Source organism: Arvicanthis niloticus, chromosome 15, assembly GCF_011762505.2.
Source record: "Arvicanthis niloticus isolate mArvNil1 chromosome 15, mArvNil1.pat.X, whole genome shotgun sequence".
Lineage (NCBI taxonomy): Eukaryota > Metazoa > Chordata > Mammalia > Rodentia > Muridae > Arvicanthis > Arvicanthis niloticus.
Genome location: NC_047672.1, coordinates 9,708,413 through 9,825,912, shown reverse-complemented (window position 1 = coordinate 9,825,912; position 117,500 = coordinate 9,708,413). Strand labels below are relative to the sequence as shown.

Sequence of the window (117,500 nt, the reverse complement as noted above, 5' to 3'; positions counted from 1 at the left end):
AGCCATTTAAGATTCAGATTGTGGGCCAGCAAGATGGCTCAATAGAGAAAGGGGTTTGCAGCCTACCCTGAAGATCTAAGTTTGATCTCCAGGGACCCACATTATTAAAGAGAAAAGGCAAGAGAGGGGGAATGGTGGAAAGTGACAGTGACAGCTGTCCCTGTGCATCCTGGGATATGGGAAGGTGGAGAGGGCCAGCCTCTGTCCTGGCTTCCGGTGTGAACTGTGCATGTGCACCGGTATGGACAGACAAGAGAGACAAATGGAATAGAGACCGTGGATGTGGTTTCACCTGGGGTATTGTTTTACTGGCCAAATATATATGCATGCAGCAGCAGCAGCTCACAACATAGGTGTGGAGTGTGAAGAGATAAGGAGCATCCCAGACTAACTGTTAGATATTATCAACGCTGCCTCCACCTATGCAAGAGCTCATGACTTATCTTACAACATATATGAGTGATAACATTTTGTGGGTTTTCCAGGTAACAGAACCATGTCTGTTTCCTGGGATGATTCTTGGTGTGACAGCAGAATGCCAGTAGCTACTTAGCTTGTTAAAAGAAGAAAGAAAACAGACTTTCTGAAACTGGTTTTTTTTTAAACTATTTTTTAAAAAGAAGTATGTGTGTTTTATCTGTGTGTATGCCTATGTACCACAAATATCTCTGGTGCCTGAAGAATCCAGAAAAGGGTGCTAGATCCCCTGGAACTGGAGTCAGGGATGATTGTGAGCTGCTATGTAAGTGCTGGGATTCGAACCAGAGTTCTCTGATTGGGCAGCCATGAGCCCTGTAAAAGTTTATACCAGGATTTTGTATAATATTATAGATACTATGGTTACTTAACAAATTATCCCTAAAGCAAATGGTATTAGCAACCATTTATTGTGCTCATAGATTCAACGGATCAGGCATGCGAATAGCAAACAACCCGACATTGTGTCTCCTTTCTCCACTCCAGTGTCTGGGACTCCATCAACCAAAAGGTCTTTCACCTACGTGTGGACAGTTAATGCTGGTAGATGACTATTAGTCCTTAGGTTTCATCTATGTGGGACCTGCCCGGCATATGTAGACTACTTTAATACCTCCTAGCAGGACAGATGACTGAGTTCTTAGCTTAGAGTTCATGGACCGACAGAAAAATCATCATCTTATTATCCAACCCCGGACATTGCTCAGTATCACCACTTCTCCAAGCCCACTGGTCAGAGCAATCACCAGCCATCAGCGACATCCATGTTTGTGATTGAGATAAATGATGCAGACCCCACCCATCCCTCTGCCTTCGAGGAACACTCTTCATATTATAAGAAGTGTACATGGGGTGGTACTTGACGCCACTGCTTTTGGGAATTTAAATCCAACCTTTAAAAACTACCAGACTGTTTCAGTTTATATGTCTCTACAGTCAGGATGTGGGGTACAGATATTTAGGAAAGCAGACAGAAGAGGGGGGCAACAACTCAAGCCAGCAAGTTTCATCCATGTAGTCTGCCCTGTTCCTGGAAAAGAAAAATATTCCCATCCAAATGACACTAGTATTCACTCACTGAGGAATAGACAGTGGAATCTGACAAGCTCACCAGAGAAACTCACACTTCTCTTTGCCTGCATGAGAATTCCACTGAAGGTTGGAGACTTGGACTAGTTAGTGGCTCAACTCAAGAAGCAAGTGGTCCTGTTGAAAGCCCTCTGGAATGCAGTCTCCCACCATCCTGTACATGAATGACTATATCAAGTCACACCCAACTCTGCCTTCCTCAAAACAGGCAGCTCCTCATCAGGGTCTGTTACCTTTTGGTCCTAATGTATACTTAAAAGATTGAAGCAGAAATGGTTGTTCAGAAAACACTTTTAAGACCAAGTTTTTATTTGTTCCTACATATACTAAGGAGTATAGATGTAGAAAGAGCTTGTTCCCTTACTGGTCCATTTTTTCTTTACAAATTCTTAATCATTTAACAACTACCATTTAATCATACAAATAAATAGACCATAACTGAGAAGCATAACTCATGGCTTAATTCACCAAAGAAATAGGAAGGCAGAAATTAAGCAATCCTCCCCATAACTTGGGAAAAAAAGAACTTCAACAGGATTCAGCACATACCTTTGACTTATTTTTAAAGCATTTAAATAGGAATGTATGTAGGAGGAGCTAAGGTGGGAGGAGCAAGGAGAGGAAGAGGAGGAGTAAGGAGTGGAAGAGGAAAAGGAAGAGGAGGAGCTAGGGAGAGCAGAGATGGAGGAGTGATGAAGAGCCATGCAGGTATGGAGAGCAGTCACAGGTAACAACTTTTATTTAGAGTTAGCTAATTGGAAAACAACTCTCTTTGTACGGGCATATTGTTATTGAGCATTATCAAACATATAAAGCCTTTGATTAATCTTTAAGCATTAGAGTCTCATTGTCTTACTGGGCGGGCTCGCATGGATGGTGGGATGGTCTGGGCAATGCCCAGCCTTCTGGAGACAGTATGGAAGACTGGCAGAGCCATCTCCCATGCTGGCATCTCACGGGTGGCAGGGCTGGTGTTTCTGGCTGGCCGTTTCTAGCTGCAGTGTGCACATGACCTCTGGCCACAGAATATGGTGGCTGAGCTAGGCAGAGCTGCCGCAGCTTAGCTAGTCGGCTAGACCAGCGTCCGTTTTTAAATAATTACTACAACAAATGTATGCAGAGATTTTGATGTAGTCAAGCTATACAAACCTTGATCCCCACACCAGCATCCTGATGTAAATGTCTACAGGCATTCCCTACTCAACCAGACCCAGCTGCAAAGACACCACTGTCTCCACTGCATTCAAGATAGAAGCCAACACAATCAGACAAGAAAATAATCAGAGGTGTAGGAATCAAAGTACCCCTCCTTGGGGGCCATAACAGGATGCCTGGAAACTCCAAAAGAATCCATGTCAAAAGCTGACATGGCTGAAAAAGAATTTGGTAAAATAGCTGAATTTAAAAATAACATAAGATAACCATCATGAAAGTCCAATAATACACTTGAGAAATACAAAGACTCACCACTGTTATGCATTTCTGGTGGACATGCAAAATAGTAAACCACCAATGGGAAGAAGTATGAGGCACACGTTTATTTAGCTTGTGGCCTGGAATCTCATTCCTAGTCATGTACCCTAAATAAGTACTAATAAAAATGAAATTTTAAAGCATTCAAAATAGAAAATGATGGACAATTATAGAAATTTCTATCTTTAACATGATAGAAATACAAAAAAAATAAAAATAAAAATAAGACATTGTGATAGATTTGGGGGGGAAAAGGCTATTATTCATCCAGCGCTGCAAAGAACTAGAAAACAACCCAATGTCCAACACCACTGTGGGGCTGCTGACCTCTGAATATAAAGCTACACAATGAATGAATCTTCTGACCTCCGAGTGTGTTGGTTTCAATGTGAATGTCCTCATAGGCTCAGATGTTTGAATACTAGGTCTCTAGTGTGTAGCACTGCTGGATAGGTTTAGAACATACGGTCTTACTAGAGGAGATATATAACTGAGGGTGGACTTTGGGGTTTTAAACGCCACGTGCAATTCCCAGAGTGCTCTCTGCTTCCTGCCTTCAGTCAAAGATGTGAGCGCTCAGCTTGCTGCCCCAGTTGCCATGCCTGCCTGCGGCCAGGCTTTCCCACTGTGATGGCGATGAACTCTTACCCCTCTTAACCAAACGAACCCTTCCTTCTGTAAGTTGGTTTGGTCACACTGTTTTATTACAGCAACAAAAAATGTAAGACACCACAAAATGGATTCTGTTGAGGGGAAAGAAAAAAAAGCAGCCCCGCTGTAGCGGCATACTCATAAAATCCCATAATCGAAGCACTCAGGAGCTGAGGCAAGAGGACTCGGCATTCGTTTCTCATGGAGAGAAAGGAGGCAATATGGACTTTGATTCTATCTTATTTTCCACATTTGTCTTTGGAATTACATTAAGTATTTTCTTTAACCATAAGACAATTGTGAACACAGAATTCTCCAGGTGCCCTTGTTATTAAGGCTCTGAGCAAATCTGCATGAAAAAACAGAAGCAGTCGAAATGACAGGACCATCTGAAAGGTAAGCAAGCTTCCAGGGAGGAAGTCGGTGGTTAGGAGGTGAAGCCAGAAGGTGGCATTTGAAGAAGCAGAGGGACCGCATCTTAGCACCTACCTCAACTTTGCTCTCAGCTTCATGGTCAACAGCTGGGAAATACACAACCTCCTGGACTTCATCTCTGGGCCGAGCTGAATTTTTCCCAAATACCACCAGGCCATCCTTAGCTCGAGGTGGCAAAGCCACAAAAGAGTAACTCGGAGGAGCGCCAGACATCCTGCAATGAGAACAGCAGCGAGGGATATGGCAGCAGGTTAGACAGGGAGCACCTCGACTACTAGTGCTTTGCTCACACACCAGCAGCTAACTGTTGAGCTGCACGTGGTTAACACAGAACAGCATCCTGGCTGGCATCAATCCAGGGAGCCTGATGTAGAACTGCACAGTTGCAGAGACCACACATGCTCAGTCCTTCCTGGGTTTTAAGTAAACTCAAATTGGTAGCAGATCATAGTGGCAGCCAAAAAGGGAAGTAACGTAGGAGAGAAAGAAAGAGGCTATTGTTCCTGGTATCACACCACACAGACACACACAGACACATAGACACACACACACACACACCCCACAATCGGTCACATGAACAAATGATGTACAGTTATCCCTTGGTATTCACAGGAGATTGATGCCAGGGCCCTATAGAGACACCCAGGCCCTCCTATAAAAGTATTTCCTTATAACCTATACACATTTCCTGTAGACTTTAAATCATCTCTAGATTGTTTAGAATGTCTAACTCTGTGTAAATGCTACATAAATAATTCATATGTGACATTGTTTGGGGAATAACAAGATGAAATAGCCTGTGTGAGTTTAGCTCGGATGCAATTCCCCTTTGCAATTTCTGACACTCAGTTGTCTGAAACCATATGTCTAGAACCGCAGTGATGCAATGAGCCAACTATCCCTTGGACCAGAGATGCATGGGGCCGCCACTTAATCCATTTGGACATTATGAGGAAAATGATTTAGAGATATAAAAAGTGGGTCACTCTTTTAAAATAATTTTTACTCAGCTACAGTGACATAATATGCCAGTACTCTGGGTGTCCCTCCACCTCTCTTTTGGCTCCTGGGCTGGCTTGCTCTCTTCTCCCTGGGCATGTGTGAATCCCACCCCTGCCCAGGGATTCCTTACACCAATGCCTTTGACAGCTAAACCCAGCTCAGTTCTCAACTGGAGTCTCCAAGCCCTTGACCCTGCTACGTCTTTGATGTCCAAGGCTGATCTTTCTCGAGATGAGCCTTTTCTCAAAGTTCTAGACCACAGTGCCAGGTCCACCATCCATCCCGTTACAGCACCAGCGCTCAGAAGCCATCCTGACTGGATGCTTCACCATCTCCTACATCCCTCTGGGAATTTGCCATTCCCTTTCATCCCAACTGCCGATACTATGCACCACCATCTCTAGCCAGGAACTTCTAAAACACCCATTTCCTGCTTCAAAACATTCTCCAGACTGCTGCCAAAGCAACTTGTTTTTGTTTTTGTTTTTGTTTTTTTAAAGAATGCATTCAATAATGTAATCTCTGCTTTAAATACTTTGAAAGCTGATGACAGCTCTTAAAATAAAGGCCCGGTAAATGACGCCTGGGTCTCCCTGCCTCAGCTTCACCCCACCCTCCTCATCCCTCCACCATCAGCAGCACACAGGCCTCTTTCTAGTTCTCCAACAGCCTAGGACTTTGCTCTGCTCCCTGCTCTCTGTGTAACTCTAACGGCTTCCACTCATGTTCAAACACCATTCTAGCTTGTGTGAGCATGTTACACCTCTCATAAAAGCCCATCCTTTGCTTTTGAAGTGACAACCACAGTCTGAAACACCTCTGTAATCATCTCAATACCAACAATCAATAGTATCTCCATCCAAAGACCGCACAAGATAACACTGAGGACCAAGCCTCTTCAGCACACACTGCAAACCTGGATCCAGAACAAATCATGCAGAGCGTATTTTCAATAAACAAGCACCCTCTTGTTCTCTAATATTCTACAAACTGAAGTTTTCTATCTACAAGTGTCTCCTTTGCGGTGACCTCTGCGCCTGGCCTAAGAGACTTTTCCCTTAGTCTTTTTTGCACATCATGATCTGATTCGAAGCTGTTGACAATGAGGAGATTATACAGGTGTTTCAGACTGTACTTGTCACTTCAAAAGCAGAGGACAGGCTTTTACAAGAGGTGTGACATGGTCACTCCAGTCAGAATGCTGTTTGAACATGAGCAGAAGCTGTTAGAGTTACAGGCATACAGGAAGCAGGGACAGAGTAGGGGTGGGGGAAGGGGCGGAGCAAAGGCCAAGGTTGATGTTGAGAGGCCTGCTCTAGAAAGGACCCCACCAGTTATTCAGCATCTATGAGCACTAACACATTCAGTTTGGTCTAGAAAAAATACATTGGTTGCTTTTAAATATGTATCTTCATCTGCTTCCAAGAAAAAAAGAAAGGGAGAGAGAGAGAGAGAGAGAGAGAGAGAGAGAGAGAGAGAGAGAGAGAAAAGGAGACACAGAGAGAGAGAGAGAAAGAGAGAAAGAGAGAGAGAGAGAGAGAGAGAGAGAGAGAGAGAGCCCTGAGGATAGGTCCCATGTCACCCAACTACAGTGGCCACTTCTCCAAGCCCAGCATTAAAGACACTCGTTGAATTCACTTCCTACAGCAGTGGTTCTGAACCTGTGGGTCATGACCCCTTTGGCCATCAAATGACCCATTCATGGGGGTCACCAAAGACTATGGGAAAACAGATATTTACATTATGATTCATAAAATATCGAAGTTACAGATATGAAATAGCAATGAAAATAATTTTACAGTTGAGGGTCACCACAACACGAGGAACTGTATTAAATGGTCGCAGCCTTAGGAAGGTAGAGAGAGCCACTAATCTAGGCTAACTCAAAGCTCTACTCTGCCAGCTACCAGCTGTGTGACCACAGGCAAGCCCCTCTACCGCCCTGAGCCTCTTTCATAAATATTTTGTCTCGGTCTACATGCTTCTTCTTACAAGTGTCAAATTAAACGACCCAAAAGACATATTTTATAAATGTCGGAGACCATGTAAGTAGAAGATAAATTGGTGTTGACTTTTAAAATAGAGCAAACTTCCCCTGAGCAAGCCGGTCAACATTGGCTAACTTTATTCACTGTACCTACAGCAGCTATCAAGTCTCAGAGTCAGCCATGTTTAGAAACCACTTTATCCTATGCAGAGGCTATGCCAAGCACAGGTCTTTCATTTATAAGAGGTATTTGCAGAATACATAAAACCCAAGGAGTTTTTAGGAAGCACCTAGTTTTCAGCCTTCTGCTTGCTCAGCAAGTCAGCTGGGTTGCTCAGTCAAGTAAACAAGGGAGAGGACACAGACAAGAGAAGCCCAGGGAGGTAGGAGTCAGTGGGATGGCTTTTTTATTGCGTTTTGTGGATAAGCTGGAATGCTAGAAGGTGGTGGAATCAATCAACCAATATTTCTCTTTCTCCCCCCAAACCCTCACCGAGTGTGTGTGTGTGTGTGTGTGTGTGTGTGTGTGTGTGTGTGTGTGTGTGTGTAGCACTAGAAGAACTAGTAAACTATCTCACAAACATCAGCTTAGGTAAGTGTCAACTAAATTTCCCCGAGTTTCATTTACTAAGCCTCAGAAATGACTCAGCAAGACTCCTGGACCAATTGATGATGGAAATGTCACATCTTCTTACTCTAGTGTGGTGACCACTAGCCTTACGCAGCCACTGGACTATGTGTGCAGTTTGACCACAGAACTCAACTGTCAGCTTTAATTTTAAAAAATGTTTAACAATGTACATTTCAGCTGCCACAGGCGTCATCTGAGAGCTCTGCTGGGTGGAGTGGCTGTATCATTTCCCAACGAAACCCAGAAATGAAGATTTCTGCATCAAGGTTTCTGCTAATTCCAAAGTACGTTGGAAACACACTCATTGAGCCCAATGATCAGCCACTGAATGAGGTACCAGTTGTAGGGCACCGTAGCAGTCAGCCTCTTTAGTCCTCACACGCTGAAGCAAGGATGAGCTCTGTGAGGTGATGGCCAGTGTAGTCTACATAACAAATTCCAAGTCAGCCAGGACCAGAGAGTGAAACCCTGTCTCTAAACAAAACAAAACAAAACAAAACAAACAAACAAACAAACGCAGCAACGAAACCCTTATCATTAGCAAAGAGGAGAGGAGAGGGCACAAAAGCTGACACTCTGAATGGATATTCTTATCCTGTTGTGAATATCATGGTGGTAAGGCAGAATCCACCAGGAAGACAGTATCATCTTATCCTGGAATGTCGTTTTTACTTCCTCTCATTGGAGATCTTTGATGCCTTCATTTTTTTTTCCTTCCAACTTCCACCCATCTCCCCCGAGCAGGCAGGGCTCCCTAGCCCCGTGTGTAGAAAAAAGTCCATGAAGCCTCTATCCTGCAGCAACTGAGTAAAGCTGGGAGTGGGAGAGGTGGTCCTCCAGGGAAGAGTATACCAACTGGGTGTCTGGAGACAAATGGTCAGGCCTGAAAACATACATTCAAGTGACATTACACTGACTGAGCAGGTTATATTTAGGAATAGATGTACATACATATATAATGCAGGAACAATTAGTGAAAACAGAGGCCACGACTTTGAAGAGGAGCAGGGAGGACAGCTTGGGAAAGATTGGAGGGAGGGAAGGGAAGGGGGAAATGTAATTATAGTCTCGAAAGAAAGAAAAGGTGTGTGTGTGTGTGTGTGTGTGTGTGTGTGTGTATGTCTGTCTGTGTGTGTGCCTGTGTGTGTGTGTGTGTGTGTGTGTGTAGTCTGTCTGTGTGTGTGCCTGTGTGTGTGTGTGCCTGTGTGTGTGTGTGTGTGTGCCCGCGCGTGTGTGTGCGTGTGTGTAGGTAGGGGACACTCACTGGTGGTAGAGACAGTGCCATGAAGACAGCACTTTTCAAACCCGAGGCTCCGGTCCTCTTGTGGCTGACAATGGAATATGTGTATCCCACTACCGCCATAGGCAAAGTTGGGCTGTATATGTCCGCACAGACACATTTTTGTGGATACCGGATTGACACAGCATTCTACGTTCACTGTGGGTCTCAAGGAAAAAAGCCTTAAAAGCAGCAGGCCGAGGGCTCGGCCTGCTGAACACAGCTGCTTTGTGGCACAGGCTAATTAGGATTCTTGCCAGGTTAGCAATTCAGTTCTAATTAATGGAACACTCTAATTTAACTCCCATCAATGGTGACGCTAAGCAGGCATCTCCCAAGTCTACGCTGGGAACGTTTTAAAGCTCATTTGTGCTCTCTACGTTCCCTAAGAAAAATTCTTTAATTATTTAATGGCTGGCCTCGCACTGGAGGAGAGGGGCCATTAAAATATAGGAAGCTGGGATAAGTATCTCATTCAGAAATATGCAAATGCCTTGTGACAGGTACAGAAAGGAAGCCTGGTTATTTCTTAGCTGGCACAGTATGAAAAAAATATCCGGTATGTCTTCTCCCACTCGCACCCCCTACTAGTTGTCGGTGTAAGCCAGCAGCTTTCTGTCCAGTTAGTGCTTTCTGAGCAGTTGGAAGTCTCTGTCTGGGCCATGAGTAGTGGCTAGCCAAGTGTGGCTAATGAGTGCTTGAAATGTGTTTAGTGAAACCAAGAAAACACATTTTTAAATTAATTTAAGATTCAGCAGCCAACAGTATGGTAATGAATAAGCGAATCAGAAAAACACAAATACATGTATTCGTTTGCTCAATGTTTCCGACTTCAGATTAGTTTCATATTGCTGGTTATGACAAAATACTTTGGGGAAGGACCCAAACTTAAACAGCAAAATGTGTTATGTTTTCTATATATTTTATACACATTGCCTGACTGTAATTTTAAACATGCTTAATGTGCTGTCTTGATTGAGCATCATGTAAAGCCAGACGTGAAATCCTCTGTTCTTGGAGTGATGTCAGCCATGAAAAGTTGCATTCTTAAGTATATTAGTTGCTTTTCTCATTATGTGACTTAAACCTGACAAGAGGCAACTTAAGAGGGAAAGGATTTATTTTGGCTCATAGTCCATCATGGAGGGAAAGACACACTGACAGGAACATGAGGCAGCTGGTCATACTGGGTTCTCAGTCAGGAAAAGAGTAGACAGTAAGTACAGTCTGCTTCCAGAGACCCACTTTCTCCAGCTATGTCCTACCCTTAGGTCCGTCCTCTAGTTGGGGACCAGACATTCAAACACACGAGTATCTGTAGGATAGTTCCCATTCAAACCACAACAGCAGATGTGGTGGGTCCCACCCAGGAACTAGAACAACCAGACACATAGAAACAGAAAGTAGAACTGGGAGCGCAGGATTTGAGCAAAGGAGGGAACAAGAGAGTTTACAATGACAAGACAGAAGTCCTGGGTATCGGTCGTCCAACAGACTGGATTTCCTTAACACTGCTGATCTATACGATTAGAAATGACCGAAGGCCATTGTATGTATACTTTACCACAGTTACAAACTTCAAGCTAAATATCTGCATATGGTGCTCTTCCATCCCCAGTAGAGCTTCAGATCTCCTGTCATTGCTAAGCAAAGAATCCCTAGGCCCAGCCTCTAACCCCCATGGGACCTCTTCAGGATTCATGACTTCCTCTTGGGGATGACAGTCTCCTGGTGCTCATTCAGTGTGCTGGCCCCACCAGCACTCACCCTGTGCCCGGTGGCAGGAGGCTGGTCTGCAAGCTTGTGGGGCTGGAGTTTGTGCTCCTGTAACTAGGAAACCGTTGCAGAATGTCTAGACAAGGTGGGAGGAAGCTGCATGGGAGAAAGGGGCTTTGTTCTTAAGCTCGGGGCGGAGTTATTGAAAACATGAATGTCCTGAGCCTGGGCAGGGGGTTCTTTGTGTGGCTGCCAAACTGCCCTGGCCCTTTATCTCCACTAAGCTAGAGTGACCCTCATCAGTCACCTCAGCCAATAGTAAGAAAGCCTTGACTCACTGGAGAGGAAGAAAATGACTGTCTGTATGAACTATGGCTTGTTGTCTGTTGTGCATATAATTGTCCAAACTGTCTTTCCCTATACAAGGAATGAGAGCCAGTAGCCAGAGGGTCTTCCCTACTCCCCACTTTCGAGGAACTTGGAATTCAAAGCCTGTGAAACAGTACTTTCCAAGGAAGCAGAGGAATGATTTCATTGACTGAAAAATTCATCTTTAAAATTATTGACATTCCTGCTGAATTGAAAATCGGACGACGGGTGGTGGTGGCGCACGCCTTTAATCCCAGCACTTGGGAGGCAGAGGCAGGCGGATTTCTGAGTTCGAGGCCAGCCTGGTCTATGGAGTGAGTTCCAGGACAGCCAGGGTTACACAGAGAAACCCTGTCTCGAAAACCGCCCCCCCCCCAAAAAATCGGATGAATGATACTCATTTATAAATCGAGTCTTCTGTCGTAGCTTTGCTATTGAAATAAGAAGGAGTGAGTGAGGAGGTGCCTGGGAAAAGAGTTACCTAAGAAGGACTCAGCAAGCTCTGCCTAAGAGACAACAGATTTGACATGTTCCTTTGGAGTTTGGGAGACTAGAGCGTAAAACGCCACAGTCAGGGGGTACCTGATCCTAGTAGCCATGGCATTGGTTGAGGGACTACCAAAAAAAGACCTTAGAAGATGTTAACTAAGTGTATTAGCTCTCTAACACTGAAAAACAACCCAACTCACAATGATAGAGAAGCTATCCTGGTTCACTCTTTCTTGGCTTGGAAGGCTCCGGCTCAGGGTCTACAGACCCCACAGCTTCTGGGCCCATGATCAGGCTCGTGGCAAGCAGCATTGCTTACTTCCTGATTGAAATTGGAAAAAAGAGAGAAGGGGGCTGTTGCATGGAGGACACATTCTCCCAGTGACCCGTGACTCCCCACTAGGCGCACCCTTAAACATTCCGTTATCTCTCAGTAGTGCCACGGGCTGAGAACCGAGTCTTCATTTCACAACGGGGAGTGGGGGAATATTCTGGACAGGAACTACACAGTGTAACAGCAGCAGACTGCGAGCCTAACTCACCTCAGATCTCAGCCTGGCCCTCCTCTAGGAGATAATGAGGGGTCATGAAGTCTTCCCAGCTTGTGGTAAGAGCTAGAGGAGACTTGCCGGAGCTTAAACAGTGCCTCTGGGAACATCAGCCCCCAAGAGTTAACCGCTGGGTCTTCGGAGCCAGTCTTCAGCTAACATGCTTCCTAGAAGGGTAATATAGGCTTGTGGAGTCATTGGTTTGGGCTGATATTGCCCTTTAGAATCCTGAATTTACAGCTAACATTTGAAGACATTCAGATGTTTGGCTTCTTCTGACAACCCAAAGGTCGGCAAGACCTATTTACTTCCTACATGGCTCTAAGACGGGAACTGGGTGGGAGAGGCAGGCTCCTAGCTCCTCCTACATCCCTGCAGTCCCAATCTGGGGCCTGTCAACAGATGAGCAAGATGAAATTTGTGAAACTGTACTCTTTTCCAAGGTCTGCCTAGCCCTGAAAGTCCATGTGTATCAGGGCATGAGACAGACATGCTGTAGAGACACACAGATCCTGTTCCCTAACCGGACTCCATCAACTAATTCTAAACAGTGTCATTTGGAAATGGAAACAATCACTATACACAGCATAGCACACAGGTTTATGACAGATGTCATAAAAAACTGCTAACACTGTGGCAGCATACAGTGGGCACTCAATAAATAGATGCTTACTTCCTGTCTCCTACTCATCACTGCTGACGCACTAATCCTATCAGTGGATAGTACCTTGATCATCAGATAGACTCCTATTCCAAAGTGCAACTTAGGCACACTGACTGTTTACTAACAAGAAATAAAAACACATCATGGAATGCATATATATATATATATATTTTTTTTTTTTTAAGATACACACCCAGTAATTATAATGAGCCACTTACCTTTGTCCTAATTTAATTAAATAATAAAAAAATTCTTCTAAGGCAATTGGTCTAACATGGACAATGAGTATATATTTGATATATCAAGGAATGGTTGTTAATGTCCTATATAGAATCATGATGCTGTAATGACTTTCATTTAAAAACAAACGGTTTTTAGAAGCCCATGTCATATGTAGGTGTAATGGCCAATACCAGTGGCCCCAGTTAGTCGAAAGGTTGAGCTGAGCAAATCACTTAAAAGTTAGAGAGCATGCTGGGCAATATGACAAGACTCTGAAAAAGAAGAGAAGGAAGATAAAAAAAAAAAAAATCCTCATCTAAAAAGCATGTGTCTTATAAAAACACGTACTATGTAAAAATGCTATAAAGGAAATAATTCGGGATGAAGAGGAAGGCCTCAGAGGGAACAAGACCGTTTGAGGTAAAAGCTGAGCTAGGTGATGGGCAGGTGAGATGCCGAGCTAGGTGATGGGCAGGTGAGATGCCGAGCTAGGTGATGGGCAGGTGAGATGCTGAGCTAGGTGATGGGCAGGTGAAATGCCGAGCTAGGTGATGGGCAGGTGAGATGCCGAGCTAGGTGATGGGCAGGTGAGAGCTGTTCTACTGCAACCTTTCCCTTGGCAGATGTTTGAATTTTCCTATAATAAGCAACCTTTCAGAAGTAAGGCTGGCTGGCAGTGCACGCCTGCAATGCCAGCACTTGGGAGGCTGAGACAGGAAGATCACAGGTCAGAGGTGACATGATGAGAACCTGTCTCAAAGGTCCAAAACACAAAAATATTAAAGCAAAGTACATGTTTAGAAGTCTTGAGAGATTAGAGGTTACAGTGGGCTGATCTACCAAAAGGGATGGTTTCCTGGAGTGTCTACTCAGAATTCCATGGTGTCTCATAATAGAATGTTGGGACAGGAAGGACTTTAGTTTGACTTGGAGTGTTAATACACTATGGGAAGATGTGATACACACATATAATTCATACACACACACACACACACACACACACACACACAGATGCAAAAAGCATATGTTATTCGGGGTCTCAGAAAATCTGGAACAATTTGACCTAACTGTAACTCCTATTCTTCTTCAAATACAACCACTTGCATAAGAATCAAGTAACACTTTTACAATATGAAATTGACTATCTATATGTCAACTAAAGTTAGGAAATACACATGGGTAAAAGCTACCAAAATGAAAAGAGTTCACCCAGCTGTGAATATGACATCATTTAAATCCTTGTTATCTAAGATGCTGAAATGTAAGTGAAGTGGACAGAATGATGTGAAGCAGTCCACGGTCCATGGGGCTATAGACAACACTCTGCATATTTTCCCCACACATTTTCAATTTTCCCACATGACTACGAAAAATATGCAAAGTGAAGGGTTTAAATGGAACAGTTGCAACCAAAATAATCTGTCATTCAAGCTACTGCAGCTAATACCTGTGGCCCTGTGATGGGATAGAGACTCTGATGGCAACTGGTGAGCTACAGAGAACACTGGCCACTCTCCCAGAGGACTCAGGTTTAGTTTCCAGCACCACACAGAGGCTCACAAATGTCTGTAACTCCAGCTCAGTGGAATCCAATGCCCTTCTCTGGTTTCTGATGGCACTGCATACACTCGGTGCACAGATGTACATTTAGGCAAAACGTACAAAAATACATGCATATAACAAAATAAACACACATACACAAAACAAAAATAAGTAATGACTTTTTAAAAGGCTTCTGAGGTGAGGGGAAGAAGAGAAATAAACTCAATACAACCTTTTTTTTTTTTTTTTTTTTTTTTTAGTTTAATCAAGGAAGGAGTGGACAAACAATTTAAGTAGGACCCAGGCCAGAGAGGTAAAATGAATGTAGTCAAATCGAGTTTGTTGTAAGGAAGATGTTCCTATACTGCAGGTCCCACCTTTCTTAGGGGATGAGGGAGGGAGAGAAGGAGCGAGAGAAAGAATACAAGATGTCAGTGACACGGGTGAGGAATACAGTATCAGGATGATTAATTTTATAGCTACACAAAGGCTGTGTCAGAAAGCCAGACAGACCCACATTCTGGAATCTGTGCCTGCATATATTAAGTTCTTCACATGTAACAGGGGGCACAATGTCAACCTTGTACAGTTATATGCAGATCACATGGAATAAAAAGCCTTTAAGAAAAGGATTGCCTGAAGAACAGAGTCCTGGCGCTAAGGGAGGAAAAGTGTGTTTGAGAGAGCAGAGGCCTGTGGTCATTGCCAAGAGCGTGCTCCACGGGGCACAGTGCAAGCAGCAATGAGAGCCACCTCCGGGGCCCTTTCATCCCCTTCTGGTCTCCTTTCCAACACTGCTGTCACTGTGTCCACTAATTTGGCAGGCCGCTTGGAATCATGACCTTCCTATCCCACCATCTGTCTTCCTCTCCATCTAAACAATGCGCCATCTATTCTAATCTTTGCCGTTAACACAATTGGAAACATACCTGTAACTCTGTAAACTAGAGCTTTAAAAGAGTCCTCCCTATCATTCTTAAAATGGAAGCTTATGATTTACCTCTCACTGTAAAGCCAGTGACTTAAATATCTACTTTCTACAGAAGAAATACAATTATAATTATTGTGTAAATAAACACAAATCTTGCTGGTGTGAAATGAGATTATTTTACAACCACCAAAAATGAAATTTAAAGAACTTCTTGTAGCTATCCATTAGTGCTGGAGCTATTTATTGGGTTTTATCATTAGCAAGTTTTTCCAATTTTAGTATCAAAAAAGTAACCTATATGCTACATGTGTGTGTATTAGTATTATGTGAACGCAAATATACATGTGTGCACATACATGCATATAAATACAAGCATATATGATGACAAGTATGTACACAGGCAAACAGAAAGAAAGGGACCTGGGAGGATTAGAATGTAACTCAGGAGTTGAGCATAAAGGCGTAACAGAAATAGAAACCTTATATTTCACTTTAGCCTGAACATTTTTTATAGTGAGGTCATTTTCCTTTATTGGCACTTGGATTCCTTAAAATCTGATTACTTCAATGAGTAAGCAGGAAGGATACTTTAAGATATTCCATTAATATTTCAGGTCACTGGGTCACTACTGAGTATAATCAAAAAGTACACAAGGGCCCCTAGAACATACACGGCTCTCGACCGCTGCATTTTAATTAGCCGTTTTCAGGAATTGCCAAAATATACTTTGAGCATCTAACCACTGAGCTCAGGGGAAATGAAGCTGAGGTGTTCTCAAGGTCTTTGTCTTCTGAAGAAGGGGTGTGCTGTGTGTGACCAGAGAGGATTTCAACAATGACCAAATCCCTGAGGAGTTTTCACGTTATCTCATTATCTCAATGACCACAGGGAGGAGAGGTACAGGGGGATTCAGACTAAGCATACAATCAGTAAGATCGGAGCAGTCACCTCAAACCTTTCTCCCAGGTTCAGGTGGGGCTTGGCTACCATCTTGTCACCCTGATAGGAAGACTAAAGAAATCTAACAGCCTGAGTGATGTTGTGGAGTGGTGCAGGGTAACTGTGTCTTCTTACCTTCTTGGACCTCAGGAATCTCTCCTGCTACAGAGGGAATGGGAGCATGTGGCCTTAGTGATGGTACCAAGAGAAACTTCAAAACCATGCCTAAGAGCTGCCCCTGAGAGCAAAGCTCCATGTAAGGCTCGGCTGGAGACCAGGTACAGGGGTGGTGTACAGGATGGTAGAGGGATATGCCTACCACTGGGGAGAGGCTGAAGTGCTAGAGTGTGGCTGATCAGAGATGAGGGAAATTGTAAGATCTTATGTGGACAGTGGAGAAGCTCTGAAGGACAGGGTATGTCCAGGTTGGTTCTTAGTTGTAAACATCCAGTGTTACTCGGAGCCATTAATCCTCCTTAAATGAATCTGTGGATTCAATGTGGCAGCAATCAACATATAAATGGGGCTTTAACAGAATGTGTGTTCAAATGATCTTGAGGGCTTGAAGACTTGAGGGCTCAGTGATGGAGCGCATGCTCAGAGCCCTGCTCCAGTTCCTAGCTCATCCCCAAAATCTAAAAAAGAAAGGGATTGACAGAGAAGTCTCAGAAGTGAAAGCTGATGACGTGGGTCTCGCCCTACATGATATTAAACTATATTACAAAATTGTAATTGATACTAAGATGGTTTGATGTTACACAAATGGAGGGTCTGAAATGTGGTCATACATGGTGATGAAGTCTGTTTGAAACTGAGGAAAAGGATGTTTTAGATGGTCTGATATCATTGATTGTGGGCTACAAAGACAAAGAATAAATCTGCCCAGGCCCCCAGCTTGCTTCTATCTAAAATAAGCTATGAAAATTCAAGTTGTTTGTTGTTTTACAACATCATAAAATTACAAAACATCTAGATGCATCTTAAAAGTAACATTAAGGACAAAAAAAGCCTACTAAGTGTTTTAGTTTCATCTCAGTTTCTGTGATAAAAATAACAAAACCAACTTTAAGGAGAAAGGGTTTATATTCTACCTACGATTCTAGGTTATAGTCAGTCACATCAGAGAAGGGAAGGCAGGAACTTCAAGCAGGTAGTCACCCATAGACTGCATGTATACCTAGTACTCAGCTTAATATTTTCATTCTTACATAGTTCAGAACCCCAAGTTAGGGAATGGTGCTACCCACAATGGACTGCATCTTCCCACATCAATCAAGGTATCAAGACAATCTTCCACAGAATTGTCCACAGGCAAACCTAATCTAGACAATCCTTCATTGAGACTCTCTTCCCAGTTGATTCTAGGTTATGTCAAGTTGGCTATTAAAACTAACCATCACAAGACACAAGCAAAATAAATAAATAAAGTCAATAGAAAATGGGAAAATGTTACTGATTTATTTATAACATAACTCAAAATGCATATGACAAAATTTTAAAAATGTAATATTGGGAAAAACATTTGCAACATCCATCAAAAAAGTTAACTTTCCTACTGTATAAAGAATTCTTATCAATCAATAAGAAAAACTTACTTCTAAAAAGACAATATTCAAAGTCTAGAAATACTAGATCAACAAATTCAAGGAGTCAAAATATGTACTAAAAAATATGCAGTTGTACCCACAACTAAAGAACTATAACTAAAGGTATCATTTTCTCATAAAAGGTTACAAAGTTTTTAAAATTCGGTAATATTCAGTCTTGACAAGGGAATAGGGAAAGTAACCGAATAGTTTTGTCAAATCTAATTCATTTCATTGTAATTTAAAGCTATAAATCGTACCTTGGATATGCCCATCTATGCTACAATGTAAATGACTGTATTCACTTGACTCTAGTTTCACTGAATCCCACTACTCTCCAGTTCAGTGGACTGAAGGAAAAAGTAGGCCCGGTGTTCAGTGCTGTGCTTGCAGCTTTCTGTCTCTAAGTCTGTTTATTGTACTATCATCCTCTTGTTGTAAAGCATGGGAGACCAGAACAGCAAAGAACCAAGAAGGTGCCAGGTCCAGGGAAATGGCAAAATGGCAGATTGCAAGAAGCAGCCCTCTCAGTTAAAATGCGCAGACCTTACGTGCAGTCTGTGTTATAGACGTCAGACTCCTACCCAGGCAGACTGGGATTTAGCAAGCACAAAAATGAAACAGTCAGCATTCATACAATCAGTGAAAGTAGCCAGTGTGAAGTCGGTAGATTCTCATTTTTATCAAAGGAGACAAGACAAAAAATGAGTGACTTGCTCAAGGTCATATGTCTGGTTAGAGCAGGGCCAATGCTAGGACCCAGTGACCCTAACTTCAAGCCAAGACTCTTTCTGCACTGGGCAGCATTCCTGTCCTGTGGACAGGAGAACACAGCCATCTCAGGAAGGGCAGGTTAGACTTAGAACTACACAGAGCATTAACAGTCCACCCCTGCTAACTACCATAACAATCTGCCAACACCCACTCCAGGGGCTCCAAGTCAAAGGTCACTGCATAGTCTGCTTATTCAATTGCAAAGTGTCTCATGTGGTTGAGCCATAGCTCAATGATAGCTTGTGATTGATGTGTAGCTGTGCTTGTCAACTTGACATAACCTAGATCACCTGGGAAGAGTGGGTTGACCTATGGTCATATCCATGGGAGACTACTACCATAAGAAAATTAACTGATGTGAGAAGACACAGCCCAGTGTGGGTGGCACCATTCTCTAGACAAGGGTCCCTGGATTGGATTAGAGTGGCAAAGTCAAGCTGAGCACAGCAATCAAGCAAGTGAGCATGTGCATTCATTTCCCTCGGCTCTTGGCTGTGGATGTGATGTGAGCAGTCATCTCCAGGTCCCATTGTTTCAACCTCCCCATGCCATTTCTCCCTTATGTTGGTTTTCACCAGAGCACATTAATCACCTTGAAAATGAGAACTAGAACAGAGCCTTTGCCAGTGTGTACAAGGCTCTGGGTTTGATTCCCGTGCCAGCAATAACAAAAAAACAAACAAGGAAAAAGAGGAGGGGGAGGGGGAGGGGGAGGGGGAGGGGGAGGGGGAGGGGGAGGGGGAGGGGGAGGGGGAGGGGGAGGGGGAGGGGGAGGGGGAGGGGGAGGGGGAGGGGGAGGGGGAGGGGGAGGGGGAGGGGGAGAGGGAGAGAAAGAATATCTCCTAATTGAGGTCCTCATGCCCACCACATAGTCCCTTCTCATCCAGCGTCATCAACCACTCACTCCCTTTAGTCTCCATCTTCTTCCTCTCCTCCTCCTCTTCCTCCTCCTCCTTCTCCTCCTCCTCCTATCTCTTTATATCCAGTGTTACAAGCAAGAATCTCTTGCCAATCTCCACTTTCTGATAATAGCCCAGACCAACACTGTCCAACAATAATACAAGACCTATATGAACCATATATACAAGTCCAGTAACTACATTATAAAAGGCAAAGAGAAACTGGTGAACATTTTAGATAACATATTTTATTTGATTCAATATATAATGTATATTATATATATCATATTACAGCAATATCGTATCAATATAAAAATTATGTTTATTTTAAAATTCTTTTTCACATCAATTTTTGAGATCTGGTGCAAATTTGACATTCACAAGGCATCTCCTTCTGGACTAGCAACATTTTAAATGTTTAAAAGACACAGAGCCAGTGTCTTCCATAGACCAAAAAATAGTGAGGTTTTTTAAATCACATTTGCTTACTTCTATGCTTATTGCTCTCCAACAAATACAAACCTCATGCATGTCTGTTTGTCTGTCTGTCTGCCTGTCTGTCTGTCTATTCATTGCAATGCTAGAGAAGGAACCCAGGGCCTGGAACACACTAGGCAAGAGCTCTGCGACTGAATTACACTCTCAAGTCTGTGCTTTGGTTTTTCTTTTCAGTTTAGTTGTTTGTTTGCTTGTTTGGAGACTGAATCTCACTGTGTAGCCCTGGCTGTCCTGGAGCTCACTGTGTAGACCAAGCTGGCCGCAGACTCAGCTTCAGCTTCAGCCTCCCGAATGCTGAGATTAAAACCAGACCTGGGCTGGGGCTGCTTGTTTTTAAAACGTATTATTTTCAGTTTCTTCAACATTCCCGTTCTAATGCCAACAACAGGTTTAGGTGGCATCTGCCTTCACTATGGCATCTCTCTCCATCTTGGCTCTTGTCTACCTCATTCCCCATCTCCTGCTACCCTCTTCTCTGTGATAACTGGCTGTGAAGGCAGAAACACGATTTCCCATCCGCTCACCACCCAACAGAAAACTAACCCACTCGGAGTCCCAGCTCTGCTCTCGCCGACCTGGGGTCACCGATTCCCAACTAAAATTCAAGTTATATAAAAACCTAGCTTCTGAACAGCTCTGGAATTATTTCAAAGCAGGCTTGTCGTTTATCTTTCCATAAAAGGCACCTAGCCCACTTTGTTTCTTGGCAAGATAAATTTATCTAAGAGTTGTCCATCGATACAAAACAAGCTACCAGTTTTTCAGAGGATATATTTCCCACCTTGAAGATTTGTTTACAACAAAAGTTGTTCTTAGAGATGCAGTTTCATCTCTAGAAAAGATGAGCTGAGGCGAAGGTGAACACCTGCATGCAATCAGTTAAATGGGCCTGTGAGAGAGGGTGGGGGGTGTAGTTCCTTAAACACCTGAGTTGTTAAATCCATTACAGGTTGCTTCCCTTTGCTCAGATATTCAGGGCAAACCTGCTCTCCCCTTTAGATTTGATAAGGTGGCATGTGGCACTCGGAAGAGGAAAGCTACAGGAGTCCTCGTCCTTAGCTGTAGCCAGAGGCATGACCTTAGTTGTCCAGCCACCCTGCAGTGTAGCCTCTCTGCTGTCTGTGTCAAGCTTGCTCAGTTCCTTCCAGCTTCCCTACACCTAACCCTCAGAGTTCCTCTTAGTTCCTCTCAGTTCATTATCCCCAAGGCACCTGCCTCCTAGAGCGCTTCCTCTATCCTGAAAGACAAGATGGCTGGCAGCCCTGCAGTGAAAAGAAACGCTGCCTTATGAGAAAGAAAGAAAAAAAAAAAAATCCTGAAATGAGTCACCTTTCAAGAATTTGCAATCCTAGAGCCTGGGTGCTGAAGTGCTAAGCCTGCCCTTCCAATGCTATCCCCTGTATGGATTGGTTGTGTGCACTGTTCCCGGAGGGTGTTTACACTGTACGCCCCCATCCTTTATAAAGCCACTTGTAGGTATGTAAGCTGTGCACAGTTGTAAGCTGCACAGTTGGCTTTAAATGGGTCTAAAGAAAATCAGACCAAATTAGAGTTTCTTTTAGGCTTTATACCAGCTTTCCACAAGTTAGGGAAAACAGCTATAGCTCCCCAAACTTCCCGCTTGCTCCCCCAGGCACTGCAGCTTCGCTCAGATTTAACTAGCTCCAAGAACGCTCCCGGCTTATACGGCTTATACACGGAAGAGCCTTTCCCCTGCTGTTTCTCCCCGCAGCTCAAGTCTGGGGGACAGCTGCAGTTGCCTGTGGTCTGCTAGGGTTCTGCCTGGCCTGATTTTTCATGCTGCCATTTTGAATTAGCATAGGTTTCCTCAGCAAGTGATGAGGATTTAGGCAGTCGTGAAGCACAGTAAACACACACACACACACACACACACACACACACACACACAGGAAGAAGCGCTTAACAAGCTACAATTACATAGAAATACACTTCTAGTTAACAGAACCCTACCAGGTCAGCTTGGGAGACAGAAAATAAGTTGCTTTAAATGCAAATGGGTGTGATCACATTTTTATTCCTAAATTCTAACCGATTTTCTAAAATTCAAGCGTCCCTTTCGTCCTGCAGACCTCACTGTGGTTGCTAAATAATTATGCCTGGACAGAAAAACAAAAAACAAGAAGAACAAAAAACCAAGGAGATAGAGGTAAACTGAGGTGGACTGATAGCAAGGGTCTAGACACCTACCATGTCCCCACCCCTATGTGCAGGGTTGAGGCCTGGGCCAAAGCAATGTCTGGTCCCAGCTCACTGGCCCACTGTGGGGATGACCACAGATCCCCGGACTCCGCCCGGCGGCCAAGGACAGCGGCCTGGTCAGGCGCCGCGGGTGCACTACTCAGGAAGGAGCCAGGCTCTCTCTGCTAGCTGCAAGGCGAGCCCGGAACCGCGGGAGCCGCCAGGGGAAGCTCAGGGGCCCGGGGAAGCTCAAAGACACTTCCCGGGGCCCAGGAAAAACAGCACAGGGTTGTAAGACTGAAAGGGAGGTGCGGGAAGGATGCGGGGTGGAGACCAGGAGCAGGTTCTGACTAGGCTGCAGTAGCTTCGTCCCCGAAGTCCCTGATCTTGAGTAGGGCCCGACCGAGGCCACCTAATCTCTGATCTCCCTTTCCCTGGTCCACACTCGGGAGGGGAGGCAACGGGGGCATTAGAATTGCAATGGGAAATGTGGTGGCTGCTCAGTGGAAGAGCAGCTGCCCCCGCCCGGGAGCTCCCCGCATAGCCTGAGGCTCACCTGCCAAGCAGCCGGCTCGAGCCCGGTCCAGCGGTGCTGATGCTGCGACTGCGGAGTTGGGGGCGCTGCGGCGGCTACGTTACAGCCTCCGCGTCAGTAGCGCAGAAGACTGTCGGCGCTCCGGTTCCCCAGACTCCAGGCTCTCCAGCCCCCTGCTAACAGCTGGTTTGGTCACGCGACCGCAGACCCACCCTCCGCCTCCCTGTGCTCTGGGCCCCAGGACTAGGCTGTGTTTGACAGCTGAGGCCTCAGAGCCCGCCCCGCCTGGGAGGGGAGGGCACCAGGAACCCCCAAGAACAGCAGACAGGGCGGGACTCAACAGAAAGTGGTTCCCTTCTTTCTAGATTTTTATTTCTTGGTTGCAACACTCTCAAAGGAAAGAACCAGAGCTTTAAGGAGCCAGGCCCAGCTTTCTCCAGACAACATTTTACAGATCCTGGTGTTTGGTTGCTAGTCTGAGCCTTGGCGCCTAGGCGAGAATTCCCTTCAGAGATACGCATTCTTCATTTGGTTGATTCATGTGTCAAAATCGTTCCCTAATGTTAGCCGATTGCGATCGCGATCGTGTTCATAAACCAGACTATGCAGCACATTCACACTTTGTGGAAGGCCACACAGCAAGTAACAAAGGCAAGATTCCACACCAGGGTTAATAAACTTTTGATGGGGAGATGGGTGATGCCCACCTCAAGGTTATTGACAACGCTTCAGGGGCTGAGACCGGAACTACCTTTTATTGACCGATAAGAAAAGGCCAAGAGAGTCCACCGGGAAGACAGTAGCAGCAGCTGGCAGCAGAAGACTCACAAGCATTTTCCAATTACCAGATGAACACAAATCAAAGCTTTATAGTCTCTATGCGGGGGAAGGAGGTGTTGGCAATATCTCTCCAGATAAGAACATATGTAGACTTTCACCTGATTACACTTTTGGAATTCATCCTACAGAGGGAAGGATACGGGTGTGAAATGAGCTTCTGTGGTGGCCATACTATTTGTGCCAGCAAGACTAGAACTAAACCTCACAGGGTGGTGCTACTCACCTGTAATCCCACCATTAGGGAGGCTGAGGTACCAGGGCCAGTTAAGGCTACATAGTAACACCTTGTCTCAAGAATTAAAAGATTGGATAAAATTCGGCCTATAAATACCATGGATTGCCATCCAGCATGTTTTAAGGATGAGATCATTGCCGGTGTACTGATCCAAGACGTCTAACTTATACCAAGTAAAAGGCTAAAGTGGGGAGAAGTTAGGTGCAGAACAGAGTGTGTGTGTGTAGAAAAAAATATATGCACTCCCCTTTGCAAATGCTTAGATTGCTTTTGGAAAGATCCATAAGAAATAGTAACAGGAGATTCCACAAGGGAGGAGAGCTGGGTGACTGGCTGCCAGGAAAGGGACTTTTTTTTTTTTTTTTTTTTTTTTTTTTTACCATGTCTCTTAAATCTGTATGTACTTGTAGCTTGTCAGGTGAGTGAACAGAGAGTGGGAGAAGGGTGAAGAAATGTGTCAGGAGATTCTACAGAGAAGACCATTGGTTCACAGACAGAACAAAAAGGTGCTTTGTTTATTTACTGCAAACAATGAACTATGTAGCCTAATGCATGTGGCTTTAGAAACTCCTGAAGAGCTTAACCTGGGGTCCCAGAAGAGCTTAACCTGGGGTCCTGCCCTAACTTCTGAAGTCAGTCTCCAGAGGTGGGGCCAGGGAACTTGCATTCTATCAGATTTTTGGGTTTCCCTTGTGCATTGAAGTTTGATAGCTGTTGTTTTAATGTCTCTGCTATCTCCCAGGTCTGCATACAGACGCTGATTCCATGATGCTGTAGCACTTACTAAGTGTCAGTAAGACATTTTTGTTCTTGGCTTTGTACAGGACAGACTCTGCTACCGTTCAAGTCACACAAATAGAAATAAGGGAACAGAACAGTCCAACAGATTAAAATAAAAAAAATCTAGAACTACCAGTTAGGGCTTTAATCGTTGGCCTCAGTCAGCCATGTGGAGTCTAGCTGTGTATAAATTACAAGGCTTCTGTGAGCTAGCCTGCAAGGGAAAATTCTCTTAAATGACATACAATTGTTATATGGTCAATTATAGTCTACCCAGCATGCTCAGAGCTAGTAAATACAGGGCACTGTATTCCTGCTTTACTCCACTGAAGTATGTGCAGGTTTTTTCTTTCTTTTCCAGAACCAAAAAGTAGAAGTAGGGATACAGAGATGATTCTGGCCTTCACATACTGTCACAGGGGATGCACATAACAGCCCCGCCCCCAGAGAAAACGCTGTAAGTGCACTTCTGTTTTTATTGATAATCAGTAAGATGAAAATAAAAATTATTTGGGAATCTGCAAAATATACAATCCTAACAAAACATCGTAACTGTTCCTGCATATGACTTCTCTTCCCCACTACAAAAATCTGGTAAAAAAAAAACTGAAGGTAACAAGTAAATGAAGAAATATTTTCATAAATTGGGAAACAACTTGATAGAAATTCCCTCCAAAATCATCTATATATTAAACTTAATATCAGTAGAAATTTTAAAAGTAGAAACTGACAAGCTGATTCTAAAATTTATTGGGATGAACACCCAAAACAGTTTTGAAAGAAACCAGAGTTGGAAGACTTATTTTAGGACTCAGTATAAAGCTTCACCAACCAAGAGGATGTAGTGTTGACATAAGACAGGTACACGGAGGAATACAGCCCAAATACACTTGCATGGTACACACAGTTGATTTTTTATTTTTAACAACAGCAAAGTAACTCAGTGGGAACAATCAAAATGGTGCTGATCAACATCATATTCATATGTTGAAAAAAGTGACATTTTCTTCCCCACTCGCAGAAATAAAAATGATAATGAATCTGGGCCCTAAGTATAAATCTAACACTATGAATCTCTGCATTCAAAGACAGGAGACTATTTTTACCATCTTTATGCAGTGTGACTTAGAAAGAGGAATAACGCAGCTGTAAAGCTGAATAAAGTCCTGCACCCCCAGCATAAAATTCAAGACAGAATAAGTCTAGCATGTAAGTTACGAGACAAGGAACAAACATACCAGTCAACCAAAACTGACTAAAACTGAGAGAAATGATGAGGTTAGCATATAAAGTACCTAAAACTACCATCAGAATATTATGAATCTATTTAGGAGTTTAAAAAACACACAATATTAGAGAAATGGGTGATAGAAAAGGATCCGAACAGAATATTCTACCTTTGTTGATTTGAATCCACAGATGTGAAGTCTGATGACAAAGACTGTCTGTTTGTATATACTTATTGTATGTATTATTTAGGGAGCATAAGGGCTATAAACAGGCAAGTATATTGATCCAGTACATTAGGAAATATTAACAAGTTTAAGGAATGGCTATAAATGAAGAAAGAGTACCCAAATTATTTAAAGATTATCCTCACAACTTGACATTCTCCTATCTAAAATATGCTATGATTTTAAGGACTCTGAAATAACAGGCAAATTAGAATCACATTTAGCACAATGTGTATGAGGGTCTTTTCTGCTCGGTGCTTCCTTTCTGTATAAATAGCCGTGGGGGAAAAATAGACCTGTCACTTTGCAAATCTCACGGGGATGAGCTGGACGACTTAATAGGAAGGCAGCACTTATGTGCAGGCAAGAAAGCCTCATAATTGCCTTGAGAGGATGCTCGCAGGACTCACAGGGAGGAGCTGACATCGGAGCCAGGGAAAGAGGAGAAAAAACAGCACTAGTGAAGATTCATCAGCCACCCATCTTCATCCTAGCACCATGCTTAGGTTACCATAGTAACAGACCTTTAGGATGCCCTTAAGGCAATTTACAGAATTACTGTGCACACCAAAGATAGGCAACACAAAGTGTTTGCTGTTAAACTACATTTTTAGTTACATTTACAACTTGAATAATCCATCAAGCCTTTTAGATGTAAATTGTATTGGGCAAAGGGACATATTTTAATCAATAGTTCATAATTAATTACTAGCTTATAAACACTCCTAGTTTAAAAACACACGTATTATCTGCTTCACCTTTAGGAATTTTATCAGTTTCTTTTTGTCGTTGTGATAAATCAGCTTGACCAAAGACAACTTAAGGAAGAAAGAGTTTATTTGACCTTAAGTGTTTCAGAAGGAGAGTTCACATTGACAAAGGAGGCATGGCAGCAGGCAACTGGAACAGGAAGCCGAGAGATCACGTCTTCATCCATGTACAGGAAGCAGAGAGAACAAACGAGAAGTGGGGTGAAGCCATAAACTCTCAGAGCCCACCCCTACAAGGAGCAGAATTCCTGAGTGACTGATGTCACTCAATCCTGAGTGTACTGGTGACACAGGCTCGGCCATGTGAGGGACTAAGGCCACGGACCCATGGGAATTGGCAAAGCCTCATACCATATGGGTCAGGCTTCTCCCTCCCGTCCAAGCCCTGTATGTACAGAAGACTGAGCAGCGTGTAAACAGAAAACTAGCAACTGTGGCTTCTTCTTCCCAGATGCTCACTGTTCGAGATTGCTCACCTACAGAAGACCCTCTTCTACCAAGACCTGCTAACCCCTCTCCTGTGCGGAGCATAATAAACACACCGAGGATCTTGGTTGTGGAAGTAGTAGGTGTGGCTCTTAGAGCTCACGTGACTCAACTTCTCAAGTCTGTCTAACGTTTCTTCATTACCTCACAGCCTCAGTCGGGTTTCCAAGATCCAAGCCACATTGTATGCTAGCACATCCTTCATGATGTACTAACTGCCTTCGGCAAGGTCCTATCTTCTAAAGGTTCTAGCCTCCCAAACAGCGCCACCAACTGGGAACCAAGTGTTAAAATACGTGAACCTATAAGGAAACATGTCTCATTCAAACCACCACAGGAGTCATTCATTAGTTTAACTAACTGTGCAGATATTTTGAAGGGACGCTGTTAAGACCTGGTCTTCTAATGATCAAAACCCAGTCAGACGTCAAATGAGATTTGGACTTTTACCCTTCCTTGCTGACATAAAATGTGAGTGTGTGTGTGTGTGTGTGTGTGTGTGTGTGTGCGCGTGTGTGTGCATGTGTGTGCATGTCTGCGTCTATGTGAGTCTGTGTATGTTGTCTCTCTGTATATGTTTCTCGTGTGTGTGTGTGTGTGTGTGTGTGTGTGTGTGTGTGTGTGTGTGTAGACACTCTATATCAAGAGTCTATACAGGCACGCTATCACTGAGCTATATCCCAGCCCTGGTTGTCTTATATTTCTATGTGTGGAAATTGTCCACCTTGTACCACGTTCAGTTTAAAAATAAGACTTGTTTTTAATATTCTATTGATACTAGAAACTTTTTAAAAAAATTTTATGTGTATGGGTGTTTTAACTTCATGTATATACGTGTACCATGTGAGTCTCTGATGCTCTTGCAGGACAGAAAAGTGTGTTTGATTCCCTAGAACTGGGGAGTTGGCAGGTGATTAGAATGGGCATGTGAGTGTTCAGAATCAAACCTGGATCCCATGGAAGATCAGCCAGTGCTCTTACCTGCTGAGCCAGTGCTCCAACCCCTGAAAATGGTTTTTGATAGTTGAAGTTTACCAAGTGTTTTCCAATGTGAACATCTTCTGCCTGAAGTTTTAACACTACTCACCTACAAAGTCACTTTGCAAGGAGATTTCTCTTAGATATTTTCCATTTCTTCAGGCAACCAAACAGTTGGTCTAAACTGCTGTAGGAATTGTGGCTTAACTAAAAAGAACACTTATCTTTTGCTCTGAGTGATTAGGCAATCACTATCTTATTGAGAGAATTATGAAGTTTCTCTAATATTAGAAAAACATATTCATGCTTGGGTACTCTTCAATTTTCCAAAAACCAAAAAATCCTAAGGGGGGAAAAAAGGTATCATTCAATATCATGTTGGATGAGCCACCTGGTTCTCTTAGAACTGGGAGTAATGCGGAGCCACACAGATGTTTTAGTCTTTAGATTCCTTGTAACTCTTCACTTTCCTTTTCATTCCTTTACCCTGATTACAATCTTAAATCCAGGCTCCCACTGTTCATTCTCTACCCTTGTACCACAGGCACGGGTGCCCCAGGCACGGGTACCCCAGGCACAGGTACCACAGGCACGGGTGCCACAGGCACGGGTGCCCCAGGCACTGGTGCTCACATGTGCAGAGTCTGACATTTCAAATGTGCAGACTGACTTATTCCTTTGGACTGGGATTCATAGCTAGTTCACCTTTAAATTTCAAACACCACTTATTTTAAAACAAGATTTTAAAACAGAGATCCCTGTCAAATGAGTTTATTAGATAATCTATCTTTACTTGGAATATAAAGAAAGGGTTGTATTTTAAGAATTATGGAAATGCTTGAAATCATACAAAGAGTGGACTGGTGCCTGCTTAGGTTGGGGAACCTGCAAAGGTGGGAAGAAACTGAAGATGCTGTGAGGCTTTGTTTTCAAGGCTGGGAAATAAAATGTCCTATAACCGTGTCAAAGGCTATAGAGTCACGTGACTATCCTAAAGCTGACCGGACTACCTGGAAGCTCATGACCTGGACGGGGTGCTCACTCTGCTCCCAAACCTGAGACATAGTAACAGGGAGATCAGGATCTCAAGGCCACCTGAACTATATAGCAAGACCTCTCTCTCTCTCTCTCTCTCTCTCTCTCTCTCTCTCTCTATCTCTCTCTCTCTCTCTCTCTCTCTCTCTCACACACACACACACAGAGAGAGAGAGAGAGAGAGAGAGAGAGAAAGGGGGGTTGTCTTTAGTTTGTGATCCACTTGGTTTGATAAAGGCTACTCACATGGGTACAAGTGTGGGGCTGTCCACAAAACCTGACTAACTCCTGTATCACTGAAGACAATGACTCCCTGTACTTCCACAGACGCCCTTCCCTTCCCACACAGGGCTAACTCCCCAGGGTGGGAGGAGGAAGAGGGGTTGCTGGGAGTGAGAAGATAGAAGGGTGGAGGGATGCGAGTGACTAGAATGCATAATATGCATGAACGAAATTGTCAAACAAATTAATTACAATAAAACAAGGGCGACTGGACAATGCACCCAGCACTGGGGGCGGAACTATTGCACTACATGTTAACTTTACTAAAAATAACTCAACTCTCCAAAAGAGAAATATTAGAGACCCAATGAACATTGCTTAACTCTGAGGAAATAAACCACTAAGATTTAATAGCTTTGGAGATACTGTTGCCATAGCAATAAAATGCTAGGAGAAAAAACCTCAAGCAGTTGATTTACTGCTCAGTCTTAATGTAAGAATCACTTAACTTCAGCAGGCTGCTTAATTCTCTTTAAAGACTAGGACACAAAGCAGAAAGCTGGGCTACTTCTGCAGGAGGCAAGGACAAAAGTAGGGCGTCTTGTGGAAAACTCTGTACTTTATAAAATTCAGCCAAAATAATACAGGAGAGAAAAAAACTTAAGTATTATCTTAAAGGGAAATTTTACATTTGTACTTATATTTGTCATATATTTCTCCTGGTTATTCTACATATTTAATTACTTTTGTGTTTCTCTCTGTCTCTCTGTGTCTCTCTCTGTCTCTCTCTCTCCTCTCTCTCTCTCTCTCTCTCTCTCTCTCTCTCTCTCTCTGTGTGTGTGTTAGAAGCCACACTTGCCTGTGTATATTGAGGACCAGAGATTAATTTAATTTTGGATTTTTCACTATTGCTCTCCATTTTATTTGTCTATTTGTTTACTTATTTACTTACTTGCTTATTTAATTGAGGCATAGTCTCCCTCTGAACCTGGAGCTTCTCCTTTTGGTTAAACAGGCTGGGAATCCATCTGTCTTTGTCATCTCTTAATGCTGGGTCAACAGATGTGCACATGTCCTTTCCATGGGTGTTGAAGATCCAGACTCAGGTCTTTGTGCTTGCACATCAAGCACCTTACCCCGTGAGCCATCCCCCCTTCCCCATAAATTTAATTATTAACTTACTTAAATTGAGCTGCTGATGGGCCACCAGAAAATCACTTAAACACATTGCATTGGGCACAAAAACAACTGCCTGACAGTTCCAGAAGACACACGATCACATGAGAAGGAGCCACAGATACAAAGTGAACCATTACATTCCGGTCTCCTAACTAGGGGCAAAAACCAGGCTCAGGGTTCCAGTAACATAACATGCAACAGGCAAGACTAGAACTGGCAAATAAACGAAAATGCTCTATAAGAAGTTGGAATGTTCCACAAAGGGTACTTTACCTTACCTCCTCCCTGTGACAACGAAACTGGCCCTCAGTGTCTTGCTTTGCATTGTGCTTGTGCCCATTTTACTACAACTGTTTACTGAAGAAACTATCTGTTTCCTACTACAGTATAGAAATGTCAAGGAATGAAATGACTTATAAGTTCTTGGAAATCCCCTAGTGGGGAATAATTCAGCTGTCACCAGAGACTAATAGGACCCCATTTACTTTATTCTGGATTGCTGGGGAAAAGTCTCAGCAAAGGTCTTGTGTCATCTCTCTTCAGATGGTAAAACAAAATTGATGTTAGCCTACGTTGCAGGCTCTTAAGGTTGCTGTATACAGAATGGGTTCACTCAATGCACTAAAGCAATCCATTGCATATCAGGACTTTTACCAGCAGCACAAGAACAGAGAGAACTGGTAAGCAAAGGTTCCCCCAGGCGACTGCTAAGCCTGGAAGATTTTTCAGTCTTTTGAGTGGTTTTGACCCTTTCTTTATCCATGATCTAAGTAAGTGAAAAGGGACCACACCCTACAGTACAGCTCAAGCTAAGGGAGAGACGACATGTCACCACTGCCATGTCACTGGAGGAAAACAGCTGCTGTTAGCATGACTTACATGTGATTAAAACACAGAAATATGGGCTAAGAACGGAATGGTAGATGCTAAGGAACACAGGGAATTTTATCTGCACCATCAGTCCACGTTTTAGACAGAGGGGATTATGAACCAAAGAGACTCTCAATTATTATATTTAGTATAAAATGCCATGTATGTTGCACATTACAGGTTGGGGATCCCTTACTGAAAGACTCTAGATCTGAAGTATTTTAGATTTCACAGGTTGCTGTAGAGGGGCTGGGGAGGTGGCTCAGTGGTTAAGAGCACTCTGTTCTTCTAGAAAACCCAGGTTTAGTTCCCAACACCCACCTGGTTGGTGGCTCACAACTGTCTGTATCTCCAACTAGACTTTTGGGGATCTGATGACCTCTTCTGGCTTCTGAAGACGCCGGACACACTTCTGGTACCCAGATACACGTGGGGTCAAACCACCTTTAGATGTAAAATAAAAATAAAGAAATCTTAAAAAGATATTTCCTAAGTCTTTTTTATCAGTATAGCATCCCAAACCTGAAAAGCCCAAACCCCAAATGCTCCAAGTCCTAAACTTTTTAGCATCATGCTACACACACACACACACACACACACACACACACCACATTAAGAGAATAATTCATTTTGCTGTTAATCTGCTTTTTCATTCTTCTAGAGATGTGCTGCAGCCAGCAAGGGGCAGGGCCGGCTCTGCACAGCCCTGGGACATCATCGTGGCCCCAGGTGGCAGCCCTGACCAGGGATGTCTGCATGGGCCAGGGACACAGACAAAGACCTCCACTGCTATAGGGCCATGGACTCAGAAAGGGCCCTCGGCAGCAGCATGGTCCAGGACATTACCATGACCTCAGGTGGGAGCACAGGCTACTCACATCAGGTTGGTCCTCACCACACGTGTGTCTCCAGTTTTGCCTCTTCACAGTGCATAAATGGTTCTTCTTCTCTTTCTCTTTTATCTCTCCACCATATACTTGCTCATCATAGTGACATCCAGGCCTCTGGGCATCTTTTGCTTGTGTGGTAGCAAGTGGACAGCAGGGTGCAGCTCTCTGGTCCAAAAGGACCACTTTAAGTGCTTTTTATCTCTAGAAAAGAAGTTCTCTCCCCGACCCTTAGGGTTTTCATGACAGTGCTCATTTTGTTTTAAAATAAAACATGAAAGAAAGTTCCTCCATAACACATTATCAAATCAAGTTCTCCCTGGAATTTTCAAACAAGAATCTCCCCGCACCCCCTCCCCCCAAATACACACACACTGTTCAGTTCTACAGAGAGAGGGATCATGCAGAACTCTGAACAGCACCGTGGATATAATTTTACTTCATGAACAAGTACAGTTCATCCGCACAAGCAAACGGCTAACTGCGTCGTATGAAGCGGAAATTAGTGTTTCTTGTTATCTGTGCAAAGCCAGCCTTCCATGTAATCACACAAGGCGTTTGATAACACTAATTCCCTCAACAGACAGAAATCATGTCCCCTGCTACACACACAATAAAGTGCCAAACCTAAACAGCAGTGTTAACACCCCCCCTCCTGCGAAATGCACAACCAACTTTTGCTCTTACTGCTCAAGATTCAATGCTAACTGGAAACGACAGCTTTCATGACAAACCACCACAGAGCAGCAGCTCAGGGACAGACCATGTCACTCCACCCGTCTCCAGAGACTGCCCATCTTTTGTCATGAAACCTAGAATAAAACTGGAGAGGAACTACGGGTGTAGGTCAGTGGCTTAGCATGCAGAAGGCCTCAACCCTCAGCAGGGACATAGAGGGAGGGAGGAGGAAGCTGCAGAGCTGCTTTAATATTGTTCTGTTTTTCATAAAATCAGGGTAGAGGGGATGAGTGAGGGTAAAGCACCTGCCTTGAACATCTGGGGACTAAAGTTCAGTTCCTCAGAACCCACATTTTTTAAAAAAAGGCCACTGTGCAAAGTGGCTCACATCTAAGTCCACTGCATGGGAGGCAGATAGAGAACTTCTGCAGCAAGCAAGCAGGATAGCCAGGAAGACACATGTACCTGCACACACTTTGTGTGCCTGTGTGTGTGTGTGTGTGTGTGTGTGTGTGTGTGTGTGTGTGTGTGTAACATGTACAAAACATCTTCTCACAAAACTATTTCCCAAATAAACTTTATTTTCAAAAAGACTGTCACAATAGACATAGAAATTTAAATATGACAGAGAGAGCAGCTAGGAGTCAAATTATGCACATGTGAAGTCACAGCTGGCGTTTGATTATTCCCACTAATGCAAGGGTACAAGGCATTGCTGTACAAAACGGCAGATGGCTTTAACAACCATTATCTACAGGTTATGCCTTCCTTTCATACTTCTGTTTGAAAGTTTAGCTGAGATCTGATGCAGAGCCATGTAATTGAGTAATCAAGACTCTTTCTTCTTCCTGGCTCCAGCACAGATGGTGGCGGCCGCTCTGGTGCAAAGCAGCCTTCAAGACACACCACTGTCCCATGACACTCACAAGCCTTCTCACAACCTCCCCAGGTTGAGAAAAACGCCAGTTGGTGGCAACCATTTTACAGTTACACCCGACATCTTCAAGAACAAGTCCTTGGGTATATTCTTGCCATTAACATGTTTGGTGAGACAATGTCAACGGAAAATTAGTGTTGCAACGTAATGTCTATGAACAACAGGAAGTGACAGGAACAAGTGAACTAAGACATACACCTGACCCCTCTCACTGGTTACTGGGAGGGTGACTGACACAATTCAAAGCAATTGTGAAGACTATTCTCAGAAAAACATAGACTTTCCTGGATCCTAAGGAAAGCTGTGATTGACCAGGAACTGGCAGGAACTGTCCCCAGATGTGAAGATGCAATGGGAAATGGGAAATGGGACCCAACAGATGCAAGCAAACTTGCTGCTTCTCCATTAGCAGAGAAGTGGAAGACTGAGCTCGGGAACCAAAGGGGCTTCTACAGCTTAGGCACCAAAGCTGGGCTCACCAGCCAATCTCTGAACAGTGCTTCTCATCTACAAAGAAGCACCCAAAGACCCAGTAGCTTCCCAAGGGTGTCAGACACCACCAGTCAAGCAACAGTGCACTTGTAAACTGAGGAGCTATTCCTAACAAATGGAAATCTGGGAAGTTTGTTTTAGGATAAAAGCCAATTTGATTTAAAAACTATTTTTAAAAACAGAATTAGTAGTCATTTTTAGAAGCCAATTTGAGATAAAATGATAAAAGTCAGTTTTCAAACCCAGGAGATGTATTGACAGTAGTTGTTATTGGTTAGCCTTATTTTTGATGAGTCAGACATGGGAAAAGTCTCATTGACATACTAAATTCTCTCATAATTCAATGCTATTGCAAGTAATATACTAGCTATAAACTTTATTTATTGAAGAACCAGAGGCTAACCTGGTAGCCTCAAAAGCAAACACTGATTGTAAATACAACTCTTCGCCATGCCTACCATGTTTTGATGCATTAATTACAAGGAAACACATACATTATTTGTCTGACTTATTGTAATAGTTTATTAGCCACTAGGAAATCTCTGAACACCTATTCATGAGTTGCTATCTCCCTTATTCATCAACATTGTGTATCTCCACAGTGAGGCCAAAACTGATTTCTAAGAAATAAGGGCCACCATACTCCTCCTGCCCACCAGCAGGGAGTAGAAAGCTGGTAAAGAGAAAAACTACTTCCCTATAACATGAAAATAGCCTTGAACTCCTACAAAAGCTTTCAAATGTGCCAGCAACTCAACTTTGAGAAAACAAAGGGAAGTCCAGGGCACTGATGTGTGTGCTGTGTGTTTCCAGTTACCACTAGAAGCAAGCAAGCAAACCCAGCTTCTGTGTGAACTGGGAAGGAGCCCAGAAGTCCTCTATTCAAAGACAACTGTTACTGCCCAATAACTTACCAGAAAGATATCGATATTTACAAAGTCTCTGGGGTTCTTTAAATAATATAAAAATAATATAAAACTAAAAACAAGAAAGGCAAAGAAAAAAAGCTTTGTTTAACGGTGCTGCCTTCCCATTAGAAATGAACGTGTATAAAATGGCGGACGCTTCCCTACAATTCGTCATGCACATATGTAAATTCTCTGGCTGATATAAATCCATCTTTGTCTTCATCTTCTTTATCAAAAATATCTTCCACCAAAGCGTCGTGATGGCTTTCGTTCACCACTGCACCGTGCTTCTCAAACTCCTTCTGTAAATACACTTTAACCTGCAAAGTAACAGCTGTCATCAATAACTGGCTCGCACTAGTAACCCACACTGCGTTATCGCCACAATACAAAGATAAGAACAAAAATAACTCTGTGACCTGTTCCTAAGGGAATTAAAACAAGCTTTTACCTTATGTTGGAGACCCCAAATATAATGCATCAATATATATATATCATAACCTTTACATCAAATATGAGGTTTTTATTAAAACCTATTTCCTGCCTTTTTGCCTGTTTTTGAGATGCTGTCTCTCTCTGAACCTGTAGCTCACTGACTGCCACTCTGGCTGGCCAACAAGTAAGACCCCAGGAGCTCTGTGTCTCTACTGCCTCCCCACCCCACCCTAGGACTATGGCATGCACTACCACTCTCTACTTTTTGCATGGTACTAGGGATCCCAGTTCAGGTCCCCAAGCTTACATGGCAAGCACTGAATGCACAGAGCCATCTGCCCAGTCTGTTTGCTTGTTTTACGCTGGATTCACTTTTATCCTTATAATTTCACATTAAGAAGCCAACATTTAATTTAAGAATCTATTGTTCACAGCTCATTTAAATTCGTGGGTGTTCTTAGGAGTATGTGCGGGTGCTTGTCCATGTGGGGTTGTACATGCATTCGAGTACTTGTGTATATGGAGGCCAGAGCCAAGCTCAGATGTCATTCTTTAGAGTCTTGTTTTTTGAGACATAGTCTCTCACCTGGAACTTGGTGAGTGGGGCCATTTTGGCTGGCTAGCAATCTCCAGGCATCTGCCTGTCTCCACGTGCCAGCTCTAAGATTACACACACACTCTTCCACACCCAACTGGTTTCCCACCTTGGATTCTTGGGTCATCGTGTGTGAATGGCAAGTATTTCACTGACAGCTACCACCTCAGCTCCGATTTATAAGCGTTTTAAATTCCTGGATTATACACCAATACTCTAAGTTATATTTATCGCTACTCTTCATGTGTGAAAATGGTTTCTTTACTAACTCCACACAGTACAGTCAGCCCTATTGCCACAGCGCTGTGTGTGAAGTCTTACAGTCACAAGAGAATCAACAGTGGCAGACAAGCCCAGAGAGACCTGCTTGCTGCATGGTGCCTTCAGTGAATGTGCTCATCACTAAAAAATGAGAGAGGGGCCCAAAGCCGGGGAAACACATATTAAACGTTATGAAATTTCAACTTTATTTTGATGTTTTAGTTGATATGGCTTTCAAAATGTTATTCTGATTTAACTGAAAACTAAAATGTAGGATTTAAGAAAATGTTTGGGCAGCGTTTTAAAGTGTTGAGAGAATTAACATAACTTTAAAAATGTTTAGACATGCCATATATATTGCATTTTCTGCTAGTCGTGGCTAACGTTTTCACAGCATCATATTAAAACTATTGAATAAAATACACTTTGAAGACATTATTAACATCATAAATCTTCCAGAAGTTTATGAGATTTGATTTTTTTAATATTATTTTAAAGTTTAACTTATAGAAGAGGAAAATTCTTTTTTTTTAGATTTATTTTGATTTTATGAGGATTTGCCTGCATGTTTGTCTGTGCACCAGGTGCACATAACATAAAGATAAATATAATTTAGCCTCAGAAAATATTGGTGTATAACCCAGGAACTTAAAATGCTTATAAATTGGAGTTGAGGTGGTAGCTGTCAGTGAAATATTTGCCATTCACGCACAATGACCCTAGTTCTAGACCCAGAATCCACGGTGGGAGAACAGTTGGGTGTGGAAGAGTGTGTGTGTAATCTTAGAGCTGGCAAGAGGAGACAGGCAGATCCTTGGAGATCTATGGAGACATGATATGCATGCCTGGTGCCCACAGAGGTCAAAAAAAAAAAGCACCAGGCATCAGATTAGCTAGAACTGTGTTACAGACAGTTGTGAGCCATGCAGGTGCTGGGAATCGAACTTAGGTTCATTAGAAGAGTAGCCAGTGCTCTTAACTACTGAACCCCTCTCCAGCCCCAAGAGGAACATTCTTATGAACTATTTTTTTTTATGTGTATGTATTTTAGGGGTCATCTAATGATCAAATGATCAAAGAAAAAGTTAAACAAATCATGCTACATGGTTCCTGGATTACTTCAATGTTACAATTCACTTTGCTAAAACTAGAGGTAAATGTGTAATAACAAATACTCTACTGCCCCGCATGGGGCATAGAAAAACCCTGTCTCAAAAACAAACAAACAAACAAACAAACAACAAAACAAAACACAAACAAAAAATACAATACTAATCAAAAGCTAATAGTTTGAATATGTCGACATTATATATGTAATATACATATCATATATATCAGAAACTGTTCTTAGAAAGGCTTTAAGCTTTCATAATCAAGAGGTTTGAAACAATTATGTGCTAGAATCAAATCAGATAAAGAAAAAGCTGGGGTTTTGGGAGGGAAGATATCATACAAAATATGCTTGACAGAAACAAGTTTTCTTTTACATTTGTGCTCTATCTAAGTCTGCCCAGGGTTTTATTTCTAAGTGGTTCACTAAAGACATCCTTCCCTCCTTCTTCCCTCCCTCCCTCCCTCCCTCCCTCCCTCCCTCCCTCCTTCCCTCTATCCTCTACTTTCTTCCCTTTTCTCTTTTCATTCACCAAATTCTCCCTCTGCTCATTTGGTTCAAATTTCCAAACTCTGCTTAACCATAGACAGCCCAGCAGACCACTGTCTGTCACAGGACACATGCAGGAAGTCAAAGCTACAGGGTACAAGGTCACACTCTGTAGGAATCATGAGATAGCGTAGCTCTGTAGAAGCTTGCACAGTGGAGACAATATATCCATTCTAACGGGCAGGATTCACAGGCTGATACATGACTCAGCATATATGAAAATTTATCTTGAAAGCTACATCCACGGGCGTCTGCTCCACAGCTTTCTGCTTTTGGATCCCCAAAACATGTGTACAGGGGCCTCAAATCTATGCTTTTCTGAACCTATTGTAGAACCCTTCGAACATGTGAAGTAATGACATGGCTTAAGTTCACCGTACACTTGCATAATAGTTGGGGAAAAATATTTGTAACTTCCAGTATCCTCCTGAGAGAGCTTGTAAGGATTTCTGGCCTTCTTTCAATAGACCTTTCTCCAAAACTCACTGCAAATAACCAGAGCTTTTTCCAAAGCGTCTGCCAAGGAACACAGCTTCTTCTAATGAAATAAATTAGCAAATAAAGCGCCATCAGCATCAGGGCCTACAGAGTGACCATGAGCTCAAACTACCCCAAAGCTCTGTTCCTCAGCCAGCTTGGCTCAGCAGCACATACTGCCTGCTGCTGTTGGAAGCCAACCAAAGCTGTACACTTGAAGGGTGGCTGCTTTTGGATACGTTGGCTTCATCAGGTTGTCTTCTCTCAGAAGAGTCAGAATTCCAGACATTCCCCCTAAAATAAGATTCTAGTCTCCCTTTTTATTTGAACCCAAGTCTACGAGTAGAAAGAACTGGAAAGTTGTGACAAGGCCACACCAGCAGACCCTAATCAGGACCCTGTCAACTTAAAAATCAAAGCAGAGTCTTGCAAGTGCCTATGCTACAGTTTTCTATTGTCTTCAAAATATAATCAAGGAGATGGCTAAGTGGCTAAGACCATTTGCTGCAGAAGCATGAGGACCCAATTTCAAATGCCCAGCGCTGCAAAAAGTACATGTGCCTGCAACCCCGGCTGCAATGACAAGAAAAAAGAGAGAGCCCAAGCTAAGGTAGCCACACTAGCCAAAATGGTTCAGTGACAATCTCAAGGTAGCAAGGCAGACAGATAGCAATAGGGGAAGACACCCAGTGTCCTGCTCTTCTGACCTGTCACTCATGGGTGCACACACCGCACACTTACATGCATGCACCACATATACAAACCACATACATAAAAACACATAACCAAAATGCTGCTTCTAGCTTGCCATGAGTCAGGAAACTGCAACCCAACCTGTATTATCCTTTGCCATACTGTCCCTGTCCCACCAGTTTGGACCAGTGATCTCTGTCCTCTCTCTCCAGACTCTAACCTGTCCATATGTGCTTTTTTTTTTTTTTTTTAGGGTAATAATGCAGTTAGAACAAAAGTAAGGAGGGGAGACCCGGGAGGGAAAGGGGGTTAGGAGGAGGAAACAAAGGTTACATGGATTAATGTAGACTCGGTCTTAGGATATGTTCTGTGAATGAAGGAAGCTACTGAACAGTATGTACAGTTTTCTTACATTTTGAGTAAGAAAAGGTGAACTAATGATATCTATTTGTCTAAGCACTGGAAAAATACATTAGGAAGTACTAGACGAGGTGGAGGGACCCAGTGAAGGACAAAGAGGACATGGGCACAGCAAACATTTCTTTTATGTGGTGCTAAGGATTGATCTAAGAGCCTTGCACATTCTAAGGAAATGCTTGCCCACTGAGTTCTATGCCCAGTCCAAGACTTCTTATTCAAATCAGTTGATTTTTTTAAGTCATGAACATGTCATATATATATATATTAGTGGGAGAGAATTACCCTTTATCTTGGATAGAGGGAGAAGGTTAACTGTTAATGCCACAACATATAAACCCAGTGACATGGATTTTAAATCCCAGCACTTAGGAAGCTGAGGCAGGAGATTCAACAAAGTCAAGGCATGCCTGGACATCACAGGGAGATCCTGTCTCAATCAAAGCAACATGCAACAAAACAAAACCACAAAGAAACAAACCCACTAGCGACGGTCAAGATCCCGTGGTCCCCAATAACTTTGAGACAACATCAGTTCCTGGCCCTTAGAGTGAAGCTCACCAAAACATTAAAAATGAGTGAGCATCCCTCGTGGGCCACAGTGGAGTGGGGCCTGGCGGTGAGAACCATAATTCTTGGCTCTTAGAGTGAAGCTCACCAAAACATTTTTTTAAAAAAAGCTGAGCATTCCCTGGACCACGGCAGAATGAGCATCCTCCAAGGCATGGGGTCTGGGGACCTGACGTAAAAACCACCTCCGGCATGTGTCTGCCTCTCCACAATAGCCAGTAACCGCTGGAAAGGCTTCAGATGCGGAGGAGAAACCCTTCTTCTTTCTCCCACCTCAAATGCCAGGCCTTCAGGTGGCTGACTTAAACAAACTTGACCAGGCAAACTGCCCGTTGGAGAGTACTCTGAAACCGTTCAACAGCCAGTCGGCCATCCTGAGCAGAAACTGTCCACGTGACAGGACTTACGCGTTTCTCATACAGTCATTACCAGCATGAAAAAAATGAAGCTTCCCAAGCTCCCAGGTTGACGATGGGACACAGTCAACACTAAGCCTAGGAGAGAAGGGAAGCGGCGGGAGACTGGCAGCCTCAGCCAACACACTTCTCCCCTAAGCAGTGATTTCCCGCCAAATGAAAGGGCAACATTCAAAGCACTTTAAGAAAAGCTGTAAATAATATTTTACCTAAATAAAAATAAAATTCCTTATTACTCACTTATTCTTTGAGAACTTTATATAGTATATTTTATCATATTCTTTCCCAACCTCCAACTCTTCCCAGATTCCCTACCTCCATCTAATTTCATGTTCTTTTTCTCTCTTAAAAAAGGAAAAACTCCCCCGTGGAGACTTGATGCCCTAGAGAAGGGGCATGCTAGAGGGGTGAGGGGGTGTGGGTGAATGGGCGGGGGAGCACCCTTTTAGAGGCAAAGGGAATGAGGTGGGGTTCATGGAAGGGAGACCAGGAAGGGGGACAACATTTTAAATCTAAATTTAAAAATTAAAAAAAAAATAGTTACAGCGTAGCTACGTAAATATAGTGCTATAAATCCCACTTAAGTTTCCCCTCCTCACTGGAATAGGCTCATAAAGACAACAAAAACCTGCAGAAAATTCAATGAGGGAAAAAAATTGTCAATAAAGTGTGTGTGTTTGGAAATAAAATGGCTCAGTCAAGTATAAAGAAGCACCCACACTGGAGTTAATACAAATCAGTCTCAAAGGAAAATTAAAAAAAGAAAAAACCCACTAAGAACTATGGGGTCCGCTTTATGTTGGCCACTACTTCTGAGCATGGGGCCTGCCCTGGGTCTGGCTGATATATCCATTGCTACTCCTTTGAAGAAACCTTATTTTTCTTCTCCAAGCAGCTAAACATGTGAGCTTAAAATAAAAGTAGAAGAAAAACAGCAGAGAGGCAGAAGGTAGATCACCTCGTGCTTGGAGAGTTTCCAGTCGTCATTGAGATCCATTTCTTGAAATGACTCGTGGGACCTTGGGCCATTTCGAATTTCCAGGAGGTCAATGTTGAATATCAGTGTGCTCTCTGGCGGGATTTTACCTGATATGGGAGGTGGGGGAAATTTTATTTAGAATATCAAAAATTATTCATAACAAAATAAGTTATGGTAGCAGACACTTTGACTACATTCAATGAAGAGGCGTTCTACAATTGTCATGGATAGTAGAAGTCACTTATTACTATAAACAAACTTTACCCAGGAAAGAAAAGTAGAACAGAAGAAGGAATAACCAAACTGGCAAAAGAAAAGCCCTGTGTTTGGGGTAGTAATAAAACACATAGACAGGCATATATGTAGATGCTCCTAAGGGCCTTGACGCTAACTTTCAAATATAATTAAGGTCCTTCATGTTACATGTCAAGAATGACATTTAAAGGGCTTGAATAATTCAGACTTAATTACATTATAAGAGATTTGTTCATTTAGATCAGAAAGTCTGGACCTTCAAGTACATAGGTTTGGCACTACAGTGTCCACCACTGGAGGCAGTATCTAATCCTACAGTGTCCACCACTGGAGGCAGTATCTAATCCTACAGTGTCCACCACTGGAGGCAGTATCTAATCCTACAGTGTCCACCACTGGGAGGCAGTATCTAATCCTACAGTGTCCACCACTGGGAGGCAGTATCTAATCCTACAGTGTCCACCACTGGAGGCAGTATCTAATCCTACAGTGTCCACCACTGGGAGGCAGTATCTAATCCTACAGTGTCCACCACTGGTGGCAGTATATAATCGTGGAGCTCGATGGGCATGGAGCACAACTGAAATTCCCATCTGCCACCTCTAGGCTTCCATTCCTTATCTGTAAAATGATTGACAATTTTCTACCTTAGGCATCCATGGAGAAGACAAAGGGGGAAAATTCTTTAAAAAAAAAAAAGAAAAAAGAAAAAAAGAAAAAAAAACCCTCCAGGTTACTCTTGATAAATAATGCTTGATATTTTTATGGTTTTAAAAATAATAAAGGAAAATTCAAATTTTTCAACAACTTAGGATACCTCCTGACATAAGACTTTATGCATTTATTTGTTGAGACATTTAATCAGAAAACGGAAATCTAAACCAACTTCTGAAAGGAAACTAACACATCTTTAAAAGTTAAAAAAAAAAAAAAAAAACCTTGTTAAAATCTGGGGATACAAACAAAAAAATCTGAGTCAAAGAAACAAACTTTTCTTGGAATTTTAGGCTTTTTTTTTTTCAAACTTGCTTTCTCTATTTAATATAAAGGTCAGGATACAGTCATTATACAAGTCTTCGGTGCCCCCACTTCCTCAAAATTCTATGAAAGGGTAGTCAGTTTCTAAGAGAAAAACACTCACAGTATGAGCCAAAGCTTACCGTTGCCGATGGAGACAGGAAAGGGACATGCACTAGACCGGTGGGAAAGCTGGTATCTTTCCAAGGAGGCATGCAAGCATGTACTAAAATACTACAAAATTAGTGGTAAATACATATTAGAAGAATTAGTTTCGTGATACCAAAGGAAACAACTCAGATCTGTGCATGCTGCTGAGTGAAGCTGAGTTAAATATGTCATGGACTACTACTACTGTTGCATACATAGAGTTAATAGTAAAAGACCAGAGACACAGGGAAGACAAAGATAACATCTAGGCATTAGAGAAACCTCTCCTAGGATGCTCCATTTTCTTCTATAAAGAATATAACTAGAATTGAATGTGTTTAATAGCCGCCCCAGGGGAACATGGCTTAGCCAGCCAGTCCTGCTTTGGAGTACACCATGGAGTACACATACAGCATTTAACCTCCCTAGGAAACAGGCAAGAAATCTTGATCCATACTTTGTCAATGGCTATGCTTGGCTGAAAAAAAATGCCATGAGGTCTAATTACACCACATCAGAGTGGTTCTCTATTTGCTTCTGATGGCTTCTTACAATTCTTTTTTTTTTTTTTTTTTTTTTTTTTTTTTTTTTTTTGCTGAATTTTTTTCTGCACAGGTAGTAAGTACTACCTTTTCTTCATAGAGAATTTGTAAGATGGACTCAGAAATGAATATAATTCTCAGAATCACAGTACACTATGAATATTTTATTCATCATGACCCACTTTCTATGTGCATATTCTTCCCATGGGGAAAGCTAGACAGACAGAAAATCTATGTGTTACTTTTGCATCACACACATTTCATATATAGCTTTTTATTTTATTTTATTTTATTTTATTTTGCAAATGGCACTTTTAATCTTGTTTGGCTAACCCTGATTATGACATATTCAAGTTAGTTCCAATTGGTTAATAACAACACAGTGGTAGACATCCTGGTTCACAATCCTATCAGATCTGGCCATTGACCCAGATCAGATTTCAGTGAAGAAACTACCCTTGGGCCCAGCTGATAAGCATCACCCAACAGCCCTTGGATCTCTGCATGAATTCAGAGTGACTGCAGGTGTCAGTGCCTTGGAAAAAAACTGGCACAAAGCTGTATGGACCAGCCCACCTGCTTGCAATATGGGGACAATTATTTTCAATTCAAGTCAATACGCTATTTTAAATTAAACTACTGAGATAGGCAGTGGTTGCACACACCTTTAATCCCAACACCCATAAAGCAGAGGCAGCCAGATCTCTGAGTCCGAGGCCAGCCTGGTCTAGAGAGTGAGTTCCAGGACAGCCAGGGCTACACAGAGAAACCCTGTTTTGAAAAACCCAAAACAAATCAAATTAAATTAGCATTTGAAAACTTTACAATATGTTTTAAAAGCAAGAATGTGACTCTCCCAGTGAGAGCTACAGTGTGAAGACTTCCTGGCTGCAACTCTATACAGGCATCTATCAAACTACATCGGATGAACCTATTCCAAATGTCCGAATCAAGACACTCTTGTTGGACAGCTTTTCTTCTTGCATTGTTAGCGCGAGTTGGCAGGTTCCTCCTGGGAGGGAGGAAACACTGGGAGCTGCAGCACTGAGGGTTACAGAGGAAACACTGGGAGCTGCCCAACAGTGAGGGTTACAGAGGAAACACTGGGAGCTGCCCAGCAGTGAGGGTTACAGAGGAAACACTGGGAGCTGCCCAGCAGTGAGGGTTACAGAGGAGACACTGGGAGCTGCCCAGCAGTGAGGGTTACAGAGGAAACACTGGGAGCTGCAGCAGTGAGGGTTACAGAGGGAACACTGGGAGCTGCAGCAGTGAGGGTTACAGTTTTACCTTTTCCTTCTTTGCCATAGCCCAGAGCAGGAGGAATGATGAGCTTCCTCTTCTCTCCCACACACATTCCCTTCAAGCCTTGGTCCCAGCCTTTGAGAACCTCCAGTATGCCCAGGGTGAACCAGACAGGATGACCATTGTTATGTTTGTGACTGCCAGAAAGGAAAGAATTTAAAAAGCTCATTTTGTTTAACCAATAGAATTTGGAGCCAGAGCCCTGCGCATGCTAAGTAAGCACTCTATACAGTAGAGAGGTTTTTTTTGTTTGTTTTGGGGTTTTTGTTTGTTTGTGTGTGTGTGTGTGTGTGTGTGTGTTTTTAGTGACTTAAAGACAAAGATCCATGCTGTGCTTCATGTGTTTCTACCTATCAGCGGTTAAGTTTACGAACTTAGAAATTAAAGAAAATAGCAATTCTTGGATTTGAAACACACACACACACCCAAATCTTCATAGCAATTCAATTTCCTGCCCACTTTTCTTGCTGCAAAATTCATAAATTGAGCCAGCTTGAGAAGGGCAGAGAAAAATAGTGAAAAAAAATAATAAATTTGAACATATACTTTAAAGTAAGTATTATCATAAATTTATCTCTAACTCCAAGGACAATCCTATCATTGGTAGGTATTCTTGGAAAATTGTCCCCAAGATTTGGTCCTCTGTCCCTCAAACCACAAGGAGCTCAAATCCACAGTGGTTTCATATAATCTATTGCAGCCATTAAACCATCCCTAGATTGCACAGATTATAATGTAAGTGCTATATGAAGAGTCGTTATGCTGGGTAATGACAATACAAAGTCTCTACATGTTCAATCACTGTACATATATTTTTTCAAATATTCTGGATCTATAGTTGACTTGAATCGAGAGACATAGAATCTACAGATAGGGGGTCAACTATTTCAGTATTAGCCCTTGTACAGAGAAAATGATGTTAAGTGTTCTAGTAATCGAGTTCAGATATGCCTAACCCCTCAGTTCAAGTTATTAATGACAAAGTCATATTTCCCAGAAAGGCAACAGACCAAGGAAAAACTCAGGGAGTGTCTTGAGTTTGAGAAGGAAGATAAAAAGCTAGAAGTATTGCTAACCCCTGAATGTCCATTTGTACCCAGACATAGAGACCAGGGTATCCCATTCTCTGTCTAACAAGCCTTCTTGATGTGCAGTTTACTGATGGTTCTGATGCATGAAAAAGACTGTTTTCACCCTAAATCTCCACTTATGCTCAGTTCCTCTCCAAAGATCTACTATGGGGCTACTCAGAAAATCCTGGAGTGCAGCCCCTCAAGTTCTGGAGAAGAAAGGAATAGTCTAAATGTCCAGGCATCCTGAGAGAGTGGAATAGTTTAATTACTGGAAATCTGAGGATTCCTAGTGAGTTAATTCCTTTCAATAAGGAAAGTGTCTTATTTCAGGATAATTCTTAGGTTGAATAAAACATCCTTGGGCTAAGTTTATGGGTACCATGGTTATCAAAATCTGGGTAAATAGCAATTTTTTGTTTTTCGAGACAGGTTTTCTGGGTATTCCTGGCTGTCCTAGAACTTACTCTGTCGACCATGTTGGCCTCAAACTCTGGGATCCACCTGCCTCTGTCTCCCAAGCGCTGAGATTAAAGGCATGCACCACCACTGCCCAGCCACTCCTTTTACTGCATAGGCCCTCACTGGAGGCAAAAGGAACAAACAGGCAAAAGTAGCCATCATTCACACTAACTACGTTTGGCCACAGTTCTTATTACAACTGAACTAGTTATCACACAGATGATGACTCTGGCAACACAAAACACTCTTTGCAGACGGCTTTAATGAAATCTCTTCATCTTCATTTTCATTATATCCCATTAGCCATGCCTAAGATTTTACATGAAGCTGCATGCAACAGTCCCTTCACCAAGTACCACAACATAAGCAGTAAACTGCTACAAAGTGTCCACACAGGTTTTCGGCCCTTAGATAGGAAAAAAACAAAAAACAAAACAAAACAAAACAAAACAAAACAAAAACCCTTAAGCTAGATATGAAAGAAATCAGACCGAAAGCAAGAATAACTGAGATTCTGAAGTGCACTTCACAGAACTGATTACTACCTACTGTGCACTGAGAAGGACAAAGTTCTGACAAACTGTTTTTGAAACCTTTCACCAGAGCAGAGTTTGGAGAACTGTCATTCACTCCCCTGAAGCTTCCCAGAGATCATGTTTCACAGCAGTTTATTAAAACAAAACAAACTGAAGGATCTAAAGTGGTCTAAAGACTTAGCTCAAGTCATTCTGGAATCTGCAAAACTGTCTCCCCCTCCTGTTCAGCCTTGATAATTTCCACTCGTGACTTTCAAGGCTGTTGTGTTAGGAACTCCTTCTTTATCCCCCCATCAGCACAATTGACCACACGCTGCCATGCTTTCCCAGTGCCCTGGACATTCTGTACTCTCCAGAAACTGAGCCCTTTTCCTGTCTGCCTCCTCTCTGCACATGGTGAGCTGCTGGAGGACCAGGACTTGTCAGTAAACTTTGTATCTCCAGGCCCTGAGGTGTGGCTTCACAGGCTGAGTGAATGAATGGATGCCGATGAATAGAACTTTCTGAATGACCCTAAGGAAGTGCTGGTTAAATACTTTCCGATTGGAAATCCTTACACTTGTTAACATTACCTGCCGAATCTCTTTGTTTATAGAAAAGAAATTCGAGTCCTGTAAAGCACCCGAAATCCTTCTTCTCTTCACTTCTATAACCACACCTTCGCCATTGATGAAGCCTGATTTTCTAGAAGGAATAACTTTGTCATCTTGTGCTTTGACCAAAAATGCTACCTGCCAGAAAGTTCAACAGGTCACTTGAATCAGTATTTGTGTATCTTTTAGAAGCAGGCAAATAGATGATTGTGCATTTTGCTCTTGAAGGAAACTGTCACATTTTAATATCTTTTATGCGCAATTAAAAAGGGAATCAGATATCGTACCTACGGAATGGAGTTTAAGACAGAAAATTCTGTTAAGCCTTTTCTACTTACTGCTGAAGTATAACCTAAGTATTCCTGTAAAACCTCAAATGCTCTAGATATAATTTTATAAAGAATAAAATGATAAGGAAATTAATTTATCAAGACTACATGTTTCCAGGAAGTCCTTTCAAGGTCTTGACCTATAGAACTGGTTTTTTGACAATTTTCCTTCTCCAAAGAGAAGCAGGTATTTCAGTTTTTTGTTTCAGTCTGAAGAGGTAAAGGATTGTTAGGTTCACAGTAGAACGGCTGGTGTGAATGGGTGGGTCCTTTTAACATTCCGCCTGCGAGGCATAATTACTTACGTGGAATGAAACAGGGAGCCGTCCTTTTCTAAATAGCCTTCGTAGTGGACCAACATCAGATCCCCTCCCTTGGTCTTGCGATGGCAGATGAATGGCTTCTGGAGAACTTCGATTTTCACTTCTGGCTCAGGGATCAGAGCTCCACTCAAAACCGTGACCCACAGTGTCAAGATCGCGTTCCACAAGAAAAACCTCATGTTACCAAAGCAGAGGAAGAGCCCCAGACTTCATAGAGTTAAAAATGTGCGGAAAGCGGACGACAGTTTAGGGCGAGTTCAGGACTCCCCAAACAGACACAGTCCCAGGAAGACGTGGCACTTTTACTACCAATTTTCACACAGACAGCGAACTCACATTAAAGAGTTAAGGCCCCATCCCAATATGATTGGCTCTCATAAGGCAGCTGCTTGGGAAGGGCGTCCTTCCACTGGCTGGCGGTGCTGTCCCTCAAGCGCCTCTCAAGCCAATGGCGTTGCAAAAATGTAGTGGTTCAGCGTGCTGTTGGGCCCCTTCGGAATAGTCCTAGAGCCTGCGGACTAGGACATTTTCCCACCTCGGGAAGGCAGCTGGATGCAGGCTAACATCCTCGGAGGGGTGGGGTGGAGGTGGGGGAGCTTTGTATCTGTGAAGTACCTGAGTTGGGGAGTCTGGGGCCAGGTGACTTTGGAAAGACCAGACACTGGGAAGCACCCTTCTCCAAGATGCCACAAACGCTCAGAACTGTGGTTACTTATTTAGAACATAAACTCTAAGGACCTAATAGGATGCTTTAAGGTTCACAAAGCACATTCTGGTGCAAGAACCTCACTAACTTAACGTGGTTATTCCCCCCATTTAGACAGTGTCTTAGGGTTTCCATTCTTGGGTTAAAACTTCAGGACCAATAGCAACTTGGGAGGGAAAGGCTTTTTACCTATTACACTTCTATATCATAGTCCATTATCCAGGGAAGTCATCAGGGCAGGAACTCAAAGCAGCAATCAGGAAGCAAGAGCTGATATAGATAGGCCATAGAGGAGTGCTGGTTATTGGCTTGCTCAGCCTGCTTTCTTATAGCACCTAGATCACCTACCACTCTCAGTGGGCTGGACCCTTCCACATCAATCAGTAGTTAAGAAAATGCACTAGAGACTTGCCTACAGGCAAATCTTATGGTTCAGAGCTCCTCTTTCCAAATTACTCTAGCTGTGTCAAGTTGCAGAAGACTAGCCCGGGAGAGAAGGTGTTGTTGTTGTTGTTGTTGTTGTTTTTAAATTAGGCTAGAAGTTAGTGTCCTGCTTAAGTTCACTTAGCCGAAAAGAGTGTGTGCTCCACCTTAAGACTTGACCTGATTTCATTCTACAAACATCACTATCAGGGAATGACCGCTAATAATTCATCACTTATGTGACCTTGGTGGCGAGTAAATAATGGCTAAGGATGTCTTTCTTTTAAAAAGGAGAAGGAAAGAAAAAAGAAAGAAAGAAAGAAAGAAAGAAGAGAAATGGCCGTGTTTAACAATTATACAGCTTAAAGTTCCTAGTTTTAAATGGTTGCCCTAATTTAAGTTGTAGTCCATTGCAGCAGACTGAGAAGAAACTAGAAATCATCAAAAGAGGAACTCTAGATTAAAACAACAACAAAACACAAACAAAGCAACAAAAACAGGGCATTAAGCAAGGTGTGCGGCTCAGGCAAATAACCAATTAAGTTATATACTACAGCTGTCAACCTTACATCAAGGGGGAAAATGCCCACACTTTAACTCTTCAGAGCATATGTCTGTAACACTAACATTTGGGTTGTATTGTGCTTTTTCTCAACATTCATCTTCCATTTAACCTGTGATCGACACTTTTCTTGGATAAAAATCCTGACAACTGTGCATTTTCATACTCTCGTGTACATAGAAATTCCCCTTGGGGAGCTTGTGAAAGTGCTGATTTTTGATCCAAAAGGTCTGGAACCTGGGCGAGACGGTATTTTTAACAGAAGCCCAGGTGAAGTCAACGACGGCCGTCCAAAGACCAAGCAAGCTACCAGTCAAGAGGCCCGCGGTTTAAACTGCGCCTGGCACTGAAATACATCTGGAAACGCGCTACAGACTAGCCTCATCCGAGGATTCCGGGTCTCAGCCCCGATCAGTCTCCACTGACACGCTTGAAATTAAAAGCTGGAACCCCGGAGCCTCGACCCCAGCGGTGACCTGCCACCCGCGTGCGCATCCGAGCCCCGCCCGCCAGCCCAGCCCCTCTGCGCCGCGGCCAAAGCCCGGCGTGGATTTGGGAGCGTGCGCGCGGCGCAGTGGGCATGCGCGAGCGCGCCGGGGCGGGCGCTGTGGGCTCAGTGGCCGCAGGAAGGCGCCCGCGACCGCTGCCTCGGGGGCCGCGCCTCCCTCGCCTCTCTCTGGCGGCCGCTCTGCCGCGTCCACACCGACCGCGCCAGGCGCAGGCGCAGGCGCAGCCCCGGGACCCAAAGCTGTTGCTCCCAGGCTGTCGCGGTGACCCCGCCCCCGGGCCCAGGATGTGAGGCCGGCCGGCGTCCCCGCGGCGGGCCGGGGCGGTGAGGGGCCCGCGGGCGCCATGGAGGGCGTGCTGTACAAGTGGACCAACTACCTGAGCGGTGAGTGCCGGCCTCCGTGTGTGCGGTGCGCCAGGCGGCGCCCTCGGCGGGCTCGCGGCCCGGACCGGGAGTGGGGTACCGGGTGAAGCCGGCAGCCCGGGTCCGCTGCGGGATCCACCCCAATCTCGCGAATTGGGCGGAGGGCGGCTTCGCTTGGGCCGCAGCCCAGCTGCTGGGTACCGAGTGCCAGCAACCCCTGGATTCCAGAGTCTCCACGCAGACACTCTCCCTAGGCACCTTCAGGGTCATCCCCCTGCAGACCGATTAATGGAACTCTAGCTCCGCAGCCGTAAGCCCTGAAGTGTACGCTGGCGATCGGCTTTTTCTCTCGGAACATTTCTTTTGTTTCGGAACTCTTGTCATAAAATGAATGCAGATATTAGCAACCGTGTCCTTGTCTTGCTCCGCACAGTGGCTGAAAATAGCACCCTGCCCTCTTTCTAGTTCTTGGAAGCACTTTCCAACTATGTAGAAGTTAGAACTATTCTTCAGTTGTGAAGATGATTCTCAATAAGCATTATTTTCATCCAAGCAGCCAGTATTTGATAAATCCTATGCTATATTGAACTATGCTGGGTGCGTTTTAAAGCTAAACTTTTTACTATGGAAAATGGGTTAATCTTTAACGTGTCAGTGGGACTACAGAGTTAGGGTTGCCCCATCCTTTGATGGGGCAATTCTGTAGTAAGGACAGATGTATGTGGCTTGTGAAGGGCTGGCACAGTAAGTTTGAGGAAGTCACTTGGGCACAGCACAGGCGGAAGTACACCTGTCAGCATGTACCTGGAGTCTCTCTCCGGGTAGTGTAGTAGTTAGCACAGTTATTTCCTTTCCCTTTAATCTCCACCTGAGGATGTGATGGGAAGGGTTTTCCTTAAGAAGACCTGGCCTTCACGTTAAGGATCTTCAGTGATGTCAGCAGAGCGATTACGTTAACTAGGAAGAACTCAAAGCTGGCCTGTAGTTCCTTTGAATGCTGGAAGCCGATTAGCATTTTGTTTAAAAGGAGGCTTGGCCAGGCCATTTTCCTGATGTTGTCCTAAATGCTGAGAGGAAGGTAGGTACCTTAATTGTAAACCCTGGAGTCGACTTTACCCCTTGCTGTCATCCACTGACCCCCATTCCCTACACACACAAATCACTTTCTTCTCTCCCACCTTAATCTCCTTCTTCCTTTCTCTCCACTTTCTGTATGGAAAGTTTTGGCAGTAAAATGTTCTCTCCCCACCATCTTCTGTATCCTTTGTTGCACCAAAGTGTTTTTAGCTGCCTCTGGGACCTTTGTTTTGTGGTCATCGTTTTGATGGTAAGAGTCTACTCTTTTCTTCCCTAAGTAAGAACAGATAGTACTGTTGAGTGGCTTCTGGGTGAAGCCCTAAAGATGGGCATTGGAACCTTCGCTGCTTTTCCTTTGGCTTGCATGCCACTTACTGTTCAGTGAAGGCCGAAGGCTGTCACACCACTGACAGTATTCGATGCTTAGAATCGAAGGTCGGTGCATTGCCTTTTGTTAGACATAGCCTTACTTTGGAAGAGAATGGCACTAGCTTAGGAGGATCACATGGGTCCCTGTTGCCTCTGTTCTCCTCTGCTTGTTGGTCTCCCACAAAGAGCTGTTGGAGGGTGAATGATGAGCGAGCTTACACAGAAACACTACTTCTCTTCTCTGAAGCTTTTGCTTTTAAAATAATATTTTATTAGTCCTTTGAGAATGTCACATAGCTTATTTTGCTCATGTGCATCCCTCTGCTCATAGCCACCCTCATTCTCCACCCTCATTCTCCACCCAACTTGAAGTCCTTCTGCTCCTCCTTCCCCATCTCCTCCAGCTAATGTTGCACAGATACTCTTGAGAGTACTGCCTGCTAAGGATCTCACCGTTAAAGACAACTGACACTCCCTCTCCCAGCATCTATCAAATGCCAGTAGTTCCTCAGCCAGTGCTGGCTTCTCCTTTTGGACGGATCACCTATGTAACCACAGACTCTTGGCCCTGTTAACAGTACCAGGAATGGATCCATTTCATTGAGCAGGCTTTAGATCCAGTCAGAAGATGGTTAGTTATGTCCATAACGTTCATGCCACTGTTGTGCCAATGAGGGAATATTAGCAAGCCAGTTATTATTGTAGCTTGTAGGAGTCACAGCTGAGTGATACTGATGATTGCATTTTTTCCCCTACTGGTGTGCCTAGTAACTTCCAGTGCTAGGAAAGCCAGCCAGTAGGGTTGAGGTGATTACCCTGAGTTCTGTGACTCAAATGTGTGGTGTATTTTAAAAACTTGGGTTGTTTTGTTGTTGTTGTTGTTGTTTTGGGTTTTTTTTTTTTTTTTTTTGGTGTTGTTTTTGCTTATAGTTTACATATAGTTACTTTAAAATACATATCCTTGTCCAGGATTTCTTTCCTTCTGAATTTTTCTCCAAAAAGAGCTCATAACCTATTACTTTTGTATTTATGCTTATAAAAAGCTTAATAAGAAATTCTAGGTGTCTTACACACAGCGTGGTGTTGCACACCTTTAATCCCAGCGCTCAGGAGACAGAAGCAGGCGAATCTTTTAGAGTTCTGAAGCCAAGCCCAGTCTCTTTAATGAGTCCTAGAACAGCCAGAACTACATAGTGAAACCCTGTCACAAACAAGCAAACAAAAATGTGGTGTCAAATTTGAGTGGAAAACTTTAGTATATCCGTTCACCCTTTGAGTCTTTGGAGAATATATTAATTTATCTTTCATGGCACAACACAGGCCTACCTAGTGTTGCTGGACACATGTTCTTACCAGCTGCAAACCCTGATGATAGTTTAATTTGTCAACTGCTTGTTGATAGGCACTATGTTAGGAACAGGGCAAATAATGTTGAACAGGCAGACAGCTCTCTTGTCCTTTTGTGCCTGTGGTCTAGCAAGTAAGAAAGATTGGATATGTAGTTAGAAGCTGGTTCCAGATGTGTGCAGTAGTCTTGGAGACAGCTTGAAGACCCAGCAGGTTAGCCTGGGCTGTTGGGGAAAGCTACTTTAGTAAATAGAGCCAGAGTCTCAGGAGGAGGCAGTGTGGCAGGATTAGTGATGGGAGTGCCTGTGTGTGGCTTTGAACAGGAGAGGAACCTGGAGTTCTTAGGAGGAGCCATCTGACTAGAGGCAACAAATAGGTCAGGGTGTTTGGGAAGCCTTACCAGGGCCTGTGTAAGTGGTGTGGTGTGGTGTGGTGTGGTGTGGTGTGGTGTGGTGTGGTGTGATGTGTGAATAATTTAAATGAGCTATTCTGCTTTCAGCATACAATGTTTTCTAGTTACAGGTAGGGGATCATAGCTCAGTGGAAGAGTTTGCCTACCATGCAAAACAGATCCAGGTGTTTCGCTTTTGCCAGGCATGTGCCTGTAATCCTAGCATTGAGGTTGCTGAGACATTATAGGCCAGCCTGGACTACATAGTAAGACCTTCTCTCTTTACACATCTCCTGCACTTACTGTATTTTGACAAACATTGTGGTTATTTTATGGGTATCTATTACTGAAAGTTTCTCAGATTCAGAGAAAAGCATCTAAGTTTATAGCCTGAATGTGATTCAAGCAGGTGGGAACAGAAGAAAAGACCCTTTCACTCCGTTACCATGTTTTTTCAATGCTTCTTGTGCTTCTTTAATGAAAAAGTGAAAGAAGAATGAAAAGCTTTGGGACCATCTTGCTCCTTGAAGTACAGAATTGTGAATCCAGGGATTTGTTGTTGAAATTTCTTTTCAGATGTTAAATGAAGTTGGGATGTTTAAAGGGACTGGAACCCTGGGCATTGTGACATGCACAGTATACAGGGGCTAGGCACTGTTCTCTCACTATCCCTACCTTTCCCTAAAATGCAGTCAGTGTCATCTACACAGGGCTGGTGGATAGGGTCGGCGAGAGCCGGACTGGGACAGCAGCTCTGTCACTGCCAGTACCAGTCTCTTAGCTATTTTTTTTTTTTATTTTAGTGTCTTCCCCCAATAAAAAGAATGTGATTTACCAGTTTAATTCTAAGATTACTAGTTGAAAACACACCATCACGTTATGGTGTGTTACCTGCTATTGTAAACAGTTTGCATTTGGACCTAATAGTAACGTCGAGAAGCCTTTATCGTCTCCATTTTTGAGATGGAGACATTGAATCACAGCATTGGACTGGGCTTAAGGTCACACAGTTAATAGGTGGCTCCAGAGTCATTGCTCCATTACATAACACTGTCAAAGGTCCCTTCTGCTTGATCATTATATAATACTGGCTGATTCATAATGTACCTATATTTGAAGCGTCTTTGACCTAGAATACAGGTCTATTTGAGAGGAGGAGCCAGGGAGGAGTTGAGGAGTGAGGGGAGCATTGAGTATGGAACACACAGTATATGTTAAACTACAGAAAGTTCTCCAGCATTGCTTTACCCTTTGCAGATTTTCCTGCCCACCTAGCAGACAAGAGGACCATTGCCTCAAGCCCTGACCACTTGTAAGCTTTTGCAGCAGGTTAGGCACAGACACAGCCTTGGCGCTGCACTCCAGGAAAAACAAAATCTTTCATCCTGCTGGCCAGGTGGCTGCCAGTGAGGAGGCTGCCATATTTTTAAATATCAGAGAAAAGATTGAATAAATCTTTCAGTGCCATTACTCCCCTCTCATTTATTCATTGAGAAAGCCTTAATGAGCTTGAGCTTCTCATTCATCAGACCCTGGGAAAGTGCTGGGGCCACTGTTTGAAGCAGAGCAGGCTTTCTGTGCATAAGAGACTGTAGTCTGATGGTGGATCTTCTCAGTCACAAAAATTTACTCCTACTTTGGATTTGAACATACAGGTTTTCAAGTGACTGCCCTGAGGCTGTGGCTTCACAAGGTGTGGAGGATTACATTGCGTATAGCTGTCTCTAGAGGAGGCTAGGTGTTACCTTTTACTCTGGTGTCTTTTCTGAGATTTTAATAGCAATGCTGGTTTACCTCTTACAGGCTGGACTGTAGGGATTTGGGGCCATGGGGTTGGCATTGCAGGCAACTTGCTCCTTCCCTCTGTTGGCCTATGTTCACTTCTTATATAGAGAGGTCAGCCTGTCTACCTTTGAGGCCAGTGTAAGCATCCAGAAATCAGAAAGGAAGAAAACAAAGAGAGGAAAGAATACAATTTGCTAAAAGAGACAGGTACTTTTTTTTTTTTTTTTTGTCAAGAAACATGTTAAGAACCCCCTTTTAGCAGTGTTGAAGGAGAAGCTTCTGGGAAGAGGTAGGATGAAAGGGTGGGTACATTGCTGTGGACACAGGAAAGGTCGGGAGCAGCAGTCACCTCCAAAGGAGAAAACAGGACCAAAACCATGTTCTTTTCCAGATGGAGGAAATATCAGAATGGTGTGAGAAAAGAGATTATTAAACCAAGCTAGAAAGTATGGAGTTTGTGTGGTAGGCAGTCCCTAAGGACTTACCAGTAGGAAGAAAGAATGGGTAAAAACAGTCTTCAAGGAAGACAAGGGAGTTAGGGGAATGAAGTGTTAGTGGGGAGAAGAGAAGGGCAGCATTCCCGTGTCATTCATGAGTAAGCCAAGGCTCACATGATAAGTAACTTAGAGACAGCCCATTCTCCATTACCATCCTGTCTGTGCCCTCACACTCCCACTGTGGCACAGTGGGATGCTGTAAATCCAGGTAGAAATATTGAGAGTGGAGTGACTCAGGGACTGGCCTAGAGGATGACACAGAATTAGACTTTTGCCTTGCAGCTTGGATGGTCTGTTCAGAAAGACACCAAGTGAGAGGGATGATGAATTTTGGAAGGAAACTTGGAAACCTCTGTTAACTAATTGGAAAAGAAGGCTCAGAGCAAATGGGTGGCATGCAGCAGTAACCCTTCTGGATGTCAGAAGTCTGAACTCGTGCCAGTGTTCCTCCAGGAGTCTGGTGGTACATGTATAAGGCATGTAACACATGATAAATACTACGCATTCTGGTTGCCCGGTGCACACAGGAGAGGTAACTGAGAACAGACTGGAGCAGGAGGCGCCAAAGCCTTTTGTACAACGGTTGATTACATTTAGCTCCCCACTGCCTGCACCCTCACTCTCTGCAAGCCTGTCACTTCTTGTGGTTTGGGATCTTTTCTCTAAATCTCTAAACCTGACAGTCATAACTGCTACAGACATGCTCTGTGGATTAATTAATGTAAAGTAAGGAGCCTGTAATTTAGCTAATCACAACTTACCTATTATGGTGAGGGCTCTTTCTTCCCTCCTCCTCAGTCACTGACTGACCTGGTACAAGAGCTCCAGGCTTTGCTAACCACTTTCTGTGTGGGGCTCTGCTAGCGATGTTGAGGTACAGATGGGCTCTGGGGAGATCTGGTATAGCTGAGCACCAGGCTAGTGTGGCAGTCCATCACCGTTGTGGAGGTCAGGAGTACTGGAGATCAGAAAATGCTTTGCTTCAGTTTAAAATGATTCATTCTTAATTCATTTATATAACATAAACATATATGCATGTCTTAATCACTGTTCTGTTGCTATGAAGATATACCATGAGCAAAGAATCTCTTACGAAACAAAGCATTTAATTGGTGGTTTCAGAGGGTCAGTCTGTATGGTAGATGAGCACAGTGGGAGCATGGGAGCTTTTTGAAACCTCCAATCCCACCACCCCTTGTGACACACTTCTTCCAACAAGGCCACACCTCTTAATCCTTCTCAAATAGTTCCACTCTCTGGTAACTAGGCAGTCAGTCTTATAAAACACTGCGAACCAGTCTTATCAAGGCACAACAATGCTGTATAACATGGATTAAAAACACAGAAACTATAGTTGTTATGGTTAAAGTTAATTTTTGGTATACTACTTGAGAAAGTTTGTCAGTTCTATATAAATTTTGATTTCATTTTATTTTCTTAAAACTGGTCACTTGGTCTTACATAATCTGGAGAAAAGCTGGATTTTCTGTTGCTCTCCATGAGGGCAGAGATTTACATGTCAGTTTTGAAAGCTTGCCACTACTGCTGGGAAACATTCAAACTCACGAAAAAGTTTTGTGGGGACAGCTAAAGCTGAAGTTAGTTAAGGGCTCAAGAGGTTAGTTAGGGGGCTTTGTTACTTTTTCTCCTCCTGTTCTGGTCCATACATTGTTGTTATTGAGCTTTCCTGTTATTGATCAAAATACAACTTAATTTTCAAGTAATGGATTTAAATAATGCACTCTCTTGCCCTGCCCCTCCTGCATTTTTTGTGAATTTTTTAAAAAAAAGTCACTATGACTTGTTTCCTGTTTATGATTCTTCCTGTTAATGGTGCTGTTATAAATGCTTGGGTCCCAGTGACGCCTTAATTGTCAGATGTTCCTAAGGCACTCTGATGAGTTGATAGGCAGAGTGACTGATGTGCTCAAGCACCCAGATCCTAAAAGTGCATGTGGGCCCCAGCTTTGTATGGAGTTGTATGATTCAAAATCAAGGCTCATAATAAAAGTATAAGGGTTTTTATTTACCCACAGTGACCAGAAAGCAATTCAGAATCAAATGTGCTCGGGCTGGTGAGATGGCTCAGCGGTTAAGAGCACTGACTGCTCTTCCAGAGGTCCTGAGTTCAATTCCCAGCAACCACATGGTGGCTCACAACCATCTGTAATGGGATCTGATGCCCTCTTCTGAAGACAGCTACAGTGTACTCATATACATAAAATAAATAAATAAATCTTAAAAAATGAATTTTAATGTAATCATCATTCTCAGTCTTAGAGATCAAAACAACACTAGGAAGGAAAAGCTAGGTTTAAAAAAAAAGAAAAGAATCAAATGTGCTCACCCGTGTTGTATGGCAGAACTTCATTCCAGCTTCATTTCTGAACACACATGTGCACTGTGTACTGTGCATGTTGCTATGCCCCATGCTGCCTACAAATGCTGCTTAAAACATCTTGACCTCCATTTAAAACTACTGCCCTCCAGGGACTGGAGTGTTTTCCTAGGCATACCAAGTTTTCTTCTCTTTAAGAGTATAGTGGATGGTTGCTGAGGGAGGGAAAATCAAACTCCTTGGGAACATGGCTGCTTCTGGTTTCTCCAAGCCTCGGTGGCTGGCCCCACTCCTATGCACATGTGGCAAGCACTATTTGGACTCTGGGAATATCAACAACAACGAAACACAGAGGACAGGAGGTTGGGAAGGAGATGTAGTGGGAGCACTAAGGGGAATTGCAAGGGGATGGTGGTGGATATGGCCAGAATACAGTTTATAAATATATGCGAGTTTCAAAGAATGAATAAAACATTAGAAATATATAGTAGCTTGATTTGTTTCCTACTGCCATTCCTCAGCCTGTACATATAAAATTAGTATTATCTTTGTAATATGTTCTTTTTAAAAGTTTTATATTTTATTTTGCTGTACGGGTATGGGTGTTTGGCTGCATATATGTCTGTGCACCTCATACATGCCTGGTGACTGGAGGAGAGTCGGAAGAGAGTGTCAGATCCCATAGGACTGGAGTTACAGGTGATTAGGAGCCTCCATGTGAGTGCCAAGAATTAAATCAGGTCCTCTGGAAGAGCAGAATTTTCAACAGTGTCTAAAATGGAAATGAAAACAAAGATACAGCAGCTCTTCAAGTGCCCATGATCACTCGCCACAGCCATAGCAGTCTACCTGGCCAAGTGACATCAAAAGTATGTCATGTCGTATGTTTTCAACAGAAATCATTCTGTATCAATAGCTAGAAAGATGTGGAGCTCCTCAAATATGAGAAAACTAAATCTTACACTTCACAGTAACATAAATCTAAAGGAACTCCCCAGTTAAGCTGAAAGCTACTTTCAAGTTAAAATGAAAACATGTCAGTGGCAAACAGGTGTGATGATTAGAAGTGAGACCGGCCCTGAGCTCATGTCTTCATGATCAGTCCCCGGTTGGCCGTCAGGAAGGAGTAGAAGGTGTGGCCTTGTTAGTGGAGGCTTAAGGTTTCAAAAGCCCATGCCAGGTCCAATGTCTCTCTATATTCTGTGCCCACCTGTGGAGTAGATAGAAGCTGGCAGCCCCATGCCTGCCTGCTGCCTTATTCCCTGCCATGATGATAATGGACTAACCTTCTGAACCTGTAAGCAAGCCCCCAATTAAATGCTCTCTTTTACACGCGTTCCCTTGGTGATAGTGTCTCTTCACAGCAACAACATAGGGAAGAACTGACTACAAGGAACAGCCCAGGCAAATCTGGGAAGTGGGCAGAGTGTTTGCCCCTTGATTGTTGTGCATTGGCTGAAACTTGGACATTTCCCAAAGAATACATTTTACTTAATATAAAATTTTAAAGTATTTCAGGTGCTTGTTACATGAGGTGCCGCCTTCCTCCATGTGGTCTGGATGAACTGCTTGTCATATGCTATGCAGTGTGCTTGTCACCACATATTACATGGACATGACTCATATGTTTTTTCCTTAATTTGATTCTTTAAAGAAAAAAAAACATTTTTAGAAATTATTTTAAAGTGATGATTCTGTTAGAATATTTTAAAAGAAATTTCAGTGCAAAATTAAGATGAGCAATTAAATTTATATCTAAGTGCACATTTTATAGAACATTATAGTCATTAAATATATATATATATATATATATATATATATATATATATATATATTTCAATATTAATTGAATTGAAAAGCTTTAGGCTAAAGATAAGTCTTAATTTCGCCACACTTGTTGGCCACTAAGGAAGGTAAGGCAGAGGGGATTTTGAGGCTAGTCTGTCCAGCACAACAAGTTCCTGTGTCCCAGAAAGAGTGAGTGCTGCACATGGTTGTCGATGGCTGTGTGCAGAAGAGCATCTGCTGTGTGAGGAAGGGCAGCAGGCTGTAGTCTGGACACGATGGTGTGTGGGACTTTAGCAACCTGTTGTTTAGGTTGTTGTTTACTTTGTTTTTTGAGACCATTATGTAGCCCTAGCTGGCCTGGAACTCATGATGTAGACCAGGCTAGCCTTGAACTGAAAGATATCTCCCTGCCTCTTGTCTCCCAAATCCTGGGATCAAAGGTGTGTGCCACCATGCCCAGCAACTTTAACAGAACTCTAATGTTGCCTTGTTTCTTTCAGAGCACATGCTTTATACTGTTTGTTTCTCTGAGTAGCTTCTTCCATGCTACAGCAAACTGGCTCTAGAATTCCACTTTCAAATGGTCCATTGCTTCTGTTCAAAAGTACAGTTATTTATACTCTGATTCTTGCTGAACTGGCTCATTCAAGAATATGTCTAAGTAGACTGGATTTGCTTTATCCTATCTCATCTATCATTTTCTCACCCACTGTCCGATCTAAAACCTCCAGGTAGTAGAAATGATGAGGGCAGGTACCCTGTCTACTCCTGACCTTAAGAAGAAAGTTCCTTGTCTCTCACTGTTGGGTGTGTTAGTTGTGGGAAAGCCCTTTCTAGTCCTAGTTAAGACTTCATTTATTTGCTTTTTCTTTTTTTACTGTGAAAGGACTTTAGAGTTTGTCAAGTGTTTTCTGTATGTTTGGTGAGTTGATCCTTTAGAACTTTTATTTGAAGAAAAATCCTTCTCAACCACCCTGGCAAAACACAACAAAACATTAATAGTAATAACAACAATAACAATAAAAACCGGGACATTGATTATCTCTCTCACCTGACAATCTAGAAGTATCTTCTCCTTAGGCTTGGCATGCTCTAATTAAACAGCATCCAGATTTGCTTCTTTCTCCCTCTGCCCCTTAAATCTTCTACCCTCTTTCCCCCTGTTATGTGATAGGCATGCTTAGGTCCCTTGTGGTACCAAGATGGCTGCAGCAGCTCCAAGCAAACATCCTATAGGTCAAAGAAAACAAGACAGCTCTAGTACTTTCTGTCTTTGCCTGATCTTAGAGTAAGTTCCTAGAATGGCCATTGTACCAGTTGTTCATTCTGGAACTCCATGAGGATGGAACATGTGAAACTTGATAAGAGTTACACAAGATATTTTATACTATTCATGGTTATTGTGAATGGTGTTGTTTCCCTAGTTTCTTTCTCAGCCTGTTTATCCTTTGTATAAAGGAAGGCTACTGGTTTGTTTGAGTTAATTTTATATCCTGCCACTTTGCTGAAGTTTTGTATCAGCTGTAGGAGTTCTCTGGTGGAATTTTGGGGGTCATTTATGTATACAATTAAATCATCTGCAAATAGTGTTATTTGATTTCTTCCTTTACACTTTGTATCCCCTTGATCTCCTCTTGTCTAATTGCTCTGACTAGAACTTCAGGTACTATAATGAATAGCTAGGAAGAGACCATTCTCTTGTCTGTCCCAGCCTTGTCTGTTCCAGATTTTAGTGAGATTGCTTCAAGTTTCTCTCCATTTAATTTGATGTTGGCTGTTGGTTTGCTATATATTGCTTTTATTATGTTTAGGTATGGGCCATGACTTCCTTATCTCTCCTAAGACTTTTAACATGAAGATATGTTGTATTTTGTGGAAGGCCTTTTCGCATCTAATGAGATGATCCATATGACTTTTTTTCTTGAATTTGTTTATATAGTGTATTATGTTGATCAATTTTTGTATATTGAACCATCCCTGCATCCCTGGAATGAAGCCTACTTGATCATGGTGAATGATGGTTTTGATGTGTTCTTGGATTTGGTTTGTGAGAATTTTATTGAGTATTTTTGCATTGATATTCATAAGCGAAATTGATCTGAAGTTCTTTCTTTGTTGGGTCTTTGTCTGGTTTAGGTGTCAGAGTAACTATGGCTTCATAAAATGAATTGGGTAGTGTTCCTTCTGTTTCTATTGTGGACTAGTTTGAGAAGTATTAGTATTAGTTCTTCTTTGAAAGTCTGGTAGAATGCTACACTAAAATCACCTGGCCCTGGGCTTTTTTTGGTTGGAAGATTTTTAATGACTATTTTTATTTCCTTAGGGGTTATGGAACTGTCTAGATAGTTTACCTGATCCTTATTTAACTTTGGTACATGGTATCTGTCTAGAAAATCATCCATTTCATCTAGATTTTTCAGTTTTGTAGAGTATAGGCTTTTGTAGTAGGTTCTGATGATTTTTTTGAATTTCCTCAGTTTTTGTTGTTATGTCTCCCTTTTCATTTCTGATTTTGTTAATTTGGATACTGTCTCTGTGCTCTGTAGTTACTTTAGTTAGTTAAGGATTTATCTATCTTGTTGATTTTCTCAAAGAACTAACTCTTGGTTTTGTTGATTCTTTGTATAGTTCTCTTTGTTTCCAACTGGTTGATTTCAGCCCTGAGTTTCACTATTTCCTGCCATCTACTCCTCTTGGGTGTGTTTGCTTCTTTCTGTTCTAGAGCTTTCACGTATACTGTTAAGTTGTTTGCATGGGAGCTCTCCATTTTCTTTATGAAAGCAGTTAGTGCATGAATTTTCCCTTTCAACACTGCTTTCATTGTGTCCCATAATTTGGGGTATGGTATGTCTTCATTTTCATTGAATTCTATAAAGTCTTTGATTTCTTTCTTCCCTGACAAAGTTATCATTGAGCAGAGTTGTTCAGTTTCCATGAGTATGTGATCTTTCTGATGTTTTTGTTGTTATTAAAGACTAACCTTAGTCTGTGATGATCTGATAGAATGCATGGGATTATTTTAATCTTCTTGTATCTGTTGAGGCTTGTTTCATATCCAATCGTATGGTCAGTTTTGAAGAAAGTTCCATGAAGTTCAGAGAAGAAGGTATATTCTCTTGTTTTGGGGTCAAATATTCTGTAGATATCTGTTAAATCCATTTGGTTCATTACTTCTGTTGGTTTCACTGTGTCTCTGTTTAGTTTCTGTTTCAGCGACCTAGCCTTTGGTGAGAGTGGGATGTTGAAGTCTCCCACTATTACTGTGTGAGACCCAATGTGTATTTTGAGCTTTAGTAAAGTTTCTTTTACAAATGTGGCTGCCCTTGCATTTGGGGCTTAGATGTTCAGAATTGAGACTTCTTCTTGGTGGATTTTTCATTTGATGAATATAAAGTGTCCTTCTCCATCTTCTTTGATTACTTTTGCTTGAAAGTCTATTTTACTGGATATTAGAATGGCACCTCCAGCTTGTTTCTTGGGACCATTTGCTGGGAACACTTTTTTCAGCTTTTTACACTGAGGTAGTATCTGTCTTTATCACTGAATTGTGTTTCTTATATGCAGCAAAATGCTAGATCCAGTCTGTTAGCCTGTGTCTTTTTATTGGGGAATTGAGTCCATTGATGTTGAGTGATATTAAAGACAGATGATTGTTAGTTCCTGTTATTTTTGTTACTGGAGTGTTATTATGTGTGTATGATTCTCTTCCTTTGGGTTTGTTGTGAAATGCTTAATTTCTTGTGTTTTCTTGGGTGTAGTTACTCTCCTTGTGTTGGAGATTTTCTTCCAGTATCCTCTGTAGGGCTAGATTAGTAGAAAGATATTGTTTAAATTTGGTTTTGTCATAGGATATATTGGTTTCTCCATCTATGGTGATTGAGAGTTTTACTGGGTATAGATCCTAGACTGGCATTTTTGTTCTCTGAGGGTCTGGATGACATCTGTCCAGGAACTTCTGGCTTTTAGAGTCTCTCTTGAGAAGTCTGGTATAATTCTGGGAGGCCTGCCTTTATATGTCACTTGGCCTTTTTCCCTTATGGCTTTTAATATTTTTCTTTGTTCTGTGCATTTAGTATTTTGATTATTATTTGACAAGAACATTTTCTTTTCTGGTACAATCTATTTAGTGTTCTGTAGGCTTCTTGTACATTTATGGGCAGCTCTTTCTTTAGGTTAGGGAAGTTTTCTTCTATGATTTTGTTGAAGGTTTTTTCTGGCCCTTTGAGCTAGTATTCTTCACTCTCTTCTATTCCTATTATTCTTAGGTTTGATCGTTTCATTGTGTCCTGAATTTCCTGGATATTTTGGGTTAGGAGCTTTTTACACTCTGTACTTTTTTTAACTGATGTGTCAATATTTTCTATAGTACCTTCTATGCCTGAGATTCTCTCTCTCTCTATCTCCTGTGTTCTGTTGGTGGTGCTTGCATCTGTAGCTCCCGGTCTCTGTCCTAAGTTGTCCATCTGCAGGGTTTCCTCCCCTTGTGTTTTCTTTATTGTTTCTATTTCCATTTTTAGTTCTTGAACCGTTTTGTTCAGTTCCTTCACCTGCTTGATTGTATTTTCCTGTATTTCTGTTTTTATTGGCTCTTTTACTTATTTGCAATACAGATGTCATCCCTTTCCCCATTTCCCCTCCCTAGAACCCCCATCCCATCCCCCCTCCTCCTTTATGCTTTTATACCATTTTGATTACATACATATATTAAGGTCAGTTCTAGGTTGAGGGTCTAGTCCTGTATTTCTTTAAGGGATTTATTTGTTTCTTCTTTAAGAGCTTCTACCTGTTTGCCTGTGTTTTCCTGTATTTTGTTTAGGGAATTCTTTATATCCTCCTTAAAGGCCACTATCATCTTCATGAGATGGGGTTTTAGGTCATTATTTTACTTTTCAAGCATGTTAGGGTATCCAGGGTTTGCTGTGGTGGGAGAACTAGGTTCTGATGGTGCCTTGCATTGGGTTCTTGCACTTGCCTCTGGCCATCTGGTTATCTCTTGTGTTAACTGGCCTGGGTGTTGCCTGGATATCTTTGGAGATAGGTATAGCTCTGTGACCTGGGTTAGAGCAGGTCTCCTTAGAGGCAGGCAGTGCTGTCTCTGGTTAGGGTGGCCCTCCTGTGTCTCTGGTTAGAGCAGGCCTCCTGGGAGGCAGACAGGCCGTACAGTGTGGGAGTGTATCTGCCTGCTGGTCTGGCCTGGGTAGAGAAGGGGACCAGAAGGAAGGTGGATCTCAACAGGGTGGGTAGGTCCCATGTCAGCTAGGCTCTGTGGTTGAGATTCTCACCTGAGTCTTTGGTTACTTTGGACCTCCTGGGGCATGCAGGCTGTAGCATGTGGGCAAGTATCAGCAGATGATCTGGCCACTGGAACTGTGTTTAAAGAGGGAAATGAAAATACAAATCTATGTAAGTCCTATTGCATATCACTACCACTTCCTTATTTCTGATCCATCCCTGCTGCTGTATCTCATGTGACTAAAATATATGCCTGTAGGACTGTTTGTTTCTAGTTTTACAAAACTAGGATCAAATGTACAAGTCTTTTCTGTTGAGAACCGCACTAGCCCCACGTTCGGGCGGCCAAAAAATGAGAGAGAGAGAGAGAGAGAGAGAGAGAGAGAGAGAGAGAGAGAGAGAGAGAGACGCGCGGGGGGAGGGGATCTTCAGTCTCTCTAGTTCCTAGTTGTATTCAATCCTTTCTCTTCCGAGTGTCTAATGTCTATTCCTACTCCTAGTGTCTGAATCTCTGTTACTCCAAATTGTTCTCCAAGTTGTACTCTCTAAACTGTCTGATCTTTCCCATCTGCCTCTGCCTTTTATATGTCTCACTTCTAAGCCATGCCTTTTGGTCACACCTTTAATCATGCCCTTAGGTCTTGTCTCTAAATCTGATCTCTACACTTCTAAGTCACACTCTTAAGTTACACACCTTTAATCTTACACACCTTTAATCTCACACACCCAAGGTATCGAAACCAAGATTATCGGAGTATGCTCAGCTGTTGTAGGCTATTGTAATCCAAATCTCATGTCAGGGTATATGGCTCAAGATGGCTGCAAAGCTGATAGCCACTTTCTGCTAAAAGTCAGCCCCCAACACTTTTCTAACCCGATTCCTTCTTAGAAGCAATGAAAAGGTCCTTGCATCTGGGACTTAGTACCCTACATTATTGGATCCTATTTCTATGCCTACACTGGCACCTTGCACACCAGGAGTAATTGTGTCCGGCTTTTCCTCTGTTCTTAGGTTGGCAGCCCCGATGGTTCCTTCTCTGTGGGGGAATACTGTCCTATTACGATTCTCCTGAAGATGCCTGGAAGGGTTGCAAAGGGAGCATCCAGATGGCAGTCTGTGAGATTCAAGGTGAGTGACCAGGCAACTTGGAACCTTCAGTTTTCTTTGTACCTCCCTAGAAGAAGGAAAAGGTACTGGCCCTTACATGCCTTTCTCTGCTGCTCCTGCAGTTGTTCTTGAAAGTGGAGAGATACAAGGACAGTTCAGTTGTTCTTGAAAGAAAGCCTTTGGGAAAAAAACTAAAACTGCAGCCAGCCCTTTGAGGGTGGGTTAAGAACTGGTCAGAATAATGAGAGCAACGTCTTCACACTCATGCTGTGCTTGTTTCTTGCCTGCTTACCTGGGGCCAGTGACTGTATGTGAGCCTTCAGTGATTTTACTGCAACATCAAACGCCTGTGTGTTTAAATCAAGATAGACAAGCATACCCCTCTGCCAACCTCCACCTTCCAATCCAAATAAGAAAATACCTGCAGGGACAACAAATAGCTTTTACTTCTTGGCTTTAGGATCTTGAGACAGAGCGATGCGGGCTAAAGAGAGTATTATTACATGGGAATTTGGGGAGGGTGGAGAAGAATGTATTCTGCTAGTTTCTTCCCTGAAAGAGTTCTAAGAAAATACCCACACACCCACACTGAGTGCTTAAGAGAAACAGAAAGGGCAAATGTGTTCTTAATTGTTTCCCAATAACTCCAAGGAAATAAAGATTGTACCCTTGCTCATTAGCAGATATGTTAGTCTGGATTCTGTTGCCACAATACAATACCCAAGGCTGGGTGTTGTATAAAGAAAATAATTTTATTTATCTAGCAATATTGGAATATGAAAGTCTAAATAAAAGAGGGATAAGTCTGACTAGGGAACAATGGGTGAATCATATTGTGGTGTATGGTATCATGATGATAGATTGTAGGGAAGGGAGGTATCACATAGAAAGCCTGAGAAACCTGGGAGGAGCCTTTGTTCCTGTGTAATGACCCCTCACAAGTACTAATCAGAATCTGGGAGAACTGCGTAATTACCTCCAAACAGTGGCCTCCAGTGGCTTCCTACTAAACTGCCCTCTTAAAGGACCTATGCCACCTAATGGCAAGCCTACGTCTTCTACTGCCTACTGGAACCATCTCCACTCACCAGCCTGGGGGTTTCAACTTTCCTCCGTGCTAGTCTTTTGGGCTTAGAATAACATACTTTCTATATTCATGAGGGCAAAGAGGAGAGACTCCTGATTTATCCTGCTAACAATGTTCAGTTAGATGATTGGTGTGTGTGTGTGTGTGTGTGTGTGTGTGTGTTTGTGTGTGTGTGTGTTTGGAGGGCGGGGTTAGATAGCAGCTGCAAGGTCTTAATTGGTACCTTGAAGCCAATTACTTTTTTTTTTTTTTTTTTTTTTTTGACAAATTGACAAATTTTCTTTATTATGTGGTTCTGATTGGCCTGGAACTCAATTTGTAGACCAGCTGTCCTCTGTCTCCTGAGTGTTAGGATTAAAGGTGTGTGCCACTATACCCTGCAAGGTTTTCCTTCTTAGTCAGCAAAGCTGTCTAGAATAGATAAATGAACAGAACTTAGTGTTAGAAGTATTAAGAAGAACTTAGAAGTATTGGTGAGAGGACTGACCCTTCTCTCTGAAGACGCTTTCGAGAGGTTAGGAGAGATAGTTCAGTGGTTAAATTCACTTGCTACCCAGTAGTGGGGACTGAAATTTAGATGCCAGCACCCACATAATCACAAGCCAAGCATTTTGCACACTCCTGTCACCCCAGGTCTGAGGAGGACAGAGACAGGAGGATCTCTGGGCTTGGTGGCTTTTACCTTAGCGGTGAGAACACATTCTCAGGATCAGAAGTAGTAGCTGGAGAGTGATAGAGGAGAGTAGCTAACCTCTTTTGGCCTCGGTACACACAGACATACACACCCCCACATACATGCACACATAGAAGCACATAGATACATAAATAATAAATCATAACAAAACGAAGCAAGAAGCTGGGGTGGAGCTGCCCGGATAGTTGTTACTAAGTCTGACCTTCTCTCTTGCTCCAAGTTCATTCCGTGGATAACACCCGAATGGACCTCATTATCCCCGGGGAGCAGTATTTCTACTTAAAAGCCAGAAGTGTGGCGGAGAGACAGCGGTGGCTGGTGGCTCTGGGATCTGCCAAGGCCTGCCTGACAGATAGTAGGACTCAGAAGGAAAAAGGCAAGTATCGATGGTCCCCTTGTCTGAGAACCTTGAAAATTACCCACTGCTATTTCTGGGTTCCCTCACCCAGCTTTTTGTATCATTGAAATGCTATATACATAAGCAGAATTGGCCCGGGGTCCCTACCTAATTATAATTTTGCTCTCTCGGTGTGGTAGAAACCATACCTTTGGAGCCAGATACACCTATGTAAAATGGTGTGTCCGTACTTCACTTTCCCTGGGGCTACAGTTCTGCCACAAGTCACTTAATTTTTCTGAGCTTTGTTCACCTCATCTTTGAAACAGTGATAGTATCTGCCTTGGAAGGATGACTGTGAGATTTGCTGATGACATGAAATGGTATCACAGAGTTTGTCTAAGAGTAGGTAATCGAGAGAAGCCTAGGGATCGGGCTGTTCCCTGCAGTGTGTACCTGCTTTCCACGGGCTCCCCTCAGGTGGGTGGATACTTAATTGCAGGTTGCTGCTGCTCAGTGACATCACTTGATCTTCTGAGCACCACAGTAGACCTCCTTCTTTGCCCTGGGGTAAGAGTACTGAGGCTTACTTCCTGGTCCCTAACTGCTCCTCTCACAGTTTTGCCAAGCCTGTATATACACCTGAGAGATTGGCTACACTGAGGGAGCCTCTCATGTAACAGAGAACTTCCTAACTCTTGAAGTAGACCAAATAAAATGGCCTCTTATCAGGTTGTATTGGTGCTAAATCAGGAACAAATTCTTGAAGCTGTTGACTGACTCAGAGCAGGTGATGTGAGACATTCTCGTGAAGAGGAAGTGACAGCCATTGTTACTGATCCCTCAGCACCAAGGTGGTTTCAGAGCCTTGCCATTAACCCTGACAGACACATGTGAACTAGTGATCAGACAGGACACTATTCCCAGGAGCACATCACTAGGACCCTGGGAATATTATAGAGAGGCAGACTCAGACGGTTCTCAGGAGAGGGGCTCCCACAGACTCCTCTCTTTCTGAACCTGAGATTGTTCTGTATGTTTCTGAAGAAATAGTTGCATTTCTTTTCCTGATACCTTACCTGTCGCCTGTGAAGCACAACTGTAAACCTCACTTGAGGCACCAGTTTCTCCACTCCTGTGCCACTTACTAACTAGAGAATGGCCGTCCCTTCTGGTAACTACTTACCTTTGTTGTTGTTAATTTAGAATTTGCAGAAAACACTGAAAACTTGAAAACCAAAATGTCGGAACTTAGGCTGTACTGTGACCTCCTTGTTCAACAAGTAGATAAAACAAAGGAAGTGGCCACAGCCGGTGTCACTGACTCTGAGGTAAAGTACTGTTTTAGTGATGTTACTGATATTATACACAAAGGTAGTGTCCGGTTGTGGTGGGCATTTATTCCCCAGGAATTGCTGTCTTGGACTTGGCTGTTCTTTAGAAGAACGTGGCAGAGTTCAACACAGAAATGCGTGCATTGATGTGCTTGGAAGCACATCACCCTTGAAGGAATTCAGGATTAATCTAGAACATTTGGGGTTTTTAGCTTTAGTACCAAGAAAAAAGAAAAAATAAGACCTTACTATAAAATATGTTTCTTCTCAGTCAGCATCACTTTTTAAACAGATAGTCTTACCTGTCTAACTGAACTGTTTCCTTATGTATGATTCTTAAGGGGTCAGCATGCTATCAGTGGTATGTCTGTTGCTCTTGGTAAGACTGACAGGCAGGATTGTACTCTGTCACAGTAAATGTGCCCTGAAACAGCCTCATGCTTTCAGAGGTGGGGACAGGACTCCACCTTGCTTTCATGTGATGTTTCACGATCACCAGCAAGGATTGTGATTTTTGTCTTGTCTTGTTCATCCAACCATCTGCCTGCCCACCTGCTGTTCCTTTCCTTTCCTTTCCTTTCCTTTCCTTTCCTTTCCTTTCCTTTCCTTTCCTTTCCTTTCCTTTCCTTCCTTCCTTTTTTCCTTGAGATAGGATTTCACTATGTAGTCCAGACCGGTTTGGAACTCCAAATTTCTGTGGATGCTTCCCGAGTGCTGGGATTATAGACATGTGCCGCCATGCCCAGCTGTGCTGGGATTATAGACATGTGCCGCCATGCCCAGCTAAGGACTGACAGCTTTAGCATTTATTTGTTAGTAAGGTTGCCATTTGTTCATCCTAAAGCACCAGAAAGAAATATTAGGGTGTGTGTGAAATCATTTGCCTTGACAGAGAGGGTCTGCAGTGCTCTCAGAGCAGCTGGGATCTACAGCTTGAGGAATCCAGATGCTATGTATACATACGAGTGTTAACTCATTCTCTTAAGCACTAGAACACCACGGTAGTAATACTGTTTTGAAGTCTTGTTGATAAAACCGGTTTAACTCTCTTTCATTCATTTCCTTTGGCCTCATCAACTGTCTGTTGTGTGTAGGACACTGTGTTTGTGGAAGAGAGAGAAACAAGAACAAAAGCCATTTCTTCCCTATTCTTCCAAGGTCTCTAGTCTAGAGCAAGGACCATCAGTCCACAGTACTTCTGTGCCCCTAGTGTCTGGGGACAGTTTGAATGTCAGGGTTGAGAAAGGATCATTGTCATATAGTGCTTAGAAGCCAGGGGTGCTGCCAAGCATCTGTCAGTAAGCAGAACTGTGCCTCACTGCTGCACACAGACAAACTGACTGACCGACCAGCCAACTGTCTGAGTCTCTATACTATTGCTGAGAAGAGATACCATGACTAGGGCAATGCTTATAAGCTTGTAAATGCTAAGTTAAATTAAGCTTTTAACTGGGGGCTTGCTTATAGTTTCAGAGGTTTAGTCTGTTATCATTATGACAGGGAGCACGGCGGCATGCAGGCTGATATATTGCAGAAGTAGCTGAAAGTTCTACATCTGAATCCACAGGTATCAGGAAGGGAGAGACACTGGGCCTGGGTTGGGCTTTTGAAAGTTCAAAGCCTACCCCCAGTGACACACGTACTCTAACAAGGACACACCTCCTAATCCCTCTCAAGTAGTGTCACTCTCTGATGACTAAGCATTCAAATATATGAGCCTATGGGGCCATTCTTATTCAAACCACCACAAAAACATACACACACATGCACACACAAACACACACATACACACACATACTCACGCATACTAACCAACCTAAAGTCTCGGTGGTGCCAAGGTAGAAGCCTGATCTAGACAGATGGAAAATCCTGAACACAGCAGTCTGTAATTGAAGAAAATGCTCACAGTGAGAGCCTTGGGAACTTGATAACAAATACAAATTGCAATCACCTGGGACCTTTATTAGAAATACATGTCATCTCTTTGATCCCTAGTTAAGAGTGTGGCTTCAGAAATTTCATAAACAACTTACTAATATCAATATCCAGAAGCAAAACACCCAGAAAATTAAGCTACTGTAAAAGACAAAAGTCCTACCTATTAGGTACCCATTGGTTACCTCAAGCCCTTCAGTCATCCACACTGAGAGCAAATGACACACAGTGCTTGAAGATGTACCCAACACCTAGCATGGTGCTAGCTTAGAGTCCTGAGACAAAAGAAGTTCCATTAGCTGGAACAGTGCACACATAAATTGTCAGAACAGCAAGGCATATATGAAAATGGATAACTTGGATTAACTGGTTTTTGTTGTTTATCACTGATACGCATATTTATCCAGCAACATACTGGTTGGGTACATTAACATTGTTCTTGAATATAAACCTCTCAGGATGTAATTCCATTGAGTTTTTCATTTTGTAGCAAGACAAAATATTCTTCTGGTTATGTAGGAGGGAATCGATGTGGGAACTCTGCTGAAATCGACCTGCAACACTTTCCTGAAGACCTTGGAAGAATGCATGCAAATTGCAAATGCAGCCTTTACCTCTGAACTGCTCTACCATACACCTCCAGGGTCCCCTCAACTAGCGGTGCTTAAGTCCAGCAAGGTAAAAGCCCAGCTCCCTTTCTCTCCAGCAGCCCTGGGGCAAAGATTACGAAGACATGCTGTCATGCCTACTACTGTTTAGAGACTAGTCTGCTTTCTGTCCACTTTTGTATCTGCTTTTGGTCCTGTGTCTAGTTGGGTATTTTTAGCAGTTTTGACCCCACACAGTTTTCTACTATAACTCTTCTCTCTAACCTCCAAGAGTCTTCCCTAGACTAGTGCTATCCTACCTAGTCACCGTCAGCCTGACCCTTCCATAGCCAAGAGTAATGAGTGTAAATTGGATTTTATTTAAACCTTTTTAATCATTTCCTCATGGCCTGTAAGCTAAGACCAAAATGTTGTAGCCTCATCCTGTATCAGCTGCTTCCTCCCCTACAGTGGCTAGCCTGAGCGTGCTGTGTGTGCCATCTTCCAGTGCTGATCATGTTGTCTCTGCTTCTCTCCTAGGTTAGCCCCTGGTCATCTTCCCTCAGTCTTCTCTCAGTGCCTAGGCTGGACTGAGAGGACCTCCTCTTGTACACTCCCTGTCTCAGCTCTAACTTGTACTGAAGTTGGCTTAAGGGCAGAAGTCCTGTCTGTAATGCTTACCTTCCTATCTTTAGTGTTAGATACAATACTGCAGCATAATTTGCAATGTCAGTGCTGAATACGGCTAACGAATTATAAAGAAAGCTAGTTATTAGGAATTTGGCTATGGTAATGAGATCTTTCAAAACCCCATCTTCCTTTCCTAAGAAATTTGGGTGTACCTTTATTGGAGAGACGTAGGATTCTTTCCTTAAGGAGGGCAATATATATTCTGTCTCTGACTACTTTCTTATGTGATGATATTCTAAGTAACACTCTGTTGAAAGTTTAACACATAAACTTTCATTTCTTTGTTTTTTTCTTTTTAAAGATGAAACATCCTATCATACCAATTCATAATTCATTGGAAAGGTATAGTAACTCTTATTTTTCTTCTTTCTAAAAGTTAGAAATCCATACATTGTATTCCTAAAAAAAGGAGTGGTATAGTGATGGTGGTTTGAGATGGTGTCAGAAGCAAATGACCTGACTTCCCTTTATGAGAAGCTAGACCCCAGTGGATTGGGAAATGGGCAGATGTGGCTGTTTCCCTAGGAAATGAGTCGTGTCACCATGTCTACTAACTTGGTCTATCTAGAGTTGCTGAAGCTTAGAACTTCTCTTGAAGAAGAGCTGGATGTACTGTTGTTTCCCTGTCTTATTTAGAGATGTTATCTTAGTAGCTCACAAGTCAAAAGATAACTTGCTAGCAAAATAGAACCTAATACCATTACTCTAAATGATTCTTTGGTTTAAAAAAAGTATACACAACTGCAAGTTTATGTAGTTCAGAGGTACAGTGCTTGCTCGCCTAGCGTGTATGTGCCCTCAAGTCTGATCTGAGTGTCACCGAGGAAGGAAAAGCTTCCTGTCTCACTGTTGTCAAGGCTTTTACTCATAAAAAAATAAAATAAAACTGTGTAGGCACTTTTGTGAATTGACACAGTGTAGATCATCCTTTTGCATTATTAACAGTCCACCCCTTTATATGCTGTGTATGTATATGTATTTTGATTCCTCATTACAAAGATTGTCCTCAATTTGGTCATTGCTGTTTTTCTCCTTTTCAAATATTTTTACTAGAAACATTTTTATAAATTTCCATTTCTTTTAAGACTGGCTCTATCTATCTATGTTTACATTTTGAGTTGTGGGTTTGAAATGTATATTTTCTTTGGTTGAAATCACTATCTACCTTGAATGCTTCTCTGTTACTGCTTTAAGTTGACTTGTAATAACACATTACATCCTTTTACCAGAATGAGCTGTTTCATTTAAATGTTAACAGCTTTTTTCTGCTGCCCTGATGTGTGCTCAGTCCCTTGGGATATGCTGTGATACTCCTGTGTGCCTTTCTCTGAGACTCCTGCTGATAGGAGAACTCTCTATTGGCCACAGCATGTCACTTCAAACAGTTAACTGCTAAGCAAACATGGTTAAGTGGCCTTGTGTCATAAGGGAAAGCCTCCCAGGGAGAAGTTGGAGAAAATCAAGTAAGTGTTAAATGTGGCACCTGGAGAAAGCCTATTGTAAACTGAAGAGCTGCCCTGAGCATTTCCTGAGACTGGTGGAAAGCTAAGATTGGGTCACCTCAGGGTACAGGAAAAGCTAGGAACACTCCTGAATTTTTTTTTTAAGAGGGTCTTAATGTATAGTTCAGGTTAGCCTAGGATGATGACAGACTTTTTGTTTCAGCCCCCCAAGTAAAGGGATTGCAGGAATGAATCCCCACACCCAACTTTAGTAATTTGCTTACTGTATTTGCTGTGGCGTCTGTGGGGAATGGGAAGGTTTGGCTTAGTTTTAATCAGTGCTTGGTGGTTGTGGATCCTCCCATCCCTTGGAGCAACACTTCTCAGCCTGTGGGTCATAGCCCCCATTATAGTCATGAATTAGCACCAAGATAATTTTATTGTTTGTGTTACCACAACATGAGGAATTGTATTAAAAGGTGGCAACACTAGTAAGGTTAAGAACCACCTTCTGGGCAGTCTGTGGCAAATTACATTTTCTTTTAAACAATTTGTCTTAGGCCAATGGAGTTCAACAGTTGTGAAAATGGATCGCTAAGTATAGAAGTAAATGGTGATGAAGAAATCCTCCTGAAAACCAAGAGTTCCTCATATCTGAAATCCACAGAGGTGAACTGCAGCATCTCCAGTGAAGAAAACACAGATGACAATGTGACAGGTAACATCAAAAGAAAGTCTGCCTTGTTGTGTTGAATAATAGTTTAGGGTCTGCCTAACACACAGGATGGGCACAGACAGAGCTCAGCCTCCAAGCAGTGTGCTGCAAGTCTCCTAAGGGAGCTTGCCACTGTGGGTCACGGAACTGTCCAGCACGTGCTACCCCATCTAACACTGTGTAAAGAAAACACAGTGGTCTGGTGCTGATGCTCAGGCCTGCATTTTGGTGGGTGTAAGTGGTTCGCTGACTCCCATAATGCCTCAGTATCTTTTGAACCCAGACTACAACGTCAGACATGGTGTGTAACATTAGAGCAGCTAAGTTTTTCAATCTCCTGGTTTCTAGTGAGGCCTGAGGATGTCACAGTTTACCAACCACCAAACTTCTGTGTGTTTTATCAAGCCAAATTTCAGGTAATACCTGTGTAGTTGAGAAATCTGTCCTTTCAAATTTACTAATTGCGCTGCCACTAATCACAAAGCCCTGTCTTCATATTGGCCAGATTAACTATAATAGAACTTATAGTTGTGTTATAACTGCTTACTAAATGATTTTAAGTCAGAGTACTTAACTGAAAGAAGAAAATTTTTTTTCTTCATCAGGTGTCTTAAAAGATTCTGTGATTTTCTAGCCAAGTCATTTTTGTTTTTTTTTTTAAATATGTTAATCCTAGAAGCTGTTAGATGTTGATCTATGAAAAGCAACACACAGCCCTTTAAAGTCTGATTTCTTGAATAAAGATTCCCTATAGAAATCTATGGTCACAGACCTGTCAGATTTAAGGTAAAAGCTTTTGAACAGGGTTCTTTATGATGTGACTGCCAGTTCTCATGTGTTGTATTTACACTAAGTTGCCCTTACACTGATTAGTAAATAGTATGATTTCTCTAAGGAAATAATCTGCTTTCTGTAACCTTGTGGTTTTGATCAGTCAATCAATAAATAACATTGCTTTAATGTTCTTTTCTATTTGAAACTGTCTATGTGATCTAGATAAGCACTGAACTCAAAAGCATCACTGTAATTCATGTCTAAATGAAGCCTGTCCACACACATACTCTGTCCATGAAGGTGTATCTCACACTTCTTCTCCGGTATAACTGTCAGGAGCCTTCTTAAACTGCAGAATTAGCAAAAAGCAAAAGCCATATATGTGTGAAAATCATGGTAGTAAATAAAGGCATTTGTTTCTGGTGTGAGTCTTGAAGCAAGACAAACATGCACGCTAGGTAGCAAGTTGGCACTACCCTGTATGCCAGGAACAGCTGGAAAGCACTACAAGTCTTGATTTAGGATTGACAAGTACATTTTAGCAAGTGGGCCAATCCACAGACACTGAATATGCTTACAACCAGGACTGACCATTCATAGTAGAAAGACCGAAGAAACACATGTGGTGGAAGGAGAACAAACTCCTGCAAGTTGTTCTCTGACTATACACGTCTACTGTACACATGTACAAAAACAATGCGTGGTTCTCTGACTATACACGTCTACTGTACACATGTACAAAAACAATGCGTGGTTCTCTGACTATACACGTCTACTGTACACATATACAAAAACAATGCGTGGTTCTCTGACTATACACGTCTACTGTACACATGTACAAAAACAATGCGTGGTTCTCTGACTATACACGTCTACTGTACACATATACAAAAACAATGCGTGGCTTTGAAGAGTGCTGAATGATAGTGGAGTAATTGGGATGTGCACTGGTGAGTGAAAACAAGGTGTACGCATGCTCTTTAGGGGTGTGGATGTGTGTACAGCACTTCCTGTTCTGTGTCTTAGAAATCTTCACTAATGATTATGTGTTCATTTTTATACTGACTATATGGGAACTTAGTGATAGACATCACTTCCTTTGTAGTCCAGGGTGAGATAATGAAGGAAGATGGAGCGGAAAACCTGGAGAGTCATGACAGGGATCTGGCACAGCCTGAACCAGACTCGGTTTGCTCTCCAGAATCTCCCTGGGAAGACAATGAAGAAGTTATTCCAACTTTCTTCAGTACTATGAATACCAGGTATTTGGGGCCCTTTAAATTCCCTGGCAATTTGACACTCGTTTCCCATTTTAGAAATCAGTTTGTGACGGAGTATTCTAAGACATAGACACTATGGTTTGACTGTGGTATACCAAGAACTTATTTACCGGGGGAGGGGATGACGAAGGCTTGGATTATGAGGGTGGATTGTCTCTGCAGAATTATGTTAATAGACTGTTTCATGATAGAAAAATAATGTCTGGGGCTACTCAGAAAATCAAGCAAAGCGGCTTTGCCTAAAAAGCTGTTTTTGTGACATCTCTGAACTGCAGAGTGCTGATGTGGTTTTAATCTTCCATTCTCAATATCACCAAATTGTTCAGCTTTAGTGACATTGAACTTCTGGAAGACAGTGGCATTCCCACAGAAGCATTCTTGGCATCTTGTTATGCGGTGGTTCCAGTACTCGGTAAGATTGTTTACAGTTGCCTTACATCCATTACTTTCTGGACTTTTTCACATGATAAATATTCTGTATTATGTACAGTAAGTTGACTCTTCTTCGCTTCCTCTTGACATCACATCACATGGTGAAAGCTGTCTGACTTGAACACTCTTGCATTTTCCCTTTCCATTTCTGATTGATTGAGATATTGACTATAGAGTGGGATAATGAAAATAGGGAATTCTGCTTTCTTGAGAATAGACATACAAGCAAAAGAGGAGGTAGTTCAGGAACAGGCCTTCACACCTGTCATAACTGTGGGGAAATATCTTACTATTACTGCGTATACTCCTGTTACTGAATTTTGAAAATTCTTTAAATATTCCAAGTAAAATCTCCTTATAGACTTACATCACAGATATTTTCCCTCAGAATTTCTTTTCTATGTATATTTTATTTTTTAATAATTCTATTTTTTGAAAAGTAAGTTTCACATGTTGACAAACTTGACTTTTGGGTTAATGTTTTTAGTTGTCCTAAAGTTATTTTTAATCAAGGGTCAGAAAGATACGTTCATGTTTTTTTCTAGAGTTTTAATTTTACATTTATTGTGTGTGTACACCTGTGTGTGTACATGCAGATACGTGCATTAAGTGCGTGTGTGAACAGGCTAGAGGACAGTCTCGGGTGGTCTTCCTGTGTGTGTACATGCAGATATGTGCACTAAGTGTGTGTGTGAACAGGCTAGAGGACAGTCTCGGGTGGTCTTCCTTATGCCATCCACTTTTTTTTTTTTTTTTTTGAGACGTCTCTTGCTGGCCTGTAGCTAAACGCGTAGGCTAGGTTGGTTGGCCAGAGGGCCCCAGGGATCTCCTATGTCTTCCTCCCAGTGTCCCTCCATTTTTTTTTTTTTTTTTTTTTTTTTTTTGAGACTGTCAGCCTGTGACACCATGTCACAGCCGATGACTGAGGTGCCTCTTCCATCCATTGGTGCTAGGGGTTGAATTCAGGTGCTCACACTTGTCAGGCAAGGACTTTACAGACTGAGCTATCTCCATGCTCACACTTGTCAGGCAAGGACTTTACAGACTGAGCTGTCCCCTCAGCCATAGTGCATGCTGGGATTACTTCATGTATGCATTGTGATATTGGGCGTGAGGCTCATTTTCTCTTAAGCACAGTCTGGTTATTTAAGGACCATTTGTCAGGAAAACAACCACCAATATTTCTTTTCCTGCATTGCTCTGGCCATCGGCTCCAGAACCTTCAGGCCTATAAATGGGTCTCCTTTCTGGCCCCATGATTTGTTCGTATTTCCTTAGTGTCTTAAGACTCCCAATTTTGTTCCTTATCATAATTGTTTTGGAAATTCTAGGTCCTTTGCAAATCTATGTAATTTTAGTTTTAAATCTCCTATTAAAGGGCCATTGGGATTTTGATTAAAGCTGCATACATTGAATTTGTAATCCAATCTGGGGAACATTAATGTCTTTCACAACATTCCATCTCCTAGTCCATGAGTATGATATGTATATGCATGCTATACGTTCCATGCATATATTTTTATATACATGGGTATATAAAATATATAAATGTATGTGAATATACATTGACTTTAGTCATTTTTATTTTCTCTACACAGTGTTATGCATAACTGTGTTTTATTAAGAATACGTTTTAGACTTTATGTGTTTGATGCTATTTATATATGTAGCATTAATATATATAGATACATTGATTGTTTTATGTTGGTAGTTGTTCTTATAGTCATGAGTCAGATAATTTTATTAAATGCTTTTTCTTCAGCTATTGAAATGTATGTGTTTCTGGTAATTACCTATATAATGAGCGATGTTCTTTACATTCATTCACTCCTATTTTACTGTGTTTCTACATTCTTTACTTATTTTGTATTTTCTTTTTTTCCTTTTTTGATTCTCATCTCCTAGCTTAGAACCAATGAACTATCGTTCTTTAGCATGCTGTCTTATTTCCTATTCAGGGCTCTTTTTAGCTGCATCATTTTCTACCTTTTTTTAAAAAGATCAATTGGATAATTTTTAGAATTTATTATTTTTCTCTTCTGTTTTTATGCTATACATTAAAATTTATGTTTAGTAAATATAAATAATTAAAATTATAAGGTTAGATCTAGCTAAATTAAAGTTAGTGTAGTCAAACCACATGTAATATAAGTTTATAGAAGATACATTGATATAGCAAAATAAAAATTAATATATCTTACATAACCACAGATCTAAAATGTCATAAACATAGAGTCGGGTTAGAGAGCCATTAATGAGGTTTTCTGCATTTTTTCCTTTGGCGCTAAGTCTTTAAAAACTGTTAGGTATTTTAGGCTTACAATTCATTTCAGTTTGGACTTTGCAACATTGAAAGTACTAAATAGTCACATATTTGTAGCTGCCACACTGGCGGTGTGCCAGCCTAAGGACTGTCAAATGAGCACTCTACATTTATGAGAGGACCTAGTCACAGTGACACAGCTCAAAGCAGCAAGATAGAAAGCTGAATACCAAGTCCAGAAGTCAGGGTGAAGTTGGGGAAAATGTCTTCTAAAAGTATTATTATGATGAAAATATTTTCTAGTACAATAATAATATATGTTTCTTAAATTTAAAAAAAAAAAAAAACTTTTTCAGAATTATTTTTTACTCTTTTTTTTTTTTTTCAGACAAACTTGGTCCCACAGTGTTTGCCCCTGTTAAGATGGATCTTGTTGGAAATATCAAGGTGAATATACTCATTTATCTCTGTAAAAACTTATCTGTAAAGAAATGATGTTTACTCCTTTTGTGTTTGATAAGAATAAATCAAAAAGGGGGGAATCATTCATACTGGGAAATTTCAGTAGAGGAATGACTGATCTGTGGTAGAGGCAAGCCTTTAGTAGGCTGACCACTGGACCATTGGGGAGTCATGTCAGCAGTGAGTGTATGCATTTGGGGGTTAAACAATAACAAGAAAACACTTTTTCCAAAAATATATTGGCTGGCAATACCTATCATTTGTCTGGGACACAAAAAAGCCAACTTCCTGGTACAGCTAGCTATGGGGTCATCAGCAACAGGAAATCTGAGCCTCCTTCCCAAAAAAATGAAAGTTGTGTATCTCACATCTAACACTTGTGGATCAAATGTTTTTTTTAAGCCAGGCATAGTGGCACATGCAAATCTCAGCACTTGAGAGGCAGAAGCAGGAAGATCTCCGAGCAGTCAAAGCCAATTTCATCTATAGATTGAATTTCCAGGGCAACAGAGGCTAAGTAGAGAGACCCTGTCTCTAAAATAAAATAAAATACAGTACTTAGCACTAGGTGTTATAGGTTGAGGAAGTTCTGTGCATACCTTTCCTGGCACATTTGGAGGGGTAGAGAGAGGTACATGGGGGTCTCACTCATACGAGTGGTGCAAGTGATGGGGCCATTGTGTGTGTGTGTGTTCGCTCAGAATGAGAAGTAGTTTGAACAGAATAGAATCTCTAAGGGAGGCAGTGATTCCCCAAGAATGGTGCTTAAAGCTTGGGGACTTGGAGTGAGTTAAAGCTCATAGAATTTCTGGAATTTTAAAAATATGTTACTTTAAAAACAAGATAGTAAAGTTGACTTTGGTTTCATAGGAAGTCTTATTGCTTGTAGATTTGAATTCTGTGCTGATGGTACTGCTAACGTCACAGTTTCCAGCTTCCACAGTTGCTCTGTTTTGTTTTCCAGAAGGTAAATCAGAAGTACATAACCAACAAGGAGGAGTTCACTACCCTCCAGAAGATAGTGCTGCATGAGGTGGAGGCGGACGTAGCTCAGGTCAGGAACTCAGCCACGGAAGCCCTCTTATGGCTGAAGAGGTAAGGCAGTCGAGTGGAGTGAGCACAAGGTCAGGCTCAAGTGAACTGCTCACAGCTCACTGTTGCCTTTCAGCGAGGATGGAGCCAAAGGTGTGCCCTTCTGTAGAAAGTCTGCTGAGCCAAACATCAGCTCGGTAGTAGTAAGTGGTGTTGATACCAGTAGGATCCATAAGATCAGCAGTTTAGACTGGAGAGCCAATGTGTTTCTCCTAAGTGAGCAGCTTGCTGCTTCAGTGGCAAAGCCTGGGAAAACACTGCACTCAGAACCAGAGTTTCTGGACCGCTAAGTCTGCTGTGGGGCTCTAGAATTTTCATTTTTAATGAATTCTAAATGATGCTAAAGCCATAGCACCATAATTTGGAAAATGTTTTAGGGATGGCAGAGAGGGTAAAGGGAGTATCCAGAATGTTCTAACAGAAATGGCAGGGAAGCTGTTCAGAAAAGATGTCTATCTGTCTTGCCCTCTCCGTACTTTGCCTGAGATACTGAGATGAACTTTGAAAATAATATTTCTTCCTCTCTTTAATTTTAGAGGTCTCAAATTTCTAAAAGGCTTTTTGACAGAAGTGAAGAATGGAGAAAAGGACATCCAGACAGCACTGAGTAAGCACGCCTCATATTCTGATAGATCTGCAAGTATACTTGAGATAGAGACCCTGGAAAGGGGACAGAGCATAAGGACATTTCTACTTTGAGTTTGATTTTCTTTTCCTTTTTAAATTTCACTTTTATTCATTGCTTCTTATATGCTTTCTTAAAAAGGATCTATAAGGGCTGATAATGTACATGGCTTTATGGTAAAACATTTACCTAGCATATGTGAGACCCTGGGTTTGATCCCTTGTCGTAAGAAGAAAGGAGTAGAGGGAGGGAAGCAAGGGGTCTGTGCAGTGCCCAGGTCAGCTAGGTCTGACTTGTTAAAGATCCTTGTATCATCCTAATCCACCATGAGATTAGTTCTCCTAAGTTAGTCTGTAGGAGTCTATACTTAAAGAGGAGCTCAGTTTAGAGTAATGGACGGGGGAATCCCAGGGAGTTGCTGTGGAGTGAGAGCAGGGGCCAACTGTCATCCTACATTCCTTCACATGTCCATTTTGTAGTGACAGAGCCAAGACTGCAAGAAAGGCCTCTGTAAGAGGAGATTGAGCTGAATCTCCATCACAATGCTGGAACTACAGCATGTAGGTGCTTACTAAATAAATACTGGTATGTGGGTTACGCGTTGATGCATCTATCAGAAAAACTATACTTCATAGCATCCTCACAGTGTATTGATAATAACATGTCTGAGTTCTCACTCTGAACCTGTGCAAATCCATGTTGCATGAGCCCTTTTTTTTTTTTTTTTTTTTTTTTTTTTTGGTTTGCTTGCTTGTTTAGTTTGTTGTTATTGAGATAGGGTTTCACTATATATCCCAGGTTGACCTCCAACACATAATCCCATGCCTCAGTCTCTTAGGTACTAGAATGACAGGTGTATGCCACCACACCAAGCCTAACATAAGTCTTGGAGTGTGTGAAAGGAGTGAAATTTCTGTTACTTAAAAGCCTGGATGTTTACAGTGTTGAGACACAAAGTTAGGTACTAAGTAGCCATGGTTATAAACAGAAAAATAAGTTAGTTCCATGCCTTTGCAGAGGGTGGTACTCTTTTCAGTTTCCAATGGGGCATCTTCAGAGACTGAAAACATCCTAGACCTAGATAAGATTGTATGGAGTATGGAGGCTAGAAGCTTCCTGGACTAACATGGGTTTGCAGATGGGGGGAGCCTCAGAAACAGCAATTCCATCAGGAGAATAAAAGTTACATTTACAGCAGGTAAGCACTCTGCCCGCAAGCTGCACACTCCCCCCAGCACTCTGGCTGGGACAGTTATTGATCTACAGGCAGGACTCAGAAGATGTTGACTCTGTGAAGAGACACTTGGAGGGGCAGATGGTGCTTTATGACTGAATTCTCATAGTCAGCCTCAGCTCTGCCCTTCCATCCCCATTCTGCCTTTGGTGCTGTTCATGAAAAAGTAAAGGGAACTATGAGTTCTAAATTTTCATCCTGACATTCAGGCTTATTTCAGAGGTCTTCTTATTAAAATGATTTTTTTTTTTTTTTTGTATTAACCCTAGTTTCTACTGCCATTCAGTGTGAAGAGGTAATATTTAAAAGAAGGCCACTGGATGGGCCAACTATCTATGGAGGCTCTGCTTAGCTCAGTCGCCATGTTCTGTGGCCATAGGCGCATCGCAGCTAGAAATGGCCAGCCAGAAACACCAGCCCTGCCACCCATGAGATGCCAGTGTGGGAGATGGCTCTGCCAATCTTTCATGCTGTCTCCGCAAGGCTGGGCATTGCCCAGACCATCCCACCATCCACTCGGGCCTGGTAGGAAAATGAGACTCTAATGCTTAGATTATCCAAAGGCTTTATAAGTTTGGTAATGCTCAATAACAAGATGCTCATACAATGAGGTGTAACCCAATACCCAACCTAGATATACCAACTACCTTTGACTGGTGGAGACACGTGAACACACGCCTCCATGTTCCCCTCTTTCTTTCCTTACTCTTCCTCTTCCTTTCCTTACCCCTCCTCTTCCTCTCCTTACTCCTCCCACCTTAGCTCCTCCTACACATACCCACATGTGTACTTGTGGTGTTTCCTACCTGCAGTGTATTTTTTCATTTCCATCCCATCCCTTTCTCTGTTCCTCTTCCATTCTTGCTAAACACTGTTCTACAAATTCTCCTCACACTCTGAATTCCCTTTGATGTATAAATGCCAGTGTTCAGCAGGAGACTGGAAAAGCCTGTCACAAACCCTGGCACTATGAGCTCTGGTCTGGCAGTGCATGTTAAGGCTCATAGACCCCAGGCAGGGTTGCTCACCCATGACAAACATGGCCTTAAGAGGACATTTACATAAAGTTGTTCAGATCCCAAAGGCTTCTTGATGCAGATTTCTTCTGGGACAATAGCTTTGCTTGTCTGTTAAAAACGACAGTCTCTGTAAGTGGACCCTGCTGTCTTGTCTGACTTGAGTTAAGGTAAAGATGTAGATAAAAGAATATGTATATATAACTGTATCTTTACTTCTGGAATCTGCTTTGAGAGTATAAAAGACAGACTTTTGTTATCATTATTTTTTTCACAAAGAATAAACATTTTTGTAAGAATTGTTTGCTGTGATACAAATGCCCAGGTTAGCGGTGTGCACCACCATGGCAAGCTCATTCGTTTCTTTTAGAGGCCAAAGAGTACTGCTGGCCCTAGAGCATGCCGTGTGATACTGAGTGAGGACTGCCGTGAGGGCCGGTGCTCCTCGCTGCCTTGTGATACTGAGTGAGGACTGCCGTGAGGGCCGGTGCTCCTCGCTGCCGTGTGATACTGAGTGAGGACTGCCGTGAGGGCCGGTGCTCCTCGTTGTCTACTCTTCTCTGCAACCAGGGTAGACGCGGCTCCGACTGCATCTTACTCCAATACAGCCTAAAAGAGGCTGTTTCTCTGGAATGTCGTGTGCTAGTTAAGACTTTTAGTTTCTTTAGTCACTACATTTAAAACATGTTGATTTGTGTATGTGAGTTTGCATGTGTCAGGTGCACACATGTCGCAGTGTTCTTTCTGTATCCTCTCCACTGGATACTGTAAAGTCAGGGAGGAAAACATTAATGTTTTCAGAGCTGCCGCTGAGCCCTGGATAACTTAGAACCCACGGCTTGGTGGGTAAAGACCTTTGCTGTTTGATTCAGCTTCTGCTCGCTGTTGTGCAGCTTGGCCAGGTTCCATGAATCTTTCTCATCTGTAGCCATCACCTTCCCTTCTCTATCTAGCCTTCAGGATGCCAAAACCCTCTGTCTGGTACAACAAGGCTGGGTTAGTCTCTGTTCCTTTGGCACTATATAAACCTCTGTTTAGTAGTTAGCTGAAAATACCATTCGTCATATAAATGTATTTTATATGATGATGGTGTGTTAAAAGGCTAACTCCTTCTGAATCTGTCAAGTTCCTGAGGGCAGAAGATTGACTGAGCTAAAATCATCTGAAGATCCATTGCTTTGCACAGTGTGTAGAATACAGTAGATCGATAATAAATGCTTAAGTAAAACAGCTTTCACTGTAGGTGTCTAGAGCTGATTTTTTTTTAATAATGGCATTTAATACTCTGCCTGGATTAAAGTCACAAGAAAGTAAAGTGACCCACTACCTTCCACTGGTCCATGTGTCTCCTCAGATGGCTGAGAGGGTTGGAAGTGTGACTGTCTTTACTCAGGGCTGTCTTGCACTGCCTGCCTGTACTGCACTCACCATTTTCAAGGCATCACCAAAACCCTGGGCACCATCTATACTTCCCACATGCCGTCCACAGAGTCAGCTAAGTTTCTGGTTAACACCAGTGATGAGTGTCTTTAAGCAGGTCCTAGCCTGCTTAGACTATTTGCCTAAGAGAAAGTAAATAAATATATTTAGTATTGGGCTCACCTTTCAACTATCTAAGAATTTCTGCATATTCGTGTTTAATTTTTATCCCTTCTGCAAGAGCTCCACTCTGATGCTGACACCTCATCCTGTTCCAGATAAGCAGTAGCCAAGGGTACGGGTTGTATTTAACACCTAAATCCTTATAGATAAAGTATGTTATAACATGGATTAAAGCACTCTCTTATAGAAGTACATTTGTGCAGATTCAGATTATGCAAAATGCAAATGGTAACTCTGAAAAACACTGACATTTTTAAATAAAGCCTTATCCAAAAAAATGAAATAAAAGCTGCCTAAAATTCCCTGATTTCAAAGTTGTAGAAGGCTGTCGGCCCTCCGAGCTGCAGCTACATGCCAGTGCTTACTTCCCAGCAAAGAGCAGTGTCCTGTGCTCTGCATGGCTTCCCCACACAGGAACTCATACTGTGGTTCTGGGATGTGTCTTCTGTTGTACCTGCTCTTGTCAGAGCTGAGCATGACTGTGCAGCCTATCACAGCATCACCTAAGCATTCACCAATGCCTAACTAACACCGGAGTAGCCCCGGGAAGTAAAAGGTTTGCAACAGAAAACTTAGATGTACTCAGGCAAAACATGGAGATAAAGATCAAGACACGATCATGCGATGTACAAATAATCCAAGAACGCCATAAACTCGTGGAGATGACATGTAGACATGGACGGGAAATATGAAGAAAAGTGCATGGCGAGCTACAGATGTGTGGCTTCCAAGAGTATATCTATTCTGTGGGAATAGTGGAAAGTCAGTTGGAAATTTTTTATAGATTGTTGCCCAATATTTTCAGAAAGTGGATTCCTTGCATAAAATGCCATTCTTTGCTCTTGGAAGTTTCTAAATTAAAATTATTATATATAAGTTTTAAATTTTCACTTTAAAATATCTTGTATCAAAAATAATAGGCAGTTGTCTTTAGTATAATACATGTGAATGACTTTATTAACAGTTTTCCACAATTACTTTATAACTAACTCCAGGCCATCCTGTCCAGACATTTGTTTGTTTGAAGGATATTCTGTTTTGTTTTGAGACACAGTCTCCCTCTGTTGCTTAGACTGACTCATTTTTTTGGCACAAGTGACTCTCCTGCCTCAACCTTCTGAGTGGCTGGAACTGTAGGTGTATGTGCTGTATACGCATCGCTTTTCTGTAACATTTTGAGAGGATTTGGGCTTCTGCACTGTGTCTGCAGGCTTACTAAGAAAGTTAAGACAAATGCTTGTTATCTCAGAGTGAGCATTAGAACTGTCAAGCATGTCGTGATGACTCTACTTACTGGAAGATGGGTAACTAGAGGAGCATCTAAGCTTGGCCCGGAAGCGTGCCTCATTCCAGAGGACAGCCTTACGTTCATCTCCAGTTGTTCTTAGTGATAATTGTCTACATCTGTTTCTCTCCTTACTGTGTTATATATGAAAATGTTTCCACTATGATAGTAAACTGAAGTTCAGATACAGTGACCCCAATATAGATGAAAATTTCTGTTTTTCTTGAAAGAAAAGAAGCCAGTAGTAAGCGTATGTTGAACAAGTGTGTTATACAAATCACATTGGCATCTTACCATTCACAAAATCTCTTTCTCTTCAAGATAATGCGTACGGCAAAACATTACGGCAACACCATGGCTGGGTAGTTCGAGGGGTTTTTGCGGTAAGTCAGTCCTGTCCTCTAAAGTTTGCATGATCAGCACGGTGCTATATGTTGTTAACATCAGTGGTTCTCAACCTGTGAGTCAGGACCCACTGTGGAGCATTGAGCCATCCTTTCACAGGGGTTGCATATCAGATAGCCTGCAGTTGAGATATTTACATTGCAATTCATGACAGTTGTGAAGGAGCAATGAAAATAATTTTCTGTTTGGGGATCACCATAACATGTGGAACTGTATTAAAGTGTCACAGTATTTGGAAGGTTAAGAATGACTGGCTTACATGGTCTTTCTGCTTGCTTTATTTTTGGAGACAAAACAAAACAAAAAAATCAGCTCATTTATGTTTATAGGCTTTGAAATATGAAAATGACAGCAATAGAAAATGTCTCACAAAAAGTAGCTAGCACAGATTGGTGAATGAGAACGTTTCCGTGACACTGGAGCTGTGCTCCTGAAGTGGTTGTCTGCAGAGAAAACAAACAAACAAACAAACAGAGCGGGCTGGGTAGGTTGTGGTCTCAAATACCACCTAGGAGAGAGGAGGCCAGCGATGAGTTCAGCTGACAGCTCCTCTGCTGCTCAGTAAGCTGATTCTCAGCTCCTAGTTCAGGTTGTTTGGTTTGGGGTTTTTTTGTTTTGTTTTATTTTTAGTTGAATTTTATCTTCAAATACTAACTGTGTGGGTATGTGTCACCAGGCAGGGCTAGTAATCTCTTCTTAAACAGTTGTTATAACGATGGAGATAGACATTTGTATGCACGTGTTTGCCTAGCACCTGGCATTTCTTCCTTCCTGACATTTTGCTTTACCTTCTTAGCTTTTAAAAATACATTTTAATCAAATCTTTCAAATACTTCAAATACTGACCTAGTTTATATATTTCTTTAAATATATAGTTGTATTTATACATGTTGATCATTGTATACCCACATGTGTATGGTGTACATATAGTTATATAAATTCATATTTTTACATCTAGTTTATAGTATAATTCTGTAGTCTTTGTGAATAGATTCTGTGATGACTCAGCTGTGGTACTGAGGATCAAGCCTTCAGCCTCAGTTGCTGGACAAGTACTATTGCTCCAATCCCTGTTGTGACCATTTTACTATCATGAGAGTCTGAGGAAAATACTGCTGCATAATGCATCCCACAGTTTGCTTATTCCTCTGTAAGAAGTGCAAGCCACTGTGAGTTTGTTCTAAGCAGTGGCTCAGCATCTGTTCACATACATTATTTTACTGAAATTCTTATTTCCCTAAAATAGATTGCTGAAAGAATTGCCTACCAGACACCGAATTTACAGGTTACAGTTTGGCATATTTATCATACACTATGCATTATGAGAGACATAAAGTTACTGCTCTCCTAACACTGAAATTACTCTTATTTTCCCTGTTAGAGACAGAGCCGTGAGACACAGAGGGAGATAACCCATCTTTAGTTGTTGATGGCCTTGGACAGTGTCCAGTGTTTGATGGTTTTGGTTTTTAGGAAACCTGTGCTTTCAAGCCTTTTGCCTCAGCTCTGTCTATAAGTGAGTTAAGTGCGTAGTCTCACTGGCCTGGCAGCCTCACAGTTACTCCCCAGATCATTCAGACTCCGGAAGGCTTGTTGCGTTTTCTTATGTGCCAGCTAGCCAGTCTCAGTGGCTCAGAGAAAACATCTTTCCATCCCTGGAATTTGACTCATTTGCCAACCAAGTAGCAAACTTTTATTCTCAAACACATCACATCTGAACAAATGCCAGCCAAGGCTCTGCCACCAGTTTGTTGCTACCCAGCTGTCACTTGACTTTCCTGCTTTCCTCTTCAGCCAGATTGGAAAGTGGAGCTCATCATTGGCCTTGCCTCTGTTTTCCTAGAGTGCTGAATAATTGCCTTATTTTCATTTTTTTCTCTCTTTCTTTTATACTTACACTATCTTCTGTATGTTTATTATGTGCCAGGCTTTGGGTAAAACATTTATATGATCTTCATCTTTAAAATAAAAAAGTTTATCTACCTTCTATGCTTGAGGAAGATGAGGTACTAAGAACCTAAGCGCTTTGCCTAAAGTCTTCAGATGAGTGTGTGAACAACTTGAGATGCAAAGATACAAGCCACTCTACTTCACAAACAAAGATGTATTCTCAAAGGCTTTCAGAATATAGGGGAACAGTGCAGGTTCTCTGCTCTCTCAGGAGAGCCGGCCTGGTGACATTCAGAAGAGAAATGGTGACAGGCTTGTAAACCAGACTAGCCCTACTGCAATGGGAGATGAGGAAGGATCATAGGAAGTCTTCTACCCAGGAGAGATGGTTGAGAAGCAGAGTGATCCTAGGTTTCAGTTCTAGCCTACATGTTCCTGAGACTTCAATGTTGATAAAAGAATAGAGATGGAAACTGTGTATGGTTCTTATAAATTATGATTAAAATGTCAGTATAGAAGCAAACAAGAAACATCTGCGTATTAGTTACCTGTCACTGCAACAAAATACCTGACAAAAGCAGTTTAAGGAAGGAAAGCTTATCTGGGCTCCCAGGAGCCATCATGACAGAGGACCAGGCAGCAGGAACTTAAGCAGTTGCTCACATTGCATCCACAGTCAGAAACAGAGTGATGGGTCTGCTGCTTTCTTCTTTCATTCAGACTGAGTCCCCCGTCCATACAATAGTGCAAGTCACGTTGACCATGGTCTCTCACCCAAGTTTGCAATGCACTCACAAATGTGTCCAGAAGGTTGTCCCCTTAGTGATTCTAGATTCTGACAGGTTAATAATATCACCATCATAAGTCTACCCTTTTCGCCATAGGCTCCTGGCCTCTCATCATGCAAAATGCATTTGGTCCAACTTCAAAAGTCCTCATTTTGTTGTCTAACAGTTCAAAAACTGTTCAAAAGTATAAGTTGAGAATCTCTTCTGAGACTCTGAAAATCTCTTTAACTTTGAGATTCTGTAAAATAAAAAATCAAGTTATATACTTTCAACATAAAAAGTAGGGCACAGAGTAAACATTACAATTCAGAGAGAAGAGAGGAGTTGGGACGTAACAAGGGAATATCAGACCAAAGTAAGGCCAAAACCCCGTGGGAGAACACCAAGTTCTGCAGCTCCACACGGAGCATCTCGAGTAGAACCATTGTATTCCCCTGTGCTGGGCAGCCCTGTTCCTGCAGCTCTGCTGCCTGAAGCACATGGAGGCTCCCTCTCTTACAGGAGCCACCTGTAAGCCATACCTCCAACTTTCAGTAGATATCTTGCAGTCCTAGCGTCTCTAATATCCTGAGTTCTCCGTTGCAACTTGGCTTCACATTTGCAGCTTTATGCCTTAATGCAGCAGTTTCTCAGGGCCTCCTTGCAAGGAATCTAGTCTCACATAACTCGGCTCCGAGGCTATCTGGAATCTCAGTCAAGCCTCCCTGACTCCCTCACTCTGTGTCCATCATGGCTGTAAAGCCTGTAACACAGGGGCAGTGTTGCCAACTTCTGCTGTCAGCAACAAGATGTAGCCTGGCCTCCCAGTACCCAGTTGCATGGTAGTTGTTCGCCAGAGAACTTCTTTAGTGAGAGTCTCAATTCAGGGTTTCCTTTCAAATGAATTTGTATTTATACAATATAGAGCTTTTGTTTGGTATGATTTTCCTTCAGGCACCCTTCCTGTTGTCTCAGATTTCTTTTTTAATGGTGTTAATCTCTGTAATATTCTAGCTGCTTTCTCTGTACTAGCCTTCTCTACAACTCTGAATTTTTTTCTCCATGACATAGCGCACGTCTGCTCCCTTTTGTTCTCTGCTGTAGAACTAGATCAGAGCTTGCCACAGCCTGGATGCTATGCTATGGGAGATTTCCCCTGCCAATGGGATTAGCCCATTGCCTTTGAATTCAGCCTCACCGAGAGTCTCAGCACTAACAGAATGCAGCCAGATGATTTCCCAGAGTATAGTGTGAATGGCCTCTAATCCAGTTCCCAGTAGACTTGGTTTCCCTCTGAAACTGCATTACCTGGGCCTCCACTGCCAACATTTTTCTTGGTATTCTAATCTTCCAAACACCCAGTAGAACAATCCACTTAGCTCTGCTTACAACATCCTAAGGCTTTTCTAGCCTGAAGTTTCAAACTCTCCTGGAAATCAGTTCCAAAGATCCAATAAACAAGAGGTCAGTTTCATCAAGTAACAATGCCATTCCTGGTATGAGTTTTCTGTATTCATTACTTTTATCATTGCTACAATAAAATATCCAACAACAGCAATTTTCAAAATAGGGTTTATTTTGGCTTAGATGTTGAGGGTACAGTCCGTCTTAGCAACTGGAGCTGGAGGCAGCTGGTCACACTGCACCCATCGTCAGTAACTAAGATGGAGCTGAGTTTCACTGCAGGGCTCTCTTTCTTCTTTGTCATCAGTCCAGGACTCGAGGCCGTGAACTAATGCCGTCCACATGCATGGTAGTTCCTCCTATCCCAATCAGCCAATCTAGAAACTCTCACAGACATGCCAAGACATTTCTCCCAAGTCTAGATCCTGTCAGGTTATCATTATTACCAGCACTTGTTCTCTTCCTTATTAGAAAACACATATGGGGTTTAGAGAAAATATTATCCATGTTGAGAAATAATAGAAGACATGAAGACACATGAAATGTTGTTTGCAAGTGAGATATGAATAGAGGTGCTGGAAAGCTAGACAGACGAGTGCTGACAGACAGGTGTACATACTGAGTGACCAAGATTCAAGGAGAGAATCTGGATCCTAACGATGAGAAGGGAGCTCTTCTCTAAAGCCTTGTTTCTTGGTAGTTCCTGACTTGGTGGCATTGGTCATTATTAAATTGGCCCAAGTAGTCCCCTGCCTTTTCTAGTCTTGAAGTTACTTCATTTGGTGCTTAGAACATAATTTTGAGCCATCTGTGAACTACAATTAGAAGGGCATTCATATTTGTATGCCCTTGTGTTCCTCAGCATGTTCTCCCCCTCCCCCTCTCACCCTCTCCTCCTCTTCCTGTCTCCCTCTCCTTATCCCCTCTCTTTCTGTCCCCCTCCCCTCCCCCTCTCCTCTCCCACCCCCTCTCTCTCTTTGTCTGTGTGTGTCTGTGTATGTGTGCATGCGCACATGTTTGTCTGTAATGGTAAGTGTACAAGAGACAGTTGTGTTGCAGATCCTCATAAGTAACTCTTTTGCAGTTAGCACTGAGGGCAGCGCCATCCTATGAGGACTTTGTGGCTGCGCTAACCATAAAAGAAGGCGACCACCAGAAAGAAGCTTTCAGTGCTGGGATGCAGAGGGACCTCAGCCTTTACCTCCCTGCTATGGAAAAGCAGCTGGCCATACTGGACACGTTATATGAGCTCCACGGACTGGAATCTGACGAGGTGGTGTGACAGCCACAGGACAGCACCTCTTAACTTCAGGGAATAAAGTCTGCTAAAGTGCTGTGTTGCCCTAGTTAATTTCCAGCAACAGCGTTGATGCTCTCCAGCGCCTTTCCTTGGGGAGATGGACATGATGAAGTCCTAGTGTTTTTATTTAGAATTGTTTTAATGCATCTGTGTTTCATGTATTTAAAAACCAAGGTGCTAAATGTTTCGGCAGGCCTACTGGAAACCAGTTCATCGCTGTCCCAGACTTGAAGAGCAGGCAGTAAGAGCAAAACTGACAGATGAAGTTGTTGGGATCACACTTGTATTGTTCTGTTTCAGTTATTAGTTTTAATGGGCTACCCAAACCCAAGCAGCATGCAGGGCTATAATACACAGCCCATGGTTAAAGAGCTTAGGGGTTGACTGGGCATCGGAGGGAGTATCAGCCCCTTTGTTGAAGGACTTGCTGTGTCTCCGTTGCTCTGCTGATGGGAAGGCTGTGTAGTGAAGACATCTGGGCAGTTGTGGAAAACACTGACAAGAACACCATGTCTGCCTATTGTCAGGTGGGACAGTGGCTCAGGAGGATGACATCAGCCCATGCTTGACAACAGAGTAGAAAGGTGGGGTAAGTCGTTTGCGTGACACATGCCACTCTTTGCCAGTATAATACATTTCCTGTGTGTTAATGAATTGGACGTCATAGCAAACAGCGACTTTAAAGAGGGTATTTAACCCTACTTCACAGGTAAAGCTCACAATAGGGAGGGCTGCTCATATTCGTGAAGTATCTTGTTTCTGGTGATTTTATTTGTATTTATTTATTTATTCTTCCTGTTTCATTAACTCTCTCCAGCAAAAGAGCCAAATAGCTTCCAAATGTGATCTAGTATTGAAGTCACGTGACGTGCTGTTTCAAAGAACAGAGTCCTGGGACATACCTGAAGAACCTAGATCTAGAGGGGAAACAGGAATGTCCCTGTGGGTGACCTTCCTAGGTAACACTCAAGTATACAAGGATGAAGAGTCAAATTCCCATTTGAATTCTAGTTTATATAATTCCCAGTCTTCTTTAGAAACCAAATAAAACACCCTCCTTCCAGAGGAAGGGACCATCATTCAAGTCACATAATTAAGTGGAGAGTGAGTAGACCAGCAGCCAGTGTAACAGCTTGTGGCATTCTTCTCTAAGAGTGACAAGATTCCCTGTCTCCCAGAAGTGGACCCAGCTGCCTAGAGTTGCATAGGGAAGACGCCATGCATACCTGCCCCAGTAGAGGCGACATGTGTTCAGCATGTGTTCCCCTGAAGAAAGCAAGCCCTTTGCCAGGCACAGGTAAAAGGAGTGGCTGTGCACACTGCTTTTGTTGCTGTGTACACTAGGGCTCTGCAGAGAACTTTGCAGGAAAGGTACTGATTTTGTCTTTTGTCTGTCTTTAAACAAGTGGGTATTTACTCAAATAGTACAGCAGTAGAGTGGGCCACAGAGAGACCTGCAGCCCCGGCTGTTCAAAAGTATGAGGGTAAAGTATTATTTGAGCCCGGAATTTGGAGGTTAACCTGAACAACATAGCAAGACCTTGCCCCTTAATACTACTTTTAATAAAATTTTAAGCCAAGCAAGCATTTTGCTGACATGAGAAGTTCTAAAAATTAAACTTAGGAAAGGGAGGAGTGGACTGGACTTACTCACAGTATGCTACTTTGCTCTTACAAGACTTTCATGTGGATCCTCTTCTCTGGCTCATGGAAATGGGGCCGGGGCTAGGGCATAACTTAGACCTCCTGCCCTTGACATACCCTCTTAAGTCAGAAAAAGAAAAGTAGCCAACCCGCTTGTCTCTGAGTGTGGGTGCTTTGGGCCATGTACCGTTGGTGGTCTATGCTACCCGGAAGTTGCCGTTAAGCATGGCTGTGATTCACAGCTGCAGGTGCCTCTGTGATCTCTAGAGTCTAGGGGCTGGCGCTCTGAGAACATCTCGGTCCAGGTCCTCACTAAGGCCCTAAGTGCACACAGGAGAGCTGCCTTGCAGGGCAGTCTGAGTCTGTAAGTTCATTCCACCTGAATTAGTAGTTGTTTCTCATTTTAGTTAGAGCTATTTTTTTTGTCTGATTTTCAGTTACTTTCTAAGAAATGAGAAAAAGAACCTGAAAGTGATCCCTGGAGCCTTCCCAAGAGCCCTGGTATCCTAAGCCACCCTCACCTTGACAAGTGAGAGACTGGTTTGTGTGCTGACAGAATGCTTACCTTCTCTTCGTTGCTAAGAGCTCTTGGATTATATTCCTAGCATAATGTTGAGACTAGGGAATGTGTCTTCTTAGAGAGCAGCAGGACTGGCCACTTCCGGAGCTCAGTCTGCCTTTCACCCTCACCCCAGGAAGCTGGGCTCCGCACGGGCTGGCATCAGTGTGTGTGCTGAACTGGACAAAGGCTTTTTAATTGTGATAAGCCTTATGTCTTTTGAAAATAGATCTGATTATAACTAAAACCTACTGACAGATGCTGACTTGGAGGAATATCTTTAAGGGAAGAAACTGTCTTGTAACTGAGGCAGAGTTGGCAGCTCTTGACACAGCCCAGAAGGGAGGCCAGGAAGGTGTTGTGGGAATGTGGTGGCTTGTTACTATGTCCAAATCATTCTAAGCATGAAAGCATCCCCCAGTGTCACCGCGTGGGAACGCTTGAGCTCCGTCTTCCACCTCGCAGCTCTTCTTTGTTACTGAGCATTGCGGGCAGTGACACACACACACACACACACACACACACACACACACACACACACACCCCTACACCCACACCCACACACACCCCTACACACACACACCCCTACACACACACACATACACACCCTGCTTGCCAGTGATTTCCTCTCCCAGGCCTTGTTTCCCCCTTTTTCAGCTGCAGCAGCAGCCGACCTGGTCCAGGATCTGTTATATACCTAGCCAAAATGCTGTAGCTTAGGGCAGACGCCGTGTTCACATTTGTAGCTGTAAGGTAGGGCAAAGTCCGCGTGGGAGAGCTGAGTACCACAGGAAAGCACATCCTCTGCTTTGATTGTTCCATGTAGTTAGTGCAGTCAACGCCTGTCTGCCAGTGTGTTCAGGTGCAAGTGTATGGTGAGGTCCATAAATACAGGGCACTTTAGCTGAAGAACTCTAAAGAAAACTAGTCCAACTGTAAAAGCCGTGTGTGTGTGTGTGTGTGTGTGTGTGTGTGTGTGTGTGTGTGTGTGTGTGTGTAGAGAGAGAGATTTCAGACAAAGCAACAGAGAAGTCAGAGGGTTATGTGCAATACAAGGCATTTTGGAGACTTTCTGGAGAACTTTTTTTAAATGTATTTCCTACTAGACCACTATGTCCTTCAGGCACAGGGCTATGTCATGTTGTGTTTCTGAATCATCAGTTCAGACCACTGCTTCTGACTTAGTCACAGGCTTACAACAGTTCTCATCCGCACCCTCATGCTTCATCTCACTGCCAATCAGCTTTAAACTCAAAGCTGTCTGGATGTAGAAGTTCTGAGTAATTTCAGTATGTGTTGGACCATCACTTTGATTGATGATCTAATGTGTCTGGGCATAGAGAGCCAGACCTGAGATGCTTTGTGACTCTGTGCAGTCTACAGGGTTGTGTGTGTTAGACCCATCCTGTGACATGCACATAAAGTGCTTTATCGACAAATGTGTTCTACTTCCACGTGAGCCTTTGTAACCTGCAGTAGCTTACTCAGAGTTACACAGTAATGACATTAATATCCACTGGCTGTCTAACAGCATTTAAAGACTTATCTATGCCAAGGTTGTAGATGTGATGCATTAGTTGAGGCCCTTCACTGCACACTGCTCTTCCCCGTGAATCCTCCCCATCCAGCTGGGTCTAGACTGTCCTGCAGACCGTTTGCATGGTTTCTTGCTATACAGCTGCATTTGGAAACTCTGGGGCATGATCACCCAGTCACTGGTAATGCCTCTGGTTTAGATGTTGCATGAATTGATCTCTCTTCTCCATTGTCTATATATAGTCTTTAATGGAAAGGAAAAAAATGCCACTACTCTGCAAAGTTTTTAGAATTCATGTAAGTTGTGAATCCTTGAGTCACTTTAGGGTGAAAAGTCAAGCTGTATGGGGACATCCTGCTTGTTTTAAATGTCTTATATATTTAAAGTATGGTCAGTATCCTCCCTTTACACATACCCTGGGCAAGGTGGTCCCTCCCCCTGGAGTGGGTGGTTCCATCAGCCTTAGGATGGATGGCTTCATTACACAGCCGATCTCATTCACAGAGAGCCCGTGTGTGTCCATTCAGATATGTATGACATCTTCACTGACAGGTGGAGTCAGTGAAGAGAAGGGTGATCTAGATGGCTGATGAGCCAGCTTCATGGCATGGGGTAATGGATGATTCCCGTCTGCCATGAGAATTTCACTAGAATGTCATTAAACAGCCCAACTACCTCATGTGAAATTGGCTGTGGACAATCTGTGTTTGATGAGAAATGTGTTCACAGAAATTTATTCTGGTTAATAAGTTGAACAGTGCAGTGTCTCTATGAAGAAGAAACATGTTATACCAGATGCCAAAGGCTAAACTATACATAGATTTTCTCCGATTCATTTCTATGTTAATGTTTATTCCATAGTCTGTATCCTTCTGAACGTTGGTAGTTTTGTAGGGCCACATGCTTTGGGTATCTGTCACAATCACCTCTTGTCCCTCAGTATTTTGAATGAACATCATAATGCTGATAGGAACCAAGTTAAACTACGAAAGTGTCAAATAACTGTGGCTTCTTAATTTAATAGACCTTTACTTAGACATGTATTGGACCCTTTTAGGATCAACTGTTGAGTGAAAATCTTGTGTGCAGATGTATCTGCTTCTCTGTCCAAGTTGTTATTCCTGTATTTCATGAAAAGTGGGGCAAGGGTGAGGGTTTTACTTTCTTTGGAGAATGTTTGAAAACATGTCAGATTTTTATATTCATTAGTTACAATAAACATATTTTTAGAGTATTTTATTAAATGTTCTTCAAAGGGTTTTGTTTGGGTTTTGCTTAACTATATGTGCCAATAATATGTATTATTTATGGAATGTCTCCACTGTGCCAGTGATCATTCTAAGTACTTGACGAGAATTGACACGGATCTTCCTGCTAACTGTAAGGCAGGTGCTATAGTTACCCTCGGGTTACAGCTGGGAGAACTGAGGCACAGTCTGGCAAGCCTCCTGCCTAATCCCCACAGCTGATGAGGACTGGGGACAGACTAGCCTCCACAGCTGATGTGGACTGGGGACAGGCTAGCCTTCACAGCTGATGAGGACTGGGGACAGGCTACCACCTAGCTCTCCCAGCTCCAGGACCTTCACAAAGCTCCTAAGCCTTCCAGCATTAGCCAGTGTAGTGACATCTGTGATGATCTGCGCACTCTAGACAGGCCTTTTCAGAAATGTTCGCACCTTTGTTTTCAGAGCTGGGAAGTTCTTCCTTAGAGACCTCTGCTCCAGCAAAGTCGCATCCTTGCCTGCCTCCGAAAAGAATCTTAGAACTCACGACAGGCACATTTAGTGTTGGTCAAGCAGAGAGGAGATAGTGCACACTTCAGATGTAAGGGAGAGGGATTGAGAATTGATAGTTTATTCGTTCATTTGAGCAAAGCAGAAGACATGCCCTCAGACTGAGGGAAACACCACACAGCTGCGTGTATAACCAAGATCCGCCACTGTCATCATTCCAGAGGTGCAGAAGGGTGCATTGGGAGCCGTGATGTTCACATTAGCTCTGTGGCTGAGGCTACTGTGTGAAGCTATCTTCCTTAGAGAGCAGAGCCAAGCTGCTGGCTGAGTCTTTGCTATGTAGCACTGTTTGGCTTTAGAGTCAGAATTGTCGAAGTGGTTTTAATTTTATTTTTAATGTTCAAAGTCCTTAGATTAAACCATCTTAAAGCTGGGCCCTCAACCCGCTCCATCCTCTAACCATTGAGCTTCACTGCCCACCCCTACATGTGCCCCAGGTTTCTTCAGTCACTAGGGAAAATGGAATGATAATCCCTCTAACTGGCTTTCACTTTAAATCTATCCTCACCTAACCTCCTTGCAAATGTTCATGGTCCTAGAGGCCAGATACCCTGTAGACTATCTTTAAATTATACTTGAGGTGCAGTCCATTCATCCATGGTGCTGTGGTAGCTCCATCCCAGACCCACCAATCACCTTTTAGTATTCCCTCCAAAACCTGAGACCCCAGGCCAAGTCTGACTGCTGCTTCAACTGTTTCAGCCGAGTTACTGGTCTGTCGGGCAAGACATACCCTCCGCTCCTTTCTTCCTCACTCTCCATACCCGCTTTGTTCTCCCTTGATCGCCACATTCCGTAACCTGCAGCGTTATCTCTCAGTCCTCTGCCCTCTCACCCTGACTGACATGTCTTCCATACCTGTGCGTGTTCCCTTAGCTCCATGTCATGACTCCAGCCTTTCATGAACTGGGGAAGCCACATCCCTCTTCCATTCCAGGAAGATGCTTCCAGACCGCTCAGATACAGAATCATAGCCACCAGTTCCCTTCCATTGCTCCTGCATGTCTAAATGGTACCACGTCAAGTAGACATGGGTGCAGGAGGCATGACTCCCAGGTGACTGGGTTAATTCATTGATGTCCTGTCTAGTTATTTGATGTAGCTGTCACTGACTCTGGGGTTGGTTTACTCTGCCCCTGATGGCGATCTCTCTGGCTTTGCAAGGATTTTAAAACCGTTTCTACAAGCTGGATGTCACCTCAAATGGTGCTTCCCGATTCTTTCAGATGGATTCTTTCTGTTACCCAGCTAGATGAAAGTAGATGTGAGTCAGTGCCACACAGTCCAGCTCCCCTCAGCTGCCCTGGTTATAAAGCAGTTCTTGGAGAGACTGATTGCTCTGGGGTGGGAGGGAAGGAGGGAGAAGAGGAATACAGCGGGGCTGACTTTGTGTTTCTCTGTGTTGTTGTGCATCTGTTTCTGTGTATGTCTCTAGGTGTGACTGTATATGTGTGTGTCTGTCTGTCTGTATGTCTTTGTAAAATATTACATGGCCTTTGTTAATACTCCTAAGATGTTTGTGTCAATGATAGTTTTATGTGTCAAATTATGAATCAGTAGGATTAAACCCAGTTCTGGGTTCTCAGATCTATACATATACACTTGGTGGAAGGAGTCTAGAAACCTGCAGTTTTTAAAAACACTGTTGTCTGGGCCACTCCACGTGCATCAGTCTGGGGAATGTGGCCTTCTCTGAATCCATTGAACTCTTCCCAGTGATTCTGACATAGAGCGCTGATTGAACTCTCCGAGCTACTGGTGCAGTCCTTTAAAATTGTCTCTGGGGCCTTTCAGGATGAGTCTAGACTAGATGTTCCTTCTTAGGATCTGACAAAATGGCCATCAAAATAAATAAATTTTTAACTTTAAAAGTCCCCAGTGGTCAAACAGGAACTGAGGTTTTCCTTCGTTCCTTGAACTTCAGAGGTAGCCGAAGAAAATGCCAAGATTTCCTGTCAGGAAAGAATAGTTCCTAACCCATTGCCTCTGAGGGAAAGTCCAGATCTCATTAAAATCTCACTTATAAAGGAGCTGATTAGCGCTGTGCACTGCAGTCCCCTGGGAAAGCCTTACCCACATCAGTTCTACAGACTAGCTGGGACTTCTGTGGCCTGGGAGAGTTGGAATGTTGCAGATTAAGTGCCAAAATAATCTCATGTTGCCCTTAGTCCCCTCACCAGTTCTTAACTAGCTATGCATCTCACTGGACCTGCTTCTATCAGGGAAAACCTTTGGAATGTGTTATAAGTCATTATGTATCGTAAATCATAAGCTGACCCCTAATTTCTACCAATCTCCCCAAAGCTAAGAATGTTATCCAGGAGCACTGGGAACACAGAACAGAGATTTCTCCACTTAATTGTGAGCCACCTGCATAGTGTCCCCACCAATATATTTGGCAAATACTTGATTTGTCTGTTGTTACAAATTCAAATTCAGGTACCTGTTTCCACAGAGGAATGTGTCATAGGACTGAACCTTTGCAGGGTGGGCGGGCTCCACAGGACGGAGAGTGCAGGAAGAAACAGCCTTCTCGGAGATGGCTTTGAGTAAAACAGCTCTCCTTTATTGGGAGTGAATAAGGGCTCTATAAACCTTGGGGAGTGGGTAGGGGTTTTCAAGGTGAGTGTATGTTTATTGGCTGGTGCTGAGGTACTAGGTACTCTCATTTGCATGAAGAGGAATTCCAGGTGCTGGCTGGACATGTTTTTATAGAGAAAGAGGAAGTTAAATCTGTAATGTGGCCACCAGGCTCCGTGACTATCTCAAGGGTGGCAGAAGTGAGGGAATAATACAAGCTAAGTGTGCTGGGACATGAATGCCCAGAGCAAAGAGGCAACAATCCTAACTCCTTCCAGTCTCAGAATGAGATTTGGGGGGTTTGGACACGTCTCAACCTTATTCTTGCTCCACACTTCCCAAGTTGCATAGCTTTCCAGCCCCACAATTGGCCAAAGGGGGGGGGGATGCATAATTTAGAGGTATAATACAGAAAAATTTCCCTGAAATTAAGACATGAATTAAACACTGCTAATGGGAATGAAAGCTGATGCAGCCACTATGGAAATCAATGTGGTGCCTCCTCCAAAAACTGAAGCTAGACCTACCATACAATCCAGCTGTATCCTTCCTGGGAGCAAGATAGCAAAGAATGCTTCATCAGCACATCACAGAGCTAGCTGCACATCCGTGCTTAGCACTGATGTCAGTGGGAAGATGCAGAAGCAGCCCAGATGCCCATCCATAGACCCACAGAGGGAGGTAATGACATCTACAAGATGGAGCTCAGTATTAGCTAAAATAAACCAGAGTAAAAGCGAGTGCTGGGGAAGAAGGGAGAAAGAGGGAAAATGAGAGAGAAATAGAACGTATGTGTCAGGAAAAGAGAGGTGGGAAGAATCAGCAAGGTGGGGGAGGGGCTACATGGAGGACAGTTGTGTTGGGGGAGGGATGAATAAGGCACAGTGGTGTAAGTCTTTAATCCCAGAACTCAGGAGGCAGTGGCAAGTAGATCTCTGTGATTTTGAGACAAGCCTGGTCTACATATTAAATTTCAGGACAGCCAGGACGAGAGAGAGAGAGAGAGAGAAAGAGAGAGAGAGAGAGAGAGAGAGAGAGAGAGAGAGAGAGAGACCCTGCCTCAAAAGCCAAAAGGAGGAAAAGAGAAAAAGTATAATGAATATATATATATATATGTATATCACACACCACCACACACACACATATATAACAATGCCACCATGAAACTCGTTTACATGCTACCAAGTGAATGAATGGTCTGAGTTCTAGAAGTCCAACAGAAAGTGCTGAACACTCAAATATCCCGAGGAGATTGCTTCACCACTGATCCATAGAAGCAGCCATCAGGGGACTGGATTCAGTGAAAACACATACAGGCCTTAATGATAGAAAGCAGCAGATGGTCATTTCCAAAATTCTGAGTAGAAAAAGAGAGAGAATGTGAAAGAAGGAAGGAAAGGAGGAAGGAAGGGGGAGGGAGGGAGGGAGGGAGGGAGGGCAGGGCAGGGCAGGGCAGGGCAGGGCAGGGCAGGGCAGGGCAGGGCAGGGCAGGGCAGGGCAGGGCAGGGCAGGGCAGGGCAGGGAAGGGAAGGGAAGGGAAGGGAAGGGAAGGGAAGGGAAGGGAAGGGAAGCTGCCACACATGATTGCAGGCCAGTGAAAATGTGAGCTATCTACCTTAAGTAAGCATGCTTAGAATATCTCACTGAAGAAGCCATTGGATAGACTGAGTCAGCAGGTCAGCAGCACAGGAACTTGTGTGTAAGAAACAAGGAGCTAAAACTTGGTACCTTTTCAAGACAAAGGGGCCTTGAACCAGGGCAGGTTCTGATCCAAATGAAGAGAGAACACTGGACAGCTGCAAGCACCTGCCGGTCCAGCTGCTGCCACCCAAACTGAACAGTTAGAGCAGAAAATTATTATCCTTATTGTTTCTACCCTCCTTCTAGATTTTGAGACAAGCTCTCCCTGTGTAATCTAAGCTGGCCCTACAGGGAATCTCCCAATCCAAAGCCAGAGCTGTAAAAACAGGACCAAAGATTCAAGAAACCTGCATCCCTGGGGATCCAGAATTCCCACCCACGCACTGACCCTGGGATCTGCTGCCTAGCTAAGAGCCACAGCCTGCACCGTGATCCCCGTCTCCTCCAATACTGAGCTGCACAGTATGACACACAAAATTTTGAGGCTGTTCTTGCTGTTTTGAGGTTGAACTGAATCTATCCTTCCATTTTTCTTGACTGATTCATTTCTTACAGGCTTACATACCTAACTCAGTTTCCCAATTGCTGGGATCTCTGATGTGGATTCCCCTTCCTCCAGCCATTTAAATGGACATTTAGAAAACAACAAAAACTCTCCAACTCATTGTTCAGGTAAACATAAATGGGTTTTGTGAATGTAAACCCTTTCACCTATGTCTTGGTGAGCTTCACTTGGGGATTCAGGGTGTTAGATGATTTATAGTCACCAAAGCCACTCTGAAGCAAGGTTTCTGAATTTGTTATCTCATACCCAAGAGAGTTAAGTCACATTGGACAAGGGGTGAGCAGAGAAATAGGTTTATCAGGGAGAATGAGAGACACTCCACAGGGCTTAGGAGACTGGATGTAGGAATTGGATGTAGACTCTGGTAATCTTTATGGAGAGTGGTCACTTTGAGTGCAGTGCAGGAAAGCAGTAAGGGGTCTCCATTCCCTTGGCACGATCTCTGGGTCCAACCAGAGACCTAAACATGCATTGCAGTTGAGGAAGTGGTGGCAAGAAGTCATGGTCACCTTCATCCACTCACCCAGCTCATCCTACCCCCTCTAAGTTATAGATGAAGTTACTTTCCTCTCTTGGCCTTGGACTATGTGACGAGTATATAATCAGGGCCCTCATCCCTTCAGAGAGATAATGCCCATCTCAAAGGGACATTTAAAGTTTAGTGACTGCTTCAGTTCACATTCTGATCTGTAAATATTTACTTGCAAGCAGGCTGGATCTTTTCTCTTCAAAGGCATATATAATTAGAAGCCAACATGAGAAATGGAAAGTTTGACTGTGTTTATAAAAGTTGTCCCTATCTGTGTCTGAGAAGAGAAATTAGAACGAACCTTTCTATGAAGTAGAGAAAATGGTTTTGATTTGGTTTTACACGACCCTTTTTGTGTGTTTCCTTGCTTTTGTTTGAAAACTATGATGTTTACTTGTAACTGGAGAAGGATTGGGGTGCAGCTCAGGGGGTGCACAAGGCCCTCCAGTCCCTCCCCAACATGCAAAAAGAAAAGAGGATGGGAGGTATTGCTCTAAAAATGTTGAATGGCATGGATGGTATCGGATTAGCTGCTTCTCATAGTCACGGGTGGCGTGGATACTGTCGGGTCAGCTGCTCCTCATAGTCACGGGCTTTACAGCATCACTTGTTGAGAACCGCACTAGCCCACGTTTGGGCGCCAAAAATGTTGAGGCCCGAGCTGCCCCACTTTGGGAGGCCAAAAATGTTGAAGCCCTCTCCACTCCACGCTTGGCAGCCACTGTTTCCCGGCCCAATCTGCCGCTCCAGTCTGCGGGTCAGGGTTCAGCAAGAGAGAGAGTGAGGACGGACTCGAAGAATGGAGACCAGACAGAGTGTGATTCAATCCCTTTTATTCTTCAGTCTTTCTTCCTAGTCCAAGTCCCAAGTCTTGAGTTCCTAGTTGTACTCCTTCTAGTTCCTAGTTGTACTCCTGTTGTTCTCTTCCGAGTGTCTAATGTCTACTCCTACTCCTAGTGTCTGAATTTGTTGCTCCAAATTGTTCTGCACTCTCCTGTCTGCCTCTCGCCTTTTATATGTCTCACTTCTAAGCCACGCCTCTAAGTTACACCTTTAATCATGCCCTTAGGTCTTGTCTCTAAATCTGATCTCTAAGTCACACTCTTAAGTCACACACCTTTGATCTCACACACCTTTAATCTCACACACCCAGGGGAAAATCCTGGGTATCTAAAGCAAGATGTTATCAGAGTGTGCTCAGCTGTTGTAGGCTATTGTAATGCAAGTCACATGTCAGGATATATGGCTCAAGATGGCTGCAAAGCTGATAGCCGCTTTCTGCTAAAAGTCGGCTCCCAACAATCACTTACACCCTAAATGTCCTCCATAGCCTATGTTGGCAACTTGGTCACTGCCCTGTTGTTATGGGGAGATAGGGCTTGGATGAAGGAAGCTAAGGTCCCTGTTCCTCCCTGGCCCTTTTCCCAGTCACTAGGAAACGAGCAGCGTTGCTCCCTGCCGATGTGTTCCACAGACCATGTGACCACAGACTGGAACCTCTTGAAACCATGAGCTAAAACTAAATCTAAAACTAACGTAAATCTCAGGTAAGTCAGTGCCAGACAGCTCACACTGTAAAAACTATCAAGTTACTGCCAACCACTTCATTTCCTCACCAGGTTTCTTTCCTATGTTGCTATTCCTTTACCCACGGGAGATCTCAGTCATCCAAATAGCCTGTTTTGCTGGGCAGTGGTGGCGCATGCCTTTAATCCCAGCACTTGGGAGGCAGAGGAAGGTGGATTTCTGAGTTCGAAATCCTGCCTGGTCTGCAGAGTGAGTTCCAGGACAGCCAATGCTACACAGAGAAACCCTGTCTCAAAAAAAAAAAAAAAAAAAAAAAAAAAAAAAAAAAAAAAAACCCACACACACACAACAAAACAAATAGCCTGTTTTATGTAACTCGGGAGTGTTGTAACTTCTTTTGGGTCTCAAGGGGAAAACTGAGCTCACAATGAAACAGAGTTTCCCAATCCATCTGAACAAATGTGAAGTCTGGAGAAGCCATTGGGGCCCATCCTGGTGCAGGGAGCCTGCAAGAATCCCCAGCACAGGGTTTGCACCTGAGCTCAATAGCCTGCCCACAGAACAGAAGGCTTATTTTCTTTGTGCTGCTGTGACTTGGGAAATGTGATGCCAACTCTTCCCCTGCCCAAGTGAAATCACTGGGCAGGGAAGCTGCAGCTCATCAAATGAAGGCATAAAGAAAATATGGCTTAAACAATGGGATGTTATTTTATCATGAACAGAATAATACTGTATCAAGTTCAAGAGGACAGAAGGTAAGCCAGAGTTAAGCAGGGACTGGAGGAAGAGGAACAGGGAATTAATTATGTAATGTTGCAGAGCTTCTGTTTGGAATGATAAGAATGTTCTAGAACAAGACATTAGCAGTGCTCCTGTAATATCCTCACTGTGCTTGACTACCCTGAGCTGTTCGCCCACAATGGCCAATGTATGCTTGCTTTACCATAATTTATAAAATTAATAATGTAATTCAGTATTATACATATATATGTTCTAAAGCCCCCCGTGGAGGCCCAAGACTGAGGATAACACCAAATCCTTTATATGCAACATTTTTCGAATTTATACATACACACGTGTTAAAATTTATTTAAAAATTAGAGAAAATATTAAAATCACTAAAAAATAGCTCCACACATGCAAGCCCACACTGTCTCACGTGTACCCCTGAGCCCCCTTGCTTCTCTCTGCATTGGAGGAGCTCAGACCCCACACTTTGCCTCTCTGTCCCAACATACACCTCCCCTGGGTTGTAGATTTTCTCCAACACAGCCAGTTTGTTATCTCAACCGGTGAAGCACTGGGATTCACCTTGAGGCAGAAACCTGACTGGCACTAATAATGAAGGAATGGCCCCTGCACAGCCTGGCACAGAACTGCCCTTAGCATTGTGGTTCCATGTGACCTCACTACCTTGTAGTTTACCTCTGTCACATCCACGTTGTGGTCACTCTCTTAACAAAGTGCACCAAGGGCTGGTCGTGGTTATTGGTTACTTTTAGTTTAGAGCACTTTCAGATTTATAAAAAAGTTGCAAAGATGCTGCAGAATCCAGGTGTAGCGCGCACCTTGCTTCCCTAATCCCACATTTAGGAAATTATATGCTGTAAACTTGCTCATTGAAAATGTGTGGTTTGGTAGGTTTTAATCACACTCCCAAGGTCATGCACCCTCCCTGTGCTATAATTTCAGACTGCCTTCTTTAACCGGAAGGAATCGCCACACCCATAATGTACCTGCTGTGGCCAGCGCAGCTGGGAATGTCTGTAAGCTTTGAGCACTTGCTCTGTGATCATCCCATGCTCCTGGTTCACATGCATGTGCCCCCCTACCATGATGGGCCAGATCCCTTTAAACCAGGGAGCCAAGTAAAGCCATTGCTAAGTTGCCTTTTGTCTGGTGTTTTGTCACAACAGTAAAGACAGTAATTGATACACAGTCCTCATCGGCTGCGACTGCTGACTTGGGAACTGAACTTCTGATTCCAGACAACACAGATGGGAGTTGCTCCAGAGAACCTTTCTAAACAGGTCCACTTCCCCTGTATCCTTTCTTTCCCACTACCTCTGACAGGTGGTGAGCTACAAGGGAAGTTAAAGCATTTAAGAGCCGGGCGGTGGTAGCACATGCCTTTAATCCCAGCACTTGGGAGGCAGAGGCGGGTGGATTTCTGAGTTCGAGGCCAGCCTGGTCTACAGAGTGAGTTCCAGGACAGCCAAGGCTAACAGAGGAACCCTGTCTTGAAAAACCAAAAAAAAAAAAAAGAAAAAAAAAAAGCATTTAAGAACCATCATTAAAAGGAGACTTACAGGATCATAATTTTCGTTTATTATTTCTCAGTTTTCTCCTCTTTCTCTCTCCTTCTCTCTCTCTCTCTCTCTCTCTCTCTCTCTCTCTCTCTCTCTCTCTCTCTCTCTCTTTCTTCCCCTCTCTTTCTCTTCTCTTTCTCCCTCTCACTCTAGCCCCACTCGCTCCGGCCCAAAGGTTTATTTATTATATGTAAGTACACTGTAGCTGTTTTCAGACACCCCAGAAGAGGGCATCAGATCTCATTACAGATGATTGTGAGCCACCATGTGGTTGCTGGGATTTGAACTCAGGACCTCCAGAAGAGTAGTCGGTGCTCTTAACTGCTGAGCCATCTCACCAGCTCCTTGATTTTCTCTTTCGTCAGTTCTCTTTCTTGTTTTTATTGTTCCCTAGCTCCTAGATTCTTGGATTTGTGTATTCATTCTCACAACTATAAAATGGGCATTAGTCTCAGCATCTTTGTGGCTTTTGGTTCCTAACACACAGCACGGAGGCCACGAATGGCTCCGGTGTTACCGAAGCCACGCTACTTTGGTGCTACAGTAGCCACATACCTCAAGCTTTAGTGGGTGCCGTTGCCACCGTCAGGGCTAAGCATCTCATTCCTCAAGAGTTCCCTTTGGCACAGACTGTTTTTATCCTTACGTTTTAAAAAGTCTCTTTTATCTAATACCGACACAACTCCGTTATCTTCTGGCTTCTGTGGCGGCCACTCAGTGAGGCCCTGTGGGTTCCTCACCTGGAATAATTTATGTGTGAGTTCAGTATTTTCAGTCTCTGTAGATTGTTGGATTTTGAATGTGCCCAATATGGACAGGCTATTGTTGGGCTTTTGTTTCTCATATCTAAGTCTATTTTTATGCTTGTGGGTGTATTCAACATATGTACATGTACTGTGTGTGTACTGTGTGCACATACATGTCTGTACATTTGAATTACTCATATAGTTTGGGTCACTTAAAACACCAGCGAGAGCTCCTGTTTACCGTGTGTCACTCTGTTTCTTTTTCTCCTGTGTTGGGTTGAAGTCCATTTTCCCCTTTATTTTTAGTTTGGAGATAATATATGTCCTGTCTTTCACTGGTTACCCTTAAACTTTTAGCACGTATTACATAACAGGCGAAAGTATAGCAATATCTCTGTCTTTCTCCCTGAAGACTATATGACCTTAGAATATTTCAACACCAGTCAACTGCCTCTTGCTTTTCCTATACCACCTGGTTCCTACTTGGTTTTAGGCTTCGTGAGCAAGTTGTTGTTTCCACCAGGAGGAGTAGCCTCAGCTACTCCTGGATCAGCTTTACCTGCCTGTTTGTGGGTCTTTGGAGATCAAATTTTTCTCTTCCATTCCCCTCTGGCTTTGCTTACCCCCTCCCTAAAATTTACCCACAGTGATATTTCCAATGAGAGTCTATGAGTGACTGGCTCCCTCTGAATTTAGAATAAATAAAAATAAAGGTCTTTCTCTTCCTCACTTTCAACTGGTTTAGCTAGTTACAAAATTCTACGTTGTGACTTATTTTCCCTCTACATTTTGAAAACAGTAACCTGTTGTCAGCCTGGATTGTTGTGTAGTTGCAGTCTTTCAGCTCTGCTCATACCTACATCCTCTTTGTTGTGTATTCTGGGATTCCCCCACACAGGTGTCGAGGATAAAGTTTTTTCATGGCTGCCCAGACTGAAGATGTTGCCTTCATGCTAAGCATCCTTTTCTTCCTTCAGTCCTGGAAGTCTAGCTCACAACTCTCTGTAGTGCGACTCCCCACGCACACTTCTCCCTAATGCTTTGACTGTCTCCTATGGATATACTGAACCATCTCATTCTGTGCCTTTTAAACTCTTTTTACCTTTTCTGTCTCTCAACCCTCTTGCTACGTTTTGTATAATTTCTTCAAATGATCCTTCTAATTTATTAATTCACTCTTCAACTCCTTTTCCATCTGCTCACTGTTAATTCCAGTATCTCAGGCTATGGTGCAGTGGTAGACCACTTACCTAGCATGTGTGAGGCCCTGGGTTTGACTACCAGAATAAACAGATAAATGAATAAATTCAGTGACTCGAATGTCATTTCTAGACACTCTATTTCTTTTTAAAAATCTCACCATAATAATAGTAATGGTGTCCGTTAACTTTCTGCTTCTGCTATAACAAAATATCTCAAAACAATAAAGATAAACGGTGTTTTAACTCTCAGAGGGTTCCAGTCCCTGATTAATTGGCCTGGTTGCTTTAAGCCTTTTCTGAAGAAAGATAGCACAGTGGAAACACAGTGAGGTAAAAATGTTCATAAGTCCAAAAGAGACGTAAACAGGGAGACCGGGATCCCACAATCTCTTTCAAATGTGTGGTTCCTGAGACCTAAAGACCTCCATAAAGCCCCGCCTCCTCCCAGGTCCAGAACTTCTCAGCAGCACGGCTCTGAGGACCATGCTTTTAACATTCAGCATTCAAATAGTATAAATCGTTCACTCCAAACGTATTTGCCATTCTCTAAGCAGTGTAGGGAGGGGAGACATTTAATCTTCCCAGCCCATCCCCGTGGGACCATTAATAGCCACACTTGACAGATGAGGAACGTAAGACAGAACTTTGAGCTGAGACTCCCAAAGCTCCCTGGACAGTAGGTGGTAGTGTTGGCTTTCAAACACAGTAATTGGCCTGTGTTTCTCTGCTCAAAGCTACCTTGTGAAAGCATCCTTCATCCAGCTTGCCCTTTGCTGATCTTCAATTATATCTTCTAGGGGCTGATTATTTGAAATGTGATTGCCTGACAATCTCTTGCAAACCATCATCTTAATTCTCAGGATCCCCTAGTGCTGGGCTATGTGTCTGTTGACTCTCCTGAAGGCGGCTTCCTGCATTTCTTTTTTTTTTTTTTTTTTTTTTTTTTTTGTTCCTGAGCTCATCTTTAGCAAACTTGTTTTTCAGTGGGAGCCTCCTGTGGCCTGCATGGTAGACAAGTCCCTCAAGACCTCTTTTGCATTTGCCACAGGAAAATCTCCCCACCTGGACCACTTCTTTGACTACTGATCATCTGAGGGAGCACCATTATCTTGGTTCCTGGACCAGTTCTTTGGTCACTTAGCATCTAGGGAGCACCCATCTTCTTGTCCTGAAGACTTGAAGTTACATTCATGGAGAAAACCAACCAGAAGAATCTGATTTTCACATGATCTCTTTTCTCCACTAAGCGGCATACAAATTATTTTCTGTCTCTCTGTTAGTGATGGCTTTCTGATATTCCAGTGTGGGTGTGGTCCTTTAGAAATCATTGCAGCTTTGAACCAACCCCAGCTGTAGAAACATTTCTCTCCTTCACTGCTGACTTCCTTTTCTGTTAGTCACACACCTGGGCCCTTCTTCTGTCTTGTCAGTTCATCCAAGTGTTTAAAATATTTTTGGTAGGCTTCGTGCAGCTCACTTAGGCAATGAACAAGAGATGATCAAATTACTTCTCCTTATTTTTTATGAGAAATAGAAGTCCCATTCTACTCATTAAAAAAAAAAGTTCTTCTTATTACAGTAATGAAAAGTTGTGAATACTCATAAGGTTATTGGAAGAAAATGAAGAAGGAGGAGGAGGAAGAAGAGGAAAAAGAGGAGGAAGAAGAGAAGGAGGAGGAGCATACCAGTGCTATAAATGAGTGCGTGTCTCCTTATTTTTTATTTTATGTGTTTAGTTTAGCTTAGTGCATGCATGCTTATTCGTGTGCTAATGTATGTGGGACTTAACTGGGTGTGTATGTCTACAAGGTGTTATATTTTCACTTAATATTATATTGTATCTTTATTATATAATTAAAACTTATTTTAAAATGATGAAAGAAAAACTTGTGTGGATAAATGGAGGCCCATGAGATGTGCATAGAGGTGCTTGCTATGTAGCTTGACCACCTAGGCTCCGTTCCGGAAGTCACGTGATGGAAGGATAAAACCAATCCCCAGGCTGTTCTCTGATCTCCATATGTGCACACTGGTGCACACCCCTCACAGACACACAAAATAGATGGATGGATGGATGGATGGATGGACGGATGGATGGACAGATGGATGGATGGATGGATGGATGGACGGATGGATGGACGGATGGACGGATGGATGGATGGATGGATGGATGGATGGATGGATGGACGGACGGATGGATGGATGGATGGACGGATGGACGGACAGACAGACAGATAGGAGAAATGATAAATGAGGAGTTTTAGGCATGTATTCTACTATTCTGCAGATATACTATTCTGTACTCACCACTTAGATATCTAAAAAAGAAACACCCAGGCTAATATCCCTGAAATTACAACTAGTTCTATAGCCCTGTTAGATGCCATTATTTAAAAGATATATTTTTTGTTTTGTTTTTTGTTTTTGTTTTGAGACAGGCCTTCTCTGTGTGGCCCTAGCTACCCTAGAACTCATTCTGTAGACCAAGCTGGCCTTGAACTCACAGCGATTTCCCCATCTCTGCCTCCTGAGTGCTGGGCTTAAAGGTGTGTGCTGCTTCCACCACCACCCAGCTAAAGGATGTATTTAAAGACCATAGTTTTAATTGATTGTTCTGAGTGACTCAGCTATTATTTCTGGTCTCCAATGTGCTAAAAAAAAAAAAAAAAAATGTGCTTCCATACTTAGATATTCCCCCATTCTATTTTTCTTGGTGGGGGCTCTTCAGCAAGGCTGGGATGTCTGAAGTGGGCCTACAGCTAGTTGTGTTGCATGCTAGGAGGGAACAGAAGTCAATCAAAAGTGGCCTGAGGGTCCTGATGTGGCTGCTGTATGGACATCCCTGTGGATCAGCACATAGTTATCAGGGAGCTGGAAATGGCTATAAGCTAGGAAGGCAGCCCCCAAAATGATGGCTTCCCTGGGAATGGTGCCTTTCTTTTTCCCAAGCCACAGAGTGAGTAGTGTCTGTCAATCCCTGTTTTGAGCGAAGGCAAAGGTAAGAGACGTGGATTATCTTTTGTCCATGCATCGGGCACTGAGGGAAGTTCAGTGGGTTATCCTTTTAATTTCCATATTGCTAGATGGATAAATTGGCGTTCATAGAGGCGCGACAGCAGGTGGCAGAGCTTGGGTTTTAACCTAGACAGAACCAGCTTGCTGCCGAGGAAAGAGCGTTATTAAGAATGATATGATGTCTGTGAGCTGTGCATTCTCAACTACTCTACCAACGTGCTTGGGGCAGGACCCCACACAGTCGGTCCTCATCCTGGAAGACTTATTAATACGAGTATCTCACCCTTCCATTATAGCAGCAGTCTTATCACAGACTGCTTTGCTTACATTAACCCACAAAAACCTCTTCAGAAGTGGGGACCCATCCTCCTTGAGAGCTTTTTGCCAAGACATTTTATTAAGAGTGAAAATGGAGACGGAAACAGTAGCTGATGTCTGTTTTAGCGATAACTGACCTTCAGCCACCATTTAGGATAATGGAGTGGAGAGCCCTGTATCGAACTGTAAGTTTACTAGCTTGCCAGCAGAATGTCTTAGCCTCTAGGATGTATTCATGTGCACTCATCTCCTGACTTCCCAAGCCAAATATAACTGGTCTGGGTACTCAGCTGATGGACAAAGCGCATGCTGTCTTTGTAGAAAAGCTGCCAATGGGCAATGATCAGTCATCTGCTGCAGCACTTCTCAACCTGTGAGTCAGCACTTCTCAACCTGTGAGTCAGCACTTCTCAACCTGTGAGTCAGCACTTCTCAACCTGTGAGTCAGCACTTCTCAACCTGTGAGTCAGCACTTCTCAACCTGTGAGTCAGCACTTCTCAATCTGTGAGTCAGCACTTCTCAACCTGTGAGTCAGCACTTCTCAATCTGTGGGTCACAACCTTTTTTGGGGGGGGGGATTGAATGACCCTTTCACAGGGGTCACCCAAGACCATGGGAAAACACAGATATTTACATTACAATTCATAAATAATAGTTACAAAGTAGCAAGGAAAATACTTTTATGGTTGGGGGTCACCACAACATAAGAAACTGTATTAAAGGGTGGCAGCATTACGAAGGTTGAGAAACACTGCTCTCCTGAGAATAGTAGATCTCTAAAATAAAATCCATGTTATGAGACTAGTCTTCTGTGACCACAAAAAGCCAAGGACTTAGTCATTAGGGAAGTATGAGTTGAAACCACAATAAGATAACTCTTCATATTCACTTTGATGGCTGTAATTGGAGGGAGAAGGCCAGATAATGATAAGTGAAGGCACGGATGGAGAAATGAGACCTTTGTGTATAGTTGGTAAAAGTGTAAATTACGCAGCAGTTAGAGTAAAGCAGTTGGCAGCTCCTCCGTGTGTTAAACATAGACTTACTATACAGCCCAGGGCTCCCACTCCTGGGTGTAGACCCCCAAGAACTGAAAATTGACATCCACAGAAAAGCTCACACACTGATAACTGGCAACATTGAAATATCTCAGGAGCCTGTCAAGTGGTGAGTAGATAAAGAGAATGTGGTGTATCTGTGTGACAACATATTATTCCGCCATAAGAAGCAATGGCATACTGATACCCCTGATGTATGCTACAACAGGGAAGCTTAAAGCATTGCATGTGGAAGAGGCCAGATGTGAGAGGCTACATATTGTATGATTCCATTTGTATGAGGTATTTATAGGTTAATCCATAGAGACTGGAAGCAGATTGGTGCTTCCCAGGGATTAAAAGAGAGTAGAATGAGGTACAACTAATGAAATGGATATTTCACTTGAGCTGATTAAAGTGCTGTAGAAGAGAGTGATGATGTCACATGACATTCATCAAACGATGCTATGTGTGTTTGATTATGCTATAATTACTAAGAAACACCTAAGGACCTCTTTGTGATCACCAACAGTTTTCTTTCTCCTGTATATGAGTGGCTGGATGAGAGTGCCTGTGAACCGCAACCATACCAGATAACCCTAAGGGTGCAATAGTGGCACCCATACCTTGGCAGTTCCCAACAGCTGTCTAATTGTACTTAAGGCCTGCTCAACAGGAGGGAAACCAGGCCTCGTACTGGAAACCTAGCCAACTACGGGAGGCTAGTGAAGTCATGGATTTTTAGAAGAGAACTTTCTTCTGCTATCTTAGTAAACAACTGCAATTCCTAACTGCATTCCATCTTCACGCCCACAGATGAATCTTGTTCTAGTTCTCATCAAAGAAGCTTATCTTTGCAGAAGATTGAAACAGTTACAGAAAACCACAACTGGTCAAAACCACAACCAGAACAGCTGATCCTGGGGTGCCCAGCCCCAGTTGGTAAATCTGTAACAGAATGCTTGCATGGAGGGCTCAGGGAACTTTTAAAAGGTGGGTGAAAGGATTGTAAGAACCAGAGGGCCAGGGCATCTGCTGTGAGATGGTGTCTCCTAGAAACACCAGGGAAGCTTCACCCATAATACCTCAACAGTGTGGCTGCCTAAGCTAGACCTGACCAAGGACAGTACCAGCAGACGTGTTGATGTAGAAGAGGAAGCCAAAGCTACATCCTGTAGTTACACTCAGAAGCTTAGAGTGGCAAGGTGGCCCAGGAAAACACATAATCTCTCCCCACTGTCAATGTACCTCTGTGTGGACCAGGATGTGTTTCCGTTTCCTTCCCTGGGAAGCTGGTCCCAAAGTAGTCACTCGCAGCGTGTATCAGGAAGATATTCGCCTCTGTGTTTCTGACACTGGCCAGACAGATTTGAGAAGGATTGGCTCACCAACAAGATGAGGAGTTTATGGTTTATATAGGCTTCTTGCCTGGACAATGAGTTGGCTGTACTCATTTGTGGTTTAATCTTTGGCTCTCTTTTCAGAGGCACATCTCAGAGAAGATGCTGTTTCAATTGCTAAATCAATAAAGAAGCAATGTTGAAGATCCCAAACCAGCTGGCTTCTGCTTCCAGAGGTACTGACCTCATCAGTGTGGGTCTGTCCTGCAGAGAATGGTGCTCGTATTTTTCCTGTGCAGGTCTAGAATTAGAATTCCTTCCATCTAGGTAGCAAGACAGGCACTATGGACTGTGAAGAATGGCTGAGCCAGGTGGGCCTTAGGAGAAAGTTATATGCTTAGCTTGCTTTCTGTATTTGCAGACGGGCCCTGGCTTAGGCACTCTTTCCTTGGGAAGGTGGGAAAGCAGTATGTGTTCAGTACGAAGTGAAGCCCAAGCTAGTGATGTGTGAGGGCTGCAGCCTTTCATCTATGCTGAAGAGTGCTGCAAACTGCAGTTCTCAGTCAGCCTTGTTCTCCTGAAGGAAAACCACTGACATCTAGGAGCTGCGTGGCCAGTCCAGCATGTCAGTGATTAGATGTGTCATTGAGTTACATATTCTCCATTTATGATGATTCACTGGGAGGCAGCTCAGTTATAAAGGTGTGTGCATAGAGAAACAGAAGAGCCATGCTCCCAAAACACGAGATGATGCGGGTGAATCTTCTGATTCTGCCTGTGCTTCCAGCCAATGACCTTCCTTCTAAGAGGCAGAATCACAACACACTAGCTTGTGAACTGCTGCAGGGACTGGTCCATCTGGCTATTCTGAGTCACTGTGGGAAAGAAATGTCATCATACCTATATATGGATCTCTCAGTATCCTCACTGCCAAGTATACACAGATCATGCAAGACCCTAACATGCCGTGTGTGTTGGGCTTTGGGCTGTACTTGCCACTGTGTCATTTCCCAACTTCATTTCTTTAAAAGGCTTTCTCTGGCTCGTGTTCCACTTTCTATATCCTCTGAATGCACCCTCTTCCAAGGATTTTTGTTGCTGTTAAAAAATCCTGAGTCTAGCTGGGCTGTGGTGGCACACACCTTTATTCCCAACACTTGGGAGGCAGAGGCAGGTGAATCTCTGAGTTTGAGGGCAACCTGATCTACATAGTGAGTTCCAGGACAGCCAGGGCTACAC

General features: G+C 42.9%; 3 protein-coding genes across 4 annotated transcripts in view; 1 reads left to right on the top strand and 2 right to left on the bottom strand.

The window, feature by feature from the left end:
* Positions 1-23,318, bottom strand: part of Scrn1 (secernin 1) — a 65,548-nt gene extending 42,230 nt beyond the window's left edge. The window contains exons 1-3 of one of the 2 annotated variants that reach the window (XM_034518870.2): positions 22,958-23,318; positions 12,141-12,313; positions 4,180-4,339 (exon numbers count right to left, since the gene is read on the bottom strand). In XM_034518870.2, coding sequence (XP_034374761.1) covers positions 4,180-4,338 — 159 coding nt within the window. In that variant the 5' untranslated portion in view covers position 4,339; positions 12,141-12,313; positions 22,958-23,318. The remainder of the gene's footprint in view (positions 1-4,179; positions 4,340-12,140; positions 12,314-22,957) is intronic. The other variant, XM_034518869.2, reaches the window with a different exon arrangement.
* A 10,593-nt stretch (positions 23,319-33,911) lies between these two features.
* Positions 33,912-49,134, bottom strand: Fkbp14 (FKBP prolyl isomerase 14). Its single transcript, XM_034519566.2, has 4 exons — positions 48,752-49,134; positions 45,442-45,593; positions 42,170-42,297; positions 33,912-36,007 (listed from the first exon to the last, which is right to left on the bottom strand). The coding sequence occupies exons 1-4, from the start codon at positions 48,946-48,948 to the stop codon at positions 35,849-35,851; spliced, it is 636 nt and encodes a 211-aa protein (XP_034375457.1). The 5' UTR covers positions 48,949-49,134; the 3' UTR covers positions 33,912-35,848.
* Positions 49,135-51,041: 1,907 nt separating this feature from the next.
* Plekha8 (pleckstrin homology domain containing A8) lies at positions 51,042-98,899 on the top strand. Its single transcript, XM_034519623.2, has 14 exons — positions 51,042-51,352; positions 67,168-67,284; positions 69,265-69,420; positions 70,588-70,712; positions 73,170-73,328; positions 74,229-74,269; positions 75,930-76,087; positions 77,964-78,120; positions 78,465-78,550; positions 81,222-81,280; positions 82,260-82,390; positions 82,924-82,994; positions 88,471-88,532; positions 93,700-98,899. Exons 1-14 carry the CDS (start codon positions 51,313-51,315, stop codon positions 93,895-93,897), a joined length of 1,560 nt encoding a protein of 519 aa, XP_034375514.1. The 5' UTR covers positions 51,042-51,312; the 3' UTR covers positions 93,898-98,899.
* The last annotated feature ends 18,601 nt before the right edge of the window (positions 98,900-117,500 follow it).

Excerpts from the sequence above, each read along its gene's own strand:
- Fkbp14 (XM_034519566.2), bottom strand. The coding sequence starts at position 48,948 with ATGAGGTTTTTCTTGTGGAACGCGATCTTGACACTGTGGGTCACGGTT. Across the intron at positions 45,594-48,751 it reads GGCTCCCTGTTTCATTCCAC|TCACAAACATAACAATGGTC; the intron begins GTAAGTAATTAT and ends CCTTTCTGGCAG. Across the intron at positions 42,298-45,441 it reads CTATGGCAAAGAAGGAAAAG|GTAAAATCCCGCCAGAGAGC; the intron begins GTAAAACTGTAA and ends CTCCCATATCAG.
- Plekha8 (XM_034519623.2), top strand. The coding sequence starts at position 51,313 with ATGGAGGGCGTGCTGTACAAGTGGACCAACTACCTGAGCG. Across the intron at positions 67,285-69,264 it reads GGCAGTCTGTGAGATTCAAG|TTCATTCCGTGGATAACACC; the intron begins GTGAGTGACCAG and ends TCTTGCTCCAAG. Across the intron at positions 70,713-73,169 it reads CCGGTGTCACTGACTCTGAG|GAGGGAATCGATGTGGGAAC; the intron begins GTAAAGTACTGT and ends CTGGTTATGTAG.